The sequence below is a fragment of the Rattus norvegicus genome, chromosome 8, assembly GCF_021556685.1.
Source record: "Rattus norvegicus strain SHRSP/BbbUtx chromosome 8, alternate assembly SHRSP_T2T, whole genome shotgun sequence".
Classification (NCBI taxonomy): domain Eukaryota; kingdom Metazoa; phylum Chordata; class Mammalia; order Rodentia; family Muridae; genus Rattus; species Rattus norvegicus.
Genome location: NC_141541.1, coordinates 126,552,146 through 126,691,921, shown reverse-complemented (window position 1 = coordinate 126,691,921; position 139,776 = coordinate 126,552,146). Strand labels below are relative to the sequence as shown.

Below are 139,776 nucleotides of genomic sequence, written 5' to 3'. Positions count from 1 at the left end.
CATACCTAGCCATACCATAATAAAAAAGTACATTTAGTCCAACTTCCAAAGTTCCCATAGTTTATAGCAGTTTCAACAGTGTTCAAAGTCCAAAGTTCAAAGTCTGTTCTGAGATTCATCCAATTACTTAACTGCAATCCCTGAGGCAAGACAGGAAACCAGCTGGGCAAACTCCAAACTCTGCATCTCCATGTCTGATGTCAAAGCGGTCTTCAGATCTCCAGCGCCTTTTTTATCTTTGTTGACTGCAACAAACTGGGCTGGTTCCACTCCTGTTAGCAGCTTTTCTCAGCAGATCTCACAGCTCAAACAACTTGGGTTCTCTAAGCCAACTTGAACTTCACAGCTTTCGTTCCAATGGCTAAAGTCCACACATGCTCTTCTGGGCTCCTCCAGAAGACTTGGGTCCCATCTCCAGCCCTGCCCTCTGTAGCTCTCTAGGCTCTGGCTGACTCCACTCCACTGCTGCTGCTGTTCTTGGTGATCATCCCATGCGCTGGCATCTCCAGTACACTGAGGTCTTCTGCTGCAGCTAGGCTTCACCAGTAGCCTCTCCTGAGCTCTCTTCATGGTGCCAAGGCTCAGCTCCTTTGCATGACCCCTTCAGTCCTAGACCATCAACTGCAACTGAGGCTGCACTTTCACCAATGGCCTTCCATGGCCTCTCACAGCACCAAGCCTCAGCTGCTCTGCACGACCCCTTCATGCCTTCAAAACCGGTACCACCTGGGTGACTCTTACACACTACCAAGTCTAACTGCAGCACAAGGTATAAGACTTAGGCTGTCTCTGGGACACAGCTTCCTTGTGCTCTCAGAAAACCCTTCCCAGGAGATTTCATATCAGTAATGCTGGTCTCTTTTTAACCACTGCTAATATCTTAGCTCCAGCTGACCAGCATCAGTTAATCCTAGTCATTCCTTCTGTTCTTGTCTTTAAAGCAGAGCCACATGGCCAAAGCTGCCGAGTTCTGCTGCTTGCAGCAAGGAGCTGAAACATGGCCCCCTTGGTCTGTTACATTATGACCAGCTTTCTGTTTTCCAGTTCCTTCACTGTCTAGCATGGCTGTCCTGGAACTTGCTCTGTAGATTGACCTTGAACCCAGAGATCTGCATGGCTCCTGAATGCTGGGATCAAAGGTGTGTCCTACCACACTTGGACTTGAAAAGCTTTTTCCTGTACTTGGTACTTGCTCAGATTTGAAACTGGCCTTGAACACTGAGATCTGTTCCTCTGTCTCCTGGGATTAAAGATGTGAGCCACTGTGCTTATTAGGCCTAAACCTAGCTGTCTGGGACCTCGCCCCAAAGTCATCACTGCTCCATTTCACTTCCTGGTGCCCCTCTTTTACTTGCACCGTACATTTTATATTTTCCCCTTTCTTTACTTGTTCTTTTATTAAAACACTCTTCACAGGACTAAACCAGAGAACAAAGTCTGCTGGGCTTTTTTGAGACTTCCTTTGTCAGTGCAATTAATGTAAATCTCTTTACCTTAGACTCAGGCAGACTCTTCAGATAAGGGCAGAAAGCAGCCACATTCTTCAGCAAAATATCACAAAAACAGTCTCTAGGCCACATTCTGAAATTTTTATCCACTAAAACCTCTTGGGCCAGGTCTGTACAGTTGAAATCACTCTCAGTAACAAAGTCTTCTATATTCCTAATAGGATAGCCCACTAAGCCCCATTTAAAGCATTCCACTACTTTTCAAATTTAAAGTCCCAAAATCCACATTTTTACAACAAAAAGCATGGTAAGGCCTATCAGCAGTACCCCACTCTTGATACCAACTTCTGTCTTAGGGTTTTACCGTTGTGAACAGACACCATGACTGTTGCGGTAAAAATTAAAAAGGAACGTTTTCTATCAGTTCCCGTAAGCGGAATCTGCTTGCTCCAGCTGCTACTCTGCCACTCGGTCTGCAAGCTAAAAGGGCTGTCTCCCTTTTAACCGCCCTCTCCCGAGTCCCCAAGGCGGTAGTTACCACGCGTGCGCGCGCGAACACACACACACACACACACACACACACACACACACACACCCTTGTTCTCTGGGCCTTGTGCATTCTCCCTCCACGAAGGCATCAGAACCAGATTTGCAGGCTCCAACTGCCTTCAGCCATTCTTTCACACACACTATCCTCTTTAGCCCAGTAAATCAAAATTCCAGAAACTTGTAATTTAGCAGTTAGATTTACATGTTAGATTCCCAATCCACAGTTCATCCACACAATAAATTCACTGCCAACTGATAAATATATAAACCTCACACCTAGACGAGATAAGATTGGTCTAGTTCACCTAAATCTGAGCCATCCTTCTCTGTTAGACTCATCTTGATCTCTCTCCTTCCTCCTCTCTCAGTTTCAACAACTTTGGCCCTGCCCCCACTCTCTACTGTCTAATGTTATCACCTTGACATCAACCTACACATCACCCTTTCTGATTTATTTTTTAAAAAAACAACTTTTCTCTCAAATGTAAGCTGTGTACATTTGAAAACATCTAAATGACTGTTTTCTCAATTTAATTAGCTTGTGTAGGCCAAATTAGTCTTCAAGTCTGTCAGAAATCTGAGAACGACTAATATTGCCTGAAAGTATGAGAAGCACAAAACATAGTTTCCAAACTTAACCAGTTTATAGAGACCACTGATCATCCGCAGCCCCTCATTCCTCAACCGGTGGAGCATTAGTCTTCGGCCTTCTGGCCCAGGATCATCTGACAGACTTTTGTAATGCAGGTTTCTGATAATTCTGGCTCAGCAAAGATTATCAGTTGACTACTCTGCATATCGTGACCCTTTTTTGGACAGCATTTGTAAATGAATTGAGGCAATTCTTGCCTAGTGGCTGTCTTGCCACAATTGGAGCAACTCCATTGATGCTCAGTTTCTTCTTAGAATCCAAGGAGTGCTGTCAGGACCAGACAGGTCTCTAGTCAGATGATCTTTAATAAAGAAATGTCCATACATGTCATATTCTGTGGACTTCTGATGCCTTTGAAGACCATCTATCTACACAAAGTGTTTCTGAACTCTTAGACCCTGACTGCTCTCAGCCATTTCTAATTGAACTATCTCAAAAACACCCTTTTAATTACTCAGAACCATGAGTTTGTTATCTGGCTCTTAACTTGAATTGCTAATCATCTAAAAACAGTTTATAATCGTAGTTATAGGACTGGGTTTAAGCCTTGTACTTGTAAACATTTTGTAACAAATAAGTTTCGTACCAAAGTAAAGATATGACTTTAGCTTAGTTATCAAATGAGATTATGGCTATACAAATCAATCTAGCTAATTCCTCCCTGTTAAATTATGACCATTTCTAAATTTCTCATAAAAACCACCTTGTAATAACCACCTTCAGCCTCCCAAAGTCTAGGAAATTGGGGTGACAACTCTTCAATGGCTTCTTCAAGCTGTACATGGGCGTTGAGATATCTTTGTGGTGTAGAGAAAATAGGGGAGTTGTTTGGCCTTAAGAAGGCCACCCAATGATTGTTGTGACCGCTGATGTCTGTCTTGACTGGACCCAGCTGAAGGTCCATGAGATGAGGAATCCAAGCAGGCCAGTTCATCATTCTGATGACGGGCTTCACCAGGCTGCACATTCTGCAATACATAAATCTCAAAACAAAATGTTAGCATCATCAAGATAATTTTTTGTTTGATTCTCTTTAATCCAGTTTTTCAGGTGGTCTCCCTCTACCAAATCTGATCCATGTGACTCTGGAAGGTGTCCAGAGCCTAATCACTCTTTTTAAAAAGACAAAGACAAAACCTTTCTCCCAAAATACCGTGTTCTTTAGTCTGTAACCAGAAAGGCTTGTATCTTGTACTCTCTCCCAGAGGAATAATATAGCAAGACTCAAAGTCACACCCATTTGAAAATTAAAACAATTTTTAAAAAAGAAATAAGCTAAAAAAAAGTGTATGAGCCTGATAGGCTTTTCTGTCATATCAGTCAATTAACCCTAAATTCCTGTGGAGCCCAGGTTAAGAGAGCCTGAGCTTCCTGTTGTGGTAAGTATAAAAAATAACCACAAACCCTCACTAGCTGGCATTGTTGAGCCATATGACCTTTAGCAGGGTAATTCATAAAACAAATTAAACACCTATCAATTCCAATACCAATAAGTAAGCAACTTATCAAACCAGGACTTGAGCCCATAATACATTGATCTGTTAAGCTCTCTACCTGGAATGTCAGATTTTTATTTATTAATAACTTCCATAATAAATGTCTTATTTGGGGCTGGGGATTTAGCTCAGTGGTAGAGCGCTTGCCTAGCAACCGCAAGGCCCTGGGTTTGGTCCCCAGCTCCGAAAAAAAGAAAAAAAAATGTCTTACTCACCCTGTCTGGTTTACAGACTTCTATTTTTAATAACCTTATTAACTTATAAGTATCACCACTCTCTACTTGGAGTAAGTGACGAATTTTCCCTATCTAAGTTCCAAATCATGGGTGAAAATCTCCACATGATTCAGATAAACTCTGTACTCTCTCCTTTTAACTATAAAAAATTTTAATCACTTTTCTTTTGATACCTGTTATTAAGAAGCAGGCAACTTGTCAAACCAGGATTTTAACCCAAAATTCCCGTGGAGCCCTGGTTAGAAAGCATATGAGTACCAGTGAGATGCGTTAGAGCACTGTGTCTTTAGACCATCTACCTGGGGAGCGCTCTACTTGGAGCCTCAGACTTTATTAATAACTCTATAAAATATGTCATATTCACCCCGCCTGGTATTGCAGACTTTTTATTTTTAATAGCCTTATTAACTTGTAAATACCACCAGTCTCTACTTGGAGTCAGTGACGAATTTTCCCTATCTTAGTTCTGAACCACAGGTGAAATCCCCACGAGATTCGGGTAAACTCTGTACTCTCTTCTTCTAACTATAAAACAAACTTAATTACAATTCCATTAATACCTGTCAGTAAGAAGCAGGCAGCTCGACTAATGAGGATTTTAACCCAAATTCCTGTAGAGCCCACATACAGAGAATATGGGTATCTTGAAAGACTTAATAGAGCATTAATTCTTTCTACTATCTTTAAAACAATTAACCAAACATAAATTAAATCATTTTCCAAACAACCTTTGTTAAAGAAGCAAGCAGCTTCTAATCTCCAGCTCTCTGAGCTACCAGTCTAACCACAGCAGGGACCTACAGCCTGCAAGCCTAGGCTGCTCCCGTCTTTTGTTTAAGATTTCCAAACTTGAGACATCACATGACTCAACATGACACTGGCCCCCTCTTACTAGAAAATAGAACTTTCTCTTTAACTCTTTGGCTGATGTTTGTTTGTTTGTTTGTTTGTTTGTTTATTATAAGTACACCGTAGCTGTCTTCAGACACATCAGAAGAGGGCATCAGATCTCATTATAGATGGTTATGTGCCACCATGTGTTGCTGGGATTTGAACTCAGGACCTCTGGAAGAGCAGTCAGCGCTCTTAATCACTGAGCCATCTCTCCAGCCTTAGGCTGATAATCTTAATTTTCTAGTAGATTCTTTCCCAACACGTTGGTTTGCCACCTGTTACAGTAAAAAAAAAAAGGAACATTTTCTATCAGTTCCCAAGAGCTGGATCAAGGCAACTCTTAATAGGACAACATTTAATTGGGGCTGGCTTACAGGTTCAGAGGTTCAGTCCATATCAAGGCGGGAGCATGGCAGTGTTCAGGCAGGCATGGTACAGGAGGAGCTGAGAGTTCTACAGCTTCATCTGAAGGCTGCTAGGAGATGATTAGCTCCCACGAGGTTAGGAGGAGGGTCTCATTGCCTACCCCCACCTTGACACACGTCCTTCTACAAGATCACACCTCCTAATAGTGCCACTCCCGAGCCAAGCATATTCAAACCACCACACCTCCTTTGTTCCTTCCAGAGGCTCCAGCTCCTGATCGGTTAGGTGAGCTAGGTTGGCTGGTTGGCTTATTTGAGGCAGGGTCTCACCGTGTAGTGTTAACTGGTCTTAAGCCCATAGAGATCTGCCTTCCTCTGCCTCAGAAATTAAAGAGGAAATTAGACTGAGATCATTTGCTTTGTCTATTTGGTTTCTGTTCTGTCATTGCTTACTTGTATCACTTGGGATGAGTAGGTAAGAAAATAAACTGCTACAATAATGATAATAATTTTAGTAAACTTTCATGATTCTCGGGAAAGATTATAAAGTATTTTTTCAAGGTTTGAATTTGCGAAATTCACTGAAATTCATGTCTAAGCTCAAAGAGCTCAAATTCAGAGTTATTACTAATCTTTGTAGAACATAGAGTGAGCAGGACAGAGATTGAGTCCTAGAAAAACCAAAGTAAAAACAGGCTACAGTTGCTAATACTGATGGGAGGTGTCAGGCATGCCAACCCTTTGCTTTGAAACACTAAGAGTGGCTTCGTCTCCACTTGTAGGGCACTGTTCTGATGAGCTAGTGATCTCTACAGTATACAGTTCAGCAACTTGTCTTCTGCTTTGAGCCATGTAGTTCATAGATACATTCTGCTCCCTAGCCAGACCTATGAGAAGGCTTCACAGGACAGTCAAGCACAGCCCTCACCTGCCTTCTTGATTGGAGACAGATAGTTAGCTTGGCTCTGCGGCCTTCTTACCTGCGCTGACCGTGAGCATTACAGTGACGTATGTACACGAGAGACGCAGCACTGTGCTCTCTGTCCTTACAGATACAGCAGAGGGTGTTTCTCAGGAGCTCATTTCTGCTGGCCTGGTCGACGGAAGGGATTTAGTGATAGGTAAGCCTATGACTTTCTGCTCATAGCCCTAATGTCATGTTGTATATGTGGTCCCTAGAAATCAGGTTCCAGTTGAGCAAACCAGCAAAATCCTGTCCTACCCCAGACCCTTGATGGCCGTCAATATCTCTAGGGCATTAGACGAAGTGACAGGGAAGTCGTGAGACAATGGCTCTGCTGTCTTTGACACATCACCCTGACTGACCTATGTAGAGCACAGAAATGAGCAGGGTGGAGATAGAGCCCTAGGAAACCAAAGTGAAGGCCCACACTTCTCTCTGAAACACTAACTAGTGGATAGTTGCAGCTTTGTGGGCCCTGTGTAGTCTGTCTTTTTGTTTTCTGGGGACAGAGTCTTGCTCTGTAGCTCAGGCGGGTCTGGAACTTACTATCCATCTCCTGCCTCAGTTCCTTAACCCCACCCCAGTGCTAAAACTGTTACAGGTGCATATTGTACACTTTGGTTTGTAGTGTGTCATGTGAAAATGAGTCTTCCTTACAGAAAAGTGGAACAGATCACAGGCCCTCCTTGCTGCCTCCTAGTCACAGGCTTTGTGGTGTCTTAACATAAGGCAGACCTTTTACTCCACTGTCTCTGTAGGGTGGTCAAGACATTTTACCGAATTAACAGTGACTTAGGATTTACTTATTCAGTCTAGAGAGCAGTGATAGCTTTGATTTGGGAAATGACTGGCCTTTTTTTCCCCATTTTGATTGTCAATCAAAGATTCTTAAAGATTCTTAATTTTAAGATTTTAAAATATTGTTGAAAATGTATTTATGTAGCTGCTCATTAATTTTCTTTGTGTGATTACAGTGGCAGCTAATTTGCAGAAAATTGTGGAAGAACCTCAGTCAAATCGATCTGTCACTTTCAAACTGGTATTCACCCTCTTCCTTCTCTGCAGACCAGCCGTTCCGTTCCCCAAAGCCGAGACTGTAGCATATGCTGAGGCAGCGGGGCGGTGGGCGCACACGCCTGTATCCCAGCATTTGGGAAGCAGAGACAGGTGGCTGAGTTTGAGGCCAGCCTGGTCTACACAGTGAGTTCCAGGACAGCCAGGGTCACCCAGAGAAAAACCCTGTCTTGAAAAACCAAAAAGACTCTGCTGAGTTGTGTTCATCCACTCTTCCCACGAGCCTGGCTGTCCTCTCAAGCTGAGTGGCTTCACCTCTCCCCGCTCCCAGAACAGAAGCCCACAACCCAGCCTCTAACTCTCCTCAGGGAAATCATAAAGCTATTTGACATAGTTATACAGCCCCATCATTTCTGCAACAAAATCTTATTTATATCTCGGGACCTTTCACCTACTACCTTTCCTTCTGCAGCCCCTTATCAGTTTTTATTGCTGCTTGAAATTTTATTTATAAATTGCCACACCTTGTCGTTCTGTTTGGTTCTTAGGCATCTGGTGTTGAAGGCTCGGATATTCCTGATGATGGCAAACTGATAGGATTTGCCCAGCTCAGCATCAGCTAAACCACAGCCCCGGAAGAGTCAGCCTAGGAGACGCCACACATGCACATGTCTGTTGCTTCTGTTGGCCTGAACCTACAACTGCCAAAGAACCCAGCAAGGAACCTCCCAGCTCGGAGCTTTAGTTTTTCTCTTTGTTTTTCTTGCCTCCGCCCTTCTGCCCCCCTTTTCCTACAAGGAAAGAAAAGTTGGATCACCTGTGGCCAGCATCCCCTCAGAGAGTTCCGTTGGTAGACACGTTGCTCATGTGCCCTCTCCCTCCACGTGAGAGGCAGAAGTGGCCAGTGTGCCTCGAGGCCCAGGATGGAAGTCTCTCAGCTCATTCTTGCCTTACTAAGTTGTTGGCCCCAGTGGATCGAGCAGCCGCACTGGGCAGCCTCATCTTGCCTGCTCTCCCACACCTGCTGGGACATGAGCATCTTGGGATAACTCTCTAACACTCAAGTAGCAATTAAAAGTTGATTGTTCAGCTGGAGCCCAGAGAATTTAATTACTTTTTTTTTCTTTGTACCTGGTGTGAATTCTAGCAACCTTTGTTAGAAAAAAAGCACAGCCTCGAATGGAGGCAGCCTAAACTCTTGTCTGTCTCCTTCATGGTGTCTCTTACATGTTTTGCTGAGCTGTTCTCAGGCTGTTCTCAGGCACCCCCTTCACTGCTCCCTCCAGAAAGGGTTGCTAGCCTTAACTTCAGCTGGTGCGAAACATCTGACTGTCGTCAGACTTCAGCCATCTCCTTCAGAGTGCACCTTTGGATCGTTTACGCAGAAAACATCAAGCAATGGCTTATAAATCTTATCTTGCCAGAGGTAGTTTTTGAACAAGAAGAGAACTTTGTAAATCTTATCATTGGGAAAGTATTTTCGATATTTAAAAAAATTAAACTGAAGAAAAACTGATCTTTGACCCTCCTATGAAGATGGATTTGCCTGGCCTCTAAGTCATGAGGAAATGGTGTACACCGCTGAGAGTTTTACAGCAATAAAGGAGACTCACACGAGGCTAGAGGCCTGCCTCTGCTCCTCTCTCGCACTGACTCTGCAGGGCTTCTTCATTCGCTCAACTGCCCAAGACGGAACCTGAAGCCACCCGTGCTGTAACCTTAGGCTCATGAGTAGACGGTGTTCATTTGATGTTCTAGAAATTATGTGACTTATTCTTTAGGGTAAAAAGTGAGCTCAATGCAATATGGTTATAATCAGTGAAGTTGGCTTTTCTTTTTTCCTATCGTTAAATAGCATTTGTCTAATTGCTAATAAGCCTACCAAGTTACCAGATTGTATATGAGAGTGGAATAGTCAAGTCTGGCCTTAAAGAGACAAAGATGGGCTGTGAGCCCCTAGAGTGGGACTAGTTCGTTGCCTTTTATAGAATTCCTTGCACCCGCCATTGTTGGTTTGATGAACAAGATTAGTACCCAGTTTGTTTCCACCCTCACCCCACCTCACCCAGTTGAGGATCACAGTGCTGCTCCTATGAGCAGCTCCGTTGACTTTTTTCTTGGAACACACCTGAGAGCTTTCCCCATCTCTGACTTGTGCCACCTCATGTTTCATTCATACTGAGCCTATAGTTTCAGTCATGGACTTTCATACTGCAGAGTGCAAAGGCATGTTGGGAAAGGTGTTGGAGAGGAAGAGAAGATGGATTTGAGAAGGGAATTGAGAGAATAGAGAGTCCAAGGTCCCAGCAGGTTGGTAAAAGGAGGAACCTGTTGAGCTAGGAGGGAGAAAAAAGATTGAGCAGCTAGTTGGAAACCATTTTTTTTCTTTCTTCTTTCCCCACTTGTTAGAGGTAGGGTTGTGAGGAAGCAAAGAAGGGGAGGTGGGATGGAGTCTAGGAAGCAGGCAGTGTTGCCTTTGGCAGAAGGCTCATGGCCTGCTGTAGAATTCAATCTGGTTTCAGCAGCTTGACTTAATTCACTTAAGGGCTCAGGAAGGAATGGATATCACTGTTCTGGCTTTCGACTTAGGGGGTGCTCCAGTGCCAGGTTGGAAGTAAGCAGCAGCCTATCTCTTGTTCTCTAGACCATCATCACCTTTGCCTTGCTGTGAGGGGACAGACATGACAGTAAAAGTGGCCTGGGGCTCTTTTTCTGTTCATGGTTTGCTTTTTTGGCAAGGAGGAGGTCGGCACTAAGACCCAGGACAATGTTACTTCTCCGTGATGTGTGGTGACTTCCTTCTGCTGGCTTATGCAGTGATGGCGAGAGAACCAGTCAGCGGCGGAAACTGCAGAGATGGGACAGCTCAGAAGCCAGGGAGCTAGAGCAGAGCTTCCAGGGGACTCTGCCATTAAGTCCTCAAGATGCCCGTGTCCCTGGAGTAGGGACTGACTATAGCACAAGATAGTGTGTGCCAATATAGCCAAGAGAATGTGTGAAATAGTCTTTCTAAATGATAAAGGCATCATTTGGGTTGGTTCTTGTTTTTTGTGTTTTCCCTTCTGTTTTCAACCAAATCCTAGAGCCAGCTGAGACTGATACGTAACCTGAAGGCTAACACAAGAATGAACCAGGAATGTCAGTTCCTCCTTGGGAGGTTTGCTGGGTGGTGAAAGATGTAAAATATTACCTTCTCCCTCTTCTCTTGACTTGTATTTTACTGCATGTTTTTTTTTTTCATTTTTAATCAATAAAGAGTAAATTGTCCTTAATGATGTATGAATGCTGTTTTTTTGATGGTGGTTGGGAAGAGCTCTGAGTAGGACATAACATCACTCCCTTTAGTTTTCATGTGACTAGAGTGCAGCGAAGGTGCACATAAGCAGTTAAGACTAGCACACACACCATCATCCACAATTTTAGTAGAATAGCTTCAAACTCTTGTGCTCCAGTTGGGGAGATACATGCCCCACATGGGACGAAGGAAGACTCCCCAAGGAAACTGGACATGAAAGGCAGCAAACCATCCCCATTATGTGTTGATTTTTTTTTTTTTTCCCTGAATCTCTGAGCAGTGATGAGCTTCTCCCATGGGGTTTGGACACTGCCATGGTATGGCTTTGTGGAAGATTCTAAGCTCTTTAGCACCTTGTCTCCCACCTGCTCTGACTGACTTCCTGATGATAATCTTTCCTAACAAGCAGCCACATCTGTGAGGGCTGCCGCAGCTGCTGTTCCGAGAGCACAGAGCTATGGAACTTGGATTGGGAGGACTGTAGAGCTTGGAGCTGATGAGCGCCTACTTTCCAGGTCAGCAAATTAAAGAAATAAGCTGAGTGCTGTGTGCACACAGTAGGGCCGGGTACTCAAATGTGGCGGTGCCATGTGCAAGGGTTAGAGGTCAGGGCAAGAGTAAGGTGACCTCTGCTTACCTGTTCTAACAGATTAGACTGTCCCAGGCTAGCTCCTCAGCTTCACTGCCTCCTTAGGGTCAGGTCAGCTACCCCATGTTTGTTTTTAAAGTACACTTCAATTTTTAGGATAGTCCAGTAGTTTCACAGCAAAATCAAGTAGAATGTGTTACCTGTACTTGAGCAACCTTTTCCTGCCTCCAGCGATCCACGCGTATTACATTTTTGATGTTGTTAATAAACCACAGCTGTGCCCCTAAAAATATTCTGTTCTGCCTGGCCTGTTCGTGTCTTTCCACACTGACCCTCGGCCACCCATGTCTGTGTTGGTTGTGGATTGTTTTTATTTATTTGCATGTCACTAACATGGGGATTGAGCCTAGGACCTTGTGCTGAACAAGCACTCTTCCAATGAGCATCCCTACATGATCCATTGGTCTTTGTGTAGTTGGGACCAATTACACAGCACGGAGTCTGTTCAGATAGGCTTCTTTTGGTAATATTGAAAGTTCCTATCTTTTCACAGTAGCTGTAGCTTTTGTTCTGTTTTGTTTTTTAGCACTGAATTGCAGTGTCTACCACAGTTTACCATATACCCACTGAAGGACATCTTTTGGACTTCCAAGTTTGGCCAGTTAAGAACAAAGCTCCTGGAATCTTTGTACAGGGTTTTGTGCGGGCATGTGGTGTCAACTCATTTGACAAATGCCAGTGAACATGATTGTTGGGTTTTAAGGTAAGAGTATGTTTAGTTTTCTAAGTATATTGTTAAGGCGTTGTGCTGTTTTACATTCCTGTCACTCTACACTCCTGGTCATTTGTGTTATTGTCAGTATTTTGAATGTAGCTGTTCTATTAGGTGTGTAATAGTTTCCTGTCTTAATTTGAAATTTTTTAATGATTATGCTATTGGACATCTTCATGTATGCCAGCTTGCCTTCTGTGTTCCAGAGACACGGGTCTTCAGACTTTCTTACTTTGAAATGAGCTCAGACTTAGAGAACTATTTGCAAGTAATACCAAAGATTCACCGATATCTGCCTTGTGGCTTCTCTAAATGTAAATCTCTCTCTTAACTATACACACCTATCAAAATCAGGACGTTAGTCTTGATAGGGCACTGTTGACTAATGTACAAAGTGAGAAAGCTTCAGTCATCACAGTATTGTGTCTTTTCTGGACTCTGCCCTCCATCCAGAACTGTCTTTAGCAACAGTATTTTCTTGATCTCTGGCCTGGCTCAGCCTGATCTTTGTTTCTCTTGACCTTAACACTTCCTTCAAGCAATGGGTAGTGACTGTGCAACAGTGGGTAGTGACTGTGCAGCAGTGGATAGTGACTGTGCAGCAGTGGGTAGTGACTGTGCAACAGTTGATAGTGACTGCAGCAATGGGTAGTGACTGTGCAGCAGTGGGTAGTGACTGTGCAGCAGTGGATAGTGACTGTGCAGCAGTGGGTAGTGACTGTGCAGCAGTGGATAGTGACTGTGCAGCAGTGGGTAGTGACTGTGCAACAGTTGATAGTGACTGCAGCAATGGGTAGTGACTGTGCAGCAGTGGGTAGTGACTGTGCAGCAGTGGGTAGTGACTGTGCAGCAATGGGTAGTGACTGTGCAACAGTTGATAGTGACTGCAGCAGTGGGTAGTGACTGTGCAGCAGTGGGTAGTGACTGTGCAGCAGTGGGTAGTGACTGTGCAGCAGTGGATAGTGACTGTGCAGCAGTGGATAGTGACTGTGCAGCAGTGGATAGTGACTGTGCAGCAGTGGGTAGTGACTGCAGCAGTGGGTAGTGACTGCAGCAGTGGGTAGTGACTGTGCAGCAGTGGGTAGTGACTGCAGCAGTGGGTAGTGACTGCAGCAGTGGGTAGTGACTGCAGCAGTGGGTAGTGACTGTGCAGCAGTGGGTAGTGACTGTGCAGAGTATCTCTCAGTATGAGACCACTTATGTAAACAGTTGATAAGCTTTTGTGGACTTCTAATCAGCTGCATTTCTTCCTGAGATTTAAGAGTTACTTATAGCTGAGGATGATGTCACATGCCTATAACCCCAGCCCTTGGGCTGCAGTGAGGCAGGGGAATCAGGAGGTCCCATGACTACCCTGAAGACATGCAGAGATCTGGCCTTTAAACAAACAGGGCTTTTTTTTGGGTAACAGTCTTTGCTAGTTTGTGACTTACAAACTTCACCCTCTTTCACAGTGTCTTTCATAGAGTACAAATATTTTAAGTTTCAATGAAGGCCAACTTGGCAATTATTTTATAGCTTGCTACTGATACTTATTTTAAAAGCCACTCCTATGTCCAAAATTATTCAAGTTTAACCCACTATCATCTTCTGGAATGTAATTATTTGTATTTTATATTTCGTTTTACGGTCCAATTTAAGTTTTTATGTATAGTTTCCTTTTTCTGTGTGCACTGGCTGCCTTGTGCACATCATTAGGAAGTGCTTTTAGCACTTCTGCTTGTCTAGGTGCTGCCCAGTTCATGACTGTTATCTTTTTGGGTTTTACAGTAATGGGAAAACAAACTAGGATATATATTCATTCATTCATTCTCTCTCTCTCTCTCTCTCTCTCTCTCTCTCTCTCTCTCTCTCCTGTGTGTGAGAGAGAGTGAGGGCATTCACACGTGTATACAAGTATGAGTGTGCGCACACGTGCTTTCACAAGCACCACGGCGCGTTGAGAGGACAGTGCTGCAGAGGCAGTTCTCTCCTGCCTTCCTGTGGGTTCTGGGGATTGAACTCAGGTTGACAGGGTTGCTTGGAAAGTATCTTTACCGGCTGTGTTTGTATTTTTGAGATGGTGTTTTAGTTAGGATTTCTGTTGTATACCAAAACACCATGACCACAAAGCAAGTTGAGGAGAAAAGAGTTATTGGCTGTGACTTCTAGATCACAGTTCATCATTGGAGGAATCAGGACTGGGCTGGAACCTGGAGGCAGGAACTGATGCAGAGGCCTCGCAAGGGAACCCAGGACAGCCAGTCTAGGGATGGCACCACGTACAATGGGCTGGACCCTCCCCCATTGATCACTGATTGAGAAAATGCCTTACTTCTGGATCTCATGGAGGCATTTTCTCAACTGAGGCTCCTCCTCTCTGATGACTCCAACTTGTGTCAAGTTGACAAAATCGGCCAATACAGATAGAAAAGTCTCACTCTGTAGCCCAGGCTGGCCCTGGCTCACTGTTTGCTCCAGGTTGGACTCCAGCTCTCAGCAATCTGCCTCACTCTCCTCAGGCTGCTGGTAGTTGAGGTGTAAGATACCATACTTGTCTTGTCCTACCCTTTTTTCATTCTCCATAAGAAGTACAAGAATGTCTAGAGACCAGCTCAGCTTTCTCCTCAGGTGGGTGGGTGAGTGAGAAAGAGATTTGGATGACTCAGTGGCCCAGCACAAGCTTCCTACCTCTTACGTCATCTCAGAATAAGAATACTCCAACTAATTGTAGGGGATGGTGGAGTACAATGGGGGCAATGCTGGGAACGAAGCCTAAAAGTGCTCTTTTATGTGTTGTTTTGGCTTTGTCATTGTCCTGAGCCGGGACAGCCAGCAGCCAGGGCCGTCACCTGCCTAACTCTTAAAATGGTTCAAAATTTAGAACATGAAAGACCCTCCTCCTGCGACTGTATAAGCAGGTCTGTGTATTGCACATGCAGGCAATTTGCTTGTGTGCATGTGCAGAAGCGGTGCAGAGGTAATGCAGAGGGGACTTTGCCCTGTGTTGTTGTTATCATTGATTGCTTTGGGAGATTGGGATACACTGGAGAGCCTGTATTTGTTTTTAATCTAATAAAACAAGTTTCTAGATTACTAGAAATTTACTAGATTACTAGAAAACCAGTTTCTTCTTTGATTAGAACTGGAAGTACGGGGCTGGGGATTTAGCTCAGTGGTAGAGCACGTGCCTAGCAAGCACAAGGCCATGGGTTCAGTCCCCAGCTCTGAAAAAAAGAAAAAAGGAAAAAAAAAGAACTAGAAGTACAACACTCACACTCTCTCTCTCTCTCTCTCTCTCTTTCTCTCTCTCCTAGCCTGCATGCTGCTCTGGGATTAGCTACTATTACATAATTAGCAGAAAAAAGTAAGATCAGCAGAAGTATGTCAAGGTTATAGGCAAGAAATGGCTCCTGCAGAGTTAGTGCAGGCAGTTTTTCTCCTTTGAAGATTGCATGTATGTGTCTCTTAGTCACACCCACTTCTACTCCCTCTTTCCCAGTTTGCCCTAACACATCTCCTTCCCAACATCATGTCTTCATTTTCTTGTTGTAGATTTCTTGTTGTTGTTTATGTATTGTAAAGATGTATTTTTATGTTTTGCCTGCGTGTGTGTGTATTCTGTGTATCCTGTACATGCCTGATGCCCGTGGAGGTCGGAGAGGGCACTAGACATTCTAAAACTGGACTTACAGAGAGTTGAGAACTGTCATGTGGGTACTGGGACCAAATCTAGGTCCTCTGCAAGAACAAGAAGTATTCTTAATCACTGAACCATCTTTCCAGCCCATTACTTAGAAAAAAGCAACTAGGCCACTGGCTGCAGTTGGTGGACAGATGAGTCCGGATGTGCACATTAGGGTCCATGGAAAGCGGGGCAGGCCTGTCAGTGGCCCTCTGTCAAAGAAGGGAGGGAGGCTCTTTCTAAGCAGCAAACATTAGCTGCCATTGGCTCCTCAGCCGAGGGTGGAGGAGGAGCAGGGCACCAGAGCTCCTTTCTCACGGTTGGTACTTAATAGATATCGATCAAATTTTATTGTCCCTTCTTCCCTATGCCCCCAGGCCGCTGGTAAACATTCTTCTACTCTTACCTCCTGGGAGATAAAGATTTTAAAGGTTTCACGTCTTCTCATAAGATTTTTTTCTCTATGCTTGGCCGGGTTCAGTTACTAAAATCTGCAGTTTAAAGGATGTGGTCATAAAACAACAGCGTCGCACTGGTTTGGGTTTTTAGGGTAGATGACACTCTGTGGTATACATGTGCCACGTTTCCTTTATGCACACTTCGGTCGTTTCCATTTCTTAAGTGTTGTATATTTCTAGCTGGATCAATCTTATCCAGGTCATGTGTGGATAAGTACAGCTCTGGGGGCTGATGTGTGCAGCTGCCATGTCATGTGCAGAGGTCAGTGTCCTCTCTTCTGTCAAGGAGCCTTGCTGAGAGGTAGAGAGAGATCTTCCCTCTGGCTGAGCACATACATTCACTTAGTCTCAGCAGTCTGAACAGTTGACAACTCTCCGAGTTAACTACTATCTGCGACAAGGAGCTTTTTGACCAGGATTCAGAGCATCACACATTAGGACTAGAAAACATGGGTGTGGAGAAGGCAGTTTTACATGATAGCTGTTTAGCAAAACACCACTCATCAGTTCTTACCTAGGGCATAAGCCTTGACTTCTGATCATGCTTACAGTCGCAAGTGTAATTTCCCGTCTGTGGGGCAGGGTTCTGGTCCACGTGAGAGCGGTTGGTTAGACGTAGGCTCGTCTTGCCATGCCTGCCCTGGTAGACATGTTATTGCACTGCACTGTGCGATGTGAAGTCGAAAGCTTGGTGAAACCGCTGATTAAGGCTTGTGCTGTGTTCCTGTCGTATCCCCAGGTCTCCTGACGTTTAGTGGCTGGAAGAGATGCTCGTGTACCTCCAAATGGTGCGGACACCCTCAGAATCTGAGGTTTATAGTGATGGGCAAGCAGTAGAGGTGACTGAGCTGTTGAAGGTGTTGTAGTTGGATGTCAATGAGGAAGAGAACTTGATCTTTTGAAGACTTCGCCCTAGAAAGATGCTGTTCTGTGACGCCTGTGTTTGTCACGGTCAATAAAACATTCTCACATAAGTGGGGTTTTGGGGTTTTTGTTGTTGTTGTTGTTGTTGTTTGGATATTCTTTCTTGTCAGAGTAGGGAGGTAAGGTCTAAACTGACAGGTGTAGCTGCCCAAAGCTGGGTTAAACATTAATGTGGCTGTCACCACAGCCCAGAGCAGCAAGCCTGCGTGGTGTTCCTCCACTAAGCAGTGATAAGCAGACATGGCCCAGTTTGCACAGGTCATGGCTGAAGTGGGCGATTTTGGTCCCTTCCAGGTGCGGGTGACCATCCTGATGGGCATCCCCAATTTCCTGTCTGCATTCTTCGTGTTTAGCCAGGTCTTCATGGTCCTTGATGAGGCTCACCACTGTTCAGTGTCCTGGGTTAAGAACCACACTTTCAACCTAAGTGCTGCTGAGCAGCTGGCTGTCAGCATACCCAACGACACGGCAGGCAGGCCCAAGTCCTGCCTCATGTTCCGGCCACCTCCTGACAGTGCCAGCCTGGAAGACATCCTGAGCCACCGCTTCAATGAGACACAGGCCTGCGACTCGGGCTGGGACTATCCTGAGAACAGGCCTCCGTCCCTAAAGAATGAGGTAGGGCGGATGGCCTGCTGCTGTCTCTGCCTTTGAAACTCTGCTCTTGTCTTTATGCCTGTTTTCTCCTTTGCTGGCCATCCTGGTCCAATCCCCATTGTGGGCCAGGCAACAGCCTTGAGCTCCAAATGCCAGTTATTGCGTGTGTCCTGTCACTGCATCTGTGTGCTCTGCTGCCTGAGTGGCTGTTGGTCCTTGGATGGTCTCTTGTGTGCATCACTGGGCATTTCCCTCTGCCCGTCTGCCCCGAAGCCTGCCTCCATCCGTCTCCCTCTTCCCCTGCTCTTCTCTCTGTCCGTCTCATAATCTCTGTCTGATGTCCTCCCTCCCTGTCCTACTTACCCTCTCCTTCCTTGGCTATTCACATGCCTTACTGCTTCAGCAGGAGCTTACTACTTTTAAACTGCTTCCCAGGTGCATGCCTACATGCCTGCCGCTGGCTAGCACTCGTAGGACGTCAGTCAGAATTCAGTGGGTGTGTCATGTTCCCTTTAAATTTTAAATATCCTGTGCTCAATGAATTCACTATGGTACCGATTGCCTCGGTACACCATATGGGAACCATGGGGTTTAGATGATAAAAGTTGGCCCTGGCTGCTACACCGAGTCTTACATACTTTGTTCTCATTTCAGTTTGACCTGGTATGTGAGCGGGAGAACCTGAAGAGGACCTCGCAGTCGGTGTTCATGGCGGGGCTCCTAGTGGGGGCCCTAGTCTTTGGGCCTGTCTGTGACTGGTATGAGCTCCTGATCCAGCAGGCTTCTAGGCTTCCGGTGCCGGCTCAGTTATCCCCTGGAGCCATGCTAGTGGCCCTCAGGATAAGTCCTATTGCCTTCCTTCAGATGGGTCTCTAAGGAAAAATCCTATCTCCCCACTCTGACAGCGGGCCAGAATAGGCTTGCCTGGGCCTCTCTTAATTCAGTCCTGGGGCAGCCTCTTCATTTCAAAACCTGTCCTTCTGTTACCTCAGGATTGGCCGAAGAGCTAGCATTCTGCTGCAGGTGCTTCTGTCCGGCATCACAGGAGTGGCCACAGCCTTTGTGCCCAGCTTTGAACTCTACATGGTTCTGTGCTTTTTCTCAGCCATTGCAGTTGCTGGGTATATGATGAGCACCATGATCCTTGGTGAGTGTCTGGGCCCTGGAGCCATCAGACAGTCTGAAACTGGAGCTCTTGAGAGCCCCAGAAAACCTGGGGGAAAGTTTCAGTCATCTCTACCTAAGGAAGTCATAGCAGACCTTCCTATGCTACGAATGACTCACAGGGCTTACTGTGAGACCATCTGGATATCAATAGACACTGAGGAGATTCAAATGAGTCTTAGACTTTGTCTTCACAGTTTCAGAGTGGGTGGGACCATCCTGGAGAACACGAGCCATGGTCCTGGCCCAGAGCAACTTTGCCCTTGGGCTGATGGCGTTAGCAGGACTGGCCTATGGTGTCCGAAACTGGAGACTCCTTCAGATAATAGGCACCACACCCATCTTCCTGCTTGTCTTCTATTTCTGGTAAGGAGACCCTTGCCAGCGACAGGCCACCCTACTTGGGAGCACTGTGGCAGGATGCAGGACCCAGAGGAGGGAGCCTGTGGAGCTCGGGTGGGAGACTCAGTGTGCACGGGAACTCTGGGTGGCTGCACAGAGCTCAAGACTCCAGCATCACGACCATGTGTGGTTGACAGGGTTCTGCCAGAATCTCCACGGTGGCTCCTCTCTCAAGGAAGGACAGAGGAGGCCAAACAGCTGGTCCAGAAGGCAGCCTTGGTGAACGGCCGGCCACTTGCCTCTGAGCTCCTGAACCAGGTACCTGTGGGCAGGTGAAGGCCCACCCCCAACTCAAGCCAATGTCCATGCCTGTGTCCTGGCCCCTCACTCTGCCCTTCTTGTAGCTGGTCCCTGAGAAGACAGGCCCCTCGGGGAATGCCTTGGATCTTTTCAGACACCCTCAGCTCAGGAAGGTGACTCTGATTCTCATAGCTGTCTGGTAAGTGCCAGGGCCTTGTCCCTCCCTTAGAACAGATCCAGAGTGCTACCGGTGTTCTTCTGCTGTGTGTCACTGGAGGGTGGACAGAGGCTGTAAGTGGGATGGTTTCTCCTCAGGTGCCCATGTCTCCTGGTGTGAACTCGTAAAGCCAGGATGTTCCTTTGGGCGTGACTTGTTGTACACTGGCAGTGACAAGGATGCTTGGGTACTTTTAGGTTTGTGGACAGCCTGCTGTACTATGGACTCAGCTTCCAAGTGGGGGACTTTGGTCTGGACATCTACCTGACACAGGTAATATTTGGAGTAGTGGAAGTACCTGCCCGTCTTTCCAGCATCCCCATGATGGAGAAGCTGGGTCGAAAGTGGAGCCAGCTCTGTACCCTGACCCTTGCTGGTGTCATGTGTGTCATCATCATCTTCATCCCAGGAGGTACCAGGCTGTGTTCCACCCCCTCTCCCTCCCTGCCATGGCCAGAGCCATTGCCCCACCCCCTCCAAGACCGAGGGCTTCCCCAGGGTGTGGGTGTAGAGGGGAGGCATTTGAGTATACAGGGAGGTGTGCAGGCTCAGGTGACGAGTGTCCTCTCTGTGTGGCTGTCCTGCACTTCCCTGCAGATCTTCCCACAGTGGCCACTGCACTGGCTGTGGTGGGGAAGTTTGCCTCGTCTGCTGCCTTCACCATTTCCTATGTGTACACTGCTGAGCTCCTCCCCACCATCATCAGGTGAGAGCTGCTGGGGTGACTCTCGATGCTTGGCCCTGGGGATTTAATATCACCCAGCCCCTCTGCTCCTGTGCTGCCAGCCCACAGCCAGCCAGTGAGCTGCCTTCAGGGCCTAGGAAGTCTAGTGCCATTCACCAAGGTGTCCTTGTAGACAGAGCAGGCCCTGGCCATGTGAGGGTGTGACTGTGGGGCAGAAGAAACTGAGAGGAGAGGGAGGAGTGCTCCCAGGAGAGGAACCTTCCAAAGTGCCAAAGAAGCTTGGGTCTCTTGGGTGACAGGGGAAGCCTGAGGGGCCAGGGTGGTCCAGGAAGCTCTCCCCCTGGCCAGACCAAAGGTGGCTGAGACCTAGGCCTCCCAGCTGTGGAGTGAGTGTGGCCTCCTCAGTGGGTGGAGGCTCAGCTTGTGCTGCTCTCCCCAGGCAAACAGGCATGGGGTTGGTGAGCATCTTCTCCAGGGTCGGGGGCATCATCACACCCCTTGTGATGCTGCTGGAACAGTACCACAAGGCGATTCCCATGCTGATCTTTGGCAGCCTCCCCATTGGGGCAGGCCTACTGTGTGCTCTGCTGCCTGAGACAAGAGGCCAGACCCTGAAGGACACCCTCCAGGACCTGGAGCAGGGGGGCCCCCCACGGTGAGCACAGACTTCTTGGCCTCTCCCTAGACCCAGGCCTCCCAGTCACCATTGGTCCATTATTAGTTAATCCTTGCTTACTGAGCAACATGGTGCCACAGATAACTGTAGGTCATTTTCCTGCTAGAGCTGATAAAGGCATTGATCATGGGACTGCATCACTGGCAGCCACTGACTGCTTTTTTTCCCCCTTTTGTAGGTCCTCAGTGACACAGTCCCTTGAAAAAGAAATGGAGGCCAACGGAAGAAGCTTTATCCCAGGAGTTAGCATTGGTAGTGCTCCTTGTTCTGATTGTGGTTGTTAAGGACCAGTTCACATACAGCACCTGATTACACAGTGGGTGTCAGTGGGCTCTGCTTTGAAGGAGGGACAGGCCCGCTTGTTGTGATTGGACAGGACCCACCTCCTTGTTTACCTCTGTCTGATTTACCCCTCTGTCTGACTTCCTGCTCAGTACCATGACTGCATTAGGGTCCTCTGTGTGTCTGTGGGTGTGTCATGGTGAATGGGATCCCACTGGAAAGAGTACATTCATAGGCGAGCTATCTCATCACAAGCATGAGCATGGGAAGAGCTAGTACCACTCTCCTCCTTGGTCAGGCCTCTTACATGTCCCATCAGTCTTCACATAGCCACGCCCAGGCCTCATGTCCGCAATGCAAAGCCTTGAGAACACTGTGAAACCATTTCCAGAGCACACCGATGCTTTAGCATCCCCCCTTCACCCTTGGTCACCTCCTCCTCCGCCTCCTCCTCCAAGAGAGCAGCGCTGTCCCTGTCCGCTGGCATCCAGTCATGGATATGTCCTACTGCTCTCTTCTGAGATCACAGACAATCATGCTCTTCAGCTTGCTTATGCTGCATGTTCCTCTGCTGAGAAGCAAAAATGGGAAAGTGCAGTTCCAGGCTGATGCCCTCGACTTCTCCGAGCGATGTGGCCGGGTGTTGGTGCTCCTTCCTTGGCAGTGATTGTCATCCTGGGGAGACTTAGTGGGATCCTTAGCTGACACAGTATTCTACAAGGGTTTGCCTGTGGCTTTTGTTTTTGTTGTTCTGTCTTACGAGCTGTATTCCCAGACTTGCCTTTAGGGTCTCTGTTGACATTATCTCTTACATTTCTTTGGGATTATATATGTCTTGGAGAAATATTTTCAATCTGTAATGCTTAATTTTCATTGTCAACATGACTGATTGGAATGACTAAGGAAGGACATCTGTGGCTGGTGTCTGTCTAGCTGTTTTCAGAAGTTTCACTGAGGAGGGAAGACCTTCCCTGAATGTGGGCAGTATCCTATTGGCTATGGCCCTGAACTCAATAAATAAATAAAGCCATGAACGGTGCTGAGACCAGAGTCATACTGTTTACTTCCGCCCATGGTGACAGCACGGATTAAACTGTACCCTCACACTGTAAAGCAGGATCAGTTCTTCTTTCTTTAGTCGCTTTGTTATGTTGTCATAACAAAGAGAAAAGTAACAGAGAATGCTACAGAAGGTTCGGGCTTTCTGTGATAGATCTGACCATGACGATTCCTAGGCCTTTGGGGAAAGTTTGTAAAGAGATGCATGTGAACTTGGAATTTTGGGCCGGGGGATCCCTAAAATACTGTAAGCAGGCTTTTGTGGGCTGTTCTACTGGGAGCTTGTAAGATCAGCATGCTCAGAGAAATGCAGCAGTCTCATTCAACTTAGGAGGCTTCACAGGGAAACAAGGACTCTCTAGGAACTGGGCTTGGAAGCCTTTGATCATCTATTTTGACAAAGAATTAGGCTGCATTCTATCCTGCAAGAAATTGAGTGAAGCCAGATTCAAAACAGTGAGGTTGTTTTGTTTTGTTTCTTTCAGAGAATCCAGAACTCTTCAGGCTGTGATACGGCCATTGCTTATGTATTCAGATCTACAGCGTGAGAGAGCAGAAAGATAAGAAACAAGTGAACCTTGTTGGGAATGCAGTATGAGCAATTTGAAGTTTCAAATAAAGAAAGTGCAGAGCAAGCACCATAATTGTTAGATGAATTAGCACCATCGAAAAGAAACCCCCTCTCTTCACTTAAAGATAAGCCCCCCGTATGAAAGACTAGAATTTGTAAAAATAGAAGTTCATTCACAGGAAGAGCCTGGACTGAGAATGCTACTCAAAGAGTTCCCTCATTCAAAAACTAAAGACATGTTTCTCCCAGAGGTCACTGCAGACTGAAGCTGTCATCCAGGCAACATCTCAAGCTGCCAGCAAGACTTCACAGCATCATATGCATCAGTGGTCCTCAACCTTCCTAATGCTGTGACCCTTAATACAGTTCCTCATGCTGTGTGACCCCAACTGGAAAGTTACTTTGTTACTACTTTATGGCTATAATTTTGCTACTGTTATGAATGGTAAAAATCTGATATGCAGGATATCAGATGTGCAATCCTATGAAAAGTTTATCCAAATTGCAAAAGGGTCACGACCCACAAGTTCAGAACCCCTGATATACATGATACTGGTTTTGTCAGCACCAAAGATATGAAAGTGCTGAGTCATCAAAGGGTCCAGAAAGTTGCTGAGGCCAAGAGGTATGTGAGGGTTTATATTCCCTACAAAGTGGCTTTGGGACCATTACAGATCCACATGAAGATGAAGCCTGAGTTTCTGTGGAAACCCCAGGATATTGGAAGTTATCCACAGAAGCAAGCAGCAGACCCAAGAGGCAGCCCAAGTGAGAGGTTTCACAGAAGATGGGTGGGGCTGCCAAGGCCATTGGGACAGCTATTGAGTCTATTACAAGTATCCAGGCCTTTATTCTGATATCAGGTAAAGGTGTCTTTATCAGTACTTAATCGAAGGTCATGCCAGATACACAGGCCTGTGTTGTGAATCATTCCCACCAGGTATGACATGGCCACATCTGCACTGAAATCTGAGCAGCTCTGATTCCCAGTGTGAGGCCACCACATGATAGAGTTTTTCGACCCTGACCTGAGATTACAGCCTCTGCATGCCTCATATGCTAAATTCATATGCGGCCTTGGCAGGTGCCAGAGTATCCAGAAGGGTGAAGGGTTTTTACGGCTTTTAGGTTATCAGCTAGGGTTGGACTTTTCAGGATGCAAACTTTGAAGGTCATCTACATCTTTGTAAGCAACTCCTTATGCCTACTTGGTCAGTAAGCCCAGTAAATGCATCAGTTTATGAAGGAGGATTTGGGTAGATCTTTTCTCTGTTGTAGGCACGTTGGTCTCCGATGTGAGATGTTAACTCACATCTGCCTAGGGAACCAGTGTGCCACAGTGTGCTCTTGTCTCTCTGTCTTGGTGGACACAACAGAGGGGCTTTATAAGGAAAGATATGGCTAGCACGTGGCTAGTAAGCTATGCCTGTCCTCCAGAGGGTGCAATTGAGCAGAGAATAGCTCGTACTCTGGGGACATGGGTGCAGTGGACCTACTGCACAGCACTATGGCTGCCATAGTTGTAGCCGCCACCCGGTACAGGATTCAGATGTCAAACCCAGGGTGTAATGGTTTGAATATGCTTGGGCCATGGAGCGGCACTATTAGGAGGTGTGGCCTTGTTGCAGTAGGTGTAGGCTTTTTGGAAGTGTGTTGTGCTGTGGAAGTGGGTTCTGAGACCCTTCTGGCTGCCTTTGGATCAAGATGAAGTCCTGAGTTCAAATCCCAGCAATCACATAGTGGCTCACAGCCATCTGTAATGGGATCCAATGCCCTCTTCTGATGTATCTGAAGACAGTGACAGTGTACTCACATAAATACATAAATCAGTCAATCAATCAATCAATCAATCAATCTTTTAAAAAAAAAATACCTTAGTCATGGTGTCTTTTCACAACAGTAGAAACTAAGGAACGAGGTAGGAGTTCTGCAATCCAGATCACAGATTTACTCTTTTATAGTGGACATTTTCACCTAAAGTGTTGGTTTGAATGGGAATGGTCCCCAGAGGCTCATATACTCAAATGTTTAGTCACTAGGAAGTGGAACTATTTGAGAAGGATTAGGGTGATGTAGCCTTGTTGGAGGAAGTACATAGCTGGGCTTTGAGTTTTCAAAAGTTCCCATGTCTCTGTGTCTCTGTCTCTCTCTCACTCTGTGTGTGTGTGTGTGTGTGTGTGTGTGTGTGTGTATGTGTGTGTGTGTGTGTATGTGTGTGTGTGTGTGTATGTGTGTGTGTGTATGTGTATGTGTGTGTGTGTGTGTGTGTGTGTGTATGTGTGTGTGTGTATGTATGTATTCGTGTGTATGCCTGCCTGCCTGCAGATGAGGATGTAAACACTAAGCCCCATGCTTGGCTGTCTGCCACCATGCTTCCTGTCATGATGATAATGGACAAATTTTCAGAAACTGTGAGCAAACCCCAATTAATGTTTCATTTTATATAATGAGTCGCCTTGGTCATGCTGTGCCTTCATAGCAATAGTAAGTAAGATAGGTAGTGATTGGCTTCTCCGCCAGTGCAATAAATCCAGTTGAGCTGAATTTGAAGTAAATGACAGGTTTATTTGGGTGAGTTGCTCAGTCTCACCTCAGGAGGTCAGCCAAGTCACACTCCTGGGCTGGTGACTTCTTAAAGGGGAGGGGGAGGGAGTGGTGACATGATGGTGAGGTACAGAGTGAATGAGGCGCTATATAGTGTGCTCTCAGGTCTGGTGGGCCCTTTGGAATCCGGAGCTAGGAGTTGGCTTTGTCCAGTGTTTGGAGAGGTCTTTTGTAAACTGATCAGAAGAGAAAAGCAGGGACCTCTTGGCCCTTTGTTCCAAAACCTCCATCTATGAGGCCCGGGGTATTATTTCTAGCAATATAAGCATGTACAGCAATGGATGGCTTTTTTCTGAAGCTCACTTTACCCTAACCCTTTCAGATTCTAATCTTGGATTTCCTGACTAGAGATTAAAAGCAAAAGGGTCTAGGAATCCAACCCCCTATGAGATTATCATGACCCTGCTGTGCTGTGGGTCTTGTGCTATTTCAAGTCTCACAGCGAAATCAAAATAAAATCCCATAGCTTTTTCAATGGGAAACATGCTGAGAAGACAGGAAAATCAAAGAAACACACATCTGCTCGCACAAGCTTATCAAAGAAAGGCTACTACAATGAAAAGTTGAAATCACTAAAGGAAGAGATTGAAGAAGATACTAGAAGATGGACAGATACCTCGTGCTTATTGATCTGCAGGATTAATATTTTGAAAAATGGATATATTACTGAACTCAATCGATAGTTCAATGCCATTTTTTACTGACTTAAAGTCTAAAATTCATATGGAAACACAAATGACCCTGATTAGAATTTATAAGCAGAAAGAGCAAAGGTAGAAGCATCATGTGTAAACTGATGTAAAGAGAACCCAGAAATAAATCCATGCAGCCAAAGCTCCATGATTCTTGACTTCAGTGCCAAAAACATACATTAAAGGAAAGAAAGTCTCTTTAACCAATGGTGCTGGGAAAGCAATAAACCAAATCCTTTCTTCTCTGTATGAAAATTGAAAGTGGATTAAAGGCCCAAGCCATAAGTTATTAGAGGAACATGTAGAGAAAACACTTTAAGGTATAACTGTAGGCAAGGAATTGTCAAAAAGGACTCCACCAGTACAAGAAGTGATTTCAAGATCTGATAAATGGGAATGTTTGACCTTAGAAAGCTCCTGTATAGCAGGAAATGATCAGCAGAACAAGACAGAACAAGAATGGGAAGTTGGGGCTGGAGAGATGGCTCAGTGGTTGAGAGCACTGACTGCTCTTCCAGAGGTCCTGAGTTCAATTCCCAGCAGCCACATGGTGGCTCACAGCCATTGGTAATGGGATCCTATGCCCTCTTCTGGTGTGTCTGAAGAATGTACAGTGTACTCATGAATAAAACAAGTAAACATTTAAAAAAAAAAAGAATAGGAAGTCTGTACTGTGTGTGGTTGCTCACAATATGTAAAGGACTAAAAACCAACCTCTCTTCCCCAAGAGTGATGAGTGAACGAGACATTTCTCAGAAGAAAAAGATGGTTAATAAATCCATGTAGGAATCCTTAGCCATAAGGAAACTAAACCAGAACTGCATGGGGATTGTTTCCCTGCAGGCAGGCAGAACAGCTATTACAAAAAGAAATCGCAAGAGATGCTAGTGACCATGTGGGAAAAGGAGTCCCTGTACCAGCTGGCAGGATCCCATGTTCACTGTGTGGGGCACTTGATGGCGTGATGTGCGAACCAGAGGACTTGGACAGCCTTGCTAGCTGCATCCCACCTGGCCACTGCTCCTGGGTGAAGCTGCCCCAGTGTGTGTGGCTCTCCTCGACATTTTGTGTTCTGGCCATTCCTGGGGTCTCCGTTACAGCCTTGGCGTCATCCTCATGGCTTAAGTCATTGCCTATTCATTGTCTGAGCAGACTTCAACCCGAAAGCACATGGTCTGGCCTCACAGATTTTTCTTGACCCCCGTGATCCCATAATTCTGAATCCCTACAAAATTGGCAGCATCTAGATGACTGCAAGGCTTGCCACCAGTTGTAGAAGTAAGTAGTTGGTCCTCCTTTTACTGTGGCTGAAGTAACCGTTCAGGTCTTAAGTATCTGAAAAAACAAAACATTTTCTTAGGTTGCTCTGCATGTGCACGTCATCCTAACACTTACTTTAAATCTTAAAGAAGAGCCTCCCTCTAACCTGAGTTGCAGATTTCCAACCTTGAGACTGGAGTGGGAGGGGCTGGTTCTTAAGCTGTTCTCAGGACATCTTACTATTCCAATGGAAAAAATTTGGCTTCCCTGAATGGCGCACATCTTTTAGTGACTGAAAGGTTTAAAGGGTAACCCGATGTTTAGTGGTCTCCTTTACTGGCCAACGTTTTCAAATCTTCATATTTCCATTTTTATTCCTAATTCTCACAGTAAGCCTACCTGAGAGCAGCCAGCAGTATCTACACCATTGTCTGGGTATGCATGGCCATGAAATGTCTTCCACCAATTAGTTCATGATCTTGAACTCAACATCACAAAGTCACAAAACAAATTAAATATAGACAAGTTTGTTCTTGTTTTCTGAAATGGATCATGGATACATTCTAGTCTGCTTTCTAAATCTCCTTTTCTATCAGGAACTCATGAGCACATACATCCCTTACTATTCCTGTGAGCATTCTGGTTACAGAGCTCTGTTTACAAAAAGACAAAGCTTCCCACTGTCTTCAACCAACCCATTCCAAACAGCAAGCATCCTACATAACTTTAATTTTTTTTTTTTTTTTGGTTCTTTTTTTCGGAGCTGGGGACCGAACCCAGGGCCTTGCGCTTCCTAGGCAAGCGCTCTAACACTGAGCTAAATCCCCAACCCCTACTTTAATTTTTTTAAACCTTATTTTTAATGCTGGTTCTTAAATGCTTTAACCTTCCTTGTAACCCACTACCCACCAAAGGTAGTGGGAAAGAACAGATATGGGGGTTGGGAGGGGGGAAGTGGACATGTTTAGAAAGGTTCTTTGGAGTAACTCCTGTCTGTGTTGTCTGGAAATCAGCAGTTCAGTTCACACATTAACAGTGGCAGCCCGATCCACTCGCAAACACTCATGTATACAACGGCAATCTAGTTCAGCAAACAGGAATCAGCAGCAGTGGCACGACTGAGCAGAGATAGCCAGGCCTCAGCCTTGACTCCAGTGACCAGGAGGGACCCAGAGGGCCCAGCAGTACCTCACTCAGAAATGAAAAGATCAGAGAAGACTGGAGACCCACCCACAAGCATTGTGCAGCTAGCTGTACCAGCATGCCAAGCTCTGTCTCCATCACTCCATGAGTCCTATTTATACCCTCCAAACATCACATGTCCTCCACATGCCTTGCCTCAGCACAGCTCTTGCCTCTGCACGTACATCCAATCAGCCTAAGTCCTCGGACACAGCAAGAAACTACAGTACACTACCAGAAGTTTTGTGGTGCGTTTCTCTCTATGGAATCCTGACAAATGCAGCTCAACTATGCAATGCAAGGCAGGCCAATACATGCATGTCATTAGCAAAGAATCCTTCATAACATGCCCTTTCACACACTTGCTTTAGCAGAACATCCTTTCTCCTGTGTCTGCCTCAGCCAAACATTCCATCATGAATCTGCCTGAGCCTTTCATACCTGTGTCCACTTTCACACGTTTGTCCTAGCAAAACACCATCCAAACGACTTTCCAAAGAACCCTTAAGTTCAATCTGGTTCTTAATGCTGTGACACCATACTTGACAGCAAGAAGTTAAAGCGAAAAAGATTTATTTTGGTTCATGTTCAGGTCACTATGTTCTGGATTTTTGTTTGTTTGTCGTTTGTCTGGCTTTTGTTTTCCTTTTTTGTGGTCTTGTAGTGAGCTTAGACAGCATGACAGAAGTATGCTGGAGCAGGGCTGCCACACTCCTGGTGTTCTGGAAGCCCAGGATGGGGTGGGGGCTGTAATAGCTCCTCCAGAGGCATGCCTCCAATTACCCACTTCCTCCAGATAGGCCCCACCTCCTCCAGGGTACCCAGTCTTCAACAGATGAGACCTTTGTGGGGGTGCATTTCAGTGTCAAACTCAGCACATTTTAGCTACAGCTAGGAGGTTTGATAGGCAGAACTTACTTAGCAAGGCTAGATTAAATATTAATGTAGCTGTCACCACAGCCCAGAGCAGCAAGCCTGCGTGGTGTTCCTCCACTAAGCAGTGATAAGCAGACATGGCCCAGTTTGCACAGGTCATGGCTGAAGTGGGCGATTTTGGTCGCTTCCAGGTGCGGTTGACCATCCTGATGGGCATCCCCAATTTCCTGTCTGCATTCTTCGTGTTTAGCCAGGTCTTCATGGTCCTTGATGAGGCTCACTACTGTTCAGTGTCCTGGGTTAAGAACCACACTTTCAACCTAAGTGCTGCTGAGCAGCTGGCTGTCAGCATACCCAACGACACGGCAGGCAGGCCCGAGTCCTGCCTCATGTTCCGGCCACCTCCTGACAATGCCAGCCTGGAAGACATCCTGAGCCACCGCTTCAATGAGACACAGGCCTGCGACTCGGGCTGGGACTATCCTGAGAACAGGCCTCCGTCCCTAAAGAACGAGGTAGGACGGATGGCCTGCTGCTGTCTGTGTGTCCACTTGTGTGTTCTGTCAGTTCCCCCTGACCCTGTGCCTTTGATCACCCTCTGTTGCTCTGCCTCTATGCTTGTGTATAGCTATCATTGGTTGCCTGAATGCTCATACATAGCTCTCCCTTACCTGTGTCAGCCTGTGTTTCTCTTTGTCCTCTGTTGACCCATCTCTCATTCTCATTTTCTGCTTTGCTTGTTGTCCATCAGTGTTTCTTTTTCCTCTGTCCTTTCGTGGAGCTGGTGGCACCAAGATACCCATAAACTATTGACAGAGAAGAGGAAACCTTTTACAGAGAAGGCTGCAGGCAGTAACAGTCTGTCTGGGAACTGAATTCAACTCTGATGTATAAAGAAGGGGCCTGGGCTGAGACCAGACGGGAAGTGTGCAATGGTTCAGAACCTCTTTCTGTTGCTGCTACTGCTGCTGTCTATTTGTTTAATGCTCTTGATAATAACACAGGAGTAAAAGTTAACAAGAGATGGTCCCCTAGGTAAAGTACTGCCCCACACCACCCATGCCAAAGTTTCTGCCACATGGCCAGCCACTTGCCTTTATTTCTGCCCCAACTTACCCATAACTCCCCACTCTCTTTTTCTTCTAGAGTCTTCCTTTACCCACAAGTCTTCCTGGCTGTAAGTTAACCTATTCCAAAGACTTCTAAGCTCCTCGATCAGACGCCTAATGTTTTCTTCTTGTCTAATGTCCCCTCCTTCCACATCCACCCCTCTACCTTCCTGTGTATCCCATGCAGCTTCCTACTTCCCAGCCTCTGTCCCGGCCTCTTTCTGCCTGCTTCTAGGATTCCAGAGAATACTTCACACCCCATGATTCTTGTGTGTATAACCAAACATTTGCATCTACTGGCCCTATTCTCTTAGAAATTCAAGTAGATAAATGAATTTCTCTTCCTGCAACACAGTATAGGAAGCTGGTCATGTGCCAGGGCTACTCTGCTGGATCCCCGCTATCCAGCCCTGCCTTTCTTGTCAGCAAAGGAGCACATATGGAGAGTCCACTGACCCGAGAGAGTGGACTCTGAGGGGGGTCGCTGCATTCTCATATTTCTGGTTGCAGACCTCAATCCCACAGATTAAACATTCACTTCCCTCCCCTACACGCATTTGAAAAAACATGCATTTTTAGATGGCTTTAGAAACAATGTTTTAATTAAAGTGAAACATTCACTTTTTTGGATGGGACTGTAATACTCCTTCCAAGTCCAAGAGTGTGTCCCGCCTGGAACTCTCCAGTCTGTCTCCCTGCCCCTCGTCCTGTGCAGCTAGAGTCTTAAGGACTCTCCTAATCACAGACTCTGTTAGCCTGATTCAGTGAATTCCTACCTTGCCTGGAAGACTCTGGACTAGTACCTCCCAACTTTCCTGATGCTATAACCCTTTGATATAGGTCCTCATGTTGTGGTGACCCACAACTATAAAGTTGTATTTATTGATAGTTCATAATCTTGCTACTGTTATGAGTTGCAATGTAAATATCTGATATGCAACCCCCATAAGGGGGTCATTTGACCCCTAAAGGAGTTGATTTACTTATTTACTTTATATATATCAGTGCTCTATCTGTGTGCCAGAAGAGGGCACCAGATTTTATTACAGATGGTTGTGAGCCACCATGTGGTTGCTGGGAACTGAACTCAGGACCTCTGGAAGAGCAGTCAGTGTTCTTAACCATTGAGCCATCTCTCCAGGTCCCTAAAGGGGTTGAAAGCCACAGGTTGAGAACCTCTGCTCTAGGCCTCTCCATGATTCCCTGGCATCACCACATGGTAGATTCTGACCCCGGTTACCCCTCTCATGTTTGGAGCACACTTATAACTGCACAGAATTGCTCTGCCCACCTGGCCAAACGGCAGTATCTTTAAGGTTCATTGAGCCTTGTAGATTACTCTGAGCCTACACTAAGTCTTGTCCACAGCATGTGCTGTTCGTCCAGCCCAGAAGGTATGAGCACAGTCAAAGGAGAGCAGCGCCTTGTTCTTCACCTTCCAGAATCCCACTGGTCATGGAAGACATGGTCCTTAGTGCAGAAATGCAGGGCGGATGGACTCAGACCTAATGGTTACTTCTGCCTTCTTGAAGAGGTAGTGTTTGATGCTATGGCACTAGAAACTCCACAGAATGTTGACAGAGAGTAAGGACTCCTTTGTAGACAAGATCCAAAGCAAGCCTGACCTCAGGCAGCAGGTGTATGTTATGTCTAGGGTCCTCAGAGAAGGGAGAGTCAAGAGCGCAGAGACTGGATGGGAAGTTTGGAAGGAGTTGGGACCTCCTTTTGTTTGTCCTTTAATACTCATGGTAATAATGTGTATATTTAAAAAGTGACAAAAATTGAGAGAAAGCCTCGGTTTAACACCAGTTCTTGCTTTTAGATGCCTGCATTGGATGCTCTTGGTTATGGACTATAGTCTGTAAGCCAAGTTAACCATTCCCTCCACAAGCTGTTTCTGGTCACAGAAAAGTAGGATTGACACCAGGGTGGGGTAGCCGTGCTGGTCCTAAGCATGCTGGTTTGGGGACTGCGGAAGACGTTGGGACTTGGAGTGAAAAGCAGTCAAGTGCTTGTCTGTGGCATCTGGGATACTGAGGGACATTCAGCTGGTGGACAGCTTGTGAGGTTTCAGAGGGAAGCAGCAACCATTGGCATCGCAGTCATCATATGTCGGATTAAGAATGTGCAGAAATGAAACATTTGCTTTGCTGGGACAATGGATGCTGGTCATCTGGGGCTGAAATCATCTATGACTAATAGAGACCATCATCAGTGAGGTGAAATATTTTGTAAAATGTTTCCTCAGAGCCAGTACACAGAAGCTATGATCTGGGGGTTGGAGGGTGAGGAATGGCTTCATCTCAAGCTGGTAGCTGGACGTGGCAATAAGTAAAGAGTCTTCCATGTGGTTCTGATTTTAAAGGCACAGTAGGTGCAAGGTTAAGGGGGTCATGAGGAGCAGCTCAAGCCTAGAACCATGTGGCAGTATGGGAATCCCTAAAGAGAGTTCAGAGGCCAGCCTCAGGTACAAGGTGGGCTGTGTGTGTTTGGATAATGGAGTCAGGGAAGGGGGACCTCCCAAGCCGCTTGGAAGCCAGAAGCTCAGGATGCATTACAGATGCTGGATTGAGAAGCGCGGGGTGCGTCACAGACGCTGGATTGAGAAGCTCGGGGTGCGTCGCAGACGCTGGATTGAGCTCTGCACACTGTTGGAGTTAGGATTTGTTGGATTGTCCCTACTCTTCTATTTGGGGAGGAAGGAAGTATATAACTTGTTGTTGTTGCTTAATTTTACAGGAGCCCACTGTTCAGAGACTTTAGATTTTTAAAGAGACATTGATCTCTTAAAACTCTGAAAAATTTAAAAACTGAGCGAGTTTTAAGTAGTGTATTTTACATCACGGTGTTGATGTAAGATCTTGGGGACAAACAAGAGAAGAAAGTTACAGTGTAACAGGCGATGAATTGACAAAGGGGACTGGCTTGGCCCAGGGACTGGCACTATTAGGAGGTGTGGCCTTGTTGGAGTGGGTGTGTCGCTGTGGGTGTGGGATTTAAGACCCTAATCCTGGGGCTGGGGATTTAGCTCAGTGGTAGAGCGCTTACCTAGGAAGCTCAAGGCCCTGGGTTCGGTCCCCAGCTCCGAAAAAAAGAACCAAAAAAAAAAAAAAAAGACCGTAATCCTAGCTGCCAGGAAGCCAGTCTTCTGCTAGCCACCTTCAGAGGAAGATGTAGAACTCTCAGCTCCTCCTGCACCATGCCTGCCTGGATGCTGCCATGTTCCCGCCTTGATGATAATGGACTGAACCTCTGAACCTGTAAGCCAGCCCCGATTAAATGTTATCCTTATAAGACTTGCCTTGGTCATGGTGTCTGCTCACAGCAGTAAGACCCTAACTGAGACACTCTGCTAGCTTTCTTCTCAACACAATACAAACGAGAGTTATCTGGAAATAGGGATCCTCAACTGAGGGATTGCCCGGTCACAGTCGCCGGTGGTCATGTCTGTGGGGGACATTTTCTTGATTGCTAATTGATATAAGCCCATTGTGGGGAATGCCACCTCTAGGCAGTGGACCTGAGTTGTATAAGGAAGGTAGCCAGGGAGCTGGGGAGCCCACAGCATGGCTCCTTTCCTGCTCGGGGCTCCTGACTTGACTTCCCTCAGCGATGGATTATAACCTGAGAGCAGAAGCAAACAGTCTGCAACCCGTCCATCTCCCCTCACGTGCTACCTCCTACCTCAGACTCCCTGGCCATGCACACCTGTGTCACCTTTGGAAATCTGTGTCCTGTTCCACATGGCAGTCCCAAGCTCTGTTCCAAAGCAGCTCTCTCAAAGGAGGGCTCTGTGCACCAACCCCCGCCCGGCCCCTCCTTGAGCAGATGCTTTCCTTTCGATAACCTGTGACTTCATATTCAAATGGAAATGCAAACCACACAGATTGGAAGAGATCGTGTTTCATGATAGACTGTGCTCTTGATGTACCTGCATTCCCAACCTCAGTAAGATGGGAACATGCCTGGCCTTCCTGTCCACATAGGCTGATGAAGAGACATGGATCTACTGTCAGTGAGCTACAGCGGTGTGACCCGTCCAGGGATCAGGGGCATTTCAATCAGAGGGAAGGAAAAGCAGAGAGAACAGCCCTTTTAAGACTCTAGAGGGATAGTTGAGGGATACTGGCATAAAAGGATCTGAGAAATATCCCAGATGCGGTGCCCAGGAATTAAAACCTTCTCTTAGAAACCCAAGAGAGCCATTGAGGGTTAGTGACTGGGGAGGGACATATCATGGGAGTGGCTTTCTGTAGGCCACTACAATTGGGCTTGGGCAGAACCAGCTACTGGGCCAAACACACTTGGGGAAAGCCAAAGAGGGTGATGACTGGCGTGCCACATTGGAACCTGCCATCCCTTGCGGTCAGCTGCATAGCACCTGCACCTGAGACTGAGCATGCCCGAGGGCCTGCAGCTCTCAGGTGCTGCTTCTGAACAACACAGTGGTGAGCCTTGACCAGGACATAAGCCACCAGGGTTAGAAACTAAGGGGAGGTGGCAAATGGGGCTATGGACCAGGGCTGCCAGACTTGGCATTTGTGTTTGCAAAGTTCTGCGCGCGCGTGTGCGTACACACACACACACACACACACACACACACACACACACACACACACACACACACACACACACACACACACACACACACACACACACACACACACACACACACACACACACACACACACACACACACACACACACACACACACACACACACACACACACACACACACACACACACACACACACACACACACACACACACACACACACACACACACACACACACACACACACACACACACACACCCAGCTCTGTGGCCACAGGCACAGCACACCGTCATCTCAGCTAAACTGGGAGCATCTGTGTAGCAGCCACTGGTCTGGAAGTGTTAACAGATGACCTGATCGTATCAGGTCACAGCCCAGTCGACTTTATTCCCGACTTTGCATGGATGGAGACCAAGACACAGGCAAACTGGCTAAGAGGCTCAGGGTCACACAAAGCTCGCTCCTCAGCTCTGCCTGTGGAGCCTGGCTGCAGCAGGCTCCCAGCTACTTTCATCCATTTTAAGCGATGTCTTCCTTGCAAGTAATTCTCTAGTCGAGAGACAAGACCCGAGCTGTGAAGAACAGGGAAGGACAGCGGCTAAGTTTCACACCTTGCCTTGCTTCGCTCAGAGGCAGTTCACTTGGGGGACCTCCCCTCAGGTCCTCCAAATGGAACGAACTGTTGTCTTAGAGAACTGTGAGCGTGGTAGCTCCAGGGTTGGTTAATTTCTTGCTAAATTGTTTAACTGATCAAGTGGCTGGTGTTAAGTTTTAGTTCGTTTATTCATCAACCCATTTCAAAACATTCCTTTAGTCTTTACTCGGTTTAATTTCATGCATACAACAGACACATCTTACCTCTACCTACTGCCAGCTGACTCTAAGTCAGTGTTTCCAGCCAGCCAGAGCGCTTTTGACCAGCTTGGGGTGTTGATCATGACAAGGCAAAGGACTTGAAGCCAAAGACACTGACACGAGCTGTCCAATCACCTTGATTGGCTCAAGAAACACCTAGAAGGCATTTCTCACCTTTCCACATCGTGACACATTATTGTCTACAAAGCCAACCCTTGTGACTCTAAATACAGGGGCGGGGAATAGCCAGGCATGGTGGTGCAGACCTTTATCCTAGTCCCTCCCATGAATGCTTTGGTAGGAACCCACTCTTTGCTGGCACAGAATGTATAGGTGTGATGATCAATGGAAGACCTTCCCAGGGCAGGTTCCCGCCTAAGCATTCACGAAGAGGCTGATCCACACAAGGGCACAGAAATCACACTCGGGGCCACAGCCTGGCAGGACGGGGATCAGTGTGTATGTGGTAGACCCGTCTGCAGGGAAATGTGGGTGCCCATGCTCCTTTCCTGGGTACTCCTGGTGTCTTAGTCAGGGTTTCCACTCCTGCACAAACATCAGGACCAAGAAGTAAGTTGGGGAGGAAAGGGTTTATTCAGCTTACACTTCCCCATTGCTGTTCATCACCAAAGGAAGTCAGGACTGGAACTCAAGCGGGTCAGGAAGCAGGAGCTGATGCAGAGGCCATGGAGGGGTGCTGCATACTGGCTTGCTCCCCTGGCTTCCTCAGCCTGCTTTCTTATAGAACCCAGGACCACCAGCCCAGGGATGGCACCACCCACAATGGGCTGGGTCCTCCCACCTTGATCACTAATTGAGAAAATGCCTCACAGCTGGGTTTCATGTGGGCAGCCATATGTGAAAACTTAGCCCGAATAGTTTACACAGGAAACAGACTGTCAGAAAGCGGCTATTGGAGTTCTGTCAGAAGTTTCCAATTTTTACATTCTTACTATGTCAATAGTTTACATGGTAGTCTCTATGCCAGAAAAAAACAATCCAGCAGTTCTATGTATAAAGTAATTAGATCCAAATAGTTTAACAGTGGGTACTCTGGCTTCAATGAGTAATTGTTTTAAACATCATTACTCAGAGCTAAGCCTTGTGACACATGCCTGTAATCCCAACACTCAGGCAGAAAGGATGGATTGGTCAAGGTCATCCCTGCCTGTAAAGTGAGTTTGAGTCCAACCTGAGCTACATGGCACCCTGCCTAAAAATAAACAAATGAAGAATTCAATATACACTGTGTTGGTGAGTTTACTGTCAACCTTTGTCTGTACCTGTAAGAGGTTGTCCTGACTGAGGGTTGATGGGGAGGGCCCAGCCCGCAGTGGGTGGGCCTGTTCCGGGCAGGTAGTCTTGGACTGAGAGTGAACCAGTGAGAGTGAACTAGTAATCAGCCTTCCTCCAGGACTCCTGCCTCTGTCCCTGCCTTGAGCTCCTGCCCTGGCTTCCCTCAGTGATAGTCTGGGACCTGGAAGTGCAAACCAAATAAACCCTGCCTGCCTTTCATCATTGTTTTTTTTTAATCATAGCAACAGAAAAATAAGAATGGAAAGAAAAGATACTCTACTTAGTTCTTGAGAAGACTGAGACATTCTAACAGGATGTCTGTGGTGCAGAGGCTGCACAAGCGTCTTGGTCCTCCGACACTGCCACCCTCATTTTTGGTTTTCATCAAAGCAAGTGACAAGATGCTGTGTAAATTGAATGTTGTTGGAAGGAAAGGAGTTGTACCCTCTGTTAAATTGTGAATTCTTAGGCAAGTTGTGATACTGAACAGAAGTCAAAGGTTGCTATATTTCTGTTTAGATTTTTTTTTTTAAATTTACTTTATGAATGTGAGTACACTGCCACTGTCTTCAGACACACCAGAAGAGGGCATTGGATCCCATTACAGATGGCTGTGAGCCACCATGTGGTTGCAGGGATTTGAACTCAGGGCCTCTGGAAGAGCAGTCAGTGCACTTAACCACTGAGCCATCTCTCCAGCCCCTTCTCTTTAGATTTTAACTATCACGTGTCCACTGTGTTGCTGTGAGTTGCCTTGGAATTCAGTGTGTGTAGCGGGGGCGGGGGGCCCAGATAGTGGAGTTGACCTTGGATTCTGCACCTGCTCTTAACATGAGTATGTTTTTTCCTCAGTTTGACCTGGTGTGTGAGCGGGAGAACCTGAAGAGGACCTCGCAGTCGGTGTTCATGGCGGGGCTCCTAGTGGGGGCCCTAGTCTTTGGGCCTGTCTGTGACTGGTATGAGCTCCTGATCCAGCAGGCTTCTAGGCTTCCGGTGCCGGCTCAGTTATCCCCTGGAGCCATGCTAGTGGCCCTCAGGATAAGTCCTATTGCCTTCCTTCAGATGGGTCTCTAAGGAAAAATCCTATCTCCCCACTCTGACCAGAATAGGCTTGCCAGGGGCTCTCTTAATTCAGTCCTGGGGCAGCCTTTCCATTTCAAAACCTGTCCCTCTGTTACCTCAGGATTGGCCGCAGACCCTCCCTCCTAATGCAGCTGCTTCTGTCAGGCATCGCAAGTATGGCTACAGCCTTTGTGTCCAGCTTTGAGCTCTATATGACCCTACGCTTTGCCTTGGCTACTGCCAACGCTGGATTTTTACTGAGCAGCAATGTCCTGCGTGAGTATCTGGGCCCAGGAGCCTTCTTCCTCAGAGTCAGAGCCCTGAAATTACCTGGGAATGGGATTAGGCAACTGCGCTCAAAAGGGCCCCAGCAGGATTCTCTATGTTGGGGCTGACCACATCTCTGACAGGCTGGAAAACCCCCAGAAGGCGACTGAGAATATTCAGACGAGTCTTAGACTTTGTCTTCACAGTTTCAGAGTGGGTGGGAACATCCCGGAGGACACGAGCCATGGTCCTGGCCCAGAGCAACTTTGCCCTTGGGCTGATGGCGTTAGCAGGACTGGCCTATGGTGTCCGAAACTGGAGACTCCTTCAGATAATAGGCACCACACCCATCTTCCTGCTTGTCTTCTATTTCTGGTAAGGAGACCCTTGCCAGCGACAGGCCACCCTACTTGGGAGCACTGTGGCAGGATGCAGGACCCAGAGGAGGGAGCCTGTGGAGCTCGGGTGGGAGACTCAGTGTGCACGGGAACTCTGGGTGGCTGCACAGAGCTCAAGACTCCAGCATCACGACCATGTGTGGTTGACAGGGTTCTGCCAGAATCTCCACGGTGGCTCCTCTCTCAAGGAAGGACAGAGGAGGCCAAACAGCTGGTCCAGAAGGCAGCCTTGGTGAACGGCCGGCCACTTGCCTCTGAGCTCCTGAACCAGGTACCTGTGGGCAGGTGAAGGCCCACCCCCAACTCAAGCCAATGTCCATGCCTGTGTCCTGGCCCCTCACTCTGCCCTTCTTGTAGCTGGTCCCTGAGAAGACAGGCCCCTCGGGGAATGCCTTGGATCTTTTCAGACACCCTCAGCTCAGGAAGGTGACTCTGATTCTCATAGCTGTCTGGTAAGTGCCAGGGCCTTGTCCCTCCCTTAGAACAGATCCAGAGTGCTACCGGTGTTCTTCTGCTGTGTGTCACTGGAGGGTGGACAGAGGCTGTAAGTGGGATGGTTTCTCCTCAGGTGCCCATGTCTCCTGGTGTGAACTCGTAAAGCCAGGATGTTCCTTTGGGCGTGACTTGTTGTACACTGGCAGTGACAAGGATGCTTGGGTACTTTTAGGTTTGTGGACAGCCTGCTGTACTATGGACTCAGCTTCCAAGTGGGGGACTTTGGTCTGGACATCTACCTGACACAGGTAATATTTGGAGTAGTGGAAGTACCTGCCCGTCTTTCCAGCATCCCCATGATGGAGAAGCTGGGTCGAAAGTGGAGCCAGCTCTGTACCCTGACCCTTGCTGGTGTCATGTGTGTCATCATCATCTTCATCCCAGGAGGTACCAGGCTGTGTTCCACCCCCTCTCCCTCCCTGCCATGGCCAGAGCCATTGCCCCACCCCCTCCAAGACCGAGGGCTTCCCCAGGGTGTGGGTGTAGAGGGGAGGCATTTGAGTATACAGGGAGGTGTGCAGGCTCAGGTGACGAGTGTCCTCTCTGTGTGGCTGTCCTGCACTTCCCTGCAGATCTTCCCACAGTGGCCACTGCACTGGCTGTGGTGGGGAAGTTTGCCTCGTCTGCTGCCTTCACCATTTCCTATGTGTACACTGCTGAGCTCCTCCCCACCATCATCAGGTGAGAGCTGCTGGGGTGACTCTCGATGCTTGGCCCTGGGGATTTAATATCACCCAGCCCCTCTGCTCCTGTGCTGCCAGCCCACAGCCAGCCAGTGAGCTGCCTTCAGGGCCTAGGAAGTCTAGTGCCATTCACCAAGGTGTCCTTGTAGACAGAGCAGGCCCTGGCCATGTGAGGGTGTGACTGTGGGGCAGAAGAAACTGAGAGGAGAGGGAGGAGTGCTCCCAGGAGAGGAACCTTCCAAAGTGCCAAAGAAGCTTGGGTCTCTTGGGTGACAGGGGAAGCCTGAGGGGCCAGGGTGGTCCAGGAAGCTCTCCCCCTGGCCAGACCAAAGGTGGCTGAGACCTAGGCCTCCCAGCTGTGGAGTGAGTGTGGCCTCCTCAGTGGGTGGAGGCTCAGCTTGTGCTGCTCTCCCCAGGCAAACAGGCATGGGGTTGGTGAGCATCTTCTCCAGGGTCGGGGGCATCATCACACCCCTTGTGATGCTGCTGGAACAGTACCACAAGGCGATTCCCATGCTGATCTTTGGCAGCCTCCCCATTGGGGCAGGCCTACTGTGTGCTCTGCTGCCTGAGACAAGAGGCCAGACCCTGAAGGACACCCTCCAGGACCTGGAGCAGGGGCAGCCCCCACGGTGAGCACAGACTTGCTGGCCTCTCCCTAGGTCCAGGCCTCCCCATGACCTTGGCTCTGCTACTGGGAATCTTGGTGGCCCCTTGGCACCGCAGATCTGTTCCTGGCTTTAGAGCACACTTCCTCTCCTTCAAGCAGGGAATGTTGAGAGAACTGTCATGCACGGCTGGGCAGCCACTTTTGCTTTTACCTGCTGCAGGTCCTACAAAACTGCACCCCAAAGAAAAGACGTGGAGGCCTCAGGAAGAACGTCCAGTGCCAGGGTGGCCGTTGTGAGAAGCTCCTACTTCTGACTGTGGTCGCTAAGGGCCAGCCTATCAAAGGCCCAGGACAGCCCACACCATCTTCCTGTTTGAATGGCATCCGTAGCGCACAGGATCAGACCAGCCGTGTTCATGGCCCCCGCTCCATACTGCAGAACCCTGTGGAAGTGCCAGGGTCCGTACCCCTCCCTCCTCCACACCCCTGATACACACACTGCACCCCAGTACCACAGCTGAGTCAGGGCCTGGATGGTTCTTGGTCTTCTCTGACATCTCTCTGGGATTACGGTCTCCCTGTTCGCCCTGTCTGGAATACTCCATCCCCATAAAGACAAGGATGAAACCACGGCAACTGCTTCCAAGCAAAATGAACTCCAAACCAAGAGCAGGTCACCAGCCAGGGCAACTGTGGCATAGGCCAAGAAAGAATTTTTTATGCCGTACGTACTTTGAAGATCCTTTCTTCCTGACGTGTGGCCAGTTTGTGCCTCACCTGTGTGAGGCTGGCCATGGGAGCACATGGGTCAGTTCTCCCTCCACACCACTGTGCTCTGCTTCCCAAGCATGAGGAAGAGAGCAGGGGTGGTGGGGTGGTGGGGCGGAGGGGGTGGGGGAGGAGGGGCAGGCGGGTCCTTTCGCTTAGCTGCTGTTGCTTGTTATTTCCCAGAATGCCCTGGCTTATCAGCAGTCTGCATTTGATGGCTGCTAAGAAATGGCTCTGCTACTGCAGCACCTTCATGGGTTGCTCAGAGGTCCTCTGTGCCTATGACATATTCTGATAATCAGGTTATCTTATTCCCCCCACCCCACCTCTCCGGAGCTGAAGACCGAACCCAGGGCCTTCTCTACCACTGAGTCAAATCCCCAAACCCTAATCAGGTTACCTTTAGTGGTTTCTCACTAGCAGTGCATGAGCTAAGACTTCTGGCAGCCCAGAGATGCTACGCTGGCCTGATCTCCACTCAGGGCTAGCATGTGCCAGTCCATGCTTGTCCCCTAGAGGGTGGTGTTGGACAGAGGACAGCCAGTACAGAGACCTGCCACTCAGTGCTCTGGTTGTCTTTGCTGTGGCTGGTGCAACATTCAGATCTCAAGCACTGGGGACGGGGATCCTCCACCTCTGGACCTCGGCCTTCCCATTTTACAGTGGGCGGCTCTGCCTAGCATGTGGGAGCCCTGAGCTTAATTCTCCATAGTCTCACTACCCACACACTTACTTGCACAAAATGGGTGATTTCATAGGTTACATTGTAACCTCCAACTCTGTCTAGGCAAGAAAAGCAAAGTGGTCTGGCAGTCCGCTCTCCACTGGGTGACTTCTGCTACTAAGACCACCATATTGCACATCTTGAATTCTTGGCTTTTATGTCCAAGCCCAAAGATGTTTCCATTCTCCTCGGGTTACGGTACCCCTACTTTGACACAGCTCTCAGGGGCCTCTTCCTTCTCTCATCCAGTTCCTCTCCAGATGTAAACCTGTGTCATTGCACAGGTTTGTTGACCAAAGCCACTAGACACTCCATGTTCTCAGCCCTTCTTGGAAGAACTCTGTTTCCTGCCTCAGTACAATGTTGTGAAAGTTCTTACAGCAGGGGAGCTGGGTGGAGGGGCCCTCTGCTCCTCAATGGTGCTTCTAGGCTGTCATGTCCCTTTGCTTGTCAAAATCTGTGGTACGTGCTTGCTCTCTCTCTCTCTCTCTCTCTCTCTCTCTCTCTCTCTCTCTCTCTCTCTCTCTCTCTCTCTCTCTCTGTGTCTCACCTGTGCACCTCCAGATCATGTTCCCCATTCTTTGACAACTTTTCTAGGTGGCTCATGGCCACTACCCCTTCTATTCCAGTTACTGTCATCCTTTGGAAAAAAAATCCTTTCTTACCCAAATTTCAGAAGCACCGGGCATATAAATGAAAGATGAGCAAATCTCATGCAGACCGGGGACCCACACGAGAACAACTCCAACATTTACTTTGTGTGTTTAGCTGCTATGCGAGTGCTGTGCCTGTGTAGACCAGAAGAGGCATCAGATCCCCTGAGCTAGAGTTACAGGCATGTGTAAGCTGCCCAAAGTAGATACCGGAGTGGAACTGAGGTATTCTGGAAGAGCAGCATCCTGACTGCTGAGTCAGTCATCACTTCATCCCTGACAAAGCAACTTCAAGGAGGGGAGGACGTCAAAAGGTTTTGTTCAAAGCTGCTCTGTGCTCACCCCAGCAGGCCATTGTGGCTGTGCAAGTCGGGGTGGAGGAAGTTCTCTGCCTCCTGATGGTTAGGGAAGAAGGTATGGACTGGGGACCATAGACAACTTTCAAAGGCATGCCTCCTCCAGTGACCTGCTTTGACGAGGTCCCACCTCCTAAAGTTTCCAGAACCTTCTAAAATAGGGCCACCAGGTTGGTACCAAATATTTCACCCACGAGACTCTTGGGATCAATTCATGTTGAACTCTGCTGACATGCCAATACTTGGATTAGTTTGCTCTGTTATTTCTGTCCGACTTGGTCTTCTTGGGGTGCCACAACAGCAAACAGATAGTCCGGGGTTAGGGTACTGGTGTGGCCAGGTTCCTGTGACGAGCCTTTCTATGTCCCTCTATGCACATCTCTGGGTATTCTCTACACCTCTCGGTATGGAAGGCCATCGCTCTTGGTGCTCACGTGATCTCCCTTGGCGTGTGCGGTAAGGTCACTAACTCCATCCGGAGGGTTCCACCCTTACGACAATATTTAGATATGATCTAATTCTGGCTGTGGCCTCACCTCCACATACCATGACACTGCGTGGGTAAGGGGTATACTATTTGACCCGGAAGGAGTGTAAACTTTCTACAGTAGCACTCTGAGCCCCACTGGGACCGTCTGCTCTGTTGACTCTTCTCCCCGTCTCTCCCATCTCTCTCAGATCAGAGGATGAAGCTGTCCTTCCAACTGCTAGTGTTGGATTTGTCCTCTTCCTGTCCCAGCATCTCACACTTTAACTCCTGTGCTGTTTGGTTGCGCCCAACTAGAAAAGCCGCAGTAGTGAGCACGCTCAGGCACCCTCCTGTGCTCTCTCTGCACCCCAAATTGCAAGAGAGACACACACTGTACAATTTCTGTGACTCAGGGACCAACTTCCATTGCTTGCTTAGCAGCCCTTCTCCCATGGCCTCTTTTCCCTCCCCACTAGTGGCCATTTATCTTCTCTGCTCTGCCTGACTCCTGTCCCCACTTCCCAACCAGTAACTCCTCCCTTTGCTTCAGAAATAGGGGCCGCAAAGGGTCAGCTCTTCAGGCTGCCTACTAGCAGATCTATTGACCTAGCGGTAACTCCCTGACCTTTGCTCCACACCTCCTCGTCAGCCTCTCTTCTCCAGGTCCTTAGACCAAGGGTCTGAAGCGTCAGGCAGGGCAGGGAAGGCTCTGGGAGGTGTTGCCTCATGCTTTCATGGCAACAAGAGACCTCAGTTCCCACCGAAGCATCTACTACTCTCAGGACTCTCCCATGAGCTGATAATTGCCCACTGTACCAGGCAGGCGGTCAGCCCAGGTCTCTTCCCTCCAGTGGAAGCTGGATTGGGGCTTGGTGGTCATCAAGTTGGAAGCAAGAAGAGCTCAGGGTCTCCCAATGGGACTGGCCCTTTCTTCACTGCTCCGCAATTGCCATCTCCTGGCTTTTGTTCCTCAGAAACTAGGGCCAAGGTGATCATTAGTTCTGTATTCATCTGGAGTTGAAAACCCGCCACGTTTACTAGTTTCTTCATACAGCAAAAGGGACAGAAATGGTCTTCTAGGGGTTTTGTGTTCATATGACATAATCCTACAGATTCGTGGATGAAGCGGTAAATATTTAAAAATGAATCTACCAACCCTCGCTAGTGCTGGCTCCCGCAGGCCACATGGCATCTGCTGGGTATTTTCATCTCAATCAGCAAAGCGTCTCCACGGGACTCATTAAGCTCCCGGTCTCCATCCCACCCGATACTCTCTGAGCCCGGCAGCAGCCACCCTCTTGCGACTCCTTGTTGCGGACCCTGGACTCTGCTCACATTCCCAGCATCCAACCCCTGTAGTTATTGTCACAACTCCCAGTAAGTAACCCGTTAAAATCAAAACTCAATAAGCTTGTAATTTATCAATCAGATTTATATCAGTAAACTTTCACTCCACAAAATGTCCATACAGTAAACCAATTAATATTGATATAAACTGTCCACCTAGATAAGACAAATTGTCCTATGAAAATCCATCCCCTATGAAATGCTCATAACTATCTGTGGCCCTTTAAGGCCACACAGATCTGAGTTGTCCTTCTCTGCCTCCATCTTGGTTCTTCTCTCTCCTCTCTCTCTGTGCCCACCTTACTTTGTCACTGCCCAACCACATGTCTTGCCTTATCTTGTGCCTGCCCTCACCTGCATACAGACAGCAATCCACACATGGATTGTGTGTGTGTGTGTGTGTGTGTGTGTGTGTGTGTGTGTGTGTGTGAGAGAGAGAGAGAGAGAGAGAGAGAGAGAGAGAGAGAGAGAAGGAGAGAGGGAGAGGGAGAGGGGGAGAGGGGGGGCACATGGAGGTCAGAAGGTGGCCTTGGATCTTGTTCTTTGCCTCTCATCTTGCCTGAGACAGTCTCTTTACTGTGTTTCCAGAATAGTTTCTGGGGATTGCTCGAATGGTAAATGCTTTACTCATTAAACCAGCTCCCCAGCTACAGGAAGCCAGAGGTAACTGTGGGTGTCATTGGAAGCCACAAACCTTCTCATTCTGTGTGTGTCTGTTCTCTCTCTCTCTCTCTCTCTCTCTCTCTCTCTCTCTCTCTCTCTCTCTCTCTCTCTGTGTGTGTGTGTGTGTGTGTGTGTGTGTGTGTGTGTGTGTGTATACACATGGGAACCAGAGACCGACACCAGGGATCACCACCTTATTTTTGAGACAGACGGGTCTCTCACCGAACCTGAAGCTCTACAATTCACATTGTCTGGATGGCCAGTGAACCCCAGGGACTTATCTGTCCCTGTCCTCATCTCCCTCCCAGCCCCAAAGTCATATCCGTATGCTTATGTGATCAGCATTTTACCAACCGAGCCATCTCCCCGGCTCCTTCAGTCACCGGGACCTGAGATGGGCCACTTGAGCTAGGCTGGCTGGCTGGCTGGCTTCCGGGGTCCACCTGTCTGTCTCCCTGGTGCTAGGATTGCCAACGCAGTCACTCCAAACTTTCCACACGGGCCCTCTCTGCTTGCGTGCCGAGCCCTTGGCCTGCTGAGTTGCTTCCTAAGTCTTGCATTCTAACTTTTCTCAGCCAGTTTTGCCAGTGTCTTGAGCACTGTTCTGTGTGCTGAGGGAGAAACTGGGCAAGTCTAGAGCCCCACCTCCTCTGCTCTCACTCCTGCTTCCTGCCAGGTATCTCTGAGCCATGTCTTTGGGCTAGAGTTAGGGTCCCTCAGGACCACTGCTTCCGCACAACCAGTTCAGCCTTGCTCCTTGTCCTCAGCTGATGCCCCACCCCTACTCTAAGCAAAAATATCAGAGTCCTCTTTCTACCAGCAGAGGACAACTCTGGGCTTCTAGGGAGGTGGGTCAGACATAGGCAGTTCTAGCAAGTTAGATGATGGTGAAGTGTCCTTGAGGCACAGTGCAGAACCCAGGTGTGGGGTGAGGAAGGCTTGAGGGACAGCTGACAGAGTGGGCTTTCATTTTGGGGGGTGTGCTGGCTGGTTTTGTGTGTCAACTTGACACAAGCTGGAGTTATCACAGAGAAAGGAGCTTCCCTTGAGGAAATGCCTCCATGAGACCCAGCTGTAAGGCACTTTCTCTACTAGTGATCAAGGGGGAGGACCCAGCCCATTGTGGGTGGTGCCATCCCAGGTCTGGTGGTCCTGGGTTCTATAAGAAAGCAGGCTGAGCAAGCCAGGGGAAGCAAGCCAGTAAGCAGCACCATCTCCCCCGAAATGGCCTCTGCATCAGCGCCTGCCTCCAAGTTCCTGACCTGCTTGAGTTCCTGTCCTGACCTCCTTTGGTGATGAACAGCCATGTGGAAGTGTAAGCTGAATAAACCCTTTCCTCGCCAACCAGCTTCTTGATCATGATGTTTTGTGCAGAAATAGAAACCTTGACTAAGACAGGGGAGTGCTTTCAGTATAGAAGGCAGTTTTTGTGAAGGCACAAGGTTACCTCACATGGCAGTTTGCATGCTTGCCTTAACCAATTCTGGCCCCAAGACTGTCCACTCGTGTGCCTGGTGTAGAATATGGCCCTCAGCATTCCTAGCCCACCTTCTCCAGTCCATTGTGACACCGTCTCCCCAGCTACCAATGGAACCCTAGGGTTCTGCTTCCAAGGATATGGTTGGGTCTGGACAACAGTCAGGTGGGCCTGGCTTTGACTTGTGGTCCTGTCTCCAGGGAGGAGGGACTGGGGGTGCATGTAGAAGGTGATAATTATGATGATGCCTTGTGACTGTAGGGCCACACTCTCCATACGGATGTGGACAGGAGCCAGCCTGGGCCTGTTCAGCTGTGGGGACCCTGTGGAAAGAGCGGGCTGTCCTCACGGGAATTGTGAGTTCCCAGGTGTGGCACCTGGTCATTTCCTGTGCGCAGATGGGGTGCTGGCCCCTCTCTTCTTGTAGCAGGACCTTTGAGATCAGTGGAGAGCAGGGCCTTTGCTATCTGCCAGTCCCCCTGGTCACTTCCTGTGTGCAGATGGAGTGTTGGCCCTTCTCTTCTTGTAGCAGGACCTTTGAGATCAGTGGAGAGCAGGGCCTTTGCTAACTGCCAGTCCCCATGGGTATTCAGAGCAAGGAGGAGTGCTCGGGGGCCTTGCAGATGACCTGGGAGCACACGGGGGCCTTGCTGACTGCTAGTCCCTATGGGTTTTTGAGTAGTGCTAAATTAACCAGGCTGCCCTTGAAGTCATCTTGTACCTAGACAGGCCTTGAGCTTATGATCCTCCTGCCTCAGCCCTACAAGTAAATGGAATTACAGGCCACAGTGCGAGGCCCAGCCTCCTTCTACTTTGGCCTGAATTTTTATTGTCTTCATTACCTTCCTTGAATTTAGTTGTTAATTTTTCTTTCACATTTTATAGTGGAACTTAGTTAACCAATATTCAGACTATACTTTTTTATTAAAAGCAGATAAAGCTATAGATTCTCCACAAATTACAACTTTTTTTTTTTCGGAGCTGGGGACCGAACCCAGGGCCTTCACTGAGCTAAACCCCCAACCTCAACAACTTTTAAAACACCCTTATATTTGATACTTTATCCCTATCACTCATATATAGTTTAGTCATCTATGATTTCTTTGGTATGTCAGGTGCTCATAAGTTTTTTCCTTAAAAATATATTGGACTCACTTCACACTCAGGGTCTAAAAGACTCACAGCCCTAATTACAATGTCACTCCTCTGCTGATCGAAGTGTTTGATATAGTCTCAATCAAAGCTGGGCAAAATTGTTTTGTAGCTACAACAAGCATGCTCTGAAGTTTATGTTTGGATGACCAAGTGGCCACCATAACTATGAGGAAGTAGATTGACTCTGTGTGTGTGTGTGTGTGTGTGTGTGTGTGTGTGTGTGTGTGTCTCGCGCACACACACTTGCAGGACTTGCAGTAAGAGGACCAAAGCACCATCAAGAGAGCATAGCACAGATTGGAGAAACAGAGCAGAGCTCAGCACCAGGTTCGCACAGATAAAACCAACCAAGCAAAGTCACTTAGTGGAGGAAACGAATGTACTATATCTAGAGGGAAAATAATAATCCAGAAATACCCACCTTTTACAAAAATTAACTCAAACCAGACCATAGACTTAATTGTAAAACAACACAATAAAACTTCTAGAAGAAAAGCAGCAGAAAACCTCAGTGGCCTAGGTTTGGCAATGAGATTTTTAGCTGTAACGTCAAAAGCAAAACCTCAGAAAGAAAAAGAATAGATATGTTGAAGGTTGTTTAAAACTCGGACTTCTCTGCAAAGATCCCCATTAGAAGGATGATAAGTCATAGACGAGGAATTTGCAAAGGTATCTGATAAGGACTTACATTTAAACTACAGGTCTTGAAATAGGCAGGCAGGGCTGGGGAAATGGCTCCCTGTTAAAAGCAGGTTCTACTCTTGCAGTAGAACCCAGTTCAGTTCCTAGCACCTGTGTCAGATGACTCACAGCCACGGGCAACTCCAGAGGTCAGTCTGACCGACTCCTTCTGGGCTCCAAGCAAACCAACATTCATGTGCATATACCAACACACACACACACACACACACCCCACATGCATGCATGCACACATTAAAACAGATAAAAATGAATCTTTAAAGATAGAAATGTCTAGTAGTTGTAACCCCATCATTGAAACACTTATCCAACGTGTAAAAGCCCCTGAGATAAAAATACAGACATAGAGACAGGTAGATAAGCGGGTGGGTAGATAGATGATAGATGATAGATAGATAGATAGATAGATAGATAGATAGATAGATAGATAGAAGACAGACAGACAGACAGACAAACAGATGACAGATAGACAGATGGATGGGCAGACAGATAGATACTTAGGCACAAGGAGGAAGATAGCAGATAAAAAGATGTGGTTGAAACCCACAACAGTCGCACCACTGCTACACACCTATCCAGAATGGCTGAAATAAAATGATCTGATCATAACAAGTCCTGGAAAGGTCATACGACAGACAGACTTCTCATTCATCACCGGTGGGGATGTGGAATCATATGGAAGACAGTTGGCAGTCTTTTACAAAGCTAGTCATACTCTTGCTGTATGAACCGTCACCCCCAGTCAGTATCCATGCGCCTAGAGGTTTACCCAACTGTTTTGAAAACTGGGTCCACACAAGAACTCACATGGAAATGTTTATAGTGGCCTGCTTCACAGTTGTCAAACAAAACAGCTAGAATGTCCCTCAGTGAATGGAGAGACGGGCTGTGCCCCACGCCAGCAATGAAGTACTTTTGAGTGACTTTTTAAAAGTACTCTTAGACATCCATGCTGATGAGACTACACGATTGCAGCTTCCTGGACATTTCTAAGGGATGAAAATCTCACAGCAAACTTTGTTTCTCTGCATTTTACAACCTCCCCACCTCCCTTCCGCTACAGTCGTGAGCCTCTGGCGAGGGAGTTGTGATACATCAGTTGGGGCTGAGCATGACGCAGTCACAGGTTCCCCTGCATTTTGGTCAGTTGTGGTTTTTAAAGGACTCCTAGAGATATGCTAAGAGAAATCTCATGGGGTTTGCAAGAATGATGGGTAACTAAGGCATGCTGGGATTGGGAGAACTACATCCTCCCAAAGGAAGAGTCTCCACATTGGTTATCCTATACCAAGTGCTCAGCCCTGAAATCATTCACACACGTACATAGGTTTGTATTAATATATATAGGTGTGAGTGTATATGTGTGTATGCATGTGTGTGTGTGTGTGTGTGTGTGTGTGTGTAACAATGAAAGAAATAGAGGCCATGAATATGAGAGAGCAAAGGAGGGTACATGGGGAGTGTTGGAGGGAGGAAAGGGATGGAGGAAATGACATAATTATATTTTAATTTGAAAAGTGCTGTTAAGCCACAAGCATGGATGGACATGAAAAATGAACGTTACTGCAAGCTAAAGAAAGGCAGAGTGCTGTGTGGTCTTAGTTTATGTTCTGGGAAAGGTAAAGTCCCTATAGCAAGGTGACAAGTGGCTCATAGAGGCTTATGAAGACAGGATTGTCACATGCTGAGCGGGTCCTTAGGCAGGGGGACTTTTATACTTTGGAATGGCAGTTACCCTCAGTGTTTGCTAAAACCCACGGAGTTGTACAGCACTGAGAGGAAACCAGACAAACCCTAAAAATCACTTAGGCTACAAAGGGACCCTGGGATAGAATGTGGCAAATGAACTTGACTGTTATAAATGTATGAATGTGCATTTGGCTTTTAAATCCTGCTATTAAAATGTTCCTAATTTATTTGCACTGTATTAGAAAGTACAATTGTATGTGTTCTCTTGAGCGGTGCCTGTGTGTGTGTGTGTGTGTGTGTGTGTGTGTGTGTGTGTGTGTGTGCAAATTTAAAGTAAAGGGACCATTTAGGAAGAGGATGGATCCCTGGGAGGGGGGCATAGGAAGATGAGACAAAGGAAAGAGGTTAATGGAGACTACGCTAAGTATATTATATACATATATGTATATGTATATGTATATTATACATGTATATAAGTATATGTATAAGTGTGTCTGTGTCTGTATGTTTATGTATATGTAGTATACATATGTATATGTATATTACATATGTATTATTAGACATATTATATATTAATAATAGTATTAGTAATAGTAGTAGCCCTCCACACACCCATTTTCTGAGGTAGAATCTGAGGTTATATAGTTAAGGCTAGCCTTAGACTTAGGCTTGTTATATAGCCAAGGCTAGCCTTAGACTTGGGAAGCTTTGGGAAGACAGGCACAGACGGCTAGACAAAGCTTCTGAACAGTGTTAGTCTGCATTACTGCTAAATATGTGTTTTTTACCCCTGAGAGGAGTTGCATTAGGGCCTGCCTCCATAGCTCAGTGGCTGAGAGTGTACGCTGCTGGTAGGGATCCAAGTTCTGTTCTTGGCTCCATACTGAGGGGCTCACAGTTGGGCTCCACACCTGCTGTGGCCTCTGAGGGCGCCTGCACTCACATAACAAGCCCGCTCCCAGGCACAGGTACTTTACACAATGAAAGGTCAGTCTGAAGACTTACATTTGATCTTAAATTGGAGCTGTCACTGTTTCTATCCCCTTCTTAGTGACTGAAGTCTTCGAAGGCTTTAAGTAGGCTCAGAGATTTTTGTGTGTTGGTTTTGGAGTTAGGATTTCTCTATGTAGCCCTGACTGTCCTGGAACCCGCTCTGTACACGGGGCTGGCCTTGACCTCAGAGATCACCTGCCTCTGCCTCCTGAGTGCTGGGATTAGAGGTGCACAGCCACTGGCTAAGGCTCATGTATTTTAAGGATTTCCAGTTTTTGTGTTCTGAAACTTTTATCTTTAGGTAGTAAACCTCTCTGTTCCTGGTGATGTCAAGTTCTGACGTTTTAGAAAAGATGTGCATGGGGGTTGGGGATTTAGCTCAGTGGTAGAGCGCTTGCCTAGGAAGCGCAAGGCCCTGGGTTTGGTCCCCAGCTCTGAAAAAAAAAGAACAAAAAAAAAAAAGAAAGAAAGAAAGAAAAGATGTGCATATTAAATAAATGAGTGTTTTGCCCTCATGTGTATCTGTGTACCATGTATGTGCCAGGTCCGCAGAGGCCAGACAAAGGCATCAGATCTTGGGGAACTGGAGTTACACACGGTTGCAAGCTGCCATGTGGATGTTAGGAATCAAAGCTGCGACCTCCGGAAGAGCAGAGGAGTCCTAACCGCTGAGCCCTTGCTCCCGTCCCCTTACGGTTTATCTTTGTTTGCTGATACGTTGAGCTGTATCAGCTTCCTCTTGTTACTGTGCAGAATACAACTTTCCCCATCCCTTTACTCTGCCTTTTCCTCTTTTGTCCTTGTGTCTCAAGTGTGTCTTCTTACAGGGTGACCGAATTGTCATCCACTTCAAGACACTTTTGAGAAGAGGAGAGGACCAAGGTGATTTCCTACACCAGCCCAGAAGACATACACAAGGTACACTCCAAGTGCATTTGGAAGTGCTCATGACCCTTCAAAATATAACATGGATTTGATAGTTCTTTTTATTTTTTATTTATTAAAATTTTAATTAATATGTGCTAATTATATGTACTTATAGAATACAATGTAGCGCTTTAATACACATATGCAACAGGTAAGATCAGACCAGCCAGTAACACATCCACTAGCTCAGACATTCATTTCTTAGCATTGGGAACATTCAAAGTGCTGTTAGCTACTCTGGAACATTCCATCAATGTCTGCCATAGTTATTCTGTTGCATGATGGAGCACTAGACTGCACCCCTGCCTCTGCTCCTCCAAGGCTCTGGTAGCCCCTGCCTAATAATTTATTTCTTTGAAATCAGTGATGTCTTCCACACACACATGAGAGCTCAGGGTATTTGTCTGTGTGCATCTGACTAATTTCATTCAGCAGATTGCCTCTCTCTCTTCTATCCATGTTTCTGTAAATGACAGAATGTTGGTCTTCAATGTCTAAAGGATATTCCATTGTGCATACGTAGATGGAATAGAGATAGATGGTATATAAATTATGGATGCTATATAGATGGATAAATTATACATAAATGATAGATAAATTAATAGATGATTGATAGGTGGTAAATAGATATAGACATGAGAGAGAGAGAGAGAGAGAGAGAGAGAGAGAGAGAGAGAGAGAGAGAGGTCACCTGGGTCACCAGGACCAAACCAGCTGACAGACACAACTTGGAGAGAGAAAGGTTTATTTTGTCTCTGGGTTGGAGACCTCCTAGTCCCCTGGGATGGGAAAGTCATATCGGAGTTCATGGCAGCAGGAATGTGCAGCACTGACAGATCACAGAGCCATGAGCCAGCAGCAGAGAGCAGCTAGAGCCAGGGGCCAGGCTACAACCATCTAATATCTGAGCCTGCTGACACCATGGCACCAGCTGGGCCCAACTCTCCAAGGAGCCACAGTCCCCAGAAACAGCACAACTTTTCAACTGGTAACAATGTATTTTTGACTCATTTTTCCAGTCGTGGTTACTGAATCCACTTTGTTTCTTCTTCCCTTGACTTTTCCTGAATTAAAATTGCTCTCCTTTGGTTTGTAGCTTTCCGGCTACTGAAGCGAATATTAAAGCTGTGTTATGCAGGGGTAGCTGCAACGCTTTCATCCCTCGTCCTACATACGTTCTCAAGCACAGAAAGCTCTGAAAAGTATCTGTCTCTTCCCCTCCCGACTCTCTCTCTCTCTCTCTCTCTCTCTCTCTCTCTCTCTCTCTCTCACACACACACACACACACACACACACACACACACACACACACACACACACACACACTACCCTCAGAGGCTGAGGAGGTCACTGAATCCCTTGGAGTTAGACTTCCAGATGCTTGTGAACCACCTGACATGGGTGCTGGGAACGGAACTTCAGCGTCCTGAGCCCTGTCCCCACCCCCACCACCGTCCTCCTCCCAACTCCACCTTTTGACAGTCCCCTTAGTACTTAGCACAGTCTATGTTTGAAATTTTTCTTCAGGCTTGTCATTTTGGTGATCCATGTCTGCGTCTCAGGCCACCTCCCCATGCTCTTTCGTAAGTCCCCTCAGCAGAGGCAACTCGCTTTGAGGTTCTCTTGGCTCCCAGTGGCCTGTACCTGTCTCTACTCCACTCTGCATCTGCATGCACCACTCCAGGCTGCTTGTGTAATTCATTCTTCTCCGGTCTCTGTGGAGTCTTGGAGGCTGAGCATTTGCCTCTCGAGCCAGCACCCTTCCCTTCCCTGGGTCCCAAGGCTAATGGCAGTGTGTCTAGCTTGTACTTGAGGGAAGTGTTGTGTTTCTTGGATGCATTGATTTTATGTTTTTGGAGTTTAAGAAAATACATTGTTTCTATATAATACATTGTTATTCTTTTTTCTCTCCCTTTTCTCTTTCTGGTTCCCGTTTAGACCTGGGCTAACCTTCCACCTGCCAAGTCTTTCCACTTGTCCAACTCCAGTTACACATTCCCGCTCACTCACTCTCCATACTGAATCTGTTTGTTTAACTTTCCACTTCACACTTTTATTTCAAACAACCGTTTACCCCTTCTTATGCTGAGACGCTCACCATCTGTATCTGAATTTCCTAGCAGTCCCATAGCGCCTGCCTTCTCAGACCACAATCTGGGTTTGCCATTGGGCTTCGAGAATCTCTCAGGTTCTGCTTGCAGAAAGTTTGCACAGAAAGGGTAGCCAACCCACGACCTCTTCAGCGTTGCTGAGGGCTTTTGGCTCACAAGACAGGATTAGGCTGTGTCTGCTCCTCACTGCGCCCAAGGTATACCCTAGATCCTGCTTACAGCCTTCCCGCCCTCATCGGCCGCCTCACTTTGGGTCCAGGTTGCTGTCTGTCTCCTTTAGTGTTCTGCCTTCCGGCCCTGACTTCTAAGCTTTGTGGCTAAGGCTCTGAGCTTCTGCCTTTAGCCCTGGCCCTTTCCCATTCCCGACTCAGGTGTTTATTTTACACCACTACTTGTTTACTTACTGGAAGGAGGGGGTCCTTTGTGTCCTCTGCCAACTTTGAAAGTCCAGCGATAACTCATATGTGTGAACAGTTTGCTGTGAAGAAGCCATCAGAGAGCTACTGACATTCATGAGGAAAACATTCACTGAAACATTCAAAGTGTCCGATGCATTAAAAATGGGGAGGGGAGTGAGCCAGGAGGAATGGATTACACCAACTAAGAGGCCTTAGGAGGAAAGGAAGGGGACCAAACTCCACACTGACCCGAGGCAGAGGGTCTTTTCTGTCCACTGGCTTCCATATTGGGAAGGTGACAAGGGACTGACCCGCATCCTTTCTTTGAACAGATGACGGAAGAACAGAACTCCAACACAGAGTTCGGATCCCAGGATTCCAGGGACTCCCACCGGCATGAGCTATCCTATCCCTCCCAGAACTGGTCCTTGGAGATGCTGTTACGAAGATTGAAGGCCTTGGATGATAGGAGGGACGACAAGTTTGCCAGCGTCCTGGGTGCCATCGGGGAGTTTGGCACGTTCCAGTGGAGGCTGGTGGCCCTCACCTTCATCCCCAGTATCCTGTCAACCTTCTTCTTGCTCTCTCACCACTTCTTGCTCACAGCTCAGAGGCCCTACTGTAACACCAGCTGGATCCTGCAAGTGGGCCCCAACCTCACGGAGGACGAACAGCTGAACCTGACTGTGCCCCGAGCACCCAACGGCAGTTTCCTGACATGCCTCATGTACATACCTGTGCCGTGGGATCTAGACTCTATCGTCCATTTTGGCCTCAATTATACAGAAACATGCAAACACGGGTGGATCTATCCTTTCGCTCACACGCGCTCTTTGACCAATGAGGTATGCTTTTCTTTTGTACTGTCTTGAATACAGTGACCCAAGAGATGTGGCACAGGCAGCTGGCGCTTGGTCTGAGCGCACACTGCAGAGGGGAAGAAGTCGGGGTCCTTGTTCCCCGGCCCTGGGCCCCAATTTTCTTAGCCAGGAAGCTAGCATTCAACTGGCAGTCCTTGGATTGAGGCAGCAGAGGCATGGGGCACAGGAGAGAGATAGGTCAGGAGGCAACCAGGCAGAATGCATAGAAGCTAGAGATGGAAAAGGAAAAGCTTGCACTGGGCATCCTCACAGGGCTTCATACCCTGAGGTGAGGCCTGGACCCTTTTCAGCTCGGGCACCAGGAACAGTGTGTGTGCCTGTGCGTAATAAGTGCTTAGCCAGTCTCCCGTCTGCACCCACCTCCACTTCCTCTCTTTGTGCTACAGGGTCTATCAAGTGTTGGACAGGGTCCTGGGGTAGCAGGGCAAGGCCTAAAACTACCTTTCTCCAGGTAACAAGTGCCTAAGGCAGAGGTTCTCAGCCTGTGGGCCATGACCTTCTCACAAGGGTCATATGCACATCAGCTGTCTTGCATATCAGATATCTACGCTAGATTCGTAATAGCAAAATCACCGTTATGGAGTAGCAACAAGTAGTACTGTGACTGGGGAGGATGGGGTGCCGGGGCGTCACCACAACACGAGGAACTGAGTTAAAGGGTCACAGCGTTAAGAAGGTTAAGAACCACTGGCCTAAGTTTTCCCCTCTGGGTCAAGCTCAGTCTCTGTTTCCGAAAGGCTAGGTCTGTGTGGAGGCCGTGATCAGTGCCCTTGTCTAACCTGCAGTTTGACCTGGTGTGTGGCAATGAGCCACACGAGGAAAACGGGCAGACTGTGTTCCTGTCAGGCATCCTGACAGGGTCTCTTCTCTTCGGGTTCTTAAGCGACAAGTGAGTCTCCCGGAGACCCCTCTGACCCCTGGGACACTGCTCCCTCCTCGGGCACTCAGAGTCTCGGGCTGGGGGAGGAAAATGTGGGGATACTCCATAGCCCTGGGGTAGCACAGAGGCTGGCCCAGGTACATAGCCGAGGCTGGCCAGGAGTGTGGGGGGTTGTGGCTTGGTGGTGTCTTCTCCTCACCCCCGCAGGTTGGGCCGCTATCCAATCATCCTGCTGTCTCTGCTGGGGATCCTCATCTTCGGCTTCGGGACAGCCTTTGTGAACAGCTTTTATCAGTATCTGTTCTTCCGCTTTTTTGTGGCCCAGGCCTCCGTGGGCTACGCCATCTGCAGTGTCTCTTTAGGTGATTGGATCTCGAGGGGGCACGTGGGACGGAAGCTGACACAGTTCAAAAGGGAACGAGGAGCAGATCTACCTGGGAGAGGCAGGCTCACGGGAACCTAAGGGGAGGCAACAGGCCAGGAAGCTCAGTGGGGGAGGAGCACCCCTCCTAGTTGCCTGAAGGTGTGAGGGAATCAGAAGCGAGTGCAGTGCTCCCAACCCTGAGCACTCCTCCTGTGCCCCGCGTAACCCCCTTCACACTCCTCATGGACCCTGCACCTAGATGCGCCTCGCTCATTTCATCCCCAGCCTCAGAAAGTTTAGCCAACTTGTTCCGGGCCTCAGAGCAAGGAGGAGCTAGGGTTTCTACTCAGGTCTATGTGATGCTAACACCTCCAGCGTATGTATACCCAGGCCTAGAACCAAGTGCCCGTAACCCCTCATTTTCTCGGGGCTTCCTTGCACCTCTTCTCATGAGAACCTACCAGAGCACAGCCAAAGGGAAGCGACCTTCCACAGAACATTAGGCCACAGAGATCAAAGCATTAATACACTCCAAGACAAGTGGTGCCTTGTCTGAGCACATGTCATGCCCTGCACGAGCCTCTCCTATGACAGACACTGCTCAGGCAGAAGCTTGAGAGGGAGTGGCTGAGGGTAGAAAGAAACGAAGGGTGTGCGGGAGCTGAGGCGGTGCACCAAGGCCTAGGATGCGTCCTGGGGGACACGGGGACAATCTAGCTCCGAGAGGTTTCTAAAGATCTGGAACAGGCAGAAGAAACTTTGTCTATCCTGAACTGTGGGGGGCAGGGGAGGCGTGTCAGTAGCTACATGGAAGGCCAAGCTGGAGACTGACCTGACCACAGTTTTGTCCTCATGTTCTCTGCACAGTCATGGAGTGGCTGGTGGGTGAGCACCGCGCCCAAGCCATCATTCTCCAGCACTGCTTCTTCACCATAGGGGTCATATTGCTGACGGGGTTTGCTTACAAAATTAACCACTGGAGGCTGCTGTTCCTACTGGGCGGAGTGCCTATGTTTCCCCTTATCTGCAACATCTGGTGAGCAGTCCATTTCAAGACATCCACGGGCTGGGTCTCGTAGGTGGAAACGGAGGGGGCGTGTGGGGGGAGGGGAGAGCCAGAGCCCCTCAGAGGAGCACGTGAAAGAGACGTCAGAGAGGTGGGCAGAAAAGTAGGATATCAAAGATCCAGAGACAAGCAAAGATCAGGGCTGAGGTAAGACGGAAAATTTTAGGATAGCCTTGGTCACGTTGTCAAGGTGATGTCGCTGTAGGAGGACCAGAGCCATGCCTCACGAACTGAAGCTGAGTCAACGGAGTACCCCAGGAAATGACCCTTTGGCGGGAGGGGGCGGGGAGAGGGCTTTTTCTGCTCAGTTGAGGCAAGTTCAAGCGATTTGCCGTAGACGGAGTGTTGGAGAGGGGAACTGAAGGCTCACCTCACGGAGCTAAGCTTGGAGGAAGAGAGAGAAGGGATCGGCCATGTGCTGGCTGTGTTTGAGGAGAGACTAATCGGGGCTGAGAGAGAGGCGTGGGGAGAAGAATGAACTCAGTGTCTCAGGCTGACATTTGGTTTTACAACTCTGATGGGCATCAGGCAGCAGAGCAAAGGCCCCACAGGGTAAAAATGCAGAGAGTGTGTAAGAAACACGGGCACCAGGGTGGGACCTGGCATTTAGATCCCAGCCTGCCTGGCCTCAGGGCCCCTGGTGAATCGTTATGCCTGTACCATATGTAGGGTAGGTGTAAGGGGCGAGGTAATGAGTTACAACGCAGGGCACGTAAGTGACTCAGGACCTTTCCAATTCTGCAGAAGCTGGGGGCCAGCCTTGACGATCCTCCGGACGCCGTGAGGGTGGGTGGCAGATGATGGCAGGTGGCATGTCTCTGTCATGTATCTAGGACAACTTGACTTTAAGGCATTTTCTTAAAATGTTATTAACATAGGGCTGGGAAGACTGATCCAGTGGGAAAATTGCCCTCTATGCAATGTGAGGGCCTAATTTTGGTGCCTAGCGTCCATGTAGGAAGCCAAATGTGGGAGCACACTCTTTTAACCCCAGCAATGGGGAGACAGAGCCAGGAAGATCCCGGGGGCTTGCTGATCAGACAGTCTAGCATATTTGGTTAGTCTCAGGTCCCACTGAGAGACCCTATTTCAAAATATAGGCCGGCTGGCACCCAAGGTTGACCTGTCGCTTCTGTGTGCTTACACACACACACTGCCACACATACAACCTGTGGGTGTGTGCATCTGCACACACATGAACGTGTATATACGCACCCTCACGTACAACCTCAACACAAGTGTTACTAATGTCATAGGGACATATTATTAGAAATTAAATAAGACCAGAAGGTTTGAGGTGACGCACCCCAGTTTCTCACCTTTCAGCCTCCGGTTCCCTTCCCAGAATTCCTCGCTAAGCTTTTGGCCTTTTTCCTGGCTATTGTGCATTCAGAGTCGATGCTGTCTTCAGTGGGCTGAACTCACTGGAGCACAGAGAGGCTGTTGTGTGTGTATTTTCCATCACTTAGACCTGAGGATTGGCCCATATGTGTCAGAAGTTTAGGCTGTAGCCAACAGACAGCTTCTCACAGTTTGATGCCTATGACTGTCTGTAGTAACCACCACCCGGTGTAGAAAGAATTCTTGCCTTCAGCTGTGGCATCCAGCAGCAGGGTAGTCACAAACTGACAGGCACGTTGTATCAGCTGAAACAGTAGTATAGCTTCCCCACGGGGACTTACAACTTACCAAGCTATAAGGTTTTGTCTGACTACTGCACCAAACATGGGTTCCGTCCTGGTCCTGTGGAGTGAGCATCAAGTCCAAGCCGGAGGTAATTGGTGGCATCTGTAACTGCTGTACCACTGTTACACCAGTGACCGTGCTGATAAGTAGGGCCCAGAAGTGACCAAGACTGTTGGCGATGACAATTCTCTCACAGTAGCTTGTCTGACACCTTGAAAAACTACGATCACTCACCAGTAAAGAGAACCTTACAGCCCAGCCTTAGCTTGACTCGTTTCCTACAACTAGAGCATGTGGTGGTTTCAGGGTTAGGCATTAGCCATTCCCTCTGGGTGTGCATATCGCAGTGGTAATGCGGTGCCTGTATGGTTTATGAGGCTTCAGACACCTTGAACAGAGCAGCGGCCCACTCCTGTGTACTTACGGTTGGAGCTGTCTTACAGAGCTATCTTCGGTCACGTCCACCTTGTGCTCTCTCTCCTCACTGTCCACTCCTTCCCTTGAGTTTCAAGGTTTTGAATACCAGGGAGGACTTTTCAGTAACGATATAACTTGTTCCTCATGCTACCTCAAGACATAAAAACAACAACAACAACAAAATGCCAAGCCAGCATTTCCATCTGTCTGTCTTCTTGTGTGACTAACCTGCCAGACCAGAGTCAGTGACAGAGAACACACACAGCTCCTCCGGGTGGTCACTTCTCCGTTTGTTATAGGGGAGTTTCCTTTAGGCATGCAACTGCCTCAGTATACTGACCGCTCTCTTGCCTGTGTGCCACTTCACGGATTCCAGCATGCTTTCCAGTCCACTAGCCTTTGGGAGACATCTCCGTGTACATTCGGTAGACCACCCTCATCAAGGAGGAAACGCCAGCACGTAACACATGGAGCAGACGCTTATCTTGGGGTTTCTTCCAAGAGTGTTTACCCTGAGGCATCTTTGCTGCCTTGTGTGTGTGTGTGTGTGTGTGTGTGTGTGTGTGTGTAGTATGTAGGTGTGTGTGTATGTGTGTATGTGTATGTATGTGTATGTATAATATGTAGGTGTGTGTTTGTATGTGTGTGTTTGTGTGTGTGTGTGTTTGTATCTATGTGTGTGTATGTGTGTACGTATATAGTATGTATGTGTGTGTATGTGTGTATAGTATGTATGTGTGTGTATGTGTGTGTATAGTATGTATGCGTGTATGTGTGTTTATGTATATAGTATGTGGGTATGTATGTAGGTGTGTGTATGTATATGTGTGTATGTATGTGTGTTTGTGTATGTATATAGTATGTGGGTATGTATGTAGGTGTGTATAGTATATAGGTGTGTGTATGTGTATGTGTGTATGTATGTGTGTTTGTGTATGTATATAGTATGTGGGTATGTATGTAGGTGTGTATAGTATATAGGTGTGTGTATGTGTATGTGTGTATGTATGTGTGTATGGATATAGTATATAGTATGTAGGTGTGTGTATGTGTGTATGTATATAGTATGTAGGTGTATATATATAGTATGTAGGTGTATATGTATATGTATATAACATGTGTATATGTGTATAGTATGTACGTGTGTGCATGTATGTGTATGTGTGTGTGTATAGTATGTAGGTGTGTTTATGTATATAATATGTAGGTATGTGTATATAGTATGTAGGTGTGTATCAGTGCATGGGTATGTGCACATGTGTACAGGTATCTGAGGAAGACAGAGGATGTCAAGTACCCTGGAGCTGGGGTTACAGGTGATTGTGAACTACCTCCACTATAAAAACAGTATGCATTTTTAATCACCAAACCATCTCTATAGCCCCTGGCCTTTTTTGTTTCTTCTTTTATTAAAGATTGATTTTTTCTCACATAATATATATATATATATATATATATATATATATATTTATTTAAATCTGAGTCTTGCTCTGTGGTCTTGGCTGACCTTCTGCTCTTATGGAGGTCAGACTGACCTCAAATTTGCAACAGTCCTCCCAAGTGCTGGGTTCACAGGTATGTCCCAACATGCTCGGCTCTCATCTTTGTTCGTCAAGCCCCTGTTGTACCAGCACCAATTATAGTATACGTTTCCTAGAGAAATGTAAAAGACACATTTATTCGCCCCCGATAATTGGAAAGTTGAGCAGACCACAGAAAGATGAATCAAGTCCCGTTTGGAAAATAAATGAGCTTACTGACGTTCTTTCTGTGAACACAGGCAGGTGCTGCACCAAGTACCAACCCCTTAGGTTGTTTTAAATTGTCAGTATACTCTACCGTTTCTAAGATTCCGCTCTAGTACAGCTATATATAGGGGGTGGCTGCTGGACCCTGTAACAGCCGCATCACTACCTGCAGAGTTAGATCTCTACCTCTTTTTCCTGTTGTTGCTACAATCGTTGGCCAGGGGATGCTTGCCCCAGTCACCACAACCATTCTGCTTCACGGTGATGACAGTTGTGTGAAGGATACAGGCTCCATTGTGGTCCTCAGAGATTGGGCATGAGAGAGGACACTCAGGCATGCCTTGAGCTAGCAAAGAAGAGCTTAGAGCCAGCTGGGGCAAAGGGATCAAGTGACTGAGCACTGCCTCTGAGCAGCACTGGAGGGGCGGAGAGGGACTTTAGGGAAGAAGGACTGGCTGCTATGTATTAGCAGAAGGCATCTTGAGGTTTGAGGTGGCCTCTGAGGTTCCTTGGTCACATGTTGATACAGATGGCATCTCAGCTGGAGAGCCACTGGTTTTGGGGGCATCCTAGAACTCTGAGGTAAGAGAGAGGTGGGGTCACACAGGGTTCTCCAAGAGTCCCCACGGTGGCTGATGGTAAAAGGAAAGGTGGAAGAAGCCAAGAAGGTGCTGTGCTATGCGGCTGAGGTGAACAAGAAGACCATCCCTTTAAATCTACTGAATGAGGTAAGAGGCTTCGGGCCAGGATTGAGGCCAGGGCTGGAGACCATGGTAACATCTTCCATCATCCATTCAGTGGGACCCTAGTCTACTGCTTCAGAATGAGGAGGAGCTAAGCCTGGACAAGGCCGAGGAGTGACCGGCTCTGGGGGAGGGGCAGGCCTTACCCTGCACGTGTAAGCAGAGAACAAGCTGGGGTCCCTTCTGTCTCTGGCTGGTTTTATTGTTTATAGCTACAGCTGCCAGGAAAGAAGGCAAAGGCCTCCATCCTGGACTTCTATACCAATCAGCACCTCTTCAAGGTGGTCTTGGCCATGGGATGTGTGTGGTGAGTACCTGGGGCCAGTGGGAAACTCTGGGAGGGGTAGGGAGGTTGGCCAGGGCTAGGTCAAGTCTTCAGTCTGTGTCATTCTTTCACTTCCTCTGTCCTTATTCCTGATGCTCTCTCCTCCCTCCCTCCCCTCTCCCCCCTCCTCTCTCTCTCTCTCTCTCTCTCTCTCTCTCTCTCTCTCTCTCTCTCTCTCCACCCCTCCTTCCTCTCGACCTCGTTCTCTGACGCTTTTGTTCCAGGTTTACTGTCAGTTACGTCAGTCTTACACTGAGCCTCAAGATGAAGGACTTTGGGTTGGACATTTACTTCATACAAGTGGTCCCCTGCATCACGGCAGTGCCAGCCCGTCTGTGCTGTATCCTTCTCCTGGAGTATTTCGGGAGGAAGTGGAGCCTAAACCTGACTCTCTCCCTGGTCACCTTCACATGCTTGTCTCTCCTTTTCGTCCCCGAAGGTACAGTGTGTGAGGAAGGCAGCCCCATACCTTTCCCCTCCTCATGGTTCTCCTAGTGTCTCTTGTCTCCGCCAGTTAAGCCTGAAGGATTGGTTTCTTGCATGTATCCTCTGCCCAGCCCCCAAGACCTGAGGGAGGAACTCAGGCTATTAAAAGAGAGTTAACCCCGAGCAGGAGAGCAGGCATTCTCTGTGACCCCAGTCCAACCCATACCAGAAGCAGACCTAGTGGGTAAATGAGGGAAGATGGTGGGAAGAACGTTCTTTTAGCCTCTCCCCTAGGCCTTGTCTCTTGTCTGGAGCCTTTGATTGGCAAGCACCTACTGTTACCTATGCTGTCTAGGACAATCTACTCATTGGAAATTGGTCTAGTGGTGACCTGGGTCCACGGCAGTTGTCAGAGGCCTCTCCCAGGGGCTCACTGCCTGGATCCTGGGACTCAGCATTGTCTCCAACGTTTCAAAGATCTCTAGGCAAGAAACATGGGGCAGTCTGTAGGGCCAGAGTGCACAGAGCTGTGGTGTTCTCTGTGTGGCCAGTGCCCAGTAGGGGAGGCTGCAGTGCAGGTCTGCCCTGAGGAGTCAGCCTCCTCCTTTCTCCTGAAGCATCACTTAGCATTCTCCCAGGGGCTAGCAGATGTCGATTGGCAACAACAAGAGGAAGAGACACGTTTAGGCTTCTAGGGCTTGATGCTTTTGATTATCGGCGTGATTGCGCTTGCTACGCAGAACACTGAATCAAGCTCACAGTGTTTACAGACGTGGGCAAGAAACCGGGAGTAGGATTCTGAGGAAACAAAGGTCTGAAGCTGGGGCATAGCTCAGTTGCCACATAAGCACGGAGAAGCCTGACTTTGGATGTCCTGCACTCATGTAAAAAAGAGAAAGGAGGGTCTCTGGGGTTTGCTACCCAGTCACTCTCCCTGAGTCAGCAAGTTCAGTGAGAAACCCTGTCTTAAAAAACTTGTGTTAGGGGGCTGGGGATTTAGCTCAGCGGTAGAGCGCTTGCCTAGGAAGCGCAAGGCCCTGGGTTCGGTCCCCAGCTCCGGAAAAAAAGAACAAAAACAAACAAACAAACAAAACAAAAAACCCCACAAAACTTGTGTTAGGTTTGCCCCAAGGCCTGCCCTAAGGTCTCCCCCAAGGCCTGTCCAACTCTCCTACTGTAGTTCGTAACTTCAGGACCGCCTGGACCTATGCAGATATACTCTCCTCTGGCTGAATGTCTGAGTCTGCTGGTTAGGTGACCAAGTGGAGGGGTCAGCCATTCAGCTGCCTTTGGTAAGGGGCTGAGAGAAGGCTGTAGGGTGGCCCAGGACTTTAAACAGTGCTGTCTTCATTTAGAGCTGAAGTCAACAACAATCCTGATGCTCGTGCTTGGAGAATTCAGCATGGCGGGCACTGTCTCTATATTCTTTATCTACACTGCCGAGCTCCTGCCCACCATCCTCAGGTACGGAGTCTGGTGGGTTGAGGTGGCATGGGGGGATGGAACAGTGACAAGGCTAATGTAACACATGAGACTGAGCACCACTCGGTGGTTCCCTGATTGAGCATCAGGAAACAATAGCTGGGTTGAGCATGGTTTGCATGGGATTTTCACACCCAGCCCTCACCAAGAGAACAAAACCCAGATGCTACCACTGATGACCTTTCAAAGACACGAAAGAACCATGGTCCAGGCCATGCATAGCAAGTAGCCGAGAGGGAGTTTGGGCTAAGAGACGTCTCAGTTTCTTCTTTCCATCGCTGTGATAAAATACCACGACAAAAGCAACTAAAGGTAAAAAGCAGCTTATTCCGGCTCACAATGAAAGGAACATCTTTATGTCGGGGCAGGCAAGGCAGAAGGAGTTTGAAGCAGCTGAGCCTATCACACCACCGTCAGGAAGCAGCGATGTAAGCATCGCTTGCTTTCTCTATTTGCACAGTCAGGATCCCAGCCTAGGGGATGATACCACCAGCGGTGGTACCGCAGTCTTGCCGTCTCACTTAGCCCGACCGCTCACGTTCAGAGGCCGGCCTCCCAGGTGATTCTAGATTTCGTCGGGTTGACGAAGAAGAAAAACCTTCACACGGGACCTGACTCCAGTCTGCCTTGTGTCATCTCTTAGTTTGCTTCCTATTGCTGTGGTAGACACCATGACTCAAAGCAACTTGGGGAGGAAGGGGTTTATGTCATCTTACAGCTTACATCCCTGAAGGGAAGTAAAGATAGGGACCTGGGGGCAGGAACTGAATCAAAAGCCATGGTAGAATGCTGCTTACTGGCTTGCTCCTCATGGACTGTTCAGCTTGCTTTCTCATACACCCCTGATCTACCTTCCCAGAGGTGACACTGCTCTGAGAGCTAGGCCCTCCCACATCAACCGTCAATCAAGGAAATGGCCTAAAATGTGCCTGCAGGCCGATCTGACAGGAGCATCTTCTCGTTTGGAGTTCTCTCTTCCCAAACGACTTTAGCTATATTGAGTCGACAAAACTAACCAGCCCACACGAGATGCCTGGAATGGATGTGGGTTTCCCTGAAGTTCTGTCTGTTCCCCTACAGGGTTCTTGGTGATAGTGGCCCTGTCTTTCTGAGCCTGTGGGCTGCATTCTTATGAGCACATGCTGTTACAATGCACGCACCATTAGTAATTCTCTTGCTTTCAATACCCAGGGAGAAATAACTACCTCTTTTAGGTCAACCAGGTTGGAGAACTTGGTTCTCCAAGATCACACACTGAAACAGGATGAAGAGTCGAGTGTGTGGTTTAAAGCAGCTTCTCCCTTCCACTGTGCCCAGACTCCGAGCCTAAGGAGTCTTCTAAATCATTTTCAGGTCTACAGGTCTGGGAATGGTGTCTATCGCCTGGACAGCTGGGGCCATTTCATCTCTGGCCATCTTCAAACAGACCAAAACGCAGCTGCCCATCTTCTTCTGCTGCTTGTGTTGCATCCTGGCCCTATGCTTCTCCTCCCTGGTGCCAGAAACAGGAAACCAGCCTCTCCGTGACAGCATAGAGTACTGTTCAAGGTAGCTGTGCAGAGCCTCCGTGTCTCAAGCTCCGGGGGTAGAGTATGCTAGATACTGTCCATGCTCATGACAAGATGACCCATGACATGAAGGTTCTCTTGTTCAAAGCAGTCCCCCCCCCCAGAACTTCTGGTTGTGGCCACTTTGCCTGGGTCTAGCTCAGGTTCTGCCATTTCTCTCTCGCTCTGTCTGTCTCTCTGTCTGCCTGTCTCTGTCTCTCTGTCTGCCTGTCTCTCTGTCTCTGTCTCTGTCTGTCTCTCTGTCTCTGTCTCTCTGTCTCTGTCTCTCTGTCTCTATCTCTCTGTCTCTCTGTCTCCATCTCTGTCTCTCTGTCTGCCTGTCTCTCTGTCTCTGTCTGTCTCTCTGTCTCTGTCCCTCTGTCTCTGTCTCCATCTCTGTCTCTCTCTGTCTCTGTCTCTCTGTCTCTGTCTCTCTGTCTCTCTGTCTGCCTCTGTCTCTCTGTCTGCCTCTGTCTCTCTGTCTGCCTGTCTCTCTGTCTCTGTCTCTCTGTCTCTCTCTCTCTGTCTCTGTCTCTCTGTCTCCATCTCTGTCTCTCTCTGTCTCTGTCTCTCTGTCTGCCTCTGTCTCTCTGTCTCTGTCTGTCTGTCCCTGTCTCTCTGTTCAGCTTTCCTTGTCCATAGACCCTCTCTTTGCCCTGCCCTGTGTGCCTATCTGGACTGGGGCATTGTGCTTAGAGACGAGAAGACTGGGGTGACATAAATTCTCCCAAAGGGTTTCTGAGAAGATTAAACCCACATTGTAAGAGGTCCAGCCTGTGACAGGCACCTGCAGATAAAGATGGTGGGGCCCACTCTAAAGTTACAGGGATGAGAAGGGTCAAGCTGGGTCTGGGAAATGCGGTCAGCCCGAGCCCAGAGATCACTTTTGTCCTGTACCATGGCCAAGCTTGGCTAGGGACCTAGGTGCATGAGAAAGCCCTGTCTCGTCCAGAAGGATTCATGATTGAAGACACCTCATGAGTTTCCTCACCGTCCACAGAGACTCCCTGGAGCACAAGGATAAGAGCAAGGATTCCTCTAAGGTGTTGATGGCTGAGGAGTCAATGTGTGATGTTGCAGCTGATTCTGTACTGACAAAGAACACCATGTTTAATGCCATGACTCTCAAGTCAGAGACAGACAGCTTCCTCAACATGGCCTTGGAGGTACCCAACAGGGAATCTCCAGTCCAGCTCCCTGAGGACCACCCTTCCTAGAGCACTTTGGATTGGAGTTTAGTATGGGTATGGGGCCATGGGTACACAGCCTCGAATTCTAGACCCAGTTTGGTATGTGGGAAGAGTCTGTCCCTCCAAGGCCAGCCCTCGGGATCCAAAAATAATTCCTTCTGAAGGAGGTGCTGACTTGTGATTCACTCCAATAAAATATCATGTTGGTCTTGAGATGGCCAGGTCAAGGTTGACTGTGTCATGACAACCCAGAGGTTGTGGCCTGGACAGGTACGGGATGGTGGTCAGATAGGTAATGGAGGATTTTCAGGATCTTTGGCTAAATTCTCAGGGGCAGCAGCTAACTCTGGATGGAGTGGGTGTGGGGTGGGCGACATCTCTGAGGTCCAGAGATGGAACAGGAGCACCAGTCACCCCTTCTAGCCCAGCCATCAGCTCAAGTCCCAGCGAAGGACAGAATTCATGGGGGTTTGGATGGAGAAGGAATGAGAACTACTCATTGCCTGGGGCCGTCCTTAGCCTTCCCCTTGATATCATGGCCTGCCCCATCCTGAGAGATGCTCTCAATGATGGCTCCAATAAAGTTGACCTCTGGTTTCCACCACCCCAAGGAAAAGAAAGCCCCTGGGCTCTTCAGTGTTAACTGTCAACCTGACACCATAGAGACTCCCCTGGGAATGGGTCTCTGGGCATGCCCACAGGGAAGTATAGCCATCAGGCTAGCTAGGGCAGGGAGACTTGTCTGCCGTGTATGGTAGCATTCCTTGAGTTGGGCCCTGAGCTACAAGACAAGGGGAGCATTAGCTGAGCAGTGACCAGTGACTCGTCCCTTTCTGCTTCCTGACTATGGATGTCGTGGAGCTATCTGTCTCAAGCTCCTGCCACGATAAACAGTAACCTCGAACTGAGATGGAATAAACCGTGTTTCCCTGAAGTTGGTTTTGTCACGGTACTTTGTCCCAGTGAATGGAAAGTAACTGTCCGACTCGGTCAACCTGACACTGCTCAGGGTTATCTGAAAGGAAAGTCTCCATCGAGGAATTGTATAGATCTGATTGGCCTGAGGGCATGCCTGCCTGTGAAGCTTGTCTTGGCTATGAATTGATGCAGGAGGGTCCAGTCCACTATGGGCGGTATCATCCCTAGGTCCTGGGCTATGTAAAGAAAAGCTTGAGCCATGAGGGAGCCAGGAAAGTGTTTCTGCCTCCAGGTTCCTACCTTGAGTTTCTGCCCTGGCTTTCCTCACAGATGGATTGTAACCTAGAAGTATAAGCCAAACAAAACCTTTCTTTCCCAAGTTGCTCTTGGTTGAAATTTTTAATAAGAAGTAACAGAAAGGAAGCTAGAGAAGTAACTGGTACAACACCCACCCTGCAGTCCTCAAAACCCACTCTTTCCCAGATTAAGCCTGCCATTGTCAGCTAACATATGACTCCTCTAAGTAGGGCTAGTCTTCAGCGGGTAAGCTGGGAAGTCCTCGGTGTCAGGCTCTGACAACACTTCCCCTCGGTGGGGTGTTCTCCAAGTGGAAGCCTACTTCATGATCTAGACTCCCGTCTGTTTTGATTGAAACCATGAATTGTTTAGAGTAGCTTTTGTCTAGCTCTGAGAGCATCTACAAGGAAAGAAGAGCCTTCGGCTAGTGTAGTAAATGTGTAAACTGGGACACTGCCAGTGAATCCCATCTCCCACAAATCTGATGGTTTTGAGATAGAATAAACAGTATTGACCGTGCTCGCAGGGGGGCTGGCACCAAGAACACAATAATTCTTCTAGTGACAGGCCCACAGACATCTGTGGATGCCAGAACTCTCATTAACCTTTTTGCTGGCTACTGGGTCTGGAGAATTCTCTTAGGACCTGGTATTTTTCTACTACTTCCGAGGTGTTAGCCTAAAAGTTACTGCCAGCACTTACCTTCCCATCCCCATGCCTCACACAAGATGGTGCTAACGACTTATCCAAGAGTATGAGGTCAAGTAGGATTACTACATTGCCACACAGTGAGCACCAAGTCCCCAGAGCACGGCAGCCCCATTAAAGAAGCCCTGAGCCATCTTGGAGGAAGCAAACGCAGAATCTAGTCAGAAATCACTCAAAGAGCAGAAACTCGCGGGGCTTTCTAGGGAAAGTGAACTTGCAGACAGGAATTACTGTGAAGATGAAGAAAAAAGAAGTGAGAAACAGGGCTTGAGAGATGGCTCAGCGGTTAAGAGCACTGACTGCTCTTCCAGAGGTCCTGAGTTCAAATCCCAGCAACCCCATGGTGGCTCACAACCATCTGTAATGGGATCTGATGCCCTCTTCTGGTGTCTGAAGACAGCTGCAGGGTACTCATATAAATAAAAGTAAATAAGTCTTTTTTTTTAAAAAAGAAGTGAGAAATGGAGTTGAGCCTCCGTGAGGCACTGCAAGCCTCCTGAAAGGGACAGTGGAATGCAGTGTTTCAGGACACACAGGGGAAAGGAGAATAGAGTTAAGCAGGGGGAGAGATGGACAAGGAGGGTGAAGGAGGGATTTGGGCAGGGACAGCAAATATCAAAGGGCATTTGAAAAGCCATATGAGACCCACTACTGTAGAAGCTTCCTAAAACACATACATACGTGAAAGTAGACATTTTACACTGCCAGGTAAAATCTTCAGTGCCAGGAACTGGCTACCTCTTGTGAGCTGTTAGCCAAAGGAGCACCATGGAAACCCCCAATTATCACAGACTAATGCCAAGGCAGTTTCTTGCTCTTCATAACCTGATGGATAAGGCGGCGTTGCTGAAGAGACTTGCTTAGTCGGTGAACGTGCCTAAGATGCTCTCGTGTAATACCGGCACAACCGTTACAGGAGAAACCAAACTTTCTCTGGGGAGGATTTAAGGCCACTCCATGCGTTGGAACCCCGTACTTGGCACTGCTAAAGTGGCCAAGAGTCAGACTAGCTAGGTCAGGGGCCTAAGGGAAGCCTAATACTATTATTCCACTAAAGGAACGTAGCAATAACATAACGCCTTGCAGCCTGTCGCTCTACCACGTCGATCTGTGTCCCACTCAGACTCGTCAGAGAAGCCCTTTCTTACAATAAATTGGAATTAACATGGAGAGCCACACGTAGACAATGTGCAGAGAGCAAGCGACGTTTAAGCACTCAGTCCTACATGGGATGCTTTTGTTAAACCCTTCCCCTCAAGGCTCAGGGACGTATTCAGGAGAGGAGGTAGAAATATAAGAGTCGGAGGTTACGGATGTGTCTTCATGTCCTCCAGACACAACAGCACTGATGCCCACATGAGCCCAGACCACGCAGCAAACACGAGACCCACATAGGGTAAGACAGACGGGGTGGGGGGAGTGAACATGGCCTCCCACCCCTAACCCAGAAACTCCATAACCCGGGAGCTCTCCGAGATTGACACCTGCTGGCAGACGGAGAATCACCTTTCTTCAGTGGCCTCTCACTGCACAGATCAACTTAACTGCAGGGCAGGTGCCGTGCACAGGAGTGCACAACATGAACTCAGTGTGTCTGCAGGGTTTCTCATGTTATTTGTTTTTTCTTTTACTTATTGGTGGTTTTCTTGTGTGTATGCACGCAAGAGTGTGCGCGTGCATTTCTTGCTTTTTATTCTTGGGGTTTTGTGTTTTGAAAGAGAAAAGAAAAAACACAAAATCAGGTAGGTGAGGAACTCAAAAGGATCTGGGAGGAACTGAGGATGAAAACATGATCAAAATTATGCTGTATAAGATTATTTTACGGGCTGGAGAGATGGCTCAGAGGTTAAGAGCACTGACTGCTCTTCCAGAGGTCCTGAGTTCAAATCCCAGGAACCACATGGTGGCTCACAACCATCTGTAACAGGGATCCGATTTCCTCTTCTGGTGTGTCTGAAGACAGCTACAGTGTATTCATATACATAAACAAAATCTTTAAAAAAAAGATTATTTTACGTTAAAACATTTCACTAAAAATGTTCAGAAGCTAAGTGATATGACTCTTTTTTTAAAAAAAATGTTCTAATCATAGAAAGACACTGCTGATATGTGAGACAACATGACTCAATTTTTTTTAAAGATGTATTTATGTATATGAGTATAGTGTAGTTGTCTTCAGACACACACCAGAAGAGGGCATCGGATCCCATTACAGATGGTTGTGAGCCACCATGTGGTTGCTGGGATTTGAACTCAGGACCCCTGGAAGAGCAGGCGGTGGTCTTATCCGTGAGTCATCTCTCCAGCCTGTAATATGACTCTTGAGATACAAGCTTGGTGTCTCTGATTCTGTTGCCTGCTTTTAGGACCCTTTCTTCCTACTAGGCTGCCTCATGAACCCTTAATAGGAGAGGAAATCCTGGTCTCACTGCAACTTGATAGGCCAGGGCTGGTTGATACCCAGGGGAGGCCTGCCCTTTTCTGAAGAGAAATGGAGGGATGGCAGATGAAGGTGGGGCTAGCTGAGAGGAGAGGAGGCCACCTCAGTCAGAATGTAATATATGGGAGAAGAATAAATAAAATATATTAAATAACAATAAATAAAAGGGAAGAAGTGATAAATATAAAAATAAAATCTAAACTTTGGAAGACGTAGGGCTCGCTGGGAGCTCCTAAGTCACTGAGCATTCACCCCAGGAAAGAATTAAGGTGTTTCTGGGGCAACTCTAGCTACCTATCTGGAGATGATTGTAAAAGAAGCAAGCATGGCCACACCCCAGAGCGCCTCTGCTCTGTCTCCACGTGAGTAATAGTTCAAGGTTCAAGTCTCTGAGAGGCTGAAAGAGATAGAGTAGGGGGAGGGGCCGGGAGCTGGGCCCTAGTAGGAAGAATTCCCAGGGAATGTGGGGTGTGTGGCAGGCGGTGGGGAATGCTATAAGCCGGCTGGGAGACCCAAAAAAGCAGGTAGCCAGGCAGAACTGTGGTGGCAGGGCAGCTGAGCACTGCATCTCCCTAGCACTAAGGACACACAATGTCCAAGGCCCAGGACCTGTTGCTAGGTGCAATGTCAATCCCGCCAAGTGGCCAAGTGTCATTAAGTCTTCAGTGGTCCTCACAGTGCAGGATACACACCCAATCAGCCAGCTCTGGTTCTCCGTATGCCCACAGGCAGGGCAGAGAAATCCTTTTAAAGCAAGAACAGAGCTGACATCGAAGAGAGACCTGGCTAGAATAGGCAAGCCAGTGGGGTTGCTGGCAGGCCAAGTGGCCAGGATAGAGGACCTTCGCAATGCTTTCTGGTTTGAGAGTCCTCTGACACCATCACCCCATGAAAAGCCCATGGTGTCAGCTGTAGCTACGACCTCATGAAGTCCTCCCAACTATCCACGGATCTGAGTCACCTGACCCCTTTCGTAGGTGAGCATGCCACCAGCCTAAGAAGCGAGAAAGCTGTAAGGTCTCAGCTTGGACCTCAGATTGGCAGTGTGGCCCCAGAGACTCAAAGAGGAACTCATAGGTAAGCTGAAATCTCAAAGATACAGGATGGGCAAGTCAGGATGTGTGTATCCTCAAGAACCACGAGTGAGAGTCTTCATCAACAGTCCATAGCCTTTGAGTAACTCACAGAATCCCAGCCCTTCTGATACCTCACGTCACCACACCTGTGGTCCTCAAGTGAAACAGAAACACAGTAGACAGCCATGGGCAGGCTGGCTGGGACTCTTGGCTACCCCAGTCCCTGTGTGTCTTCTGGCTGTCTTCCAACTGGGAGGCAGGTGAGACTACTCACTGCAGGGCAGCCAGAATCTGGCTGTAGGCCAACGGCACCTGACAAGAAACAGAGTTTAAGAGGTGACAGGGACCCATCAGCACCTGAGCTGCTAGGCCCAGAGCCTTCCAGTGTCCCCCTCAGCTGCCCTCTAGCTCCTTTAGATGCCCCTGGCTTGGACACCAGCCCCTAGCCCTTCCTTAAGGCACTGCCAAGTTCAGAGCTGAGGCTATTTCCAGGCTTTAAGACTCTTAGACCCTCTGAGAATGGATGTCTCAGGGCGGCTGTGGTGTGCAGTCCACCTAGGAGCTCCTGAAGGCTCAAGCCACACTCTATAGGAATCCTCTAGGCAGATGGATCCTGATGAACACCAGGCGTGTCCCCCTAATTCATGTATGTATTGCCACTGTCCTCTGTTGAACCCAGGTTTTCATCAGACAGCTGCTGGGCACCCCATCTTCTGAGAAAGGAGTACTGTACCTCAGTAACTGCTTATCCAACACAGAGGCTGACCGTGGGGCCAGATGACACAGCCTCACCAAGGGGAGGCACACAGGCACACAGGGGACAGGAGGATACCTCACTTAAAGCCCAAGAGCTTGGGAAAGCGGAGCCCCCGGGGATGAGAGTCTGTTTACATTGGGAGAGCATTCAGCGACCAGTGGGGCCAGCATGGGCAGAGAAGGGGGAAGAAGGCAAGGAAAGCCAAGATGAGGAGCAGGGAGAAGATACTAGAAAGTGAGTCTGGGAAAAGGTGGGGAGCCCCAGGCTAGGTCTGACTCTCTCCCAGTTCCCAAAGCTCGCACTTCCTGCCTGTTCTAACACGGGCCAGTGTTGTTATCCCAACCCATGCAGCAGAAAGACCAGCTCTTCAGTTTATGTGCAGAGGTAGATGACTGACTGTGTCTTCATCTGCGCAGGTTCTCCTGAGCTCCCTTCTTCACGTGTTGTCCTAACTCCCCCCCCCCCCCCCAGGTCTAGCAATCGAATGGGCCTGGAGTTCAGAGTTGCATAACAAACCAAGGGGTGGGGGAAGCAGGGCTCAGTGTGGTTGTTTACCTGATGTATGAGGCCAGAGTCCACACTTTCACAGGGAAAGCAACTGGCTCACCTTGGTTGAAAAATCAGGCCACGAAGAACCTTTGCTCTAGTCCCGAAGCCCTTGGCTGTGGACCTGATAACACACCCTCCTCTAAGTAGGGCAAAGGTTGGAGCACAGGAGCATCGAAGTGAGCACTGTGCTAAGGTCGCAGTGGGTACCCCAACAGCCAGAAGGGTTGATGGCATCAGAAGTGGGGCTATCCGCACAGAGATGGCCCTGGTTCAAGGCTGGGTTCTATCGCTTGGGGACAGAAAAGCCCTTTATTTAACTCCTCATCTTACAGCTGTAAGGCCCCAGGGAACATTCTAGGTGTCTCAGGACAAGCTGAGGCAGGCTCAAAGACCGTGGAGCCCAGCACAGGAGTGCTCCACGCAGGGGCTTTGTTGTATCATCTCTGTCTATCTCACTGAGACCCCTGCCTACCTAAATCCTGCTCAGACAGGCAAATAGCCTCTCCTTCCTGGAGACGGTGTGTGTGGGGGGTGGGGGATGGAGAGGGTTGTGGGGGTGGAGGGTTGGGGTGGGGGTGGGGGACAGAAGCTCCAGGGAATTAAAGAAAGGGAAGCTGAGTAGGTAGGGAGGATCTGGGAGGAGTCCGGGGAGTTCTCAGGGATAAAATATGAATGTTGCTGGTTTTAACTGATCTTCGCAGAATGGCTTTCTTAATGGGATCTAGGGCTCTAGAAGGTTCCAGGGCTTCAGACTGGGTGAGAAAAAGTACTCGAAGTCTGTCTAAAGAGCATTCTGAGTGGGAGGCTGCACTCTTCTGTGTGAATGCCTTACCACACTAAAACATCTGAAGAATAACAGTAGAAAGAAAAAGGAAAAAAAGAAAACAAGGTTTTTTCCCCTTTAAAAGAAAAAAAATTTTTAAATGACCAATAACAAAAAAGTATACAAGAAATTAAATGAATGTAAATAAAAACTGTAAAAGAATTTAACGAATACACTTGAAACAGCTAAGGGAATGGGGCCTGTGGGAACGTGATCTTGAAAGTGCACGGGCTCAGCCGGTAAAGCGTGCGCCCGTTAGTGTGAGGGCCAGAGTTTGATCTCCAGTATTCATGTAGTAGCCAGGCATGGAGGGATGGAGGGTTGGAGGCTTGGAGGCATGGGGGGAGCCTTGTACCTGAAGCCCTAGCATCAGGGATGCAGAGACAGGAGGATCTCTATGATTTGCTGCTCATCCAATCTAGCCAAGTCAGTAAACTCTGGGTTCAGGAAGAGACTCCATCTCAAATAAGGTGAGAGACTGAGAAAGACACTCATTGTGGGCCTTCACCCTCGACGTGCACACATATCCATGAGCACCTGCATAAACCACATGTGCTCTTGTGCGCACGCACACACACACACACACACACACACACACAGAGTCACAAACAAGCAGGCACAAAAAAAAATGATCTTTCGTGAGATTCTCCAATTTGCTACCACAGGGAGCAGACCATCTGGTGCTTGACCTGAGAGGGTTACCCTTCTAGATGACCTTTTGTCTTTTACAAAGCTGGTGCATCCCAAGGTTAGAGGGTCAAAGATGGGGAGGGAATTAGGTCAAAAGTCAAGATTCTGGGGGAGGGGCTGGAGAGATGGCTCAGCGGTTAAGAGCACAGACAGCTCTTCCAAAGGTCCTGAGTTCAAGTCCCAGATCCCACATGGTGACTCACAATCATCTCCAATGAAATCCAATGCCCAGCGACAGTGTACTCACATTAAAAAAAAAAAGTCAAGATTCTGGATTCAAGTCCTATCTCTACAGCAAAGTCACATGGCCTCATTTTCTCCTTTTATAAATCGGGTTAGACTAAATGAGATGTTTTATGCATGTGTTTGTTTGCTTGAATATAAATTTTAGTTGGAAACAGTGATGGACACCATTTAAATTTTTTGAACTTTTAAAATTCATTGTCTTGAGACAGGGTATCATAGACTTCGCTCAAGTCGCCACATCACTGAGGGTTACCTTGGGGTTCTAGCACTCCTCAGCATCCACCTCCTGATGCCCAGTAGGAACAAGCCTGCACAGCCACACCTTGGTGACATTCGTGAGGTGCTGGGGATGAAATGGCAGCTTGTGTGTGCTTCGTGAACACTCTACCAGCTAAGCTACATCTCCATCCCTTACAGGGATTGTGACAAGCCCTCTGCCAGGGAGCACAGTGGGGTCACCCTTGACCAATAAGCACAAGCAGGCGGCGAGAGAGTGGATGGAAGGCTTCCCTTCTGAAGCACAAGGGATCTCTTCTAAAACGAGAATGGCTATGAACTCGGAAGCCACGGAGTCTTCCTGGGAACATGTGCATGCTCACACAGAGAGATGCTATCACATGCAGAGAGCCGCACGTCCCTGAGACCTGCCTGTTTTCTTCGGATCCTGCCTCTTCCTAAGTCACATGCCCTAAAATGTCAGACTGCAAAGCTCCCGGGCGTGGACCGGGGAGGCTGACATTCTGAGGTAACTTATTAAGAGCAAAGTTGACTATAGGGCACTGTGGAAATGACTCATCATGACTCTTGTATTTGATTTTGGATCTCTCTCTCTCTCTCTCTCTCTCTCTCTCTCTCTGTGTGTGTGTGTGTGTGTGTGTGAAAGCCCTTGTTAGGAACAAGAAACAACAAACCCCTTGAAACTGTGCTCACAGCCATTTAAGGGGACAGCAGGTCTTCCCCTTGCAAGCTCAGAGACTTGTGCCTAAAAATGCCCAGTGGGTAACACCTGTCTTCTCCCCTGCTGTGGCACCTGTCACATTACGGTGCTGGAAAACCCAGCTCTCCACCAAGAACACTGTTCCTAGGAGGGAACAGTGCAGTACCGGGCATTTAGAAAGTCTACCACCTGAGAGTCTTGCTTTCCATTAAACTTTGTTTCTATGGATGGGGGCATGGACCGTGTCTAATGCAGCCTAGGCTAGCTTTGAACTTGAAAAGTAGCCAAGAGGGCCTTGAATTTCTTATCCTCCTCCCTTCATCTCCCAAGTATTGGGAGTAGGTACCATCATGCCTGGCTTTTCCCATCAAACTTAACAGAGAGTCTCAGTGAGACACTTGAGTAGATCAGGTTGGCCTGTGGATGTGTTCACAGGGGAGTGTCTTAGGTGATTGATGTGGGAAGACCTGTAGCCCACTGTAGGTGGTACCATTCCCTAGGAAGGGGATCTTGTACTTTACAAGCAGAGAGGATTTTACAAGCAGAGAGGATTTTAAGCATAACTAAGCATGGGCAGATTTGTCTCTGTCTGCTCTTGGCCGTGGGTGTGATGTGACCAACTGATTTTAAGTATCTGCCACCTTGACCTCCCTGCTAGGGTGGACTATCACCTGAATTGTGAGCTACAGTAAACAAACCCTTTCCCCACTCAGTTGCTTTATTAGGGTAAAGGACACTAAGACAGCTCCTGAGAAACAGCACCCAACATCGATCCGTGGCTATGACATGAATCCACACGCACACACGCATAGCTGACACACATGCACACCCACACAAACACACCTTTGCACAAAGAAAAGCGACGTGCTTCAACTGAAAACAGGGAAGATGAGGATGGAGGGAAACAGAGACAAAAGGAGGAAAGAGATAAAGGAGACTTTGAGAATCGCACAATAAAAAGACGAGAAGCCAGCTCAATGCTGGGACAGAAAAGAGGGAAATACCCACCAGACAACACAGAAGGGGATCCCAGAAAGTTTAATGACTCCTGAGCAAAGATGTTTTCTATAAATAAAAGAAGCTGAATAAAAAAAAACACCTTTTTGTGCTTCAAAGACCACCACTAAGAAAGAGAAAAATTGAGGGCCGGCAAGATGGCTCAGAGTGTGAAGGCACTTACTGTGCATTCCTGACAACCTGAAGTCCATTCCTTGATCCCACAGTGGGAAGAGAAATGACAGCCGAAGATTGTCCTCCGACTTCCACAGGTGAAAACACACACACACACACACACACACACACACACACACACACACACACACACACACACACACACCAAAACTTAAAGAAGATGAAGAGTTGCGACTAGAAATGAAGCTTACTTGTTTGGATGCTTGCCTGGGTTCTCATCTGCCTTCTCCCCCCCACCCTTCCCCTCACCCCCAGCCTTGAATAAACGAGGTGTGGTGTTACAAACCTTGCAAACCAGCCCTCAGGGGGGTTCATGGAGGGGAGGGCTCAAGGTCATTCTCAACTGCATATGTAGGTCAAGGCTAGCCCAAGATGCGGGAGACACTGTCTTGAAAACAAAGCAAAACAAAACAAAAATATAAGCAAAAAAAATTCAGTCTTTGGGATGAGTCTTCATCCTAAGATGGTCAGTCACAAAGCACCCTTTCCATGTGAGGAAAGATGGTTCCCCTGGCAGCAGTTGGGGGGACGTGGGGTGTGGAACTAGGAGTCCTCCTACTGCCATGGTGGGCCCTGCAGTTGTCAAGTCTGTCATCTCCCTGCTAGTCCTCCCTGTCTTCTGCCCTAGAGGAGCTCTGTCATCTTGGAGTCTGCAATTCTTTGTGCTTGTTCTGGGGCGGGGGCTCCCACACTTCCATTTGAGGTCTCTGGGGCAAGCCATGTGGAACTTAGAAATGTTCTTTGAGATCCGCCATCCTGCTTGTAGAAGGTGAGCCTGTCCTTCTGGTGCTGTAAGAGCTCTCCTGCCTTGCTTAACACAGAAGAATCCAACATTTTGATATCTACCAGGGTCACACACAGTATCCGTTTAAGCAAGTTACACACAAACAAACAAACACAGGCAAAAGCAACAAAACACTAAGTCTCACTCCTTTTTAGGCCTTAGATAAGCTGGGTTTTGTCTTGGGTGGCTCTCCTAGACCTAGCTGCCCTTGGGCTCTACATGCATCCTAGGAGCTGATCCAATCACAGGCTTTTCCCAGGGCTTCTCAGAGGTTCACAAAGTCCAGTACTGGAAGACAGTGGGGGAGGGGACAAGGAAGGAGGCCACATGCAGTATGACCTCTGGGTGTCTAAAGAGCATAGGGCCCTGCACTTAGGAAGATGTGGAGGTAGTCTGTGCCCTTGGACACGGTGACAAGAAGGCTAGATCAGCCTCCAGGAATCTGAGGCTCCATGCTCCTACCCTGGAGAGCCTTTTTCTCTTGTCCTTGCTCATATATGTGTGTTGATGTGTATGTGTGTGTGTGTGTGTGTGTGTGTGTGTGTGTGTGTGTGGTGTATGTGTGTGTGTATGGTGTGTGTGTGTGTATGTATGCTCAAATTTATGTGTGCAGGTGAGTGCACATGTATGTGTAGGGCAAAGGACCCCTCTTTCTTTTCTTTTCTTTTTTAAAAAAGATTTATATATTTTATGTATGTAAGAACACTGTTGCTGTCTTCATACGCACCAGAAGAGGGCATCAGATGCCATTACAGATGGTTGTGAGCCACCATATGGTTGCTGGGAATTTAACTCAGGACCTCCAGAAGAGCAGTCAGTGCTCTTAACCACTGAGCTATCTCTCCAGCCCTCCACTTTATTTTCTGAGGCGGTATCTCTAAACACGGTGATTTGACTAGGGTAGGGAGCCACTCTGCCCCTCGGATCCTCTGCCTTCCCCACCTAAGCACTAAGGAAGCCTGCCTAGCATCGATGTGTGCAGTGGGGATCTGATCTCTGGTCTCCCACTTATGGGGTCGAGCACTTTACCCTCTGAGCCCTCTCGCACTCCCCCCTCCTTTCGAGTTTTGGGCTTTCCTGGGGACTGAGAAAACCCTGGGTGATTGTCGTGGTTTGGGGCTGACCTGTCACTGTGATTGGGGAACCCAGCCTTACTCTTTAAGGTTGGTAAAACATTCTAGATCCAGGGAGCCCCAATTCATCCACTCAGCAGGAAACCATTGACCAGCTAATGTATCAGGCACACTGCAGACACCTCTGCTCAGGGGGGAGGAGAGTGGGCGCTGCAGGGGTGTCCATAGATGAGAGCATTTCAAATGGGCATCCAGAGGTGTCAAGACCCGCAGGACACTCTCAGAGTCCTTTGAACCACTTCAGTGCTTTAATAAAACCGGTTCTTCCAGCCTGTTAGCTGCCAAAGATTAGGCCTGAGAATCTCAATTACTCAAGTATCCAGCTTGGGGCCAGGGACCCAGGAGAGACAAGAGGCAAATGGAACAGAAAACAGAGTCGGGACCTCTATCTCCATTCATAGTGTAAAGCTGTTACCATGGCTCCAGAACCTCCTGCCTTTTGTGTCATAGTGTGCGATGGTCATATTTGAGGGAGAGTATCCTTGTTCATGTTCAGAAACCCAGAAGACTTCGAGGTCCTACCTACAGTGTGGATTGCAAAATGCTAGAAACGACAGGAAAGTTCCAGACACTGGAACTGGGAGGGGTTTCAAAAGTGCGCACAAACTTTTTTTTAAATTATATTTGAAAAAAAATCTTATTTTGTAGCCCAGACTGGCCTTGAACTTGCGCAGAAACCACTTGCACCATCACAGGTGCAGACGGATGAGCTTAAGGAGTGGTTTTGAAGTTTATTTGACCAGCATTGAGAAGCTGCGAGGTGGTGGTGGGATGGATGGTGGGACTTTCCTTCTGATTGGCTGTAGAATGGGTAGGCGGGACTTATGAAAAATGCAAGGCTCCCATTGGCTCTGCCCTGTGCCAGCCGGTGTCTTTTATTCTCTGGGATCAGCACCCAGAGCCCAGGCTAATCGGTGGGACGCACCTCCGCGATGCATCGGCTGCAGGTAGTGCTGGGCCACCTGGCCGGCCGGTCCGAGTCGAGCTCCGCGCTGCAAGCCGCGCCCTGCTCTGCGGGCTTCCCGCAGGCCTCGGCCTCCGACGTGGTGGTGGTGCACGGACGGCGCACCCCCATCGGCCGCGCCGGCCGCGGCGGCTTCAAGGTGAGGCCCCTCGGGCGGGCGAGGGGAGCAGAAGGCGGCCATAGTGGGTGGGATCCTGCCCTCGGGGGTCCGGTGAGCGCAGAGACGCCGGGTGGGAATGAAGGAGCTGGGCTCACCGCTGTTGCGCCTCGCCCTGCAGGACACCACCCCCGACGAGCTTCTGTCGGCCGTGTTGACCGCGGTTCTCCAGGATGTGAAGCTAAAGCCTGAGTGTCTGGGAGACATCTCCGTGGGTGAGCTCCCCTGAGGGTCCTGCACCGGCTCTTCCCCGCCCTCCTCCTTCCCGGGATCCGTCTCTCACCTCACAGAGCAAGCAGAGTTACTGAAGGGCAGGAGTCTGGACCTCTGAGGTCTGAACCAGGCTGCCCCCGATGGCCAGTCTCAAGCCTAGAACCTTGGGCGCCCCCTCGTGGCACATCTGCCAACTGAGAGGCGCTGGAAAGCGGGAACCTCTCTCGAAAGGCTGTGTGATTCTTGGAGAGATCTGGACTGTCTCCTGTCTGGGGCATGTTTTACTTCAGGCCTCGGGACACCACCTGGCACTGAGTCAGGACTCTTCTGTCCACAGGCAATGTGCTTCAGCCCGGGGCCGGAGCCGCAATGGCACGCATCGCCCAGTTCCTGAGGTAATCTTTCTGGATCCGTCTTAGTTGTCCACCATGACTGCCGAAGGCCCTGGCACTGTGTGTGTCACGGTGGAAGATCAGGTTGAATGTAGAGACTGAGGCAACTGGAGTCCACTGACCTGACCTCTGCTCGATAACCTTTTCCCTACTTAGAGGGAGTGTGTTGCTGGGCCCATGGCCAAGGCGCCCGGGACTTGGGGAATGGGTCAGAGCTTCTCTGTGGCCTGACTTTTTTTTTTTTTTTTTTTTTTTTTGTTCTTTTTTTTCGGAGCTGGGGACCGAACCCAGGGCCTTGCGCTTCCTAGGCAAGCGCTCTACCACTGAGCTAAATCCCCAACCGCCCTGTGGCCTGACTTTTAAACAAAGCCAACTTATCACATACCCTTTAGCGTGTAAGTAATCACATGGCCATGGTGAGCCGTGTCTGCTTCCGTTCTTAGATGACCCCCTGGGCAGTCGGCTCATCCAGTCAGTAGCAGCTGGGGGATGGGGTGTCCCCCGACACAGGCCACCTGATATCCTTGGCCTCCCCTACTGGGGAAGCAGTGGTTCATTCACTCCCCTGTGGAGGTTGAAGACTCTCTTCCCTCGGTTCTTTCTGCTGTGTAGGTCAAAAGTCATAGCAAACTGGCCAGCGACAGATCAGGAACAGACAGACAAACAACAAACAGACAAACAGAACCTCTGGGAACTGACGAGGGTTAGACTTAGCCTAAGGTTCGGGGTCTCTCTGTCCCTCTCCAGATTCACTGTACTCTCACCTCCAACTGGCTTCCCCAAATTGTCTGTGTCGGGGCTGTCTGCCTCGATGCCTATTCTGTCCCCATGAAGGGCCCGCTCCTGTCTGCTCTCCCTGTCCTGGCTAAAACCTGCTCAGACATACTCTCGCCCTCGGTGCTTACCTTCCTCAAACTCAGGCTTCAGATGAGTGGCCCTGCCTCTGTCATGTGATCAGTCATGTGACGTGGCTTTCCCACGGGTCTCTCTCTGTATTGTGGTTGGGTATCCGATGAGGCACAGTACTGTCAGCTCCTCGGCCCCTCTCAGGTGGAACCTCAGGCTTGGAGGCTGTTGAGGAGAAACTTGAGGAATTCGGCAAAGGTGGTAACCAGAAATTAGGGAACTGAGGAGAGATTTCACAGCCTGGGGACCCGTCCTCCTTGGGGCCCCTTCAGAACCTGGCTTGGAGCAGGCAGTTCAAGGATTCTGTGGTTTACCTGCACACCAGAACTACCCCAGTTCCTGAGTGTTTATCCTCTGGGGTCCTTGGTATGTCAGTCAAGGGTCTGGGAGGCTCCTAGTGGTTAGCCATGTTGGCCAAGGCGTGTATGCCACCTCAGAAGGTAACTCCGATGATTTCAACAGCTGAACCCAGAGAGCCCCAGGGCAAGGGATTAAAGGGTGATCGTGGGGAGTGGGGAAACACACCACAGAGGACTGTACACACTGGACCAACTCTGTGTCTGCTAGAAGGGTCGAGGTGGGGGTGAATGGTTGCCCAGTGTCGGAATGCTACCGTCGTGTCTTAGGCTAGCGGCAGGCTCCCTTGTCCTCAGAGGAGCACAAGAAATGGCTGGTTTCCATCTCAGAGTCTTCAAGATAGAGGAAAGAGGTTGTCTGGGGCCCACGGCAGGCCTCCCTGGTCCCTCTTGAGAACTATGGGACAGATGAGAATGTGCTTGGGGGCTCTAGAGAGTAGCTACGGAGACAGATCTGCACAGTAGCTGCTTCTGCTCTTGTGGATCTGCTCCAGTGGGGGTTGCCTGTTGTCCTGAGCTATATGCACACTGCTGGGGCTCTTGTGGGGGCCCAGAAGTCTGGTGGGGCCTGCTTTCCATGAGAGAGGGTCATGTCCAGGGATGGCTGCACGTCCAGGGCTGACCGCCATCTCCCCTCTGTTTCAGTGGCATCCCAGAGACCGTGCCTCTGTCAGCAGTCAACAGACAGTGTTCATCGGGACTGCAGGCAGTGGCCAACATTGCTGGTAAGTGATGATTCCTGGGTGCCCATGAGTGGACCCTGACCTTGGTCCTTGACCCTCAGGACCCTAGGCAGGAAGAGTGGAGGGACACCCATTGCCATACCCCAAGCCTTTTTGGGTGCTCCCGGGTCTTCCGTGAGGCTCCGTTGAATGCACTCCCGAGAACAGGGAGGGAACGGGCTGTGCTGCTCCAGGGCGGGCCCGTTCCGGCCAAGGATAATTATGGAGTGCTTTCGTTGCAGGTGGCATCAGAAATGGGTCTTACGACATTGGCATGGCCTGTGGGTAAGATGGCCTTCCCGCCGGGCCTTATTAACCAATGCAATAATCAAACTAAAATTTTTCTCTCCTTGACTGTGATTCTCCTTGCCCACTGTGACAGCTGGCTGGGCTGGGCTCCCAGGGATGCAGCCCAGGTTGTGGCTCTGAGTATCGTGACCTCTTTTGTTCTCACAACTTTGCTTGTCACATTGGGGATCTGCAGCCCTTGCTCTTCTGCTGCACTGACTGACTTCCCTCGTTCCTGAGAGAAGCAGTGGGGTGATTCCTTCAAGTGCGGACATTGCCTCACTACGCAAACGTCCCTAGGCTGTAAACTCATCTGCCATCCTAGTACCAAGGGAGAAGTTCCAGATCACTGTGTTCTCAGGGATGTAGGGATCTGATTACTGTCCCCTCTGCTGAGAGATGCCCCCTTTGTTTCTGCCTCTGGCTCAAAAGGGCATGATCGTGTTATGATTGATAGTGTCTCCAGGAAAGAATAGAACGCTGGGGCCATCTCCTGTTGCAGCTTGGGAGATCCGTGGAAGGTGGCCTCGGCAGGCCTTGGAGCTGGCCGATCCGGGTTCTGTAGGACAGTCTTTGAGAGGAGACACCGCTGGCCTATGGTCAAGTCCTAGTTGTCTGCACTGGGTGGTCCTGACCTGTGTGTCAGCAGGAGGAGACCGTGGTGGGCAAGGGTCACAGCCAGCCTGCCCCTCATTGTTCTTCATGTTTGTCCTAATAAGGACAGCACACGAGGCTTAAGTGGAAAGCTGGGGTTCTGTGAGGTTCTCAGGGGATTGATCCTAGTCCCAAGCAGGTTGCAGACCCTGATGTTGGAGACATAGCAGCTATCCCTGGTGGAGGATGTGTGTATCACAACCCCGCCATGCCCTAATTTTAAGATGTGCAGCTTGCCCAGGATTGAACTATGGGACCAGGTGGAGTTCATGCTGGTGACAGTGACCGCTTCGTCCCTTGCCATGTCTTCATATCCTTGTCTTCAGAAAGACACACCCACCTCAGCTCTGTGGATGTTGTAGCACGATTAAGCAGAGTCACAGCCACAGCTGACTCTGTGGGGCATGTGTCTTTCGGTCGCACCGTTTGACGGGTTTTCATGCATAAGCAGAACTCAAGCACCTGGCTAGGTCTGTGTCCCAGTGGAAGCAGGGGTTCAAGGCCCACCTGAGCTACAGAGTAAATCTCGGGCTGAGGCAGTCTAGCAAGATCCTGTCTCAAAATGAAAAAAAAATTTTTTTTAAGACCAAGATACAGTTTAGCTCACCAGTCACATTCAAGGGTCTGTGGTTAATACTCGTTCCTTCCGAAGGAACAGAAAGTTCACGTTAATGTGAAGTAGGGAGGGAACTTAGCGGAGAACCCTCTGGTCCTCGTGTGGCCTCATGGCCATCTCCCCAGCAATGCCTGACTCCTTCCGCCTGGCCAGCCGGCCTTTCCCTCAGCTTTCCTACACACTTGTGGATCTGCACCAGCGAGGTCTGCACAGCGAGGCCATTCTTTGCCATAAGATTAGCGCTCACCATTTTCCTCCCTCTGACTGGGGACACCGAGGGCTGAATCAGGCTGATTTGATTTGTACTGCATTGGAGGGGTGGCTGGAAGGCCATCCCTGTGAACCCTCCCCCCCTCCCTTGGCTCAGTAAAACCATGCAGCAGCCAGACCCCAGAGCTGGGGCTGTGTCTGGTGCAGTGCTGTCTTGGGCTGCGGGGGAGAAGTGGCTCAGGTGCCCTTCAGTGCCTGTTTGATGGCTAGGTAGCAGCTGCTTTCCTGAAGGGCTCCCTGTTCCTGGGGCTTCCCGCCAGAGCTGGAGCTCACTCTTTCTCCTCAGGGTGGAGTCCATGACCCTGTCTGAGAGAGGCAACCCTGGGAATATTTCCTCCCGTCTTCTGGAGAACGAGAAGGCCAGAGACTGCCTGATTCCTATGGGGTGAGTGTCTACAGGAATCTCTCAATCTCTCTCTCTCTCTCTCTCTCTCTCTCTCTCTCTCTCTCTCTCTCTCTCTCTCTGTGTGTGTGTGTGTGTGTGTGTGTGTCCAACTCCACTACTCTGTCCTCAGCTGGAGACCAGGGAATTTTCTCCTCAGTGCCAAGCCTTGGCCCACCCCCTCCCCCGTTCTCCATTCTTGCACTCAGCAGGAACTAGGTAGGGGATTGACACTTCCCTTGACTTTCTTGATGCACTGGAGTCTTCTCTGAACCCCTGAGTATCCAAACATATCCCTAGTTGCGTGTCCCCCAATCCCCCCGCCGCCGACCTGAAGTGCCTAGTCACAAGGATGGTGGTAGATGTCCCCCAAAACCCTATTTGGAAACCTGGAGCACTGAGAAGGTTGTGGGGAGCACTGAAGGTCTGAACATGTTTGGGGATGAGTGGGAGCACTGAGAAGTAGCATGCAGTGTGAGAAGTCTGTTCCATCTCTCCAGTGCTGTATAATTCTGCAGCCGTGTCTCTGAGCTCTCCTCAGTGTGTGTCCAAGGGTAAGGCATTCTGGGAGGCTCACATAGGAGAACCATAGGCTGGCCTGGCTTTCTCCACATCCTGTGTGTTTCCAAGAGCAGCCTAGAAGCCGCAGGAGAAACTGGGGCCAGGTAGTGTCCCCAGCATCCTCATGCCCTTGTCTTATGGGCAGAGACGACTCACCCGGGGGGAACAGTTCCTTCTGTAGGCCCCACGTTCAGGCTGCTCTTCACTCTTTGAGGTGTGAGTCTTTGAGCATCCGTGGACATGGGCGCTCAGTATTTAAGATGAGCCAGGAGTCCCTGGGGCGTGGACTGAAGCTCTGTCTCTGATGTGGACGCCCAGAGGTGCAAGTCTAGTCCTTCATCGTGTCCCTGGCCCTCAGGCCAGCAGACCCATGGCCTCTGCTTTCCTGTGTGTGCACTAGGATAACCTCGGAGAATGTGGCTGAGCGGTTTGGCATCTCACGGCAGAAGCAGGATGCCTTCGCGCTGGCCTCTCAGCAGAAGTGAGTGCAGAGGGATGGGCTGAGGGTGGGGCAGAGATGGCCTGAGCTGGGGCTCTCACTGTGGTACTAAGGTGTTGGTTAGCCCCATGACTTTAGCTGGGAGGTGGAATGGTTCAGCAGGAGTGTGGGGTGGGTCTTCCCAGTTCTTAACTATTCACTGGGGTCGGTCTCTCTAGAGACCTCCTCCTCCTCTACCCTGCTTCTTAGGACAGAAGGACCCAGTTCTGAACAGACATGGTGGTCACTGGTGATCCTTAGGCCTGGAGTGTGGGGATCAGTGGTGCTAAGACCGGATCCTCCTACCACAAGATGAAGACCTGGGTTTGCAGCGGTGGCCTGAGGCCATCATTCCAGAAAACCAGAGCCTTAGGCCCGTGGGAAACAGAAGGGCAGGTTGGCCACTCAAATCATGGATTGAGAACAGAGGGAGGATGGAGTGTAAGCCAGGTGGCCTCACCTTTTAGAGTTGGCCAGCAGTGTGCGTTCCCTGGAAGCCGTGCGTTCCTGCCCACAGGCATGACTCTACCCACTTGTTCTGTTCACCCTGACAACAGCGTGGGAATCAGGAAATAAATCCAGGAGGTGCACCTCGCTTTTAAATTTAAGAGGGGAAGCAGGTGAAGTTTCGCTTTTAGCAGTCAAACATGGGCCTTGAAGAATCCGGCACAGACATTCCCAGGGGTGCAGCCTCGTTGTGGAAGAGACCTCTGAGCAGGCTAAGCAGCTAGCGGATTAAGAATCAGGAGACAGAATAGCAGCTCTGAACTCCCTGCTCTTGGCTGGGGATGAGTACTGCCAAACCGGGAAAATCAGGAGCTGCTGCTGAGTCTGGGAGAGCTTCGGGTGCGCCTTTCCCTCCCTGGGGAATCTTAGCTGTCACTCAGAGCTCCATCAGGGCCACAAAGGGCTGTGGTTGCATTGCCTTTCTGAGTTAGCCAAGCCCAGGGACTGGGAGGAAAGACTACAAAGGGGCCCGACTCTCGCTGTCCATGGTGCTGGCAGGGCAGCAAGCGCCCAGAGCAAAGGCTGCTTCCGTGCTGAGATCGTACCTGTGACAACCACTGTCCTCGATGACAAGGGTGACAGGAAAACCATCACCGTGTCTCAGGATGAGGGTGTCCGCCCCAGCACCACCATGGAGGGCCTGGCCAAGCTGAAGCCTGCCTTCAAGGATGGAGGCTCTACCACGGCTGGTGAGCGTGGGCCAGGATTAGGGCCGATCTCGGTGGCTTGTTCTACTCTGAGACCTGGAGCTGACCAGGCCGCCTGGGAAGGTGATGGTGGGGGGCTGGCTCTCCTCAGGCCCTGCCTGACGTCTCCTCGTCCCACCCTTCCTCCCCAGGAAACTCCAGTCAGGTGAGTGATGGAGCAGCCGCCGTCCTGCTGGCCCGGAGGTCCAAGGCTGAAGAACTGGGCCTCCCCATCCTTGGCGTCCTGAGGTCCTATGCAGTGGTCGGGGTCCCTCCTGACATCATGGGCATCGGACCTGCCTATGCCATCCCTGCGGCCTTGCAGAAAGCAGGTGAGGTGGCTCCTTCTCACCCTGTGCTTGGATCCTTCATTACCTGGATCTGGGACTGGGGAGTGCTGGGTTTGACCTTCTGGGTGCTGTGGATGGAGCGGGCTAGCACCCTACACCCAAGACCTTCCTGGCACTACAGCTGGCTGGGTCTCACTCTCTTGTCCCTAGAAGACAAACATCAGACTCCTGGGATCTAGGCTTGGGATAGAGTCCTGGGGGAGTCCAAAGTCCTGCCCAGTGATTGTTGTCAATTCTGGCCTATGCCTCACCCACAGGGCTGACTGTGAATGACATAGACATCTTTGAGATCAATGAGGCCTTTGCAAGTCAGGTGAGCCTGGGTGTTGTGGTGGGATTGACTGGGCCAGCAGTTCAGAGCAGATGGAGACTTCAGCTCCTGCGCTTGCTCCTCCCAGGCCCTCTACTGTGTGGAGAAGCTGGGAATTCCTGCAGAAAAGGTGAACCCCCTGGGGGGTGCAATAGCCCTGGGCCACCCCCTGGGCTGCACCGGAGCAAGGCAGGTGGTCACGCTGCTCAATGAGCTGAAGCGCCGAGGCAGACGGTAAGGCTGCTCCTCGTGGGGTGCTGTGGGGGTTATTAGAGCTGGGGTGTCCGATAGCTGGGGCGTGGGGAGGTGAGCACACACACAGGGGTTCTGAACTGGGAATGGAGGGGCGAGACCTGTCTTCCAGAAGCCTTGCTTCAAAAACAGCATGACTGTGCCTGCCACCTGGGTGTGTGTCTGTCCGGGGCTCGGTTCCCACAGATCTGCTGTGCTGGCTTGGACTCTGCCCATGAACCCTTGTGGCTGCAGCCTTGGCTGGTGGGAGCATGGGTTGGGGTTTGGCTACTCGAGCCAACACTGGTTCTTTTTCCCCAGGGCTTATGGCGTGGTGTCCATGTGCATCGGGACTGGGATGGGAGCCGCTGCTGTCTTTGAATACCCTGGGAACTGAGGCCCTGACTGCAGGCACTACCCAGAGAGTCCTATAGTAGTGTCTGGAGAGGGATGGTACAGAAGCCATCTTCGTGGGACACTCAGCAGTGGAGGGATTTGTCACAGCACTTTAATTTAGAAAATGTAATCGCAATACGGGCACAAGGGCATCCAATCCACTCCTCTCAGTTGAACCAAAGACAGCGCACGTCACACGTGACCACAGGACAACATGTTTCTGAGGGACAGTGGCCTCATGAATAGTGGGCATGAGGGGCATAGTAAATGTATGTTATCTCATCTTGCTTGCGGTCATTTCCCCCAGGGCCGGGCTCTTGCTTTGTTGGAATCCGTGGGCCGTCTTTGTAGTGAATGCCACAGCCACTCTGCTGGTGGTGGCCTGTGCTTCTTAGACCTGAGACCTGTCATGCGGGGCCTGGCTCACACCACACCCTGGGAGGGGATCCCTCATCCTAGGAGGGCCTCGCCTCTGTCCCAGTTCGGCAGCCCTGCCCCTCCACCCTGAGCCAGATTGATGTCCTCAGCTGGGGCTGGGGCTGAGGGCTACAGAGCCTCAGAACTGGTGGAATTTTACGTATCTCTCGTCGTAAGAGCCTTGGCCCCGCAGCCTCAGGACACAGGGCTTCTCGCTCAGCACGCCTTCCACCACCAGTGTGGACTCATACAGGACGCTGCTCCTGAGGAAGGGGTAGGTGAGCTTAGGCAGCGCCAGGCGGTGCTCAGGCCCCGTGGGCAGTGCCCCCCCCCCGAGGCAGGAAGCAGCTCTTACTTAGGGTTGAAGAACACCAGAAGCGGGGTGGAGGTAGGGGGTGCGTTGGTGACTCGGGCATTCAGCAGTCCACTGCCTGGAGAGACCCCAAACGCATGATCCTCCCTGGCGGGTTCCTCCTGTCCTACACCAGGAAGGAAGGGTCAGATGAGCCTCTCAGGTGCACCTCTGGTCCTGCCAGCAACCCAGGGCAGGGCAAGCAGGAACTCTAGAAGTGTCAGGTGCTACCAGCCCTAGGGAGCCAGCGTTCCCGGACAGGACTAGACAGTCCCTCCTAGGGTCTTGTGGCATGTGGGAGGTCCCGCTGGCGTGTGGGAGGGGCGTACGCACAGCTTACGCACAGCGTACCCATCAGCACTGTCCAGTAGCTCAGGCAGCTACTGAGGTTCATCAGGTAGATCTCCCGGGTGTACTGCTGGTTCACAAAACAGGTCCCGAAGTCCACCCAGCTGGTGGAGAGCTGCAATGCCGGCAGGGCCACAAAGGCTCGCAGGGGCACCTCCTGGGAGTCCAAGCCTGTGACTCAGTGAGTGGTGAGGTGACCTTGCCCGCTGCGGTGGCATTCTGAACTGGGGCCCTGGGACACAGGGGAACCCCACCTCCTCCAAGTACGGATGCCACTGAACAGAGCTGGGGCAGCAGGGGGGTTGACATTCCCACCAAAGCCAGAGGGACAGGTGGGATCCCGCGTGGTCAGAAGGACACCCTCAGCGTCTCCCCCATGGAGCTGCGTGCTCGGCTCCCAGTCAATAGGTCAGTTAGCCATCAGACCTCATTCCTTGTCTCCTTCCTCCAAGGGGGTCCAAGGCAAACCCCTCTACTTACTTGACCCTGAGTCAAGTGGTAGGAGGCCCCTCAGGAATCCATGAGTCACCTAGGTACCGACACGGGCAACTTCTCTTTGGCCCCGGCTGCCACCCCGGGTTCCTGGCTGGGCTGCTGCCCGGGTTTCTGGCTTCAGGGCTCCACTATTCTGTTGTATTCCTGGACTCCTGAAATCTCACGGTCTATCCTTCAGCTCCTTACCTGCATCCCCAGCCAGACACTCTGGCTCCCGCAGCTCCATACTGACCCATGTGTGACCTGGTCGGTGCGGCTCCTTCTGGCACTCAAAGCCCTACAGGAGCTGAGTAGTGTCCTCACCTTGGGTGCTCACCGTGGCTACCACTGAGGTCCTGCCCTAATTCTCTCCGTTTTCACTTGATTAAAGAGGAAGCAGGCTTCATCTGTCACCCCTTCTGGGGAGCACCCTGGATTTCCCTCTCCAGTCTCTCACCCTCGGGGCAGGGTGCCTGCCGTCTTCCTCCCGGGGTGTTGAGGAGGTGAGGGGCAGCCTAGAACATGCCTGAACAGTCTGGTTGGTGAAGCCCAGGAGTAGATTCTGTGTGAACACCATCTTTCTCTCCCCATCCTCACTCTCCTGAATGGCCACTCCAGGCAACATCTGGTCGTCTGAGAGCTTCTGGTAGGACAGCAGTTCCAGGGACAGTGAGAAGGACACATCCACCTGAGTAGGATGGGTCACTCTGAGTCACTCTAGGTTGCTGAAGGCAGGTGACCTGCTTCATCCAAAGCTCTCTCTCCATCCCTCCTACAGCCCTGCTGGTCCAACCAGGACCTAGCTTATGGGGCAGAGCCCAGAGCTGCTCAACTGCCCAGCTTGCAGCTCAGCAGCGCCCCCTTGTGGGGCGTTTGGTCCCCATTGCCTGCACAAGTACCTGGTCAGTAGAGGTCAGCCTTCCTTATCCCCAGGAGTCTACCACAGGGGACAGAGTAAGGAAGTTGCCTTCTTCACTGAGCATGACCTGGGCTGAGGTTGTGTGTACATGCCAATGGAAACCTGTTTTCATCCTGAGGACACGAGGGGCTCCTTAGGGTCTGAAACCAGACATCCGAGGCAGCTTTTCGCGGTGCCTCTGGCTGCCGTGGGAACATGAGCTGGGGTGCAACCGTGCATAGGAGACCTAAACAGAGTGGGCCTTGGGCTTCTGACCCTGAAGACAGCTCCATGGCAGCTCACCACAATCAGCTGAGGCATTGCTATACGACTTTCACACAGCAAGGAGGCCTGGAGGGAGTCTGGGAGCATGTGCTTGTGGAGTTCAGAGGTCACCCTTGGGGCTTGGTTGGTCATCGGGAGTTCAGGGGTCTGGCTGACAAGAGAGGCTGCTGTGTTAGGCCACTGCATTGAGAAGTACCAAATGGGACAGTTCATGGTGGCAGCGAATTCAGTTTTACAGGGTATGTTTAGGTCTAGAACTAAAACAGTTCATGCCAGGAGCCTGATGCCCACGTACCACCCGCCTGTGGCCACAGAGGGGTGGCGCAAGGCTGCTATGTGATATTAACTTCCTTTTCTGAGAGCATCATCTGGGGATCTTCCAGGGGAGCTCTAGTGGAAGAACCCTCCTTTTCCCTTAGCTCCTTTAGTGGGGAGCCCAGGCAGAGCGGTCAAGAGAGCTCTCTGCCATCTTGTGCATCTCTCGCTCTGGCTATACAACCTCCACAAGCAAGGCCCGGGAACAACACACGCAGGCCCTCACTGCACAAGGTGAAAGGCGCATCTGCAAGGGCATGGCTACTCAGTGAGACCCTAGAGAAGGTGGACGAGATGACCCAAGGTGTGCAGAGTAAGGCAGGCACTCAGCTGCAACTCCAAACCCCATCAACAGAAGGGGTGAGGAGCTGCAAGGCGAAGAGGAAGAGGCTTTGGAAGGCACAGGGGAGGTGTGAGAGGGAGGGTCTGCAGTGGTGCTGTCCACCCTGAACGAGACCGTGCTTCCCCAGGGAGCCGCTATTCAAAGGGTTGTGCATGGCCTGTTTCTGCAAAGCCTGGGTCCCATCCCTATTCCGTGCACCTCAAACCAAAAGGAAGCAGACATTCCTGGCTGCTGCCAAGGCCCTGGTGTCCCCAGGACAACACTACCTTTAAAACTCCAGGCTCGTATGTACTCTATGCTCTGAGGGATTTACGTAAGTCCATGGCAATCTAACCGTGGGTGGCCATGGCATTAAACTTTGAGCCAAAGGGAACATGAGAAGGGAGGGAACGTGGTGCCAGGTGGAGGTGCGTGGTAGTGTGCACTGACCGTCAGTGGTGGGGACGTGGGGACACGCACTGGAGAGTCAGAATGTGTCTGTGGGACATGGGTGCCTGTGTAGAACCTGGTATGTTGAAAGGGACGTGTCTGAGGGCACGCACCTGTGACTGTCTGTCTGTACCTCGAGCCCAGGCGCAAACAGGATGTGTCTGTGTGCTGCCTGCAGAGGTGGGGGAGGAGAGAGGCGCTCCACCCCTGCACTGACCAGCATGTTCTCCTGCGGGTGGATTTCCAGCTGCTGGGCCGTGGAGGCCATCTCCTCCTCACACTGATGAGAGGCTCTGTTGTCCCAGTCGGCCCCACCTTGAGAAACCAAGAAGGGCCTGGAGACCTGGGCCCGGAAGTAGTACAGGATTTCCGTGGTATTGGTCAGCTTCAGATGGCGGACGGTGAGCCATTCACTCAGCACCTGGAGGCCACAGAGGTGGCGGGACTGGGGGGGTGTGTGTGGCACAGCATACCACACAGCACGTCTCTCCCTACTCCTGAGGCCTGTGACACTGGGAAAGGGACTCAAGACTTGAAAAGCCTGTATCCCAGGAGGTCCATGTCCTTTGGTTCAGGCTGACACAGGCATACTCACCCCACAGCAGGGATTCTGGGGGATGAGGTCGCTGGCCTGGCACCAGAATTCCAAGTAGCCACTGTTGTCCAGCTCTGCATGCAGCCTGCCCAATGACAGGCACTGATCAGGCCGCCAGGATCTGGGCCCGACAGCGACCCTTCCCTGTGCCTGTCACTTCCGCCTCCTTCTGTTCCTGTCCTTTGAGGGGTGGGGGGAGGGGATAAGGTTCCTCTCTCAGAGAGGACAGGGACAGGGGAGGGAGTGGGCTTACTGTGCATGTCTCACGTGGCCATTCAGGTCCAGTCTCAGGGGGCCCACGGCAAATCCCTGAAGGCGTTGCATTCGACCTGGAATCTGTCTGTCTGTCTGCAGAGCCCAATCCACCAAGATCACTGCTGGTCCCTGGGCTGAGCCGGCCATGGGGCTCCCAGGGGAGAGGAGGTAGCCACTGTCCCCTCGGCCCAGGTGGGGAAATCTCACCTCCTTATCCAAGCTCATGAAGCCCAGGGCATAGCCAGTATAGCCCACCTTGTGCATAACACCTGGGGCAAGCACCGTGGGCGTGAAGGAGATGTGGATGGTCCTGTAGTCCCCAGCCGGGATGACCTGGCCGGAACACAGTAGGCTTACATTCACAGGCAGGCCAGGGCAGCTCCACGAGAGAGCTCCGACCCCTGTGTACTCACCACCTGCTTGGGGCTGATTTGATATATGTGGCTGGAAGGCACACCATCGTGCCCCTGCAGGATGACAGAGATGATCTGCTCTTCGACCCTGGTGCCACCACTGCGGCTGCCCTGTTGCCAAAGAGACCCTGCGGCTCGTGTGGGCCCAGCATGGCTGGGCCACACCTTACCATGCCCTGTACTCCTGCTCACCAACGAGGGGACAGTGTGGCTAGACACTGACACATTGGAGGGACATGGGGATCCCGGTAAGCTGGCCTCAGAGGTCTCGGGATACACGATCTCATTCCCATCTTGATCCCGCAGTGGGAAGGGTGGCCCATAAAACACAAGCAGTTCCAGCAGCTGGTCCTCCTTCTCTTCTGGGATATAGGTCTCCCAGTCTAGGCGGATGTCTGGGGCGGTCACGGAGGAGAAAGAGGGTGGGTGGGCTCCTGGTCTTCACCTCCCTATTCTCCCATACTCATGGAGGAGGGAGGGGACTTTGCTATTTTTATGGTCCTACAGTGTTAGAAAGAAGTTCTTGGGGATGGGAAGATGGCTCAGGTGGTCAAGTGCTTGCTGTGTGTGCTGGCTAGGTTTTGTCATCCTGTCCCAAACTAGAGTTGCTTGAGAGGATGGGACCTCAGTTGAGAAGTTACCTCCATCGGCCTGGCCTGTGGGCATGCCTACAGAACATTCTTGATTAATGCCTGGGTTGTGTAAGAACGCAAGCTGGCAGACACCCTTCTCCAGAGCCTCTGCTTCAGTTCCTGCCTTCCCCTGAAGATGCACTGTCAGCCAGGCAAACCCTTTCCTCCCCAGGTTGACTCTTCTTTCCATGGTGCTTTGGCATGGCAACAGAAAGTAAACTAGGACACCGTAAACACACGAGGGTTCCCGTTTGAACCGCAGCACCACGTGGTAAGCTACATGTGGCGGCACGCACTTGCAGTCCCAGCTGTGAGGAGGCAGAGACAGGCTGGCCCGGGGGCTTGCTGACCTGCAGGTTTGCCTATCTGGTGACTCCTGGGACAGCGACAGACCCCGTTTCAGCAAGCAGGGTGGATGGCACCTGAGGGGCAACACCTCAGGCTGCCTTCTAGTTCTACCCACATGCACACACTCATGGGAGCATGCCTGAACACACATGCACATGTATATATGACATGCGTGTGCACTTACAGTGAGACAAGCAGTTCTTCACAGGCTTATGCCCTCCTGGTCACACAACCAGTCTTCATGTCCAAATCCCTGCACCTAGGACCTCCTTGCTTCCTACAGCTTCCTGTCCCTTTGGTTTGTCTCTGACAGGGTTGGCCCTCCAAGTCTCAGGGTTCCCATCTTCTCCACACTTATCCACCAGCCCAGGTCTGTTTTCTTCTCCTCCCCAGTCAAACTAAGCTGTGTGAGCCTCTTCCCAGCAATTTTCTACCTCCTTTATACCCTGACCCTTGGGGGTGGAGTGATGGCTCAGCAGTGAAAAGCACTGAGTGCTCTTCCAGAGGTCCTGAGTTCAATTCCCAGCAACCACATGGTGGCTCACAACCATCTGTAATGGGATCCGCTGCCCTCTTCTGGTGTGTCTGAAGACAGCGACAGTGTACTCATGTACCCTGATCCTTCCAGTCACGAGGCAAAGCCCAACTCTGGGTGAAGCAAAACTGCATGATCCCTCTTGATAGCACTGGGTAAGTCCTCTGAGCTGTGCTATGACAGACTGCTCCCCATTGCTCCCCAGACCTGGGCTGCCACACTGCCTGCTTTCTTGTGCACAGCTAAGCCACACGACACCTGCTCTCCTCTGTGTGGTGCATCCTTTCTATCGGCCATGATTCGTCTGACAGAAGTCTGGTCCAGTGTCACGCTTGTCTGGAATCCTCCCATCTGCTTCCACCAGACACAGTGCCCTCTCTGTCCTCTGCCTGCCCGTGCACCCCACCTACATGCTTCCTAGCAGCTCTAAAAGCTGGTTCAGACTTGCATAACCATGCACCATGCACAAGAAAGTTTCCCTCAGTCACATCGCTTCCTCAGCTGGTGCTGTGTCCTCTGAAAAAGCAGGACGCCAGGACTAATTATCCAGTCCCCCCTCTGCTCCCCAGGTCTCAATCGGCATGGCCTTTCTGGAGCTACAAAGTCAGGGGTGAGTCCTGGCTTGGGACTGCCTCAGGATACCCCCAGAACTCATGGCCTCTCCTGTCTATGTCTGGTGTCTGCTCCCTACCAGGGTCGTCAGGGACCCCCATATCCTGAGTCCAGAGGTCTAGAACACTGTGAGAGGTCTTGAGTGGAGAGGAAGCCACAAGGGAGAGTGGAAGCCAGAGAGAACGCTCAGAGGACAGCTGGGCTCATGATATACGCAGGTCTGTGGTCCCAGCTACTTGGGACGAGGAGGCAAGAGGATCCCAGGTTCAAGTCTGTCCTGAGTGGGTTCAAGAGCAGCACTGGCAACTTAGTGAGACCATGTCACCAAATGAAGAGAGAGAGAATGTCAGGGAGACCACCATGGGCCCAACGGAACAATGGTCAGCTGACTTCCTACAACCTCACTGCCAACCGTAAAACCCCACAGATAGGGTCGTCTCGAGACTGTTGTTTACCAAACCCACACCTAACAGGAGGGGACAGCCTGCCAAAAACTGTCTTCTGCCCTCCACGCTCCTCTGTCACGCATGACCCTCTTCACACATAAATAAACGTGATTTTAAAACTTAAAAACAAGTAAACAAAAAGTCACATCGAAGTGTTGGTGAGTCAGTGACACTCAGAGATGCCCAGGGTAGTGGTGTTAATACGAGGCAAGGGGAGCCCAAAGACTGACGGCACTGAGGGGCCAACTAGGGACAGTCAAGGTGGTGAGGAGAGAAGATGCACGGAAGTATATCAAATAAGGCAACTGAAAATACAACACAACTGCTGTGAACTCCAGGAGGACCGGATTTCAACACACAGTGAGTGTGAGGACAGAAACAACCTCAGAAACATGCTGGTCCCACAGGGCGCAGACCCCAGAGCCCTGCTGCTCACCGCTGGCCGTGCCTTCCTCGGAATGGCCCAGATTGTTTAAACCTCTGGTTTTTGGGTTGACCATAAACTCTTCCTTAAATCGCCAAATGCTGCCCTTCCACCTCTCTGGCTTTACCAAAATGCAGCCCAAGTGCCCCCCCCACAACGAAGTCTAGAGGCTCCTCAAAGGCCCCCAGCACCTGGTCATGCGGCCATCGAGATGGAATACTTCCTGCCCCTCCCTCCATAAGACCCTTTGTCCTGTTCTCTCAGTATCCACGGCCCCTTGCCAAGCAACTGATGTGTGTGTAGCTCAGATACTGTTGGCTGAAGGAATGAGAAGGGGATGTGTCTGTCCCTGTGTCCCTGACATAGAGTCCTCAAGCAGGGGGAATGCCTCTCTTTCAACCCTGGCCTGGCACAGCCACCTTTCTGTTCTGGTTTGTCTCAAGAGCCATAGGCCGCTTGGACTCCTTGGGTCCTGCTCATGGCTGTCAGCTCCCTCAAGGCATGTTGGCTCCCTACCCCCTGGACCATCACATGAGTAAACTCACCACAGTGACTGGAGTTAAATAGGCGGAGACTTCTGGTGACTGTGTCTCCTCCAGAGATCTGGGTCCCAAACCTGGAGGGAAAGAGCAGCCTTAGCTAGCGCACTCCTTTATAGACTCTGTCACCTAGGGAGGCGGGGACGCTGTGTGGAACTCAGGTCAGAGAGGCACCAGCGATTTGTCCTTGTTCCAGTAACACCAATACCCAGGGCTGCAGAGAGTCACCCCTTTGCTCTGCCACTCTGCCTGGCTGGAGTCATCAGATAAATCCTGGTTGCTCTGTGTCAGCCCTGGGGTCTGGTGCTGCCTTGCCTCACACTCTGCCCACCCACCCCTCCAAAGCACTTGGGTGTCAGCCATGTCCCCTGAGGTTACTCTTCTCCAAGATGGCCCTGCCCTAGAGCCTCTTTATGGGTAGTTCGGGCAGCCCTAGGCCACCTGGAGAACCAGGAGCTGGCACGGGCGGCCCAGAGGGTTCTGGGGTGTGTGTGTGTGGCCATCGGGGATCAAAGACCAGGGCTGTGGTTGGGCACCTGGTGATAGGCTCCTTCTGGAATGGAGCCACACTGTAGCACGTATTCCTCAGGGTGCTGATAGGGCAGCCCACCACCGCCATGTACACTGGGATGACAGTTACTGGCAGGTTTCCTACCTGCAAACACACCAGCTCTTTGTGAGTGAGAGCCACTGCATTTCTGTCAGGCGAAACTTCCATTTGCCCAACTAGCCCGGGGTCCTCAGGACTCAGTTCCTGCTGGCCAGCCTCCCTCACACTTAGCCTAGGCTGCCCTTCCTTCCCCTCACAGCCCTGCTACCTCTACTCACCTAGTAGCCTCAGAGCCTCCACCCTCCTATAGACCCCTTTGTTCAAATTTCTGTATCTCTTAGTTTGGTAAAGGCCGTGTCTGTGGGAATAGACTGTCTTGCAAATGCTATGGTGCAGAGAAGTGGGTATTGGTGGGCGGCTGGGTAGCTGTTACTGCCTCGTTACTCCAAAGTGTTCTTTCCAGCCTGCCCTGTACAGCATGGAGATCCAGAAGGCTCTGCTATACAGGGGGACTCTCCGGGCAGCGTCCAGCAGCAACTGTGCTGGGAGTGGCTGCGGGCAGAGGAGACTAGCAACGGCGTGCCCGTGAGTGCATATCCTTACCGTGCAAAGGAGCTCATCCCAGTACTCGCCCCACATGTTGGCACAGCCTGTGATGTTAATACTCAGCTGCTGGTAGGCTCCCAACTTGCCCTGAGAGATGTGGGGAAAGAAAGCAGCTCCCTTCCTGTGAGACAACAGGCTCTCCACAAAGTCTGGGGAGGACAGAATGTGGAGGGTCAGGGCCCTGGACTGAGAGTGAGGGGCTAAATCCCCAGGGGTAGGGAGCCACTGCACAACCACTCCTCAGTCAGATGGCCATCTCAGGCTGCACGGCCACTCCTCAGCCCTCCTCTGAAGTCAAGCTGCTGCCAGCCCAAACCAAAACTATGTCCTATACATGACTCAGGCCCTGCAGGAGAAAGACTTGGCCATCTTGGGGATTTGGCTGAGGGATGCACTGGGAGGAGGGTCTCTGGTCCCCCTTTCTCTCCTTGGCAGGCGCTGGCCCACATCCTCAGAAGGCCAAGTCAAACCTGACCCTGGCCATGGTTTGGGCCCAACACGTGCCATGTTGGTGCCTCTTACCCAGCCTTTCCTTCTTGGCCATGTGCTCCTGGATGTGTGCTGACTTTAGCAGGGCAGGAGGTACATCAGGGCTTCACGGAGAGAGAGGAGAGTATCGAAGTGGTCAGTCCATCCCACCCTGAGCCATAGCCCGCGGCAGCCCTTCAAGCCACACGATGGCCCGGTGAGGAAAACCCGCTGCTGTGTGCACCCCAGGAAACATCCCAGGGAGAGGCTGAGACTCACACACTGGTCTTGTTGTCCAGGCTGTCCTGGGGACTCCCAAAGTACACAAACGTGAGGGAGAAAGGGGTGTGTATCGGGGAGCAGTTTGTCAGGATGATTTGTCGAATCACAGGGGTCCTCAGTGGCACCTTTGAACCGAAGTCCAAGCGTAGCTCTTCCTGTGAAGCACTGACAGCGCTGTCCAGTGCCACGGGCGGGCCCTGTGTTACCCCCATCCGTGCTCCCACTCAGAGAGCCACCCTGGGTGGGGTGGGGGAGCAGTCCTGAAACCCAACTTAATTCCTGATTCCCTCCTCATGGAGTGCCAGGCCCGAGGCCCTAGCTTCTCCCAATCCACAGTGCCAGAGGCGTACTCAAACTCTGCAAGTTGGCCCAGTGCGCTGAGAAAGGATCTTGTGAGAAGACCTGCAAAGGCCTCTCTATCATCCCCTGCCTTGCACTGTGTATGGACACACCAGACAGGGTGGGGTGGAAGGGTTTCTGTTGAGATAGTGAGGCCTCTGACAACTTGGGAGCCTTCTCCCTGCTGTGGGAGCTCGCTTGGGAGGGGTGGGGGCTGGTACCATTGTGCAGTGCCAGCCCTCCACGTGGCTTCCCGTACCAGGGACTCACCTTCCACCAGATTCCACCACGGAGATGGTGATGGTCACCTGCAGTCCCAGAGGCTTCCCAGAGATGCCCAGGGCCAGCGGCTCCTCCATGCCAGACACATGACAAGGGAGAACCAGATCGGTCAGCGTTTCCTGAAGGAAGTTGATTCACGAGTCAGCTTCGGGGCTGGGGCATCACAAGATGAGCCATGGGTAAACTCAACATGAAGGCCTTGGCTTCTCCCTAAGGGTGGGCCTTCAGAGCCTACAGTGGGCCATCCTGCCAGCCCAGACAAGCCCCGTAGAGGCTGACGTGCCTTCTGGGGTCATGGATATATGTGTCTGCCCTGTATATATCTGCATGTATCCATGGGAAGGCATGATGGCTTGCCTTTGCTGTCAACCTGATGGGGTCTAAAATCACCATAGCAACAGATGTTTCAGAATGCCTGAGAGGGAGACGGGGCCAACCAAGGTGGGAAGATCCATCTGAAATGTGGGCATCCACAGGAGAAAGTCCTAGAGAAACTGTAAGGGACTGAGCTGGGCATCAGCGTTCCTCTCTGCTCCCTGTTTGCAAATGTGATGTGACCAAGCTTCCCCACCGCAATGCTCTGCAACCTCAAACTATGAGCCAGGAAAACAAGCTCCTCCTTCCTTAAGATGCTTTTGCCTCAACGGGGAGGGAAGAACTAAAGCAGGAGGGTCCTCAGAGCGGTTTCCAGAGAGGGGAGCAGAGAACCGTACTCGGTCTTTGATGGGCAGCAGGAAGGTGTTCTGGGCTAGGCCTGGGCCTATGTGTCTGGAATCCTGGCACCCGGGAAGGCTCGTTGGCCCCACGTCTGCCATCGAGGAGTGGGGAGTTGAGCCTCTGAGTATCTGAAAGCTGACGTCTGACCTCCGTATGCAGTGGTGTGTGTGCACACACTCTTGTATGCATACTCACAAAAATCAAACAAAGTGATAGAAAGAAAAATTAAACCCTTCACTTTTCAAAGAGTTGAGGATGTTTCTCTTCCCAGAAGATGCGAAAAGAGATGGTCAGCAACACCCAAGCACTGAGCATGTCCCACTGTGGTGGCATCGCTCTGGATGCTCCAGGGAGAATCCATGCCTCTCCTGGGGAGATGCTAGCCATCTGTGAGCCTCTCTCTGCAGCGCCCACGACAGTGCTTCCCTTGAACAATGGCTTTGCCCGGGGCACAGCTGGACAATTGGGCTGTGTGAGGTCACGGAGAGTTTCGTGGAGAAAGCAAGGACGGTGACTGTGGTCAGTGTGTCTCGGGGCACAGCTCAGCCTCCATCGGGCTCTCTAGCCTTGTGGCCTCCAACAGGGTCCAGAGTGAAAGGAAGAACATTCCATGGCCTGGCCACTCATGAGGAGGATCAGGAGCAGGGAGTGTGGTCAGCCTCCCAGGAAGCACGGGTACCAGTGGCTAAACAGGATACCTTCCCAGACACTAGACACTCCCCGGCTGCCTTTCTCACCTCTGTGTGGGCTGTCAACTCCAAGTTGAGCTGCAGCTCTTCACTGGGGCCCAGTAGGCCACGTTTGGGAGAGACTGTCATTTTGCACAAGGCTGCTTGAGCACCCAGGAGCTGGAAGACACAGGACGGGATTATTGTCTTGTGAGGCTAGCAGTGGGAGCAGGGTCTACATGGACTGCTAACCCAGCGAGCTGAACAGGGCTGGGTGCTTCAACAATGACAACAACAACAACAATAATAATAATAACCACTACCACTATCTCCACAACCACAACCACAGCCACCACCACCACACAGAGCCTTCTCTCCTCCCCAAGCCTGGGTAGACTCCGCCATGGATTTTCCTGGGAACGAGAATTAGGTGAAAGGTCAGGCAAGAGCAACTGCTCCTTATGGTGAATGGCGAAGAGAACAACAGGCTTTGGGAGGGAGGGCGGCTGAACATTTATTCTGGAGGGCGCCCATTCAGGGGGCGGGGCCACACACATCCAGGCTGCTGCTCCTTAAGGCTCAGTCACCTTGCCCCAGTGGAACCGGGTGGGCAGGAGTGTGCCATTGATAAGCATGGTCTTTGACTTCGCGGGCACACCCAGGTAGAGGTTGCTGAACTCCACGTGGCTGTTCTGCAGGTACACGTGAGGCTGCTGTACTTCTGCATACACAGGAAGGTAACTGAAACACAGCGAATCAATGGCACGTGGATCAGAAGAGGAGGAAAGAAAACTCTCCCATCTTATAAGGTGGCATGAGGGTGTCTTGCAGAAAGCCCTGAGGAATCTATTAATATAAGAGAGAGAGAGAGAGAGAGAGAGAGAGAGAGAGAGAGAGAGAGAGAGAGAGAGAGAAACAGAAGCCAAACCAAACCAAACTGCCACAACCATCAATAAAACAGTTAGGGTCAGTGTGCACATTTACAATTCCGGAGGCAGAGACAGGTGGATCACTGTGAGTTCACAGCATAGGGAGTTTCAGGCCAGCTGGGGCTGCACGGTGAGACCCTGCCTCCAGAAAACCAAAAGCAACAAAAAACAAACAGAATTCCTAAAGCCAAGTTTGTCACAGCTGCAGCAACAATACAAGATCATCAGTCAAAATATAACCATGTTCTAATACTTTAACTTGAGCATGGAGAAACAAAATATTTAAATTTCAAATCCACTCAAAGTTGAAACATGAGAAAACTTAAGGATACTCTGGGCTTATTTCAGAATGGTTACCTATCTCTTCTTGTCCCTATTCAAAGGAAAACATTCTTCTCCTGTCGTTACCACAATAATTGAGGCTCCCCTGTCCTAGTTAGCTTTGATTGTCAATTGGACATGGCCTAGTCACCTGACAAGGGAGTCTCAGTTGAGGGATTGTCCAGATCAGATTGGCCCTGTGGGCGTGTCTAGGGAGAGGGGGGACTGTCTGAATTGTAACTGAAGCAGGAGGGCTCAGCCCACTGTGGGCGGCACCATTCCCTATGCAGGTGGTCCTGAGCTGTATAAAAAAGTTAGCTGAGCATGAGCCTGAGAGGGAGCCAGTCAAGTTCCTCCATGGTTCCTGCCGCTAGTTCCTGCCCAGACTTCCCTCAGTGATGTGTTATGACCTGGAAGTGTAAGCAAAATAAATCCTTTCTCTAAGCTGATTTTGGAGTGTTTTCAGTGTTTTTCACAACAACACAATGTAAACTACGGTCTTGAGTCTTATCCTAATCAACATTCAGCCTCCAAAATCTGTTGAAGCTACTGAGTGTTCCTTCTATGACTGGTTGCAACTTTTTCTGCTTCAGGAAAGCTGACCTGCTTTCGCGTTTGCCTGTCTCCCTGGGATTTGGGTGGTACTCTGTGTCATGTCCTCAATTCACTGGTGGATGTAAAGAGGTTTGCTTTTGTTTGCTCTTCCCCCACCTTGTTATGAGGCAGGAGCTTGATGGACAAGTGCTCTGTGTGTCTTAATGGCAGAGGCATTTTGTAGTCTGATTAACCTCTATGATGAGCTGATGTAGGAAGCAAAGGAGATCATCCTAGAGATCCCAGATGGGCCTGTCAATCATCTGAGGGGCCTCAGAACCAAGAGCCTGGGACTGTCTGGCCAGCTATACTCAGGCAAGAAATTATATATACGCGCACACATAATACATATATGCAAATATATAGTTTGTATATTATATTATATAATATACAACATGTAGTACGTATACACTCTATAGTATATATTACATAACACATTGTCTTGCTAAGTATCTTGGGCAGTGCTTAAATTCATACTATTCCTGTTCCAACTGCCTGAGTGCTGGTATTACAGGCATGTACTATGTCTGGCTAAAACATAGTCTTGTATGTGTGTGTGTGCGTATGTGTGTGCGTGTGTGTGCGAGAGTGTAGGCCAGAGATGAATGCCAATGTTGGGTGTCCTCCTGAGATGCCATCTACCTTATTTTTTGAGACAGGGTCCAGCTAAGCTGGTGAGTGAGAGCTGGGGCTCTGACTGTCTGTGCCTCCCCCATGTTGAGGTCACACACACACACACACACACACACACGCATGCACACGCATACACAGCTATGGCTGGCTACTTATGTGGATGCTGGATCCAAGTTCCAGTGTGTGTGCTTTCACACCAAGCACGTCATTAACTTAGCCATCTCCCAACCCCCAAAATTATTTTAATAAATACGTTGTTGCTCTATCTCTCTGGTGGGGTCTGGACTGCCACAATACTATAAAAAATCCTTATAAATATAAAAGATGAAATAGACTTATTTTTCCCTGTAACTCATTTCTTTTGTCTGACTTAACCGAGACCTACAAAAGCCAGTAATGAAATCTGCGCTGATGCCCGGTGTCCACTGCCCAGAAGCTGAATTAAATAGGAAATGGACAACTCGACCAGCATGGTTGGAGACCTCAATATCATACTTTTAAGAATGAACAGAACGCCACTTAATGTTTGGCTGTGGGTGTCGGGAGGAAGGATGTTGAGAGACTGAGGGGTCAAGGGCGCCAGGGGAACACAGAATCAACTAAGCAGGGTTTATAGGGGCTCAGAGACTGAAGCAGTCATGGCGCCTGCATGGATCCAGGCTAGGTCCTTGCACACACATTATGGCTGCAGAGTTGGTGTTTTGTTGAACCCTAACAGTGGGAGCGGGGAGTGTCTCTGACTCTCTTCCTTCCACTTTGCTGCTTTGCCCTGCCTCGATGTCTTATTGTAACTTGGTCATGCTCAGTGGACATCCTGGGATGCCTGCTGTTTTCTGAAGGGAAATGGAGGAGGAGTGGATCTGCGGGAAAGGGGAGGGATGAGGGGCACTGGGAGGAGTGGAAGTGGGGAGGAGCTTCAATCAGGATGTGATATACAGAAAGAAAGAAAAAGAATGAATGAACAGAACTAAGATATACAATGAAATGGAAGGCTTGAACACCCTTACACCACAGCCAAACTAACACACCCACAAAACCCCTACACCCCAGCCAGAATCACACACACACATACACACACACACACACACACACACACACACACACACACACACACACCCTTACGCACCAGCCAGACTAACATACCCATAACACCCTTACACACCAGCCAGACTAACAGACACACATACAGCATGGAGGTGTAGTGGGAAGTTAGCAGAGCTGGTGTCTCTGGCATGACTTCCTGAGCGATGGCACCTAGACTTTGAAGCAGCCTTTTGTAAATAATCAATGATTGACTGTTATCTGAGGTTTATGGAGTTGCTTTTTCTGTCTTGTATGGCTGAGAATTGCTTAGGTAATGGCTCCTTCAGACAACGCCTAGATCAGATAAGAGGTTTTGGTATTTGAAGACTGACTTGCTAACAGTGCCTCTGTGGAGCAAGAAGAGGCCTCTGCAAAATGGTTTGCAGTTCAGTTCATCAGAGCTGACCCCTGTGTGGGTCCGTGTTCCTGTGAACACCGCTTGGGCAGATCAAACAGGAGGTGCTAGGCTATGAGTGTAGCCTAAGATGGGGGGTCCCAGACCAGGTGAGAAATGGTTCAGGGTGGGGCTGAAGCTGGGGTTCCCAAACTCTCAGACAATCAGATACTCAGGGAACCTTGAGGAGTCAGGAACGGGGTGTGGGGGATCTGGCTTAGCTCAGGGGTGAGTGTCCGGAGTGCACAGGGGCCTTCTGCAGGAGACTTAGGTTGCTTGGCTGACGAAGGTTTTCCTCCATGGTAGTTCTTGATGAGAGAGACAGTCCCTACTTGTCCAAGCTGTTTGTTGGTAGTGGAAAATGGATGCCTATGACTTACTCAGGGTGGACTGGAGATTAAACAGCTTTTGCAGAAAGGATGTCTGAGAAGAAAAGCTAATTGGCTAAACACTCAGGGCTGGCCCATCTGGATACCTCATTAGCATGGGAAACTGTGCTACGTGACTAGTGGCCACAATCCTCATGTGGGCTGTCCTGGTCACGTGCTCCAGGACAGGAAGCGGGTCGGGAGTGGATGAAACACCTACCCTTCTCAGACGTGGTAACTCAGAAACTGGGGTTTCTGAATCTGCTCAACCTTCCTAGTTTTTGTCTGGTAACTCGGTCCCACTTGCCCCGCAGCCCTGCTGGTAGCAAAGGCCACCTATATCCTGCAGTGTCTCTCCTTCTGATCGTATTTTCGACCATTCTGTGGATTGGCTTCTCTTGATAGTGTCATTAAAGTAGAAAAATGTCTACCTTCGTTAGGTTCAACATACTAAGTTCTCTCCTCTTGTCAGTATTCTGAGTTATGCCAGATGATCAGAAGGACAAAAAGCAACACGCTCTCTACCCAGCCCTGGTGGCAGAAAGGGAGTCAGAAAGGGAGGCAGGGAAGGGCGAAGAGGAAGGATCAAAATCCTTTCTTTAGAGGAATTAGGGGAGTGGTAGAGTTAGAGAAAGTGGCTTAGTTTGTGTTTGTGTTGAGTGGTAGTTATTAATGGGAGGCAGTGAGTTTGGTGGGGGGCTTGCAAACTTTTCTTTATGTACATGAGAAAACTTCTACTGCAAAACCGAGAAGAGGGGGGTGAGGGAGAAGGGGGAGGGGCGTCAGGGGAAAGGCACACTGCCTTCCAAGCCTCCAGAATACAACAGTGTTTGCACAGTTTAATGTTGTTAGCATATCATCTAAGCTCCGCCCAACAGTTACCCAACAACGGCCAGGTACAAGCCCCCTGTCCCCCTCTCCCTTCTCCTCCCCTCTCTCCCTTCATCTTTCTTCTCCCTCTCCCTCTCTCCCTCTCCCTCATCTCCCTCCCTCTTTCTCCCACATGTCCCCAGCCAGCCTTTTCCCTTCTCCCTCTCTTTCTCTCTCCTCTCTCTGTCTTTCTCTGTTCCCCTCCTTCCTCTGCCTCTACCCCCTCTCCTCCAGGCCCCAAATAAACTTCCTTTTATATGAGGCCTGTCACATGGCTTGATTTTTCAGAGGGGACGGCTTTGGCAGGGGCCCCACGGCCCACACACATGCTCCCTTCTGCTGCTTTGCCACCACCACTGTTTCATAAAACAGGTCAAAAGTGCCCGTGATTATTTTGTGCCCATTCTCTGTGAGCTGGGGTGTTGCCAGTTCTCCGTTCTCCCTCTTACTGGGAAACAGCCTGAGGAAGCCAGAAGACCCTGGAACTGGAGTTACAGGCGGCTGTAACACTCCTGGTCTGGGTGCGGGTCATCAACCCTGGTCATCTGGGAGCACAGCGAGCACTCTTAACCCTGAGCCATTTCTCCAGCCCCGTTTCTGTAGTTTGAAATTCGGAAATATCTCTAGCTATAGTTGTACAACTATAAACACGGGTCGGAACCTGTCTGCTGTTGTCCTCCCTGTGGCACCCCGCCATACCTCCAGGGCCCGTTCTCCACTTCCAGCTCTAGAACTGTCTGCAGGCGCTGGCAATGGGAGGCCTCTAAGGTGATGGTCACCCTGCACTCCCCAAGAGGGGGAAGCTGGCCGCAGAAAGGGTCGATGTCCAAGGAGGATGCCTGAGGTCAATGCGGAGGATACCGTGAGAAGTGAGGCTGCAGAACTGAGGTGCTGCAGGTTGCCTGTGCCTGACCAGGGTTACCCCTCCCCCAAGCTGTCCCTGGAGCTCACAGGCATGGGACTAAGGGGAAGGCAAGCAAGTGTGGGACCGCAGCTGGGTGACAACGTTGGGAAAAAGAGAACAAAAACCGAGAGGTTCAGGCAAGGGGGTAGGTAAGACAGAGGATCCCTGGCACAGACTTAAGAGGTGGGAGCCAGAAGGAGGTAGCTAGGGTGGGAACAGGGGACTGAGAAGACGGAAGAGGAACAGGAGGGGAGCTTGGGTGCTCTGGAGGAGGAGCCCTGGGCAGGCCCAGGTCAACCTTGGACAACTTCAGCTGAGGCTAGCCCTCAGGTCCTCGGGTGAGCCCACTGGGGTGGGCAGAAGTTACAGAGAGAGGAAGGGTTTCCTCCTTGTACCTATCCTGGTATTCTCTCCCCCAACTGTCCCCTCACCCCTCCCCCGCCCCAGGATCTAGTCCCCCGTCAGCAAACCCACCCCTCCTCATACAAAAGGGAAAGAGCAGATAGATTATAAGAAACACCAAACACAGCATCCCAGAGTGCCTGCTCCGGGAAGGGACCTCTACCCCAACCCCTGTCCCTGATGAGGAGGGCATGTGTAGGACTGAGAAGCCTTGGGTCCTGAGCCCACATTGGTTAATGGAATGTCACTGGAAGGCTACACTAGAAAGGACATTCACTCAGTGAGACCAGGACAATGGGTATGAGGGCCACACTGCCTGGAGGTGTCTCACGATGATAAGGACTGACCCCACCCTAACCTCATCGGAGAAGGACCATGAACTTCTGACCCCTCTGGCTCAGAGGCTTTGCTGGGGATTGAAAGCAGCTAACAGCTCACATCCCCAAACTTAAGTTTTCTTAGCAGAGCCCTCAGGTTTGAGCTGCCAGCCGCCACCTGGTGGCAGGTACTCAAACTGCAACCACATTTTCTGGGCGAGCTTGCAGAGGTGGTTACCTTGGCCCTTCCTGTTGGAATTGCCTATTTAAATCTGGACTCGGGCTGCTTCTAAGAAGAACCCCCACACCACCTTCTTCTGCATCCAGTGTTTGGAAAGGGGGACAGGAAACGCCTGCGGAATTGGGGTTGGGGATGAATTCCACCCTGGAGACTGCTGCCGCCTCAGAGCAAGGATCCCACTTCAGACAAGAGCCAAAGGTGAGTGTCCCGTGGGGAGAGTGCATCGCGGGAGACTGCAGGCTCCCACTTACATCCTCATGCCTCTCTGCCAGGCAGCCCGGGCTCTCCTTCAAGTGCCACACAGCGGAGAGCTGGCTGATGTTCCGGACCTGGATGGAGATCGAAGCCTTCTTTCCCAGGCGAAGCAGACCGAACTGAAGGGCTGGGACATCGATGACCACCACGGGTCCCTGGAACACCAGAGGGGCATGTCACTGCCCGCCAGGGGAAGAGGCTGGGTCCTGACTCACTCCCCTCTCCCAACTTCTCCAGGCATGGCCAGCTGCCCAGTTCCCACCCACACACAGCACCTTAAATGTGGCCTCGATGTGGAGCACCACCGGGCAGGGTGAGTCTTTGATTTCACACTCCAGGTCCTGGATGGTTGGGCCAGGTACACCACCGGTTAGGTTTAACTCAAAATCTTCGACCTCGTTGGGCTCTGGGGAGGAAGAGGACATCCATCGAGGTGGAGATCAGAGGAGGGGGACGATTTCCTTCCAGGCCAAGGCTGGATTTGGCCACAGGACATCCAGGGTCTTGTACAGGTTGGTTCCCCTGCACCCAGCCCTAGGCAGGCCACGCCCTCCTACAGGCGAACTACCTATCACCCCAGTGCAGGGCGTCACCTCCACGATGTGACAGTCGCTGACCTTGCCCCACATGTATCTGATGGGTGACTTGCTGTTGTTCCACATCTGAAAGACACACGCCAGTCCAGGCACACGCCAGTCCAGGCCGCCTGGGTCCTGCCCTTCCGTATCAAATCAGAACCTGCTGAAGGACGGTCGGGCCATGGGCTCCCAAGGGATCGTATGATGTTCCTCTAGTTGCTGACTGCCTGAAGCCCCAGGCCTCCCTCCCAAGAGGCTCCTTCCCTTCGTGTTGTAGGCATACAGTGCTGCCTCCTGCCGAAGGCCCAGGAAAGAGTTCTACAACCCTGACCTCAGGAGATTCTGGGACACTGATAAGGTAAGTCAGACGAGCCTGGCGTGGGAGTTTGGGCCACCATAAGCGGGGGCCCCTCGGACAGGACCAGGCTCCGAGTTGTGACCTATTGACCTCTATCAGCACTACACTTACACCTAAGTACAGCATCACCTGGGCCAGCCGAAGCTGGTGAGAGGGTGCCTTACCTTAAAATCTTTCTTCACGGTGATGCCAACATAGCTCTCACCAGGGATGATGAGGGCATAGGGCTCTAGAAGAACCTGGAAGGGTTCTGCCAAGCCTTTCACCTCGATTTCCAGGACAATGACATCATCCACTGAGTAGGAGTAGTCCCCCAGGTTCTCCGCCCCTGAGCTGAACAGAACCCACAATGAGCCAAGAGTGAGCATGCCCCTGCCTCTGTCCCACTCATTTGGTCTTGTGGACAAAAAGTGCTCCCTCCCCCCCACCCCGCTCCCCGAACGCCCAAGCACACAGTCATGTGATAAAGCCTGCACCGTGACAGTGCAAAGTGACAGCAGATCAGCCAAGAGACCTGCTACCTCCGGGGACAGAGCACACCCCCCAGACTGGGCCCTGTGCACCGTGCTCCCTGGAGACCCACCTCTAGCCAGTGCTCTGTGCAGACCTCCCCAAAGCACCCAGGGGTGGCAGTGGGTCTCTCTCACCTAGGCTCATGCCCTACTCACCTCAAGGGCTCGGGGACAGCTTCTAGAACCATCTGCAGTACACTGTGGAAACACTTGAGCTGCAAGAGAAACTCAGTATGATAATCAGACTCCTCTTCCAGCCAGGCTGCCTGCCCGCAGAGACCTAGGGGACAGGGCAGGGATTCCTCTTTCCCGAGCCAGGGTGACAGAGGACTCTGAAAGATAGGCTATGCCCCAGGGTCCTCTCTCCACCTTAGGGAGAATGGGATCCCTACCAGGGCAGCAAAGAAAGCCCCAGCCCTCAAGTCGGATATTGGCTTCGATTGGCATCCTTGGTGTGTTTGAGGTACCGCCCTTTGCTATGTATGTCAAGCAGCCGAGGCATGCTGGCTCCAGGGGCAGCTGTGCCCCACTGAGGCTCAGATGTCTAACACCAGAACCCTGGCCCAGTCCTGTGGCCCTTGCTGCCGGCACTCGGTCAGAGCTCATGCCTTGCTCATGCCTAGGGTCTGCGGGCGATGGTGGAGATGGTTATGTGCTTTGATGTAGCTGAACTGTGAAAGTCACCAGGCCTGAGGGACAAGCACAGAGCTGTCCTTCAAGAGGGGCATGTGGTCAGAACCAAGAAGTGCACACCAGACCTGCATTCCAGCCCACGTGCCTCGTGCCTCGCCAAGCCCAGCTGCAGTTTCAGGATCTTTCAAGAACGTAGATGGGGGTTGTGGGAGGAAGACGGACACACACACACACACACACACACACACACACACACACACACACACACACACACTGTCCCTGGCTAATGAAATGACCTCATAAGGAGAAAAACTCAGGATGAACTCGTGGTCCGAGTGGGCCTGGAGGATGCCCTTCTCAGGAATGATGGAGAAGGCTGTTTCCCTGTCAGGGTGGCACTTGATGCTGTCCAAGCTGTGCGTCTCTCCAGGCATCAGAGGCTGCAGGTTGGGCTTCATGATCTGCCAGTGGAAGGCCAGCTCCACATGTCTGTGGGGGCAACCATGGGCACAACCGTTCAGTGGGCAGTGACCCAAGGCCGTGTCTTCCCCTCAAGGCTCTCTCTTGGGTGGATGCTTGACCTGCTCTATCCTAGGCGAGAAGGGACCAGATCAGGCTTCAAGCTCTTCCCACAGAGGGCAACTTGGGTAATGGCAGCAAGGGAGCCCAGGGTGCAGACCCCTACAGCCGCCACAGCAGCTGGAGACCACGATGAGTCCGGAGACATGGGCAATGAAAATGTCACACTCTGATTGTTACACTGGAGGAGTCCAGGCATCCCTAAATATCAGGGTTATTCTTCAAAGTGCTCCCCTCCACCTGAGCGTGTCTGGTTTTCCATGCCCACCACACTCTCACCTTCTGCCTCCAGCCATGGCTTGCTGGGGTGAGGCTGGATTCAGAAAGACCCACTAGCTATGAACAGAGACAGTGCCAGCTCTGTAGCACCGGAAGGGACGGGACTCAAGGTGTGCTGCTGGGGTGGGCGTGGGATGGAGGCGGGGCGGGGTGGGGTGGGGGTGGATGCCGGACCAGTCCCTCCACTCATGCCAAGTGACTGACTCCTGTGTCCTGGGGCAGCTCTGCCTGGAGGCTCACTCGGCTCAAGGCTGAGGAATGTGATGTTTGAAGAATGGCTGGGAAGGGGCCTCACAGCAAGGACTGAGCCTAAAGACCCAGCCTGGGATCTGGAAGGCGTACGGGCTGTGGACACAGGATGGCATCTCTGGACAATCGTGGACACACAAATACCACACACACACACACACACACACACACACACACACCTTACACATCACACAGACATACCTCACAGCCATACCTTATACATCACACACATCTTATACATCACACACACACACACACACACACCTTACACTCCTCACAGACCTCTCTCCTCTCACACACCTTACACAATACACACACACACACACACACACACACACACACACACACACACACGAAATAAATAGAAACAGCCACTCCCGTCTAACAGTTTCATGATTAGCAATGTGACTCAGGATCCTTCCGTCCTTCTGGATGCATTTTGGGTCACAACTCCCCCCGACTTAGAAACACTCTTGCCTCATGAGGAAGGGAACCATGGCTGTGTCAATCACGTGCCGAGGGCCACTCACGTAGCATTTCTGATGATGAGCTGCTTCCTTGCGATGGACTGGACGTTTTCAGGCTCAAAGCGGATAAAGTACTGGGCTGTCAAGTCTTTCAGCTCTCCTGGTTCTGGCTCACTTTTCCCACCAGAAACATAGATCAGATCCAAAGCCACCAGCTGCCCTGTCCCTGACGGAGGAGAGCAGCGAGGCTCATTAAGTATCACCAGGCTGATGTCGGCACCCTGTGGCCAAGGGCTGCCACAGGACCACTGTCACACCCCATGCAGCTGACCTTGTCCAGAGTCCCCAGAGCATGCAGAAAATGAAGTGGGCTTCGGGGACACATCCACACCCTCAGGTCTGGAGACTTTGACTTTGAGAGCCTTGCATGAAGCAGATGCTCAATTAATGATTACTAAGTGAGACTGGGCAGACACATGGAAGGGAGGGAGGGAGGGGAGGAAGGGAGGGAAGGAGGGAGGGAGGGAGGGAGAGAGGGAAGAAGGGAGAAAGGGAGGGAGAGAGGAAGGAAGGAAGGAAGGGAGGGAAGAAGGGAGGAAGAGGGAAGGAGGGGGGAAGGGAGGGAGGGAGAAAAGAAGGAAAAGGAAAAAACTGTGCACCTGTACAACTCAAAAAAAAAAAAAAAAAGCCCTAGAAGTCTAAGCAGTGCAAGCCACAGATGACCCTCAGAGTTAAAAGCGGACTCCAAGAGAAAGAACGAAAGATTTCACCTGTAACCTCGGCACTAGGGAAGTAGAGGCTCAGAAGTTGGAGGCAGTGACTCCCGGGCCCAGATCCCCACTCTCCCAGATGCCCCCCCCCCCCCCCCCCGCCGCAGGCACAGCATGCCACTGTGGAAAGCAGCTCCTGGAGCCACGCCCCCACCTACGACGACCACCTCCTTTGTCTGACAGTTGTCACACACGATGACGAAGGTCTCCTCTGCCTTCCCTAGGCCAGTAGGGAGAAATAAGACCTAGGGGAGAGGAAGGGTGTGTGTAACCCTCAGCGGTCTGCCCCTGCTGGCCTTCTTCCACCAGCACGGCCTCACCTGTGAAAGGTTCTGCAGACGCTGCAGGTAATGCCAGCTGCTGAGGAAACCGATTTGGAAAGATGAGCTTATGGGAGACATTTCAGGTTCAAACTGCAGTGCCCTGCATTGACTTTTTTTCTTTCTTTTTTTTTTTTTTTTGGTTCTTTTTTTTTTTTTGGAGCTGGGGACCGAACCCAGGGCCTTGCGCTTCCTAGGCAAGCGCTCTACCACTGAGCTAAATCCCCAACTCCATTGACTTTTTAAATTAATGAATCTAGCTAGTGCAGATGTGGAAGGGTGCACCACGGTGTGTGTTTGGAGGCCAGAGGACATCCTGTGGGAGTCATAAGACAGACATATGCATCACCCTGCATAACGCAAGCACATGCAACCGTCTAGAACCCACTGATGCTGTGACCTGGGTCAGAATAGTGTGGGAGGGAGTCATGAGAACACAGAGAAGGAGGTGATATGGGAATTCTGAGGAAGCCACCAAGGGTGAGCAGAAGGGACAGGTCTCATTACCCACCTCCAACAGTACGGCATACCCTGGGGCCAGCTCAAACACGGAAGGCATTATTCCAAAGGGAGGCTGCTCCACAAAGCCAGTGGTTGCAACAGCCTTAAAAAAAGGAAGAAAGAAAAGGCAGAAGGTCACACTCCGCCTTATGGAAGAATTGCAAACTTCAGCACTCACACTCTAAGCTTTGCCAAATGTCCATTTTGCTGTCTGAGGATTTTAAGGATCCTCCAAGAACTCCTGGTCCTGACTGTGGTGGCCACTGCATCTGCCTTTGACCCCTGCTCTAACCCTCAACCCCCACGTGCTTATCAGTTTCTGTGTCACAAGGACACCTGCCATCTTAGTAGCAAGATTGTAGTTTCTCAAGAAACCCTCCAGGACAGAGGCACAAACTGGTGCTTACAAGACCCTATCGGGCGACAGACGTGTCTGGGAAATCTCATATTTCTAGGCCACAAGGTATGGGGAAATCTACCAAACACAACAGAAATGACAGTGTACATGTGATGTCATTGGTGCCAGGCTGGGGCCGCCTGGGCAGTGGCAGCTGAGACAACAGGAACTCTTCTGCTCCCTTGTCCCAGCCCACAAGGTCATGGCACAGAGCTTGGAGAGACAGACACTTGTGGGCAATCTCCCTCTGTGAAAGGTCGGCTCAAGGGGGCTGGAGAGATGGCTCAGCGGTTAAGAGCGCTGACTGCTCTCCCAGAGGTCCTGAGTTCAGTTCCCAGCAACCACATGGTGGCTCACAACTATCTGTAATGGGATCCGATGCCCTCTTCTGGTGTGTCTGAAGACAGCGACAGTGTACTCACATACATTAAATAAACAATAATTAAAAAGAAAGGTCGGCTCAAAACATACTGTGTGTAATACATGTGTGTCTCCGTTCACGTGTGTAGGTGCGTGTGTGTATGTGTGTGCATGTGGAGGACAGCGGACAGCTTCAGATACTGTCCTTCAACAATGCTGTCAGTCTGTTTTCTGAGACAGGGTCTCTCACTAGCCTGGAGCTCACCACCTAGGGAGGCTGACCTGCCAGGGAGGACCAGCCATCGTACGGTCTTCACAGCCTCTGACTGGGATTATACTGCAGTGGCTTTTTTATGTCAGTTCTGAGGACTTAGTCCGTACCCACCGAACCATCTCCCCATCCCCAAAATATCTCTAAGTACCTGTGCCGATACAGAAGTCAAGCAAAGCTGCCTGCCTGTGGTCTCACCTAACGCTCAGATCTACAGTAAGAATGCTGGGTTGAGTGAGCACACCTGGTCGTCTTGGAGACAGCATTAAAAAGATAAGAGGGTGTAGGCCGCACCCAGGTTTGCGTAACCTGGGTAACCAGAAGCACGCCGCCCCTAATCTCTACACGTCTGTTCTCTGGCCAGGCATGTAGCTCTGGAGACCTACTTGCGTGTTTCCGGTCCCAGGTGTGGCTTGGTAACCTCCAAGCTCAGCTGGGAGGGTGGGTTCGCTCTTTGCCCCGGTCACAGTCCGGGGCCACTCACCCGGAAACTCGGCGGTGGCCAGCTCTTTTGGGCCATGATGCAGAATTTGCCAACGCTGAAGCCCACATTTTTGCAGATGAATTTGGTTATCTTCACACCTCCAATGAGGCAGTGGCCGCAGTCCAATACTGGTGACACTGAGACCACGGGAAGAGATCGGTAAGGAAGGGCAACAGGGGGCTGGTCAGATGGTTCAGCAGGTAAAGGTGCTTGCTGCCAAACCTGAAGACCTGAGTTCAATTCCCCAGATGGACAGAGTAGAGGGAAGGAACCAACTCCTACAAGGTGCCCTATGACAACCACATGTGCACCATGGCACGATGCCCCTCCCCCCCCCACATGTGTCTAATAAATCCATGAAATAAAAAATTAGTTTCCAAAAAGGACAACATATTGCTCCGAATGGACCCTGCTGCCATCGCTCTTTCTAAGGTCCAGATGGAGCTCAGAGCAGCCCACCACACTGAGCAGGTAAGGATAAAAAAGGGGCACAGCCTGACCCCTGAGTCCCTTGGGCTCTGTCCAGGGTGCTGCCTGGTCACATGACCATCGTCTTGTTGCACTCAGATCCACTGTGGGCCAGGGACACCCAACATGGTCTTGGGGGTTGTAGAACAAGTGGGGGAGGGGTTGAATGCAGCTGCAAGGAGCTCACGCCCAAGAGGGACCAGCCAAGTTTGGCTTTTCTAAGGAAGCCTCCCTCCGTCCCCTAGTAACAGAGTCAATGTCTCCAGATAATTCCTCTGAGTGTCCAGAAACACCTTCCCCTACTGCCTCAGCCCCTGCTGACAGAAGAATGGAGACTTGCTGCTCTGGAAGCTGCCGGAAGTTTCCTTTCAGAATCCTGAAGCCTCTGCCCAAGAGACACAGGACCTGGGCCACTTCCCGGGAGTCCTAAGATGCTGCCCGCCCTTACAGGGGCTCCCCAGGGCTTGCTGGATCTCACTGAAGGTGCAGCACACACACACACACTCACTCACAGGTCAGCACTGGCGGTGGTCTCCGGGCCTGCAGGGGGATTACCAGCGTGTGGGGAGACTGGGTCTCGACCAAAATGAAGTCATCAAAATCGCCAAGGCAGTCCGGGATGAACTGGACAATGTACTGGCAGGTCATCCCGGGAGCCACCATTCCGCCTTTTCCTGGGAACATCCCTGTTGACCAAAGAGGATGAAGGACCAGCTTGCTGGCCAGTGCGTGGCTGAGCTACCTGGGGAGCTACAGTGTATCTATTTCTGTCAAAGTGAATACTTGCTCTGGGGAGCTACAGTGTATCTATTTCTGTTAAAGTGAATACTTGCTCTGGGGAGTTATGGTATATCAAATTCTGTCAAATTGACCAGCGCTCTGGAGGGAAGAGAGTGTCCCATAAGGCTTGAGAACCTCGCACAAGCTGCAAGGTTTATGAAGCCCCTCTGTGAGGTCAGATGAGCAGGGAGCACTCACTGAGAGAGAGGACACTCTTCTCTCCCTCACAGGAGCCTATGAGGAGCAGCTCCTCATTTGTGACCCTGTGACCTCAATAAACTCACTGGTTCACCAAGTTCAACGTGGTTGGAATGGTTAACTTTGTCACTGGGGCCTTTCTGGGGCAAAGGGATGCTGGCTCACACCTCCCCAGGAAAAGCCATGCAACAGACACTGACACCACTGGACCACGGCCAGGCTGATGGCAGAGCTGCCTGGGGCACGCAGGGGCCATGCATAAATAGTAACATCAAGGTCGGAGCAGGAGTGAGAAGGCCTGTGAGGAACGATGACTGGAGGCCGTCTGGCCCTGTGCCGTAGGGATGGTCTTGTGGGCAGACCTTTGAGGTCGGTGCGTTTGCATGGCAAAGGGTTTGGTTTGGTCTTTTGGTTAGACAGGTACTCTTCACCTGCACTGGCCTCAGAGTTGTGTGAATCCTTCCGAGTGCTGGGATTACAAGGGCTTGGCCTGGAGACTTGGTAGACACTAAAGGAGGGAGGCTGGTTGTGAGGTTGCCATGGTGACATGAGCAATGGAGAACACCTGATCAGGGGCAGCCCCAGCGTGTGGGGTGGCAGGCCGGCCGCATAACGGGTGCCCTGAGCAAGGTGAGGAGGGCAGGGACTCTGGCAAGACTCTGGGACCTCGATGGGAGGGAGGAGCGGGTGCTGTGGGCTGAGCGTGAGGGGCCACAGGGACAGCTGAAGGAGGGAGGCCTGGGCAGGGCAATCATCGTGGGTCAGCCTAGACTGATATATCGAACTTACCAAGTCCTAGAGCGAAGTATGGAGAGGATGGTGGGAGGACACGCAAGTATCGGCTGGTGGAAGTGGTGTTCTGCAGAGCGATCACCATCTGTGCAAAGGTAGGGGGTGTGCTTTCAGCCAGCCAACGGTGCGTGACATGGGGTCAAGATTGGCTGGTTGGTTGGTGGGTCAATTTCTCTTTCTCTGTGTGTATGAGTGTGTGTGAGAATGTGAGTGTGTGTGTGTATGTGAATGTTTATGAGTGTATGAGTGTGTGTATGTGTGTGTCTGTAAGTATGTGAGTGTGTTTGTGAGTGTATGAGTGTGTTTGTGAGTGTGTGAGTCTGTTTGTGAGTGTGTGAGAGTGTGTGTTTGTGAGTTGTGAGTGTGTGAGTAACTGTGTGAACATGTGTATGTGAGTGTGTTTGTGTGTGTGACTGGGAGTATGTGGGTGTGTGAGTGTGTGAGTGTGTGTGTGTGTGTGTGTGTACTTGTTTGGACATCAGAAGACAACTCGTTAGAGTCAGTTCTCCCCTTCTGTGGCTTCTGTGATAGAACTCTAGGCTGTCAGGCTTGCTGACAAGAGCTTTATCCACTGAGCCATCTCACCACCCCAAACTCAAATGAGGTGGGAAGGAAGAGGGTTCTAAAAGAAACAAGCTTGGTCCTATGCTGGAGATTACTGAAGCTGGGTGATGGGTCCATGGGGATGTGTTTGCCATTCTATCTACGTTTATATGGGGACAATCCCATAGTAAAATTAAAATACAAAGCCACACATGGTGACAGGCCCCTGTATTCCCAGCACTTGGGAGGCCAAGGCCAAAGGATTGCTATGAGTTTCAGGCCAGCCTGGGCTATGTAGTGAGTTATAGACCAGCATGGGTTTCAGAGTAAGGCCCTGAGTGAGGAAGTTTTTTAAAGATCTCCTCCCATAGTTAAAATATAAAGTAAAATGAAAATTGGAGTCAATTCAATGCTTTTTTGTGCTGTTTAAAATGATAGCTACAGTTGTCCTGACCAACTCAATGGGACTGGAGTTGGCTCAGGAAGCCAGCGGGGACCCACATCGGTAGATTCTTAAGCACAATATGCACACACAGCCTACTGTGCTGGTCTGTTTCAGATGTCAACCTCACACAACCTAAAATCCTCTGGGAAGAGTCATAGTGAGGAGTTATTTAGACCAGGTTGGCCTGTGGGCATGTCTCTGGAGGGTTGTTTTCATTGTTAGTTGATGAAGAAAAACCAAGTGTATTGGGTGGCACCATTCCCTAGGCAGGGGATCCTAAGCTATACAGGATAGAAGACAGCTAGATAAAGGCAAGCAGGCAGGTTGGAGAAATGGCTCAGTGGTTAAGAGCACTGGCGACTCTTCCCAAGGTCCTGAGTTCAATTCCCAGTAACCACATGGTGGCTCACAACTATCTATAATGGGATCTGATGCCCTCTTCTGGTGTGTTTGAAGACAGCTACAGTGTACTCATGTAAATAAAATAAATAAACCTCAAAAAATAAAATAAACAATTCTTTAAAAGAAAGAATGAAAGGGAAGGAGAGGGAGGGAGGGAGGGAAAGGGAGAGAGAGAGGGAGAGGGAGACAGAGGGGGAGGGGGAGAGGGAGAGAGAGAGAGAGAGAGAGAGAGAGAGAGAGAGAGAGAGAGAGAGAGCGCAGCCTGAGCATATCCGTTCCTCTTGGCTCATGACTGTGGACCTGATGTGACCAGTTTCTTGGGCTCCTACTTTCTCAGGGTATGGAATTATAAACTGAGTAAAGCTTCTCTAGGTTCCTTTGGCTAGAGTGTTTCTATCAGAGCAACAGAAAAGGAGCTAGAACCTCACATAGAGCCTCTCATATACCCGAGACCATTTGCACACTACCCATAACATATGGTAGATACTACATTAATAGTTCTTACCCTGTGTTGCTGAGGGAACAAGAAGTGTAGATGGCAGCATAGTGGGTTTAACTACACAGGACACAAGCAAGACTCAGTCAAGGTGAAATGGTGGGACAAGGCAGCAGGGTGTTACACATCGCTTCATCCATGAGGGTCCACCATAGCGCTCAGCACAGAAGACGTTCAAGTTTTGCTTGAACTTAGAATTTATGCATGTACACACACACACACACACACACACACACACACACACATACACACACACTTTTTTCAACCTACTGTTGATTGACTCCATGTGATGTGAAATTTGCAGTTGATGAGGCTGACCGCACTGTTCACCGAGGATCTGCTCTGGGCCTCCTCAACCTCTTGACAACCAGAGAAGGTGGAAACTGTGTGAATTTACAACTAAACAGGGACTGGGAGGTCATCAGTCAGTAAAGAGCTTGGGCAAACTCGAGGACCTGGCTTCAGGGTGATGGCTCCAACTTCCAAGCTTGACTTCATGCCTATGCACACACACATTCACACATGTGCACACATTCACATACATACACATCCACACATTCACACACATATGCACAGAAACTTTCACACATGTACACACATGTGCACTCACACATTTACATACATTCAAATACATACACATTCACACAGACATTCACACACATACACACACATTTTCACACACATACACACTTGTGCACTCACACATTCACGCACATGCACACATATTCGGATGCAGTCGCACACAGACATTTAGACACATTCATGCCCACACATACACACACATATTCATTTACACACACTTTCACATGCATACATACACACATAAGCAAGCAAGCACAGAGAGAGAGGAGAGAGAGAGAGAAAGAGAGAGAGACAGACAGACAGACAGAGAGACAGAGAGACAGAGAGACAGAGACAGAGACAGACGAGGGGAGGGAGAGTGAGTGTTGGGCAAGGAGCACATTCTGGTTCCTTTCCTTCTTTGGTGCTGACTTCTCTAGCTGTGTACTTCGCAGTAGTTCAGCCCGTCTGCTCCTCTGAAAATCTCTTCCTAGATGCACAGGACTGTCCGAGACTCTTAGCAAGGCTGACTCTATAAACTGGCCTCTCCTCCAGCCCACTGACCTCTGAGCTGGGCACTGGCTCTGCCCAGTGCTCAGCTGTAAAACAGGACCGTCTGGGCAGTGACAGGGCTCACTCACACACTGCTGCCACAGTACCTCTGACACGTTAGGCTCACCTTGAATCTTCCCTGCCTCAACTCCAGAGTCAACTAGTGCTTCAAAGACTCCTGGTTCCTCCTTTTTCCTTCTCACACACCCCGCTTTGGTTGTCTCCACCTCCCAGGGCTGGCACCACCACCGCGTCTAGTTTTATAAAGTGCTGGGTATCAAACCCAGGGCTTCACATGTTCTCGGCAAGGGCTGCCCACTGAGACATCCCCAGTCCTGCTGTTTCCTTCTAATGGGAAGCAGGACTAAGGAACTTAAATCTAGACAGTACGTGTGCTACCCGCTTCTAGGTTGACATTACTTCTCTGTGTCTGTGGGTAGGGCTAGGGAGTGGAGTAGGTGTGCTTTCTTGTACATCTGTATTTGCAGTACGGGTATGCACATCTTTTATGGTGTATATGTGTGGGCGTCTGTGAACACACAGGGACACTGAGTGTTTTAACGTGCATGTGCTATGTGTGTACTCACATGTGAAGGCCAGAGCTCAAATTCCATTTTTAGGAGGCTTTTGTTTTGTTTAGTGTGTAGATGTGTTATACGTGTACACATGTGTGTAGATGGAATACACACAAGTGAGTGTACGCTCATATGTGGATGGATTTACATGTGTACTCCTGGGTGGATGGATTTACATGTGTACTCCTGTGTGGATGGGTGTGGATGGATTTACATGTGTACTCCTGTGTGGATGGATTTACCTGTGTACTCCTGTGTGGATGGATTTACCTGTGTACTCCTGGGTGGATGGATCTATGTGTGTACTCCTGGGTGGATGGATTTACCTGTGTACTCCTGGGTGGATGGATTTACCTGTGTACTCCTGTGTGGATGGATTTACCTGTGTACTCCTGGGTGGATGGATCTATGTGTGTACTCCTGGGTGGATGGATTTACCTGTGTACTCCTGGGTGGATGGATTTACCTGTGTACTCCTGGGTGGATGGATTTACCTGTGTACTCCTGGGTGGATGGATTTACCTGTGTACTCCTGGGTGGATGGATTTACCTGTGTACTCCTGGGTGGATGGATTTACCTGTGTACTCCTGGGTGGATGGATCTATGTGTGTACTCCTGTGTGGATGGATTTACCTGTGTACTCCTGGGTGGATGGATTTACCTGTGTACTCCTGGGTGGATGGATTTACCTGTGTACTCCTGGGTGGATGGATCTATGTGTGTACTCCTGTGTGGATGGATTTACCTGTGTACTCCTGGGTGGATGGATTTACCTGTGTACTCCTGGGTGGATGGATTTACCTGTGTACTCCTGTGTGGATGGATTTACCTGTGTACTCCTGGGTGGATGGATCTATGTGTGTACTCCTGGGTGGATGGATTTACCTGTGTACTCCTGGGTGGATGGATTTACCTGTGTACTCCTGGGTGGATGGATTTACCTGTGTACTCCTGGGTGGATGGATCTATGTGTGTACTCCTGGGTGGATTGATTTACCTGTGTACTCCTGGGTGGATGGATTTACCTGTGTACTCCTGGGTGGATGGATTTACCTGTGTACTCCTGTGTGGATGGATTTACCTGTGTACTCCTGGGTGGATGGATCTGTGTGTGTACTCCTGTGTGGATGGATCCGTGTGTGTACTCCTGTGTGGATGGATTTGCGTGTGTTCCACACATCTTTGGAGTCAGCATCCGTGTTTTCGCCTATGGTTCTCCATGTACCTTCTGGCACAGGGTCTCTTGCTGAACCCAGTATTCACTGGCTGGGTGGTCGGTGAGCCCCCAGGATCCTCCTGCCTCCACCTCCCAACGCTGGGATTACAGGACCTGCACCACCACGCTGGCTTTTCACACTGGGTTCTGCGGATCCCAGCTCGGGTGCTCAGGCTTGCACAGCAGACACTTTACCCACGGAGTCATTTCCTAGCCTACACGCTATTTTAAAATCATAGATCCACGCTTGTACCTCCACTATAACCCGGCGTCATCAAATTCATTCTAGCCTTCCCTCTTAATTACAAGGAACAGAAGCTATATAGTGCGGCCATAAGGCTTCTTGTCTTCATTCACATACACGTATGTGTACATCATCCTTACGACTTTAAAAAATTATGCATATGTGTGCGTGCGTGCGTGCGTGTGTGTTGGGGGTATGTGCGTGTGAGTGTGGGTATCTGTGGAGGTCAGAGCTATTGGAATCCTCTGGAGCTAGAGTTACAGGAAGTTGTGAGCCACCTGAAGTAGAGTCTGGGATTCAATCTTAGGTCCTCTGCTAGAGCAGTGAGCACTGTTACTGCTGACCCATCTCTCAGGACTGGTTTCTTCTCATGTGGCCCAGTCAGGCATCTGACTCCCCCCTCCCCCTCCCCCTCCCCCCAGCCCCTCCCCCAACCCCCTCTCCCCAACCCCCCCTTCCAAGCCCAGGGAGGGCCGGAGTGCCCCTCCCACTCAGCCCCTCCCACTTAGCCCCTCCCACTCAGCCCCTCCCACTCATTTTATGCTGTGTGTGCCTCCTTCAACAGACTCCGGAGGAGAAGTTGTTGGGTGGAAAACAGCACTGAACCCTGCAGAAGCTGGGTGACCGGCACGTGGGTGTGCATTAGGCTTTCCCCCGCTTTCGTGTGTGTGGTTCAGAAATCCCATGAAGTCAAGAAGCAAGGTCTCTACCTCGTAAACTGGTCCAATCTCGTAATCTGTGAAAAATCCAACTGCTGGTTTCGCCAGGAACACAGGGGCATCTGTGCAGCTGTGGGAGGGGAGGAAGGATCTTCATCAGTCGAAAGCAGTGACTGACTGGTTCAGACAGCCGGATGTGGGGGCACACTCCCACAGTCCCGGCCCTTGGGAGATGGAGGCCGAACCATCAGAAGTTCAAGGCCTGCCCTGGCTACTCTACCCCCTTCTCTCAGAAAAACAAAAAGTAAAGAAATGAACTCATCTATGCCATCAAAGGTGTCCACCCAGGCTGGTTGTTGGGTTTTCTGGCTGATGTTTACCAAGCAGGTTATAAAAAAAATTTTAGGGCTAAAAAGATGACTCAGTGGCTAAGAGCACTTAACGTTCTTCTGACAGCCAAAGTTTGGTGGTAGTTCAATCCCTATAACTGCAGCTCCAGTACACACACACACACACACACACACACACACACACACACACATAACTTAATATTTTATTTTAATTAATCTTAAGGGCTGGAGAAATGGCACAGCCATTAAAGGCTGGACTCAAAACCAAAAGTATAAGTTAACCTTAAAATAATAATAATTTTAAGGCATGATACACGTTTCGTGTATTAGGGCTGCTTTTAGAATTTTCAGTATGCATAAGGAAATTCTAGAGATTAAATACCAACACGTTAACTGGGATTTTAATACAGCTTTTCTTTATTTCTTTTAAATTGCCTGTGTGGGAGGGCTGAGGGGTGGGGCCCACCCTGGTGTGCCTGCACAGCCGCAGGAGGCCACGGGCTGGGGGTTGTTCCTTTGTTCTTTGTCTTCTTCTGTTGAGATGGGATTTCTCACTGAACATGAGGATTGCTGCTCAGTGAACTCCTGAGATCCACCTGTCTCCACTCACTCCCAAACACAGGGATTACAGGGCCATACCCCCATACCCAGATTTTGATGTGTGTGATCGGGATTTGAACTTGGGTCCCCATATTTGCACTGGAGTCACTCATGCCTACCAAGCCACATTCTGGGCCCCAGCTATCAGTCTCCTAATTTTTTTATTCACTAGTGTGATTATATCTCATACTTGGAAACACACTGAACTCACAGATAAGAGGATTTGACCATGATTTGCTTCAAATTTGCAGGGGTGAAGAAGCGGGTAGAGGGTTGGAGGAAGAGAGATTTTCCTTGAATTCATGTAGGCATGGGGGTCTCATGAGATTATGTCATGTCTGTGGTGTCATAATTGATCTATAATGGCCATATAATAAACTACGTGTTAAACACGTCTTTCTTTATAAAAGATACATTAATAGTGTTGAATATATAAAAGCAACTCGTTCCTTTAAGACAATTACTGAAATGTGGTCAAAGATACCTTTGTCTCTTAAAGAACAGATAAATCACAGTTTACCTTAATTACATGTAACTAAAGTGTTCAATATTGCTATTAGCTGAGACATGTGAACCCCTTACATAATGGTCTATTCTCACTGTCAAGCTGATTGGATTGAGTATAACCTAGGAGCCTGGTGAGGCATACCTTTAGGGCCCATTGTGAGCGGCCTCACCTCACAGACTAAAACAGAACAGAAGGGGAGGAAGGCAAGGAGCCGACTGAACAACCCCTTTCCCCATGTTTAGTGGCTGCAAACTGGACTGTTCTAGTCTGTCCCATCTTCCCAGCCAAGACAGATTGAACCCTCTGAACCCGGAGCCAAAACCAATCTTACCTTTCCCACCTTGTTTTTGTGAGATATGTTGTCACAACAATAAAAAAAAGTAGTCAACATACCATGCAAGGGTCACATGACTATAGGCCCCCGCTCCAGCTCCACCCCACTTTGGATGCCCAGAAGAAGCCCACACTGGCTCCCAGGGATCTACTCCTCTACTCCTGACAGCTGAGAAAAGCCTAACCCGGGGCCCCTGAGGGTCAAAGGCCATACCCGAGGTTGACCCCAAAACCCCGCTCTCCTCTGGTACGCTACCTTGGCTTGCCAAAGTCTGGGGACCTCCGTAGACCAGATCCAGGTTCACTCTAAAGCTCACATTACCTGGGATTCTGCGGGAAGAACAAACGCACCTCCACTCTGGCTTTGCACTCAGGGATCCTCTTCTCTCTGGCTTCCTCGAAGGGACAATTAGAGACTTGCCTCCATGTGGTGTGTTAGGCGGGAAAAAACGAGGGTTTTTCAGGTAGTGATTCCGATTCTGCATCCTGGCGAGCAGCCGTCTGTCCAGGGCTCTCTGTGGCACCTGCAGGTGCTCCATCCATTTCTTATTGGCCGGTGTACTTGCCTTCTTGGGAGCACAGGAAATCACAGTTAGTAACAGGCGAGGGGACATCGGGGTGTGAAGCACAGAGGCAAGGCAGTCTCCTCTGTGTTCATCTGGGTTCCTTCCCCCTCACCGTCTCCCTGCACCCAGTGCCCCCACATACCTCAGTTCTCACCTTGATGGTGACTTTGGTCTTCCCTTTGGTCTTGGACACGGAGCGCAAGCTGTCTGTGGTGTACTCTAAGTCGTCAAATTCCACGAGCTTCCTGCAGTGCTCCTCAGCCTTCCTCTCCAGGTCTGACTTGTGCGTGAAACGCTTCTCACAGCTAAACGTCATCTTTGAATACATGGGGGTGGGTGAGCCTGTGGCACGGAGGAGACACACGTTAGTTGTTCTGTGGCAAGGGAGGGGATGCTTCTAACGTGAGCAAGTCAAGTCACCTGAGCCGCAGTCAGGCCACGCGCTCCTCAAAGCTCTCAGATTTATAATAACAGATATTGATGTTCAGTGTTGGAGTCAGCACTGGGACTTGCTCCGGGCGTTTGAGACATGGGGCGGGAGGTTAAAATACCTTTCCGTTTTCCCAGCATGGCTAATTAACAAAAAACAAGCAAGCATTGCTGACCACATACCCCAGGTGTGAGCAACTTTTCAAAATAATTTAGTTTTTATTTTATGTGCATTGGTGTTGAGGGTGTCAGATCACCTAGGACTGAAGTTACAGACAGTCATGATCTGCCTTCTGGGTTCTGGGCATCTTTAACTGGTTCCTCTGGAAGAACAGCCAGTGCTCTTAACCACTGAGCCATCTCTCCGGTCCTCTACCCCTTTAATTTTTTTTTCAAGTTTTATTTTTTTGTCCTGTCTTATTTATTGGGAGCCTGCATATTTCTTCGTGCATGTGTGAAGGTCAGAGGGCAACTTTCAGAAGTTAGGCCAGAAATTTAACTCAGGTCACCATGCTTGGTGACAGGTGTCTTTATCATTTGAGCCATCTCTCCACTCTCCAATGTGAACAACATTTTAATAAAAAGGAAAAAAAAAACCTTATGTGAGGACTCAGCATTCACATTAGTTTTTATATCTCTAAGACCATGCTCCCTTGGCTAGATGGGGACTTCAGTTGCTGGCAAAAGGGTAATGAGTTGCCCCGCCCCGAGTCTTTTTTTTTTTTTTTTTTTTTTTGCTTCTTTTTTTCGGAGCTGGGGACCGAACCCAGGGCCTTGCGCTTCCTAGGTAAGCGCTCTACCACTGAGCTAAATCCCCAGCCCCCCCACCCCGAGTCTTAAGACAATTCCCAGTAAGTGCTCAGTTTCCCAGCCAGGTAGTGAGTATCGAAGTCCTGAAGCGGCTTTCTTCACCCTCAGGTCCCTGATCTGAATCTTCCTACCCCAAAACAGGGACATCTGCAAGACTCCGAAGAGCTCGTCACAGGGTCCCAGTCCGTGGGACTGCTGGGGGCTTGTCTTTGCAGCCTGGCATGGCTAAACACTGCTGATGCTTGCACAGGCTTCGCTGTGACACTTCTCAACCTACCCAGCCATGCTTACTCTACCTCCTTGTGTGAGCCTGCACTCAGCCTTCCATCGTTTTGCTCTCTGGGTTTGCTGTCCTGGTTACAGGACATGGGCCCAGCATCACAGCCCCCGCCCCCACTGTTTTCCCCTCCCTCCCTTGTTGTCTGTCCCCTAGCCTGTTCTTCTCTTTATTCTCAATGTTTCAAAGAGCTTCTCTTGGGGGCCGGAGAGATGGCTTAGTGGTTAAGAGCACTGACTGCTCTTCCAGAGGACCTGAGTTCAATTCCCAGCAACTACACAGTGGCTCACAACCATCTGTAATGGCATCCGATGCCCTCTTCTGGTGTGTCTGGGAGACAGTGACAGTGTACTCACATATATAAAATAAGTAAATAAATCTTAGAAAAAAAAAGAAAGAAAAGAAAAAGTTTCTCTTTTTTGGACCCTGGTCCACTCTGCCTGCATCAAGAACTTGACTGTTGACCTGAGTCTTCAGTCCCTCCCTTTGCTGGATCATTTGACTACATCTAAACTTTTTTTTTTGATCTGCTGGCTGCTGGGAAGCCAACCGGTAGAGATGGAATATTTATTTGCCTTAAAGGAATTGAACTAATGAAAGGATGACTCACTTGGGACTATTCACGATAGCAACCAAATAAAAGGACAGGAAAGCCAATGTGCAGTGAAGCAGCCCCAGAAGTGGGTGAGATCCTGCAATCGAGGGACCCCCCACCCGCCCCCGCTCCCACACTCCACCAGAGCCCGGACGGAGCAAGCGTAGGATGTCCCTGCGCTCCAAAGGAATGAGGATACATACGTTTGGGCGCTGGGCAAAATGGCAACGGATCATTGTAGTAATCCTCTGTAGAGATTAAGTGATGCTTTTGCATTAATTCGTTGTCTATACACCACCTGAAGACCGTCTTCACTGCGGAGGAAGAGAACAAGACAAAGACAGTTAAGGCAGACACAGGGAGAAGCAGCTGAACTCACACATTCAGATCCGAGCCTACACTTCCCGGGGAGATTCTCAGAGTCCTGTAGTGAAGTCTTAAGAAACCAATGAATTCTCAGGCGCTCAGTCGAGGCTGAGAGCTGGGCCAAGCTGTGCAGGGCATTGGGGTAAAGTAGTAACATATGTGGAGTCTGTGGAGGCAGAAGACCAAGTGGTAGATGCAAAACAAGCCCCAGTCCTTCAGCCCTCTGTGTAGGTCAGTCCTTCACAATGCCACTATCAACAGTGTAACCGATAGTCCAGGTTGCCTGTTTCCAGGTTTGTGGCATCTTTTGTTAAAAGAATTGGAAAAGCACACACAAACAGCAGAGCCCCAAGGAGCTCTATTCAAAGTGACACAGGACACACACTGTAAGGGCTACTAGAGTTAGGGCACCCAAGGACCTTGGCTACAGTTTAGGGCTTCTTTTGGTGGAGTCCAGGAGGAGGAGTTGGTGGCTAAGGGGTGACCTATGAGTGGGCCTCGGTTTCTGTTGATAGATTTGGATTAAGCAAGCCTTCCTTTCTTTTCCCATGATGCATCTGATTTTAAACATCTGTGTGCCTGATTATGCTAATGAGTAAGACAGTCCATAGGAAAATTTCCCTAAAATTTTACTTAGAGGACAGTTTCCCTAACCACATGGATCTGAAGCTAGCTCAGGCTGCCTCTAGTTCTTGGACATGTTCCAGGACATATATGGAACAGGGAATTATTGTTGGGGTTGGGGATCATTGCATTGTTTGGAGTGGGGTGTACATGTAGCTTGATGAGAGTGGGGAGAGGGGGAATGTCTCAGATTGTTCAGTTAGGAAGGCAGCGCATGCGTGATGGCTCAGGTCAGGCAGGAGACCTGAGTTTCCAGGCAGAACCTAGACCTCTTGCTACAATACAGTGTTACTCTTTGCCTTTCATTTTGGCCCAAGGATGGTGGCAAGGGTTTGAGATGTGCTCATATGGTTCCCTGTCTCTTCACCTCAGACACCAGCATAAAAGCCACGTGGAGAACACCTGAGCCCAATCTACAGATATCTATACCTTCAGCCAACTCCCACTGACATAATGACACATCAGGGAGAGTCACTTAATAGAGTGGAAGCTGATGTTTGCAACCGATGAGCCAAAAGCAAGGATAGTAAACACACACATTATAATATATATGGAGGCTGGAGGGATGGCTCAGTGGTGAAGAGCACAGACTGCTCTTCCAAGAGGTCCTGAGTTCAATTCCCAGCAACCACATGGTGGCTCACACCCATCTGTAATGGGATCCAATGCCCTTTTCTGGTGTGTCTGAAGACAGCTGCAGTGTACTTATATATAATAAACACATCTTTTTAAAATATTAAAAAACAATATTATAATATGTAATATATAATATGTAACATGTACCATGTGACACATATGATATATATGGTATATTATATTTTATAATATATTATGTATTATATTTTTTACACCAGTGTCTAGAAACACCAGCTAGAAACGAAGCCTTTGGCAAGTGACATCTGGGAGGTGTGACCTTACTCATGCAGATGTGAGGAGCAGGGTTTTGTTAAAACAGACTCGCTCTGTATTTTAATTAAATTTGTTTGTTTATTGCATGTCTGCGGGGGCCTGCGGGGGCCACAGTGCATGTGTGCAGATCAGAGGACAGTTGGTAGAGAAGTTGTCTGGCCTGCGTAAAGCCCTGGGGCCTATTCCCAGCATCCAGCGATAAAGGTGACATGGTGAGCAGTATCTTCTGCCTTCACAGGTGCTGACAAGGATCCCGAAATTTGGTCTAAAGTAAACAATGAGAGCCTGAAGCAGAAACTGCTCCCAGCAGAGCAAACTCCAGGTGGTTGAGTACAAAGTGTCAAAGGCTGAAGGAGAAAAGGCCAGAAGCAGAAGTTTCTCATGAAGTCATCTGAAGGCAGCTCCAAAGTGGACAGCATGGCTGGAGAGATGGCGTGGTTAATGGAGCTTGCTGAGCCTGCACAGGGTTGGAGTTGAATTCCCAGCACGCATGTCTGGTAGCTCACAAACTGCCTAGAAGGCCAGCAGCTGGGGCTCGGCCACCATCTTCTGGCCTCTGCCGGTACTACACTCATGTGCGTAGCCCCATACAGATACACAAGTATAACTAACTAAACCACTAGATCAATTAGTGGACAAAAATCCTCATAGCCAGTAAATAACCCACAGGGCTCATGTCCTCTCCTTCCAGACCCCCTCCTGGGGTCCTTCCCTGATGGATCCTGGAACCACGGAGAAAGTGCACTTTTGGAAATGAGGGCCCAACCCTCCCTCGGCAGGGAAGCCTTAGGTGGGGAGCAGCAGTGGTGCCAAGTGGACACCATTCAGCCTGGTTCCATGGGCTTTTTGTGATGACCGTGTGTCAGGAGGAAGGAAGGACAGCCCTCTTTTCAAATCTTCTTCTCTGTCCTCCCAGGCTGCAGGGGTCACGGTGGTTTTTTTGCTCCTTTGTTTTTCAAGCTGGCATATAAACTGATGGGCTCCTTTATAATATTTTACACACATGTCATTGCACATCTTCACAGCAGTTTTTTTACAAACAAATTTAAGAGTGTGGGTATGTATACATGTGTGTACGAGTATGCATGTGTGCAGTGTGTGTATACATGCATGTACATGTGTATACATGTATGCACTTTTGTATGTTCACACGTGTGCATGTGAGTGCGTGCCTTGAGGGGGTAGGTAGGAAGAGCAGAGACCAGAGGCATCAGATCTTCTGGAGCTAGAGTCACCGGTGGTTGTGAGCTGCCTGCACTTGGAATTGAACTCAGCAAATGTGGGACACGCCCTTCCCATGGAGCCTTCCCCTCGGCCCTCACCAAGTCAGCACATCTTTGAAGCGTCTCTTTGCATATCCGTCCTGGACCTGTCAAAGCCTTGCCCCGATGGTGGTCTTGCCCCGATGGTGGTCTTCTTCCTTGCGGGAGGGCAGGCTGCACGGACCCTACGGGTACTGAGCACAGCTCTGCAAGGGGCTGGTTGTTCCAGTCCGCAGAAGCTCATGTGGAGCAGTGACCAGCGAGGGCGAGAATGAGCGCACAGGCTCTCCTGTGGAGTCCCGGCCTTTGTACGCCCGTATGGAGAAGTGAATGGTTCCTTGCCTTGCCACAGCTGTGTTGGTGGATAGAGACGATCTGTGCCCGGGACAACAAAGGCTCCACCATTGCTTCCCTACGTGGGGAATGTGTCCTGGGGTTGCCTGCCCTGAGATGCAGGGACCAGATGGATGTCTGTAAAGGTGATCTAGGGTTTTTTTTTTCCTCTACCCCCTTTGAAATAAAAGGAAGACATTACTAGCAGGATGAGAAGCCAGAATAAGCTATGTCTGATCACTATGGGGCCGCTGTGCTCGTGGACAATTGTAATCTCGGCAACACTGGTCAGCCAGCCCAGCCTACCTGGCAAGCTTGACAGGGAAGGTCAGAGGAGAGGACGCTATGGTTTGGCCGCTGGGACGTAAATGGGACCTCTGGGTCAGGGACCGATGTTGCACCATTGCCAAGTCCCTGGCTTGGAGAGTCAAATGCTGACCATGAGGAGCAGCGCTCTTCTCAGGGGACCATGCACACTAGAGTGTTTTGTACTGGTTGACTGTCATGTTCGCAGCTTGCTCTCCCGATGTTCAGAAAAGGACAGTGGCATGGATATAGTACAATACCAACAGCTGTGGAGGCGGAGGCTGACAGATAGGCAGACACACACACACACTTCACACCTACCTGGGGGCAGTTTGACAGGGGCCTCCACGACATGCAGTCTGCCTTGTTTGGTGGCATGTTCTGTTTCTGCAATATCCCGTGCTCGGGCCTGGGTGATATGTTTCTCCAACATGGCAACATCATCCAGACGCTTTTTATAGATGGCTCGAGCCTGCAAAAGAGCATTCAAATGCACAGAAATCTGACGAGATCCTACATTGTGCCTCTCCACATTGGGGCTTTCAGCCAAGCACAGCTACACAGCTATCAAAACCCATGGCTCGGAGGTGAAGAGCACCGGCTGCTCTTCCAGGGGTCCTGAGTTCAAATCCCAGCAATCACATGATGGCTCACAACCATCTGTAATGGGATCTGATGCCCTCTTCTGGTGTCTGAAGACAGACAGCTACGGTGTACTCAGATACATGGAGTCAATAAATCTTTAAAAAGACAAAAACAAAACTGAGAAGGAAATGGCAATTCTACAGTGTGGTCAGTAAGAGTCAGGCTTGGTCCTTTGTCTCCTGGTTTCACAGTAAACAGAGCTGCTGCCCATGCTGTGAAATGCAAACCCACTTCAGCACAGCTAAGTAAGGCTCCCCAGATCTTGATTCAGGCAAGGTCTATTCTGGGTCCATCAAACATGTCCAGTGGGCAGCTCCTAGAGACAATCTCTATTTAAACTAATGGGAAGGGCTCACCCGAGGTGGCATCATTTTTGCAGAATTCACATCAGTGCACATAAAGCTGTGGCTACTTTGATCCAAAGAGAAATGTGGTTGGGTAATGTGCTACCCAGAGAAAAAACTGACAGCGTTTTGTTTCTTGACAAGGCTGTAACGATGACTCTGCTCTTAACAGTACTTGTTGCTCTTCCAGAGGACCGAGTTCGGTTCCTAGTACCCACACCGGCCAGCTCACAACTGCTTGTACCTACCGGCTCAAGGGGATTGGATATTATTGTCTTCTGGTCTCCACACATGTGTGTCAACACACACACACACACACACACACACATACACATAAGTAAAAAGTAAACAGTTTTAAATGTATGTATGTGTGTGTGTGTGTGTGTGTGTGTGTGTGTGTGTGCACATGCAGAGACCAGAAGGAGGTATCAGGTACTCTGTTTTTTCACCCTTCATCTTATTATTCTCTTAAGACCAGGTCTCCTGCCGAACTTGGAAGCAGGCATGATGGGCAGCCATCCCCAGCAGCCCTACCTCCACCTTAGACAAGGTTGGGGTTATAGCCGGGCATCAGCCATCCCCAGTGTTTTATGTGGGTGCTGGGATCTGAACTTGTGTTACAAACTCTCTCACCCACTGAACCTGCGCTCCAGCCCACAACCTATAGAATTTTCCAAGTTACTAGGTCCCTGTCACCTTCTGTGATTTGATCCTGTTTTTTTGCTTGTTTTTGTTTTTGTTTTTTAACTCTTACAGCCCAGGTTCTGCCACGTTGGCATTGAGGGGCCCAACCTGGCTGCCCCAGCATATGTTTCAACCTCAGGACTGCTTAGATTGACAAGCCTGTCAGCCGTGCTTCTAACACATATTCTGGGACTGGAAGCAAAGTAGTCACGGGGCGGGGAAATACCAAGACGGTAGTGCGGGGAGCTTTGCTAGGCTTCGGACGAATTTAGTTATTCTTACTTGTTTTCCATTTGTTTGTCTATAGGGGAGTTGGGGGGACATGCATGCTATGCTGAGCTTAAGGATGTCAGGGGACAACTTATAGAAGTCTGTTCTGTCCTGTCGTGTGGGTCCTGAGGATAGAGAACTCAGGTCCTTGGGCTAAGCAGCCACCTCTTCAGTTCTAGCCATTCTTTTTTTTTTTTTTTTTTTTGGTTCTTTTTTTTCCGGAGCTGGGGACCGAACCCAGGGCCTTGCGCTTCCTAGGTAAGCGCTCTACCACTGAGCTAAATCCCCAGCCCCAGTCCTAGCCATTCTTTAAAGTAGATGAATGGGTGGAAGAAAGGAGGTGGTGGCTAAGTCATCCTGTGGGCAGAAAACCTCCTCTGAGAAATCAGAGCCGGGACAGCCTTGAACATCAAGTCCTGTGCTCATGGGGTCAAGCGTCCTGCTCCTTGGACTTTCCAGAAAGCCCTGATCCTAACTCCCAGATATAAGAGTTGGGATCCTCCCCAATAGCCATCAGTTAATGGTTCTTCAGAAGTGACTCCCTTAATCCTCAAAGTCATACAAGCAGTATTTAGCAGAGGCACGGTTCAAGCCCCAGTATGGATTCTGAGCTTGTGGAGCTTAATCATCAGACCATTCAGTGTTTCTGTAGACAGTACTGGGAAAGACGGACCAGACAGAGGCTGCATGGAGCTCTGATCGAGAGAGCCCATTGCTTTCCACAATTTCTGTGGGCAGAGAAGCCCCCTTTCACGGAGATTCCTAACCATCAAAAGACTGAGAATAAGGGACACACCGGTGGGAGTCCTGTATCCCTCCCTTCTAATCCTCCTTCCTAGCCTCTGGGAACATTAGATGGGGGTGGGGAGGTGGAGGGAGCTGGACCCGTGTTTTCTGGGAACAATTTGGCTACCACACAATTGATTGATCTCTCCGCCGTGATTACCTGCCCAAGATAGGGTCTGTTAATATCCTGCCATGGGAGAGGAGGGTTTAACACTTTGTGTGTGTGTGTGGGGGGGGGGGGGGGAGGTCATAGCTTACCAGCAAACACTTTTACCTGCTGAGCCATCTTACCAGCTCCTATATTTTCTTTTTAATGCTTTTGTTTGTTTGTTTATTTTGCATTGCATTGCAGGGGGTAGAGGGTAGGCCTTACCAATGCCAGGCAAGCACTCAACACTGAGGTGTATCCCACTTGCCGAGCATTCATGGCTACTGAGTCCTCACTGCCTAGCACTGAGCAGGACACACAGTAGGTATGTGTTAGAAAGGAATGAATGAAGTGAGTTATGTCTTATAAGGAGGAAGTGAAGGACAGAAAGGAGTGAGGAAGAAAAAAGAAAGGTCCGAGGGGCTGATACAGGGGAGAGTTGGGAAGAGAGTCCTCGACGGGCCGACCACAAGAAGGCAGGATCATCTGTCTTGACCCCAGTGCAAAAGAGGAAATCACGCTGCTAACTCACGCTGCTGACCCAGAAATGTGGGCAAAAATGGGTCAACCATGACTGCGGTTAGTGAGGGTCAAGGGAGAACCGTGAGTGGATTTCATTGCCTCCGAGAAACACTGGAACTGTCTGCTCCGCTCGTTTCCTTTATGTTTGCAACATATAATGCGCTTGCTCGCAGAGAAACGCGCTGGAGGTGTCATTTACACGCGTGTGTGTAAAGTTTGGATAGGGTTCTTCGCTTTGGCGCGGCAGCATCCTGAGCTTATCCTGGGCGAGTGCACACCCGCTATACCTGCTGCAGCTGGTCCAGGAACTCTTCGTGGCGCGCATCCTCACTGCCGCGGGCCTTGATCAAGCTGTCGCTCAAGTCATCTCCGATCACCTGGGCGGTGTACAAGTTTCGGAAGACTCGGGCAAGCAGATGGGAGATATCCTGCGTGCGCAGCGAGGCGGGGCGCAAACGCAGCGTCTGTGGCTCCGGGAGTGGCGGGAGCTCTTGGAACCCGGCGCGGAGCGACCGCGTCGGGTAGCCGAACTGGCAATAATCGGTGAAGACGGTCAAGGACCGCAAGGACTTCCTGGGGGACCAGCTGAGACTGGTGGACTCGGGCTGGCGCGGGGTAGATTCCCACATGGTCTCTGAGGACATTACGAAGGAGGAAGCGGGGGATTGCAGCTCTTTCTTGCTCTCGGGTTCCATGGCAACAGAGACGCTACAGACTCCGCGTCCCACTTCTGCTTCCGGCTCCGCCCCTTCCGTCTAGTTTTAACTCTCGAAGAGCATCATCCCTGTCGTCATCTAAACGTTTGAATTCTTAACGTCCAGCTAGGTCAAGCTCACCATTCCACCTCCCACCTCCTCCTTTGCCTCCCGAGTGCAGGATCACAGGCACACGCCGCTGTGACAGCTAGCATCTCTTCTATTTTTTTCCCTTGTAAAACTTAAAACTTTTTTTTAAAAAAAGATTTATTTATTTCATGTATGTGAGTACACTGTCACTCTCTTCAGACACACCGGAAGAGGGCATCAGATCCCCATTACAGATGGTTGGGAGCCACCACGTGGTTGCTAGGAATTGAACTCAGGACCTCTGGAAGAGTGGTCAGAGCTCCTAACCGCTGAGCCATCTCTCCGGCTCCAAGCTTTACTTTTATTTTATTTTGTGTGTTTCGTGTGTGTGTGTGTGTGCACGCGCCCGTGTTGTGTGTGTATGCAGTTGCCCATGGAGCTGAGAACCGATAGACAATTGTAAGCCACCTGATTTGGGTTCTAGGAACTAGACGTAGGTCCCCTGCCAGAGCACTCCCTGTTCTTAGGCTGAACCATCTCTGCAGCCCCAGCATCACTCTTTTCAGAAGCGCGCTTATTATGAAGTTTGATGGAGAAAAAGATTCCCTGTCGTGCTGGTCTGACTGCAGGCAGAGCTATGTTTCTTACTAGCCGAGTGCCGCCATCCCCCTTTTGATTTGCACGGAATATTGTTTGTTTGCTTTTGTTGTCAACGATCCTTTGATTTTGCTTTTACTTTGAGACAGTGTCTCACTCTGAAGCTCAGGTCAGGTTGGAGGTCACTATTGAGACCTGGGCGTGGCTCTCCAGGGATCCTCCAGCCCCTTCAGTCACTGGCAGAGTTGGGCTGCTGAAGCATTCAGTGTTAAGGACCAAGCAGCTTGGTGAGCCAGTCTAAAGCCCTCCCTTGTAATGTGATCTTGCTGTACTGGTTGGTTCCTTTCCTCTGGAGGACCCAGCCAATAGACAGAATGAAATCTATGATTTAATTCCAGCGCTCAGTGGGCAGAGGCAAGCAGACCTCTGAGTTTGAGTTCAGCCTGCTCTACAAAGCAAATTCCATGCCAGCTAGGATTATTTAGTGAGTCCCTGTCTTAAAAACAAAAAGTAAGGGGACTGGAGAGACGGTTCAGTGGTTAAGAGCACTGAGGTAGGGGTTGGAGATTTAGCTCAGTGGTAGAGCGCTTGCCTAGCAAACGCAAGGCCCTGGGTTCGGTCCCCAGCTCCGAAAAAAAGAAAAAAAAAAAAAAAAAAAAAAAAGAGCACTGAGGTCCTGAGTTCAATTCCCAGCAACTACATGGTGACTCACGACCATCTGTAATGGGATCTGATGCCCTCTCCTGGTGTGTCTGAGACAGTGACAGTGTACCTACATACATAAAATAAATAAGTCTTTTAAAGAATTAAAAATTAAATTTTGTTTTATGTGTATGGGTGTTTTGCCTGTGTGTGTGTATGTGTATATGTGTGTGTATGTGTATATGTGTGTGTATGTATGTGTGTATGTGTGTATGTGTGTATATATGTATGTGTATGTGTGTATGTGTGTATGTGAGTGTGTGTGTATGTGTGTATGTATATATGTGTGTGTATGTATGTGTGTGTATGTGTGTATGTGTATATGTGTGTGTATATATGTGTATGTGTGTGCATGTGTGTATGTGAGTGTGTGTATGTGTATGTGTGTATATATGTGTGTGTATGTGTGTGTATGTGTATGTGTATATGTGAGTGTGTGTATGTGTATGTGTGTATATATGTATGTGTATGTATGTGTATGTGTATATGTGAGTGTGTGTGTATGTGTGTGTATGTATGTGTGTGTATATATGTGTGTGTATGTGTGTGTATGTGTGTATGTGTGTGTACGTGTGTGTATGTGTGTGTATGTGTATGTGTATATGTGAGTGTGTGTATGTGTATGTGTGTATATATGTATGTGTATGTATGTGTATGTGTATATGTGAGTGTGTGTGTATGTGTGTGTATGTATGTGTGTGTATATATGTGTGTGTATATGTGTGTACGTGTGTGTATGTGTGTGTATGTGTATATGTGTGTATATATGTGAGTGTGTGTGTATGTATGTGTGTGTATGTGTACGTGTGTATATATGTGTGTGTATGTGTGTGTACGTGTGTGTATGTGTATATGTGTGTATGTGTGTATGTGAGTGTGTGTGTATGTGTGTATGTGTGTGTATACGTGTGTATGTGTGTGTGTGTGTGCACGTGCAATGCTGTCAGCTCTGTACCTTCAGATACCTTTGCCTAACTAACACAGATGCCAAAATAATCGCTTTCTACTTAGGTGTGAGTTCGCTTGCCTTTACCGCCCTGAACCCACTTCCTGAGTAGAGTCCCAGGACGTTCACCCACAGACCTGAGCCATTTCCGCTGCTCTTGGTTGGCCCTTCATCT

General features: G+C 49.8%; 6 protein-coding genes and 1 long non-coding RNA gene across 23 annotated transcripts in view; 5 read left to right on the top strand and 2 right to left on the bottom strand.

Moving 5' to 3' along the window:
* Positions 1-10,890, top strand: part of Oxsr1 (oxidative stress responsive kinase 1) — an 89,511-nt gene extending 78,621 nt beyond the window's left edge. For 2 of the 4 annotated variants that reach the window (XR_015626734.1, XM_087562507.1), the window contains 3 exons: positions 6,693-6,761; positions 7,579-7,804; positions 8,167-10,890. Coding sequence is in view for 2 of the 4 variants with exons in the window: in XM_087562507.1 (XP_087418633.1) it covers positions 6,693-6,761; positions 7,579-7,804; positions 8,167-8,212 (341 nt within the window). In the remaining 2 variants the exon portion in view is untranslated. 4 annotated transcript variants of the gene reach the window in all.
* Positions 10,891-17,481: 6,591 nt separating this feature from the next.
* Slc22a13l1 (solute carrier family 22 member 13-like 1) lies at positions 17,482-23,602 on the top strand. Of its 2 annotated transcripts, XM_087564222.1 has the most exons (11): positions 17,483-17,938; positions 18,572-18,675; positions 18,910-19,064; positions 19,279-19,447; positions 19,621-19,741; positions 19,828-19,922; positions 20,138-20,352; positions 20,538-20,646; positions 21,065-21,280; positions 21,480-21,553; positions 23,128-23,602. In XM_087564222.1, the coding sequence occupies exons 1-11, from the start codon at positions 17,561-17,563 to the stop codon at positions 23,151-23,153; spliced, it is 1,662 nt and encodes a 553-aa protein (XP_087420348.1). In that variant the 5' UTR covers positions 17,483-17,560; the 3' UTR covers positions 23,154-23,602. The 2 variants fall into 2 exon arrangements, with proteins under 2 accessions (XP_087420347.1, XP_087420348.1); XM_087564221.1 differs by lacking the exon at positions 23,128-23,602 and having other exon boundaries at positions 17,482-17,938; positions 21,480-22,626.
* Positions 23,603-29,880: 6,278 nt separating this feature from the next.
* On the top strand, positions 29,881-41,791 carry Slc22a13 (solute carrier family 22 member 13). 2 transcript variants are annotated; one of them, XM_087562506.1, is made up of 10 exons: positions 29,881-30,342; positions 38,497-38,600; positions 38,828-38,982; positions 39,186-39,348; positions 39,522-39,642; positions 39,729-39,823; positions 40,039-40,253; positions 40,439-40,547; positions 40,966-41,181; positions 41,380-41,791. In XM_087562506.1, the coding sequence occupies exons 1-10, from the start codon at positions 29,965-29,967 to the stop codon at positions 41,471-41,473; spliced, it is 1,650 nt and encodes a 549-aa protein (XP_087418632.1). In that variant the 5' UTR covers positions 29,881-29,964; the 3' UTR covers positions 41,474-41,791.
* Positions 41,792-47,745: 5,954 nt separating this feature from the next.
* Positions 47,746-69,277, top strand: Slc22a14 (solute carrier family 22, member 14). 8 transcript variants are annotated; one of them, NM_001393686.1, is given in 12 exon segments: positions 47,746-47,781; positions 52,980-53,070; positions 55,921-56,433; positions 57,255-57,358; positions 57,557-57,711; positions 58,650-58,749; positions 63,238-63,358; positions 63,586-63,680; positions 63,923-64,137; positions 65,480-65,588; positions 66,960-67,154; positions 68,154-69,277. In NM_001393686.1, coding segments are annotated over 10 exon segments (1,824 nt in total). In that variant the 5' UTR covers positions 47,746-47,781; positions 52,980-53,070; the 3' UTR covers positions 68,371-69,277.
* Positions 69,278-81,118: 11,841 nt separating this feature from the next.
* On the bottom strand, positions 81,119-85,525 carry LOC148004381 (uncharacterized). The gene is made up of 3 exons (XR_015628112.1): positions 83,524-85,525; positions 83,004-83,222; positions 81,119-82,676 (listed from the first exon to the last, which is right to left on the bottom strand). It is a non-coding gene; the product is annotated as an uncharacterized LOC148004381 (long non-coding RNA).
* On the top strand, positions 81,797-90,613 carry Acaa1b (acetyl-Coenzyme A acyltransferase 1B). Of its 2 annotated transcripts, none has more exons than XR_015626917.1 (12): positions 81,797-81,995; positions 82,135-82,228; positions 82,564-82,621; positions 84,526-84,605; positions 84,845-84,887; positions 86,717-86,815; positions 87,774-87,854; positions 88,062-89,047; positions 89,197-89,376; positions 89,652-89,707; positions 89,793-89,938; positions 90,257-90,613. XR_015626917.1 is itself a non-coding variant. In NM_001040019.3 (12 exon segments), coding segments are annotated over 12 exon segments (1,275 nt in total). In that variant the 5' UTR covers positions 81,800-81,824; the 3' UTR covers positions 90,333-90,584.
* Dlec1 (DLEC1 cilia and flagella associated protein) lies at positions 90,426-137,303 on the bottom strand. Of its 4 annotated transcripts, XR_015626916.1 has the most exons (38): positions 136,859-137,303; positions 133,494-133,644; positions 129,576-129,686; positions 127,404-127,603; positions 127,047-127,264; positions 124,956-125,034; positions 119,208-119,295; positions 117,953-118,126; positions 116,973-117,109; positions 115,471-115,563; positions 114,794-114,884; positions 113,933-114,095; positions 112,592-112,784; positions 111,819-111,877; positions 111,315-111,483; positions 110,783-110,876; positions 110,490-110,620; positions 110,211-110,369; positions 108,795-108,934; positions 103,491-103,644; positions 102,973-103,083; positions 101,507-101,637; positions 100,895-101,071; positions 100,670-100,740; positions 100,145-100,296; positions 99,528-99,646; positions 98,998-99,068; positions 95,648-95,850; positions 95,456-95,566; positions 95,250-95,375; positions 95,041-95,135; positions 94,788-94,872; positions 94,410-94,613; positions 92,822-92,954; positions 92,449-92,610; positions 91,452-91,605; positions 91,104-91,227; positions 90,426-91,011 (listed from the first exon to the last, which is right to left on the bottom strand). XR_015626916.1 is itself a non-coding variant. In XM_087563439.1 (37 exons), the coding sequence occupies exons 1-37, from the start codon at positions 137,264-137,266 to the stop codon at positions 90,888-90,890; spliced, it is 5,232 nt and encodes a 1,743-aa protein (XP_087419565.1). In that variant the 5' UTR covers positions 137,267-137,303; the 3' UTR covers positions 90,426-90,887.
* Between the last annotated feature and the right edge of the window lie 2,473 nt (positions 137,304-139,776).

What these genes read in the sequence shown, in the direction of transcription:
- Slc22a13l1 (XM_087564221.1), top strand. Translation starts at nt 17,561, where the DNA reads ATGGCCCAGTTTGCACAGGTCATGGCTGAAGTGGGCGATTTTGGTCCC. An exon ending in CTCCGTCCCTAAAGAATGAG is followed by an intron (nt 17,939 to 18,571) that starts GTAGGGCGGATG and finishes TTCTCATTTCAG; the next exon opens with TTTGACCTGGTATGTGAGCG. An exon ending in CTGCTTGTCTTCTATTTCTG is followed by an intron (nt 19,448 to 19,620) that starts GTAAGGAGACCC and finishes TGTGGTTGACAG; the next exon opens with GGTTCTGCCAGAATCTCCAC.
- Slc22a13 (XM_087562506.1), top strand. Translation starts at nt 29,965, where the DNA reads ATGGCCCAGTTTGCACAGGTCATGGCTGAAGTGGGCGATTTTGGTCGC. An exon ending in CCTCTGAGCTCCTGAACCAG is followed by an intron (nt 39,643 to 39,728) that starts GTACCTGTGGGC and finishes CCCTTCTTGTAG; the next exon opens with CTGGTCCCTGAGAAGACAGG. An exon ending in CATCATCTTCATCCCAGGAG is followed by an intron (nt 40,254 to 40,438) that starts GTACCAGGCTGT and finishes ACTTCCCTGCAG; the next exon opens with ATCTTCCCACAGTGGCCACT.
- Slc22a14 (XM_087562500.1), top strand. Translation starts at nt 55,921, where the DNA reads ATGACGGAAGAACAGAACTCCAACACAGAGTTCGGATCCCAGGATTCC. An exon ending in CGCGCTCTTTGACCAATGAG is followed by an intron (nt 56,434 to 57,254) that starts GTATGCTTTTCT and finishes TCTAACCTGCAG; the next exon opens with TTTGACCTGGTGTGTGGCAA. An exon ending in AGCATAGAGTACTGTTCAAG is followed by an intron (nt 67,155 to 68,153) that starts GTAGCTGTGCAG and finishes CACCGTCCACAG; the next exon opens with AGACTCCCTGGAGCACAAGG.
- Dlec1 (XM_087563439.1), bottom strand. Translation starts at nt 137,266, where the DNA reads ATGGAACCCGAGAGCAAGAAAGAGCTGCAATCCCCCGCTTCCTCCTTC. An exon ending in CCATCAAGGTGAGAACTGAG is followed by an intron (nt 127,265 to 127,403) that starts GTATGTGGGGGC and finishes TGTGCTCCCAAG; the next exon opens with AAGGCAAGTACACCGGCCAA. An exon ending in GTGGAGAACGGGCCCTGGAG is followed by an intron (nt 103,645 to 108,794) that starts GTATGGCGGGGT and finishes GCTGTGTTTCAG; the next exon opens with TTACCTTCCTGTGTATGCAG.